Source organism: Hemitrygon akajei, chromosome 26, assembly GCF_048418815.1.
Source record: "Hemitrygon akajei chromosome 26, sHemAka1.3, whole genome shotgun sequence".
NCBI classification, from domain to species: Eukaryota; Metazoa; Chordata; class Chondrichthyes; order Myliobatiformes; family Dasyatidae; genus Hemitrygon; species Hemitrygon akajei.
Window position 1 is genome coordinate 7092818 of NC_133149.1, and position 144179 is coordinate 7236996.

Genomic DNA, 144179 nt, shown 5'->3' on the forward strand with positions numbered 1-144179 from the left:
AGCAGCATTCTCAATGAGTTGAATTTATCAATAGATTGCTTTGGAAGGCCAGTAAAAAGTGTGTTGCAGTAATCTAGTCTATTTGAAATAAAGGCATGAAAAAGGTCAATAATATCATGAAACATAGAAAACCTACAGCACAATACAATGCAACTTATCCAACTTGAGGCTTTCCAAAAGCTCCAGCACATCCTCTTTCTTAATATCTACATGCTCAAGCATTTCAGTCTGCTGCAAGTCTGCACCAAGATCCTTTTCCATAGTGAATACTGAAGTAAAGTATTCATTAAGTACCCCTGCTATTTGCTCCGGTTCCATCCACACTTCCCCACTGTCACACTTGATAGGTCCTATTCTTTCACATCTTATCCTCTTGCTTTTCACATACTTGTAGAATGCCTTGGGGTTTTCCTTAATCCTGCCTGCCAAAGCCTTCTCATGGCCCCTTCTGGCTCTCCTAATTTGCTTCTTAAGCTCCTTCCTATTAGCCTTATAATCTTCTAGATCCCTAACCTTACCTAAATCTCTGAACTCTTTGTAAGCTTTTCTTTTTTTCTTGAAAAGATTACAGCTTTTGTACACCACGGTTCCTGTACCCTACCATAACTTCCCTGTCTCATTGGAAAATACCTACACAGAACTCCACACAAATATCCCCTGAACATTTGCCACATTTCTTCCGTATCCTTCCCTGAGAATATCTGTTCCCAATTTAAGCTTCCAATTTCCTGCCTGATACCTCATAATTCCCCTTACTCCAATTAAACACTTTTCTAACTTGTCTGTTCCTATCTCTCTCCAATGAGATAGAATTATGATCACTATCTCCAAACTGCTCTCCCACTGTAAGATCTGACACGTGACCAGGTTTATTTCCCAAAACCAAGTACAGTCTCTCCTCTTGTAGGCTTATCTATATATTGTGTCAAGAAACCTTCCTAAACACATCTAACAAACTGCACCCCATCTAAACCCTTTGCTTTAGCAGGATGCCAATTGATATTTGGGAAATTAAAATCTCCCATCACGACAACTCTGTTATTATTACACCTTTCCAGGATCTGTTTCCCCATCTGCTGCTTGATATCCCTGTTACTATTGGGCAGCCTGTAAAAAACACCCAGGAAAGTTATTGACCCCTTCCTGTTCCTAACCTCCACCTGCGGAGACTCCATAGAAAATCCCTCCATGACTTCCATCTTTTCTGCAGCTACGACACTCTCTCTGATCAACAGTGCCATGCCCCCACCTCTTTTGCTTCCCTCCCTGAAACATCTAAAACCTGGCACTTGAAGAAACCATTCCTGTCCCTGAGCCATCCAAGTATCTGTAATGGCCACCATATTATAGCTCCAAGTACTGATCCATTCCCTAAGCTCATCCGCTTTGTTCACAACACTCCTTGCGTTAAATTAGACACATCTCTAACCGTTGGTCTGAGCGCGATCCTTCTCTGTCACCTGCCTATCCTTCCTCACACACTGTCTACAAGCTTTGTCCATTTGTGAGCCAACCTCCTCTTCCCCAGTCACTTCAGTTCAGTTCCCACCCCCCCAACAATTCTAGTTTGAAGTCTCCCCAGTAGCCTTAGCAAACATCCCTGCCAGGATATTGGTCCCCCTGGGATTCAAGTGCAACCTGTCCTTTTTGTACAGGTCACACTCGCCCCAAAAGAGGTCGCAGTGAGCCGGAAATCTGAATCCCTGCCCCCTGCTCCAATCCTTCAGCCACGCATTTATCCTCCACCTCATCCTATTCCTATTCTCACTGTCACATGGCACAGGCAGTAATCCCGAGATTACTACCTTTGAGGTCCTGCTTCTCAACTTCCTTTTTAACTCCCTTTGGTCTTTTATCAGGACCTCTTCCCTTTTCCTACCTATGTCGTTGGTACCAATATGTACCAAGACCTCTGGCTGTTCTCCCTCGCACTGCCGGATATCTTGGAAGCAATCTGAAACAACCTGGACCCTGGCACCTGTGAGGCAAACTACCATCTGAGTTTCTTTCCTGCGTTCACAGAATCATCTGACTGATCCCCAAACGAAAGAGTCCCCTATCAGTACTGCATTCCTCTTCCTTTCCCTACCCTACCCTTTTGAGTCACAGGGCTGGACTCTGTGCCAGAGGCACAGCCTCTGTTACACGGTGGGCATTGATGGGGGACCCAAATGCAAGACACAGACACTGAAGTACTAGAAACAAGGCTAGGTTCATTGAGATAGCAAGGTGAGTAAAGAAGAACTGACATTGGACATTGACACATAGTCGCTGGATGAGACTAAAATTCAGGGCCAGGGCTAGGACTAAGACTAGGAAAGTGGGACCAGGACAAGGAACTAGGAACTAGGTGCCTGGACAAGGACTCCGAGCCAGAGACTGGACAGGGACCTGGAACCTGGGTCTTGACTTGGGCTCAGACCCCGGGTCTAGGCGAGAATGAGACGTGGCTACAGGACTGACGTGGAACTCCTGCACAAGACGAGGCACATGGACAGGATGAGAATGCAAAGCTGCGACTTGGACAGGATGAGGTTCTAGGACTTGGCTTGGACAAGACAAGAGACTCCTGGACACAATGAGGAAACTCTAGCACCAGGTTGGGCGAGGTACTCCTGGGCTAGTTTTGGCTTGGCTCTTGGACTCGGCTTAGGTAGGCTCTTGGGTATGGGGCCAGGACTCATCCATGGAGCGCAGGGCTGGGATGACTGCCAAGGATACTTGTTGAGGTCAACTGCCGAGGATTCAGATGGGGACAATCCAGCACAGGACAAGGTACTACTGGACTGGGTAAGGCCCCACAACTGGATGAGGACACGAAGCTCAGACTTGGACAGGGAACACAGTACTCCAGAACAGAGCCTGGACAAGAACCTGGAACCTAGGTCTTGGTCAGAACTTGGAACCTGGGCCTTGACTCAGAATCAGAACCCAGGTCTAGGCTAGGACAAGACATGGCTACAGGTCGTGGCGTGGCTACAGGACAGGACAAGACACACGGACAGGACAACAACACAAAGCCTTGACTAGGTCTTGGAAGACAGGAAATAGAGCCTTGGCCTGGGCAGGACACAGGACTCCTGGGCAGGCAGGGCTCCCAGCATGGCTTCAGAAGGAAGAGGAAGGGAACAGTCCAGCCACCTGAAGCTTCTTCTTCCTCCTTGAGTTTTTATGGCAGTTGGCATCCACATTGTTGCATTACTGCCATCTTCAGGATTTACTGTCCCTCATCGTCCGTTCACTTGACTGCCTAAAGTCATCTTTCCAGTCCCGTCGCCCTTAAAAACACTAAACAACCATTTCCTCCCTTGATCACTCTCCCCACATTCCAATAAACCTTTAATACTGTTCTCTACCAGTCCTATTTTGTGTAATTGTTGTAGCATTTGTTGTCTTTCCGGTGCAAATTTCCTGCATGAAATAAGGATATGCTCTACTGTTTCAGTCTCCTGACATAGATCGCAAAAACCTGTCAGACGTTTATTTATGATGGCCAGAGTACCATTAAGGTTGTTGTGCCCAATTCTCAGTCTACTTTGTTACGTACCCCGTAACTGGGTCACTTACCAGCAAAGATAGAGAAGTCTGTTGAAGTCTGATGGTACTATTTTTAACAGTATTTATTGATAAAAATACACAACAATAATATCAATGCAACCATACAGATAATATAAGTCGTCAATACTAAATCTAAAAGCGCGGGTATACTAATAATCAATAAGAAATAACTCTATCGTTGTCTAGGGGATAATATATTGTCCGATGGAAATATAAAAGTCACTCAAATTCATTCAAGCTGCAGGCTGCAGCCTTTGATTGGAGTCGAGAGAGAGTTTAAAACTTGCCCATTCCTTTTATGATGTCAATCCTTCGAGAGTCGCTGGGACAGATTTCTCCTTTGTTTTAGCTAAAGCCGTTCTTCTGTGGTAAGGCCCATCAATTCCGAGGCAAATGGAAAAGGACGCACGTGGGCTTTTCCACCGGCTTTCGCTATTATGCTGTTACAGGATTTCTAGCGTTTCTTCTGGTGCGTCTGAAGGGGCTGTTCCCCAGACCCTCTTTTATCCTGACTCACAGGGTCTCAGATGTCAATCAGGTTGGAAGGATGCCACCCCTCAACCAGTCCACTTTTGGTCATTCCCTGAGGGCTTCAAATAAATAGCACAGTACTCAATACACAATTCCGTCTCCAAGAGACAATGGCCGTTTCCCGTGGCTTTGTATCGCTGAGGGGCCAGGACATTCCAAACGTCTCTCTCTCATTTCCTGGGTCTCCTGACCTGAATTAATAGCGATCTTGCAATCCTCAAAAAGGAGGGGGCTACTTTGGACCCTTCGGCCCCTCAGAGTTGGGGGCACAGGCGTAACACCCCCTTTCTTCAACGCGTTTTTACCATTGGTAAAAACGAAGTAATACAGAGTCTTACAGGATTTTAGAATCTAACACAATACAAGTTTTTTTTTCACTACAGAGTAATACAGTTATACATTCAATTCAGCATCTAAACAGTTAACGATTACATTGTCACTTCCTTTAATATCTTAACATCTTGTACCTTACTAAAGTCTTGTAGCATCAGACTCCAATTTAATAACCACCTTTTTTTTTCTTCAGCAAACAAAACTAAAGAGTTGTGATCTTAGCTTACGTGTATACTACAAAAGTTCATGCAAAATACTAATCTTTATGTTACTTTCAAACTTAACAGTCAAGCTTCCATGGGGGTTGTCTTTATTATTCACATGCTTTGTCGAAATCCCTTAAAACCGGCTTCTGCTATTTTAAAATGGTGTCCCCATTAACCCTCGCCTCTTTTCCGGTTAATTCCCACGTGGGGAGCTTGTGCACCCTGGCAAAATAGGCTTTCGTCCGCTCCTTTCATAGGAGTTATTTTATCAACAATGTGTTCCAGACTTAGACCATTTCCCGAATTTCCACCCAATTCTTTAATTTTACGCAAGTTGCTAGTTTTCTCTTCAGGACCCTTGAGGCTATTAGTTTTCAGTTTAAACTATTTGTTCAAACAGCATTTCAAATTCTGCCTTTTTACACCACACTCTGGAATAACAATAGCGTGTGGGGCCCCTTTACCTTCCAACTCAACCTGTAATTGATTCACAGGCTTTGTGGTACCGAGCCATTGTCTCTGTAGCCTGGTTGCTGCTTCTGATATCAGTCCAGCCTTTAAATTTTCTTCATTCAATTTGGGAACTACACAGTTCCCTTTTCCTTCAATAATAATATTCACCCCACCACCTTTGATCTCCTCACTAACTTTTACCACACCTTCGAGCACAAACACCTGGGAACTCTCACTTCCCACTATTACCAAGGTTAACCCTTTTTTCACTGAACCAAGTTCATCTGACCCACAAGGATTGCATTCCTTTTCAACTGAATCAAATACCTTAGACTTTTTCTGAGCTCCATTACTAGGTTCAGTACCACGTGCATCCACATCTTGGACACACTCAAACGGGACATTTGCCTCTTCCAGGCTTTCAATACCCGTACCCGGTCCAAATTCTAAATTCCCCTGATCCTCCCAGCTACTCTCTGGGCAACTCCCTTCCGGAGTAAACTCAACCCTGCGGGCTGAAACAACCTCATCTGCCAACCCAGCAGACTTCTTCAAGGTAAGGGCACCCTTTTCATCTAGGACTGCCCTCATTTCATTATCGGGAACACCTTTAGAATTTTCCACTTCTTCAAACAGTTCTGCCAAACCAGACAGATCATCCATGTCCAACCCTGGACCTTTTAACAGCTTTATCTGTTTCTCATCTTTATTTCGTGCCTCTAGAACTTTTCTGCTCGCTAAGGGTAGGTCTACCTCCTCTCCCTTACTCTCTTTCACTTTACTACTCTTAGTTTTACCACCCTCTAAACCCTCGTGGTACAGGGTCGGTAAAATCGTCTCGGCCAAATCGATACTGGCCGGATTTAAACTGCTCTCGTTCTCAGCTGCCTTTCTCGACATGCTGCGGGTGATCGCGCATGCGGGATAGATCTTGGAATCTAGGGGCGGGGCCTCCACCGGCTGTCTCGTCAGCGTCATTGCTGACCAAACCTTACCACCGGCTAAATCATTACCCAGAAGGACGTCCGCGTCAGTTCTCGGGAATTCTGATCGCACCCCCATTTCAACTGGTCCAGAGACTAGCTCACAATTCATAATGATCCTATGCAAGGGCACCGTTTCCGTCCCTTTTCCTATTCCTTTCACAGCTACCATTCCCGTCTTGCGACCAAAATCCAGTACCTTACTGCTAATCAATGACAGTTCAGCCCCCGTGTCTCTCCAGATTCGCACGGGAACTGGTGGGTCTCCCTCTCTCACAGACACGGTTCTGTTTGACTTACAAGTCTCAGACCCTTCTCGTACTCTATCTACCCGGGGATCTCTTGTCGATTTACTGATTACCACGGCACATCCAATAGGGACTGCTGCTTTCCCTTTTCCTGTCTCCTTCCTCGGAGCAAAGCACCTAGATGCAATATGTCCCCCCTTTCCACAATTAAAACAGGTCAAGCCCGGAAATCTCTGGCTGTCTTGCCTCTCCTCCCCAACCTTACCACTAGCTCCCGGCGGGACCTCTGCCTCAGCCGGCGGGCTTTCTCTATCGTTCCCATGGTCTCTCTGGGAACTTTTATTCGAGGAAATCTTTGTCTTGTGGGTTAGGGCATATTCATCTGCGAACCTAGCAAATTTGGAGATGGACTTATTCGGCTTCTCATTCAAATACATCCGGATATCCTCTGAAACACCACTTTTAAATTCCTCAATCAGAATTAACTCCCTGAGATGCCAAAAATCCTCTTCCACTATTTCTGCTGTACACCAACGATCCAAGAGCACACCCTTCTCATAGGCAAACTCGGTATATGTCTGATTCCACCCTTTCTTTAAGTTTCTGAACTTTTGTCTATACGCCTCAGGTACCAATTCGTAAGTCCGGAGAATGGCGTCCTTTACTTTGGCATAACTCTCCGCCTCTCCCTCCTCCATGGACAACGCCGCATATGCTATTTGTGCCTTCCCTTTTAACACACTTTGTAACAGCGCCACCCACTGCTCTTTGGGCCACTTCTGATTCACTGCCACCTTTTCAAAAAGCAAGAAATAACTATCAACATCCGTCTCCTCGAACGAAGGTACTAACCTCAACTCCTGACTAACATTAAACCGCTCCTCTCGGTCTGACCCTTGAACTCTTTGCTCTTGCCTTAACTTCTCCATAATCCAAGTCATGTTGCCTCTGTTTCTCTTTCTCAGCTGCTTCCAGCTGTTTTACCTGAATTTCATGCTCTCTTTGCTTCTCAGCTCTGTCCTGCTCCCTTTTCACCTCCAACTCCTTTAGCTGGAGCTCATGCTCCCGTTTCACCTCTAACTTCTTTAGCTGGAGCACATGCCCCCTTTCTTTTTCTCTCTCGGCTCTTTCCTTTTCTTTCTCAGCTGCTTCCAGCTGCTTTAACTTAATTTCATGTTCCAACCTTAATTTCTCCAACTCTAACTGAGCCGTCCCACTAGCTGGTACCTTTTCAGGGATATTTTCCAATACCTCAGCTGTAAACACATTCTTCTCAATGTAATACTGAGTTATGGCCCTTCGCACCTCCCGCTTTTTCATTGACAACCTCACCTCTGTGAGGTTTAGCCCCTTCGGCATATTTATCAAGTCCGATTTGGTGGCCGCCTCTAGCGCCCCCAGAGTCGGGTTTTCTATAAATTCACCCACGTCCATCTTTGCTGGTTTCCCGTCTGGCTACCCACGTAACCAGATCCAAGTTTGGACTTACAAGCCCGATTCACTGGCCTCCCAATTTGGTGTCAAATCCCGAGACGAGAACCCCAATTTTTACGTACCCCATAACTGGGTCACTTACCAGCAAAGATAGAGAGGTCCGTTGAAGTCTGATGGTACTATTTTTAACAGTATTTATTGATAAAAATACACAAAAATAATATCAATGCAACCATACAGATAATATACGTCGTCAATACTAAATCTAAAAACGCGGGTATACTAATAATCAATAAGAAATAACTCTATCGTTGTCTAGGGGATAATGTATTGTCCGATGGAAATATAAAAGTCACTCAAGTTCATTCAAGCTGCAGGCTGCAGCCTTTGGTTGGAGTCAAGAGAGAGAGTTTAAAACTTGCCCATTCCTTTTATGATGTCAATCCTTCGAGAGTCGTTGGGACAGATTTCTCCTTTGTTTTAGCTAAAGCCATTCTTCCGTGGTAAGGCCCACCAATTCCGAGGCAAATGGAAAAGGACGCGCGTGGGCTTTCCACCGGCTTTCGCTATTATGCTGTTACAGGATTTCTAGCGTTTCTTCTGGTGCGTCTAAAGGGGCTGTTCCCCAGACCCTCTTTTATCCTGACTCACAGGGTCTCAGATGTCAATCAGGTTGGAAGGATGCCACCCCTCAACCAGTCCACTTTTGGTCATTCCCTGAGGGCTTCAAATAAATAGCACAGTACTCAATACACAATTCCGTCTCCAAGAGACAATGGCCGTTTCCCGTGGCTTTGTATCGCTGAGGGGCCAGGACATTCCAAACGTCTCTCTCTCATTTCCTGGGTCTCCTGACCTGAATTAATAGCGATCTTGCGATCCTCAAAAAGGAGGGGGCCACTTTGGACCCTTCGACCCCTCAGAGTTGGGGGCACAGGCGTAACAACTTATAATTACTTGCTCCTTCCGCTTTACTCCCCTACTCCTTCCCATATCTACTCTGTTTGAATTGAATGTAAATGTCTTCCGTTTATTGCTCTATCCCAATGCTGCTGCCACTGTTGATTTATCCTTCTCCACACTGTTCTTCCCCTCTGATTTTGATAGTTTAATATTGACCTCTCCAGATCCTTTTTTGACTGCTGTTTTTGCCAGCTTATCTGCTGTCTCATTTCCCATAATATCCAAATGTGCTGGAACCCACATGAATGCAATATTTTTGCCTTGTCTAGCCAGTCTTGAATTTGCAAACAGGATTTCATAAAGCAGATCCTGGTGTCTTCTAGCTGTACCCACCTTAATGCTTGCAAGGGCTGATATAGAATCACTACATATCACAATATTACAATCAACCTGCTCACTCCATTCTAGTGCTAACAATATGGCAAACATTTCAACTGCATAAACACTCAAGCAATCTGGCGTTCTCTTGTTAATTTCCACTTGATAACTTGGCACAACAATTGCAGACCCTGTTGCACCCGTTTCTGGATCCTTTGATCCATCTGTAAAAATCTGTACGTCTTTATTTTTACATTCCCTGTACCTATGATATTCACTGAGTATATCAGCTGTTTTATTACTGCATTTAATCTTAAGCAATTCCAAATCTACAGAGGGATTTTCTAATACCCAGAAAGGTCTGACAGGCCACACCACACTTGGACAAAACTCTTTATCAAATACACCCATATCTTTTGCTGTTTGCTCTCCTGTCCAGCCAAAACTTTCTTTTTGTGTCCTTTCCTTCTCCCAGCATGTCTTCAACACCCTTTTTGTAGGATGGCTATCACCATGCCCCCTTAAATTAATCCAGTAATTGGCCTCCAGCTGTTTACGTCTCAGCCCCAATGGCATTTCATTTGCTTCAACTTGGAGTGCACACACTTGGGAAGTTCTAACCGCTCCCAAGCACACCCTTAGAGCCTGAGCTTGCATGATATCCAGTTCTGCTAACACAGATTTTGCTGCTGACTCGTAACCAATACTTCCATAATCTAGTCTTGATCTTATTAATGCTACATAAATATACTTCAGTGATGCAAAATCAGCACCCCATTCCAAATCAGCAAGACACCTCATGACATTTATCACATTGTTACACTTAGCAACTACATATCTAACATGTTCTCTCCACGTTAATCTCAAGTCAAAGAGCACTCCCAAAAAACAAAAACTTTCAACTCTCTCCAGGTTACTTCCATACAGAGTCAAATTAAGTCCCCTGAGCTTTTTCCTTGTAAAGAACATGGTTTCTGTCTTCTCCACTGAAAATTTAACACCCCACTTTGTCCCCCACTCTTCAACTCGATTAATTCCATCTTGCATTTTCGTAACTATATGTTCAATATTTCTCCCTCTTTTCTACAAAGCCCCATCATCTGCAAACAATGACCTCCCCACTTCCGTTGGTATATTTACAAATATATCATTTATCAAAATGGAGAATAAAGTTGAACTCAATTCACTCCCCTGAGGAGTCCCACTTTCTACAACATACTGGCTTGATAGCTCTGATCCTATCTTCACCTGAATAGTTCTCCCGTTTAAAAAGTCCTTGACCCAATTGAACATTGCCCCCCGATTCCCATTAAATGCAGCTTGATTAGGAGCCCCTCCTTCCATAACATATCATAAGCTTTCTCAACATCAAGAAAAACTGCAACCACTGTCTCTTTATTTACTTGTGCTTTTCTTATTTCGTCCTCTATACACACCACTGGATCCATAGTATTCCTTCCTTTCCTGAACCCGCTTTGATACATAGCCACTCTACTTTCCAGAAAGTACACTAACCTCTCATTTATCATACATTCCATAAGTTTACATATATGAGCCGTCAAGGCAATTGGCCTGTAATTTCCTGGCCTGCTGGCATCTTTTCCAGGTTTCCTTATTGGAATAATTATTGCCTCTTTTAAGCTCCTTGGTATTCTCCCTTCATCCCAGACTTTGTTATACAGAAGCAGTAGTTTCTCCAGACTTCCTTCACTCAGGTGTTTTATCATACTATAGTATATTTCATCTTTACCTAGTGGAGTCTTTCCTGTTCTATCTCGTGCCTTTCTTAATTCTCCCATGCTGAGAGGGACATCTTGCACACCATCAAGGTTAGTTTTCCTACATAAAGCCTCCATATTTTCAGCTTTTGTTCTCTCTCTACCTCTTCTTCCCTTCTCAGACAAATTATCAGAACTATGTACCATAACAAAAGTATTTGCCAACAACACTGCCTTTTCCTTGTTTGTTACTGCAGTCACATTTCCATCCACCAGAACTGGGTACCTCCGCTCTCTCCTGTCCCCTTCCATCCTTTTTATCATCCCCCACACCTCTCCTACTTGGGTTGTGTTTCCGATTGAATAGCAATACTTTTTCCAGTGCATCCTTTAGGCATTTCTTATTGTCCTCCTTACTACTGCCTGAGCTTGTTTGTACTGAATCATATGTTGGAAGTTATGAGTTCTTTTAACCAATTTAAAAGCCTTATTTCTATTTCTCACTGCTTCCTTACAATTATCATCCCACCATGGCATTACTCTTTTCTTTGTTCCTCATTTACTTTTAGGAATGGATTCTAATGCAGCTGATATTATAACTTGTTCTAATATGCTGTCAAGTGTTTCTATGTCCATCTCATCACTGACCTGACTTCGATATCTATCACTTTTTTCCAGAAACTTCTCCCAATTGCCTTTCTCAAGGATCCATTTCCCACCTATATTCTTTGTGACCAATGAGGCAGAAATATTTATCTTGCACCAGATTGGGTAATTATCATTCCCTACAGTTCCTTCTTGGTACACTAACCACTCACATACTGATGCAATAGAGTTTGATACTAATGTAAGATCAAGCACAGATTCTTTACCTGTATTAACATCAATTACTACTGCCATCATTTAGGCACACTAAATACTTCTCATCTAGCAATTCCTCTATTACTTGACCATTGATGTTTGTTCTGTCACTCCCCCATAATACATTATGTCCATTAAAATCACCACACCAAACAACATTACTACTATTTTGCCCTTCTATCTCCTCTAGCCTTTTGCATGGATTATAGTAATTCACAATCACCAACTCTTTCCTTTCAGCCCATACTTCTACTACCACATACTCTTGTTCACTTCCTATACCTAGTTTTCTATAAGGAATACCTTGCTTTACACAAGTTGCACATCCTCCTCCTCCCCCCTTTCTCCTGTCTCACCTTACTGCTTCATAGCCATAAAACAAAATCTAAATTAGGTTTTAACCAGGTCTCCTGGATACATCTGGCTTTTCTCTCCTACTAGCTATAAACTGCTTGAAATCTTGTCCGTTACTAATCAGGCTTCTTACATTCCATTGAAGAAGTAGCATTATTAGTAATATCAACCCACACATACTGTTTCTTGACTTGACTGTACCCTGAGTTCATCATTTACCTCTTCCTATTTTAACCCCATCATACCCAAATGGTGCTCTGCAGCTTTCACAATAATCTGAATCCTTTCAGTTTTAGATTTGATCTCACAAGTTGCATTTACCACTCCAGCTATAAAGGTCACCTATTTCTTCTTCTCTATCCATGCATTCTTCTTATCTTGCCTTTCTTTAGCTGCCACTTGGTCTTTGCTACATCCTCCCTCATTCATTTTCTTCTATCCTGCTAACTTGACTGCCTCAGCATATGAGACTTTTTCTTTCACCCTTATCTTCTGCACCTTCACCTCTTTTTTCACCACTTCACATCCCCAGTATGCTACACTATGGTTACCTCCACAATTACAGCACTTTGGTCCCACTCTCTCTCCACATTTTCCATATTCATGTTCCCCACCATACCTTGCACATCTTCTCTTTCCTTTGCACACTTTGGCCACATGCCCAAACTCCTGGCAATTGAAACACCTCATAGGTTTTAGTATATATTCTCTTACATTGTATCTCAGAAATCCAAAATATAACTCCTTCCACCGAGATGTAACACTGAGTGTCATAGGAAGTCATTCTTCCCTGTGGCCATCAAACTTTACAACTCCTCCCTCGGAGTGTCAGACACCCTGAGCCAATCGGCTGGTCCTGGACTTATTTCCACTTGGCATGATTAACTTATTATTATTTAATTATTTATGGTTTTATATTGCTATATTTCTACACTATACTTGGTTGGCACAGCTGTAACGAAACCCGATTTCCCTCAGGATCAATAAAGTATGTCTATCTGTCTTTGGAGGCACCTTATCCTCAAATTCTACCAGAACAGTTTCAGTCTCCCTTTTCTCTGCTCCCCTTGTCATTCTTTTCACACTCTTCACTGAACTATTCCTCACCCTTAAGTTCTCCACTAGCTCCTTCATATTAACACTGAGGGGAACCCCGGAGATCACCCCCTTGCAACCATTGACCCTTTGTGCTCCAACTCTTACAACACTGGACACTTTGACTTTCCCAACATTAGTCACCTTCATTGCCTTCTCCATCTGCTCTTTAGTTTTACATCCTGTCAGCAGGTTTCCATCTCCTAAAATTCTCACATGGCTCACTTCCCCTACTTGCCCTCTGATGATTTTTGTTAGATTAAGCATATTGATTTTCTTTACTCCCTCTTCCCCCTCAAATCTTACCACTCCATTTAGCCATTTTGCCCTCAGGCCCTCCTCAACTTCTCTTCCCTCATTTTCCAATCCACCTACACTAGACCCACCTCCTTTCTTTTTCTTCCAACCCATCACCTTCCTATTCTTAGTCCCTCTCCCCTCCTCTTCCCACTCAAACTCTGTGCTGCTGCTGTCACCATCAGTCTCCCTCCCTGCCATCCTATCAGAGCTTACAAGGAACCATGCACAAATATCATTCCAGACCTATACAGGCCATCAGTCAATATTCCCACAGAATGTTCCCCACAACACCCCAACAGTTCATCAGCCCCAAGTCCAAGTCCAGCTCACACCCCCACCATCACCACCCACTTCAACTCCTCAGACATTCACTACCACAGACCCAGCCTCACCACCTGAAGCTGAACCCCGAAGCTATTTATGGAGCCAGCCTAAAATGAGAATTTTAGGGAAAACAGGAAAACCCAGAATAAGGATCGATGGACCGGAGCATGAACTGGAATGCAGATTTCACGGACCGGATCATGACACCCTCAGGTAGGCTGTCCCCCCCAACAGTACTCAAACAGGAGTACTTATTGTCAAGCGATACAGCCACAGGGGTACTCTCTAGTACCTGACTCTTCCCCTTCCCTCTCCTGTCTGTCTCCTGTGGCCCCGGTGTGACCTCCTCTCTATCACCTCCTTGCTCTCCCTGACCAGACGAAGGTAATTGAGCTGCAACTCCAGTTCCCCAACATGGTCCCTTAGGAGCTGCAGCTCGACACACCGGGTGCAGATATGGCCGACGGGAGGCTGGGAGACTCCAGGACCTCCCACATCTGACACCGAGCACAGTACACTAGCCTCACACACATACTTCCTCCTTTCTGCAATTAATGAAGGATCCCACCAATTCTGCTCATGGATTGCTTGTCCCAGTCCCATCAGGGAGGTAGGTATGTAGCATCCATACCAGGACCACCAAACTTGAAAATAGTTACTTTCCCCAAGCAATAAGCCAGATCAACAGTGCCAATCACTAACCCTCCCAGCCACATTCCCACACCACCACTACTTTATCATTTCCTGTCAGATTCACCTAGCGATACTTTATAGACATAGAATCATTCAATGTATATAAGCTATCTTATGTACTTACATTTATTATGTTTATTATTATTATTATTATTATGTATTTTTGTGCTGCATCAGATCCGAAGTACCAATAATTTTGTTCTCCTTTGCACTTGTGTACTAGAAGTGACATTAAACAATCTTGAATCTTGAACTGTGTTTCTACAGAATCATTTTAGGTAGCAGCTCATCCAATGATGCTATAGTGTTTAAACAGGTGATGGAATAAATGTGTAATTCATTGGCAATTTCCTTGCTCAAGGTCAGAGCCACAGTGTTGCTCAGCAATCCTCCTGATGCCTTCAATTAGACTGCACGTATCAGAAGTGGTGGATCCTCAAAGGACCATAATCAGCTGTCTTCCACATCTGCCCTCCAAGAAGCAGAGAGCCAATGTGTGAATGGCACCTTCACTACAACATAAAACATAGAACACTACATCACAGTACAGGCCCTTCAGCCCACAGTGTTGTGCTGACCTTTTATCCTAATTGAAGATCAATCTAACTCTTCCCTCCTACATAGCCCTCCATTTTTCATTTTTCTTTCATCTATATACCCATCTATGGACTTCTCTTAGAAGTCCATAATGTATCTGTCTCTATCACCTCCCTCCCATGCACTTACCACTCTGTGTGAAAAACCTACCTCTGACAACCCCACTATACTTTCTTCAAAACACCTTAAAGTCATGCTGATTCATATTAACCACTTCTGCCCTGGGAAAAAGTCTCTGGCTATCTCTGGCTATTTGTGTCTCTTATCATCTTGTACACCTTTAACAAGTCATCTCTCATCCTCCTTCATTCCGTGGAGAAAAGCACAAGCTTGCTGCTGTGTACATACATCTACTGATGCCTCTGGACACATCTTCAGTGATGTTCCTGGAATCATCAGGTGTTTCGGGTCTTTCAACATCATACACCCTCCTCCAGGTGACCCAGCCGGAGCTGATCAGACCCCAGCTTGTGTCCAGATGGCTAGCTACTTACAACTCCATGGCTCCCCTCACTTGAGCCACAGCCATCTTGAGGCCCTCTCTGCCGCATCGGTGGTACTGCGGATGGCTCTCCTCTTCCTCTCTCCCTCGATGCCCAAATTGCTGAAGGCTCTGGCTAAGGAACCCCCTACAACCAACTTCCACTGGGAGACACCTCACTCTCCATCCAGCTTGCTGGCAGTTGCTGACGCAGTACACTTGCAAATAAGTCATTTAGTCTGTCATTCAATGACTCTAATCAGAAATCAGAGAGACTTGTAAAGCTGGTTGGAATCTTACACAAAACTGGCAAGACTTTTACAACATGGAATTAGGTGCATGTTTGGTTCTTGAACCTTGGAGGTTTGGGTTCTGCAGTTGTTGCGATGTTTTTAATCCCTTAGTGTACTGTACTTGCATCTCATTTGGATTAATAGCCTATGTATTTGAAGTTGACTGAATCCAAACAAATCCAACGAATGAGTCAAAATTCTCTTCAATGGGATCATTCTTTCCCTGCTTTCCTGTGCTTCAAAAGCCAGTCAAGAGACTAGATAAGGTTTTTGACAGCTCTCTAAGGGACACGGCATCCATTCAGGCAACCTGCACCGATGGCTGGTTGAAATCTGTGGACATGTCTAGCCTACCTAGGAAGTTCAAAGTCTGGGTGTATCAGCATGGCATTCCTCCCAGAATCCTGTGGCCCCTCCTTGTCTATGCAGTTCCAATTTCAACAGTCAAAACCTTAGAGAGGAAGGTCAGCAAGCACCTCAGGAGATGGCTGGGGCTGCCGAGGAGCCTGAGCAGCCTGTCCATCGCCCTCTATGGACACCACAACAAACTGCAACTGCCCTTCAAATCCCTGGAGGAGGAATTCAAGGTTACAAGAGCCATAGAAGTGGTACAGAACAGGGACTCAAGTGATCCGAAGGTGGCTAGAGCAGGGATCCAAGTGAGGACTGGCAGGAAGTGGAGGGCAAAGGAAACTGTTCAGGAAGCAGAGGTGAGGCTGCGTCACAGGAGGCTGGTGGGAGTGGTCACACAAGGCAGAGCTGGGCTCGGATCCTTTCCAACTCCCCAAATGGACACCATCAGAGGGAAGGAAAGGTGCCACCTAGTTCAGGAGGAGGTGAGGGCAGCAGTGGAGGAGAGGAGAACCTGCAAGGTGGTGGGAATGAAGCAACAGGGAGCTTGGACAAGATGGGAGAATGCGGTGGAGAGGAAAGTGACCTGGGTTGAGCTTTGGAAAGCCGAGCCACACCGCATCCAATTTCTCATTCAGGCAGTGTATGATGTGCTTCCAAACCCATCAAACCTGCACACATAGGGCAAAGCAGAGTCAATTGTACTCGCAATGACGCTACGGGGTACTCACCGTATTATCTGATGTTTGGACAAGAAGCGAGGTTGCCCATTGACTTGTGTTTTGGGGCTGAGGCGGGTAAATTACCCGGGAAGCCCTATCTAAAGTATGTGTCCGATATGAGGAGGGAGTTGAAAAGGGCATACAAGTTGGTTGAGGTGGCGGCTACCAAACAGAATCAGAGGAATAAGAGGAGATATGATCAGAAAGTGAAGTTTGCTCAATTATTGCTGGGCAACCGGGTCCTTTTACGGAATTTGGGACTCCCCGGTAAGCACAAGTTGGCAGATCAATGGGCGGCCACCCCCTATGTGATAGAGAGCCAAATGCCGAATCTACCAGTTTACCGGGTGAAACCTGAGGATGGGAATGGGCCTGTCAAGGTACTCCATCGGAATCACCTGTCGCCCCTGGGTCAAGCGGTGCAGGTGGATAAAGAGCCAGAGTGGGAGATTATGCCTAGTACAAGGACTCTGTGAGGGTGCGGGGCGAGGGAAGAGCCCACTGTGGAAGAGACGTTACTTAAAGTAAAACTAAAAGTCCTTACTCTGGGAAGAGATACCGATTCGAAAGATGATGATTCAGATGAGTGGCCCCTGTTTCCATTCACTAGTGCTCCAGTACCAGAAGAGGAGGCCCCTGGCCCTTCCCATACTGAGTTAGGTGAGAGGAGGGAGGGTGTTGATGGGCACACTGAGAGGCAGCTGATATTGGGGGGAGAGAGGGTGGAACCCGAACACAAGCCAGAGAGTTCTCAGGTGAAGAGGGAGCCCAGTGAGGGAGAGGGTGGGGGTCCGACAAGTAGACCTGGGGTGTCTGAGACATGGAGTTATCAGGTGAGGCGGAAGGGTCAGCAGAAGGGGTATGGAGATCTCAGAGAAGTAGGCACCCCCCCGGAGCGGTTGACATATGCAGTGCCAGGAGAACCGAGTGTGATCTCTACTGCCCTGGGCAGTTATGTCGCTGCTTTCCGCACCTGGGTTGGGTTTTGTGTTTTGCAAGAAGCATTGGGGAACTCTGGTAATGTCATGAGGGTATGACTTTTGTTGGTGAGGGGAGAATGTACTGCGTATGTTAATTAAAATGGCTTCTTTATCTGTTAAAAGTAAAACTGCTTCTTTGGTATGTTAACTGGCAAGGGAGTGTTGTCTTGCAGAGCATTCTCAAAGCTTCTCGCAGTCTGTTTAGGTTTAGAATTGCTGATATTGTATTCATTTGTTAACCAATGGGGTTGGATGTCATTTTTTCTTGTGGGTTTGGGCACTGGGATTTCGCCGTCTTTTTGGGGGAGTTGGGAAGAAGACGCCGAAGAAGGTGGATGTGTGTCGCACTGCTCGGTTGACCACTTCGGGGGGGGGGTCCCAGGTGCGATGGTTGTGGAGGTCGGAGGAGAGCGGAGAAGAGTCAAATGATTCGATGGTTGTGCTCCAACGACGTGCACTAAATTGACTGAACTCTGATAAGTTTTGGCGGCTTTTTCTTTATTTTCATTTCCTTCATATATACTGTATCGTTAGTAATCACTTAGTTCTAGTAAAATCCTTAAAGTATATTCTATAGCTGTATCTGGTGTGAGCTTGATATTGTGGGTGCGACACTGCGTTAACTTGTTTTCCACAGCATCTGTGTATACGGGAGGCGGGGTTGGAGAGTGGCTGGAATTTTCCCCCTAGACATATACCAGCCTGTCGTGTAAGCGTTACACAGGGATATGCAAGTCCTTTCTAATTGTATCTGAAGCTGCCAAAATACATTCAGAGAAAGACGACTCATTTATAGACTGTCATAATTATTCAGTTTCCTAGAGTCATCTAATTGAGCATACCACTATCCATTTAATGGAATGTTGATTAATAGAACCTAAGACATTTCAGAATCTTAAACTGAAAGGCAATGAATGTGCTTATACTTGTCTGTGTGCACCATATTTAAGGTGGTCCTTCATGATGAATAAACTCTTCTTGGGCTTCCAGCTAGGTACAGCTATCGATTTTAATCGATGTTTTGATGACAAACTCTACCATCTTTATTAGGGATAATGCCTGGGCATGTCTATTCCAGTGGTATTTATACCCCTGCTTGTCCATCCCTTCTGATTGGTTAGTCTTCATCCAAATCAGGAAATCTGCATCAAGGAGCACAGGAGGTATATCTGTTTGGGTTACCTGGAGAAATTGGCGGTAGCAGAATATTGTATTTGTAATGGCCATAGGATTGACTTCAACGACACAAAACTACTCTGCCATACCAATGGCTTTTGGGACTGCCTGGTGAAGGAAGCTATTGAAATAAAACTAGAGGAAAAGAATTTTAACAAAGACAGAGGTCTCGCTCCAAGTAAGAACTGGAATTCAATTGTAAACAAGTTGTGAAAATGGAAACCTGACTGGATAAGGACTAACCAATCAGGAAGGAGGGAGGACATGGGCATAAATACTGCTGGACTGGACAAACCTAGACATCAACCCTGATGTAGATATCAGAGCTTGCTATTGGAAGTTGATACGTGTACCCGGCTGGAAGCTCGAGAAGAGTTTATTTATCATATACGCTGGGAAAGCACAAGATCCTTTTTCATGGTACTCCATGATTTTTTTTGTTGGATTTTACAAGGCAAAACTTGAGATTCAGGTTCATAGTTGTACATGTTAACATGCATCATTTACGTTAACAACCAACACACATAAGGGCAGCCCTCAAGTGTCATCTTTCCTCTCGCCCTTCTCCCTCTTGCTCACCCACATAGATGGACAGTCCTCCAACTCCAGAGTAGGCCTCCAGCCTCCAGTCTCCAGTCTCCAGACTTTGGTCATCAAGCTTCAATTGTGAGCTTCCTTTCAATACGTTCAACATAAACTGTAAATGAGGGGCATAGTAATGGGGGGAGTTGATGAGGCTGAGGATGAATCCAATGCAGGTGGCTTGACCTAATGAACATATCCAATGTTGACCCAATTATTAAATGAATATCAAATTAGACCCAAATAAGAAGAAGCAAGCTCATCCTAATTATTTGCCACAACTTACTTCCACCAGGACATTGAACCTGAGGCTGCAAATTGCTCTTAAAAGGAAAACATTTAACTGCTATTAGTTAGTATGTCATTCACTAAATTATGAGAATGAACAAAGTTTCATAAGGGGGTATTGTTAATGACACTTTTCAGTGTCAGTCTATGCATGAAATAATGAGGGGGCAGCACATCCCATCACAAAGGTATCTCCCATTCCATGAGCTAGGATTGAGGTTTCCCAAGAACTTTTAACATGATCGTTCAGTTCCAGATTTCAACTCTGTTTTATTACAAGTATGGACAATGGAGCTGTATTTTAAGGGGGGTTGAGAACGATTCACTTAACATCAGAATTGGAATCAGGTTTGCTATCACTGTTGTAGATGATGTGAAACTTGCTGTTTTGCAGCAACATTACATAAAAAGACATAAAAATCCTATCAATTCCAAAATAAATAAATATTGCAAAAAGTGGAATGAGATTGTGTTCACGAACTATTCAAGAACTTGATGGCGGTGGGGAAGATGCTGTTTCTGAATCATTGAGTGTGGGTTTCCCCAATGGTGGTAATGAGAAAAGGGAATGTCCTGGATGCTGAGGGTCCTCAATAGCGGAAGCTACCTTTTTGAAGCAATGCCTCTTGAAGATGATGGGGAGCATTGTGCCCATAATGGAGCTGGCTAAGTCTACAACCCTCTGCAGCCCCTGATGATCCTGTGCATTGAAGTGTTGTGTTCATTTTTGGTTGCCTCATTATGGTAAGGGTGTTATAAAGCTTTAGAGAGGGTGCAGAGGAATTTTACCAGGATCTGGGGTACAAGATGATAAAAAGTATATGATAGCCAGATATTTTTCCTGGGGCGGACATGGCTAATACTAGGGGGCATCATTTTAAGGTGTTGGAAGCACAGGTGGACTATCTGAAGTAATTTTTTTACATAGAAAGTGGTGGGTGCGTAGACACCCTGCAAGGACTGGTGGTAGAAGAGGATACATTAGGGACTCTTAGGCACATAGATGATAGACAAAATGAAGGAGTATATAGGAGAGAAGGGTGAAATTGAACATAAAAGGGTAGCACAACGTTGTGGATGAATGGTCTGTACTGAGCTGTAATGTTCGGTGTTCTACGTTCTTTGTTTGATGATCCTAATGAATAGACAAGTTGATTCATGAGGTTGTATGATATAGTACCTATCTCTTGTATCCTTGTTATCGCAGGAAAAAATCTCAGGAGCAGCAGACAGAATAGATCAGGCCGACTCAGAGAGTTGTTTCAGACTAGAGGACTTTATTTCATAATTATCATGGAGAGCTCCTATACCTAAAAGCAGTGATTAGAGGCTCTGCTTATCTTGCAGACCCTTTTTATTATATAGGCACAGCGTACGTTCTGGACTTCGCTGGGCAAAGATTAGTTATCTTTAGATAATGAACATAGGGTGATAGGTTTAATTTCCTGCAGATCATAAACTGAAACATTGTGGATTATTTTCATTGCAATGACATATATGGGCCTTTATTTTTTTAAAACTTTATTTTAGAAATACTGCATGCAACAAGCCCCTCCAGCCCAACAAGCCAAACTGGCCAGCAGCCCACCTGTTTAACCCTAGCCTCATCACAAGCTGTTGGCCGGTGGTGCAGTGGCATCCATGCCAGACTTCAGGGTGCATGGTCCTGGGTTCAAATCTACTTCCATGCCTTCTATCCGTGCTGGGTTGAATGTTAAGCTAGCAAGTCAGCCTCGTAAAACAGACAAATGGTAAAGTAATGGAAAGGTTGCCACCAGATAGCCAAGCAAGGCATGGGGAGGAAAAAAATTACAGGACAATTCACAATGACCAATTAACCAAATAACCGGTACACCTTTGGAAAGCGGGAAGAAACCAGATCAGCTGGAGGAAACCCATACAATCATGGAATTCAGAATTTTTTTGTTGTTAAGTCAAGAAAAAGAAAGTAAAACTTAAAAAAAATATTTTTGGGAAGATATCTTTAAAGTAGAAGTTAGCAAACTTCTGACATGCAGGAGTAGAACAAGAACATGTTTAAGTTCTGAGGTTGTACCTTAAATAAGACCATAAAACCTTAAGACACCCTTCAACAACTGGCACACTGCTAGTGTCTTCCACAGTGAACACTGATGCAAAATAATCATTTAGTTCATCGGCCATCTCTCTGGCCACTATTATTATTTCTCCAGCCTCGTTTTCTAGTGGTTCTATATCCAATCTAATCTCTCTTTTGTTTTTTACATACTTGAAAAAGCTTTTAGACCATAAGACCATAAGACCCAGGAGCAGAATTGGACCATTTGGCCTATCATGTCTGCTCCACCATTCAATCATAGCTGATCCATCTTTTCCCTCCTCAGCCCCACTTGCCGGCCTTCTTCCTGTAACCTTTGATGCCATGTCCAATCAAGAACCTATCAAGCTCTGCCTTAAATGCACCAAATCACCTGGCCTCCGCAGCTGTCTGTGGTATTAAATTCCACAAATTCACTACCCTCTGGTTACCCTGACTACCCTGTGTAGGGTCAACCCACGGAAGGCTGCTGGATCAGACAATATTCCTGGTAGAGTGCTCAGAGGATGTGCAGACCAGCTAGCAGATGTTCTCACTGACATCTTCAACATCTCCCTGAGCAGTGCCATCTTTCCAATGTGCTTCAAGGCTGCCACCATCGTCCCCGTGCCGAAGAAGTCTTCAGTGTCCTGTCTAAATGACTACCGTCCCGTTGCACTTGCATCCATCATCATGAAGCGTTTCGAGAGGCTCGTCATGAGGCATATCAAGACCCTGCTGCCCCCCTCACTGGAACCCCTGCAGTTTGCGTACCGTCCCAACCACTCAATAGACGACACCATTGCCATCACCCTCCACCTGGCCCTAACCCACCTGGACAAAAATGACACGTACGTTTGAATGCTGTTCATAGACTTCAGTTCAGCATTCAACACAATCATTCCTCAGAAACTGATTGGAAAGCTGAGCCTACTGGGCCTGAACACCTCCCTCTGCAAATGGATCCTAGACTTACTGACTGGGAAACCTCAGTCAGTCCAGATCGGGAGCAGCATCTCCAACACCATCACACTGAGCACGGGGCCCCCCCAGGGCTGTGTGCTCAGTCCACTGCTGTTCACTCTGCTGACCCACGACTGTGCTGCAACACACAGCTCGAACCATATCATCAAGTTCGCCGATCACACGACTGTGGTGGGTCTCATCAGTAAGAACAATGAGTCAGCTTACAGAGAGGAGGTGCAGCGGCTAACAGACTGTTGCAGAGCCAACAACCTGTCTCTGAATGTGAACAAAACAAAAGCGATGGTTGCTGACTTCAGGAGGGCAACTCCCCGCTGACCATTGACTGCACCAAATTTCTTGGTGTTCACCTGGCAGAGAATCTCACTTGATCCCTCAACACCAGCTCCATAGCAAAGAAAGACCAGCAGCATCTCTACTTTCTGCGAAGGCTGAGGAAAGTCCATCTCCCACCCCCCATCCTCATCACATTCTACAGGGGTTGTATTGAGAGCATCCTGAGCAGCTGCATCACTGCCGGGTTCGGAAATTGCACCATCTCGTATCGCAAGACCCTGCAGCGGATAGTGAGGTCAGCTGAGAAGATCATTGGGGTCTCTCTTCCATTACAGACATTTACACCACATGCTGCATCCGCAAAGCAAACAGTATTATGAAGGACTCCACGCACCCCTCATACAAACTCTTCTCCCTCCTGCCATCTGGGAAAAGGCTCCGAAGCATTTGGGCTCTCACGACCAGACTATGTAACAGTTTCTTCCCCCAAGCCATCAGACTCCTCAATACCCAGAGCCTGGACTGACACCAACTTACTGCCCTCTACTGTGCCTATTGTCTTGTCTATTATTTATTGTAATGCCTGCACTGTTTTGTGCACTTTATGCAGTCTTGGGTAGGTCTGTAGTCTAGTGTAGTTTTTTTCTGTGTTGTTTTTACGTAGTTCAGTGTAGTTTTTGTACTGTTTCATGTAGCACCATGGTACTGAAAAATGTTGTCTTGTTTTTACTGTGTACTGTACCAGCAGTTATGGTCAAAATGACAATAAAATGTGACTTGACTTGATTTGACTTGACTTAAAGAAATTTCTCCACATCTCTGTTTTAAATGGACACCCCTCTATCCTGAGCCTGTGCCCTCTTGTCCTGGACTCTCCCACCATGGGAAACATGCTTTACACATCTACTCTGTCTAGGCCTTTCAACATTCAAAAGTTTTCAATGAGATCCCCCCTCATCCTTCTAAACTCTAGCGAGTACAGACCCAGAGCTATCAAATGTTCCTCGTATGATAATCCTTTCATTCCTGGAATCATCCTTGCTTGTTCATGACTCGCAAAAAGTTGGCTTGCAGATACAACAGGTTATTGAAAAGGCAAATGGAATGTTGGCCTTCATTGTTAGAGGGATTGAATTCAGGAGCAGGGAGGTCATGCTGCAACTATACAGGGTACTGGTGAGGCTGCACCTGGAGTATTTGAGGAAGGATATACTGGCTTTGGAGGCAGTGCAGAGGAGGTTCACCAGGTTGATTCCAGTGATGAAGGGGTTAACCTATGAAGAGAGATTGAGTTACTTGGGACTATACTCTCTGGAATTCAGAAGAATGAAAGGGGATCTTATAGAAACATACAAAATTTTGAAAGGGATAGATAAGATAGAAATAGGAAAGTTGTTTCCATTGGTAGGTGAGACTAGAACTAGGGGACATTGCTTCAAGATTCAGGGGAGAAAATTTAGGACAGAGATGAGGATAAACTGTTTTCCCAGAGAGTGGTGAATCTGTGGAATTCTCGGCCCAGGGAAGCAGTTGAGGCTTCTTCACGAAATATATTTAAGATATAGTTAGATAGATTTTTATATAGTAGGGGAATTGGGGATATGGGGAAAAGGCAGGTAGATGGAGCTGAGTTTACGGACAGGTCAGACATGATCTTATTGAATAGTGGGGCAGGCTCGATGGGCCGTATGGCCTACTCCTGCTCCTATTTCTTATGTTCTTATGTTCTAACCTCCTCTGAATCCTCTCCAATGCCAGCACATCTTTTCTTAAATGAGGAGCCCAAAACTGTTCACAATACTCAAGATGAAGCCTCACCAGTGCCTTCAGCATCGCATCCCTGATCTCGCACCCAAGACCTCTTGAAATAAATGCTAACATTGCATTTCCCTTCCTCACCACCGACTCTACCTACAAGCTAACCTTTAGGGTGTTCTGCACAAGGACTCCCAAATCCCTTTGCATCTCAGATCTTTAGATTTTCTCCCCGTTTCATACTGGGAAAAATGGTTTAACTACATAATGCCTCATAGGCCTGATTTTATTCTCACAAATCAATGAATCTGTTGTAAAAAAAAAAGATCACTCCCTACTTGTACATAGTTCTTTCTTTTTGCTTGTTTTTTCTTTCTACTCTTCTCTATAAGTGTATACCTCAGATAAATACTTTGTGGAGATTTGCGATATATATGATTATATGATATATATGTACAATGTCTGAAATACATATTATGGAAATGTTTGATGATGAACTTCAATAAAAAATAAATTACAAAAAATAAATAAAACTAAAATAAATCCTCAAAAAAAAAAGATTTTCTCCTCATTTAGAAAATAGTCTGCACATTTATTTCTTCCACCAAAGTGCATAACCATGTATTTTCCAACATTGTATTTCATTTGCCACTCCCTTTCCCATTCTCCTAACCTGTCTAAATCCTTCTGCAGCCTACCTGTTTCCTCAATAATACCTGCCCCTCCACCAATCTTCATATCATCTGCAAACTTGGCAACAAAGCCATCTTTTCCACCATCTAAATCATTAATATATGATATAAAAAGAAGTGATCCCAACACCAACCCCTGCGGAACACCACTAGTCACTGGCAGCCAATCAGAAGGGGATCCTTTTATTTCCACTCACTGACTCTTACAAATCAGACAATGCTCCAAACATGTTAGTAACCTTCCTTTAATACCTTGGGCTCTTAACTTGGTAAGTATGTGTGGCACCTTGTCAAAGGCTTTCTGAAAGTCCAAATATACAACATCCATTACATCCCCTTTATCCATCCTGCATATAATCTCCTCAAAGTATTTCAACAGGTTTGTTAGGCAAGATTTTCCCTTAAAGAGTCCATGCTGACTTTGTTCTATCTTGTCCTGCATCACCAAGTACTCCATAACCTCATCCTCAACAAATGACTTCAACAGCTTCCCAACCACTGAGGTCAGGATAACTGGTCTATAAGTTCCTTTCTGTTGCCTTCCTCCTTTCTTAAAGAGTGGAGTGACATTTCCAAGTTTCCAGTCCTTTGGCACCATGCCAGAGTCCAATGCCTGGTGCAATGCCTGGAACGTGCATGACCTCAAATCCTTTAGTTCCCCAGATCTGGAGTACCTAGTGCTGCTGTGTAGACCTTCCTGGCTGCCTAGGGATTTCACGGCTGTTATCACAGCTGTGTATATTCCACTGCAGGCTGTTACTGACCTGGCTCTCAAGGAACTGTATGAGACCATCAGCACTTTGGATACTGCACACCCAGAGGCTATCTTCATCATCGCTGGTGACTTTAATAGAGCATCACTGTCTAAGGTCTCTCTGAAGTTTTGCCAACACATCCAGGCAAGCACATGGGAGATAGCATACTTGACCACTGCTATTCTCCCTTCCGCAGCGCTTACAAAGTGCTCCTTCGCCCTCCATTTGGAAAATTGGATCACTCTTCCATCTCCTTGCCAAAGAACAGGCAGAAGCTGAAACAAGAGGCAGCCATAGTTAAAACCATCCACTGTTGGTCTGACCAATCAGCCTCCATGCAGCAAGACTGTTTTGATGACGTTGACTGGAAGGTCTTCCATGATGAGGATGCCCTCGAGTTCACGGAAGGGGTCACAAATTTCATCCAGAAGTGTATCGAGGATATTGTCCCCCCAGAAATCAGTCAGGGCCTATCCAAATCAGAAACCCTGGATCAACAGCAGCACTTACTATGTGACACAGATCTTATATTGCTGGTAATCAGCTAGAGCTCAAGAAATGCAGCTATGATCTGCGCAAAGTCATCAAAGCAGCGAGACAGCAATACAGGAACAAGATTCAGACACAACTCTCCACCAACATGCTTGATTTGATGTTGCCAATACGGCTATGCCTACAGTTGATGCGAATGACAGCTTGGTCATCTCTGAGGCTGAGGTACGCAGATGTTTCCAATGAGTGGACAGTCGCAAGGCTGTGGGACTGGACGGCATCCCAGGGCGAGTACTCACGATGTGTGCAGCACAACTAGCAGGTGTGCTTACAGACATTTTTTAATCTCTCCCTCTCCCAGTGTAGAGTGCCTTCCTGCTTCAAATTATCCACCATTGTCCCTGTACCAAAACAGACCAAGGTAACATGCCTGAACGATTGGAGTCCTGTCACACTCACCTCAATAATAAGCAAATGCTTTGAGAGGCTGGTCAAGGATTACATCTGCAGCTTGCTGCCACCCAAACTGGACCCCCAACAATTCACCTACGTACACAACCGATCGACAGATGACACAATAGTCACTGCTCTACACACCGTCCTTACACATCTGGAGAAGAAGGATGCTTATGTGAGAATGCTGTTCTTGGACTACAGTTCAGCATTCAACACCATAATTCCATCCAGGCTTGACAAGAAGCTCAGAAACATTGGTTTTGACCCTGCCTTGTGCATCTGGATCCTGCAGGTGGTAAGAGTGGGCTTTCTCACCTCTCCCCCTCTGACCCTCAACGCAGGTGCTCCTCAGGGCTGTGTACTGTTACGTACCCCATAACTGGGTGTCAGACCAGCAGAGAAAGAAGAATCTGTTGGAGTCTGGTGGTACCAAACTAAAGGTGTTTATTAGTAAACTACACAATACAGTATCAAAAATGCAAATATACATATAAAACAAATTAGCAGTAATAAACCTAAAATTGTAGGAATAATAATAAGTAATAATAAACAAGCTCTATCGATGTCTAGGGGTAAATGAATTGTCATAGAAGAGTATAAAGTTCAGTTCAGTTCATGCGTGCTGAGGTAGTTATGGTTGTTGTGTTGTAATCATTGGAGAGAGACAGAGCGAGAGATTAGGTAGCTGCAGCAGGCAAACCTTCTGTGGCTTTCTTAACCTGTCGTGTCATTGTGGCCATTCAGTTATGACCCCTCCGCCCTTCAGCTAGACCATTCTTCTCTGGTGGACTCATCACTCTGGCGTGAGTGGACACACACACAAGTCCCCACCGGCCCTGCCCTCACACTGTGAGCTTTATTGACTGATCTCCTGATTCAGTCTCCGAAGCCCCCGCCTTTCTGTGGGTTCCCAACACTCAGTCAGTGTCCACTGGTGTGTCTGAAGGGTGTCTCTCCAGACCTGTCTTTTATCCCTACTAACGGGGTCTCTGCTATCCATCAACTCTGAATGACTGCGTCCATCAAATCAGGCCACTCCTGCTGTCTCCTGAGGAATATTAACAAGCAAAGTAAAGTCCTTGTAGTGAAAGGTAAATAATCCAGGAAGAGTCAAAATACAATAGATCAACAGTCTCTCTCTCCCTCTTATCTGCAGCAGATGTCCTTGCCTGGGCTTCATCTCTCTGTCTCAGTAGCAGCATAGCAACTGCAATAGTTCATAGTTCTCGGGGGGGGGGGAATGGTTAACTCTGCACCCCATTTCCATCAGGTCTGTTCATCACTCATAACAGTACCAAGCCCTTACTCTCTGTATACCCAAAACTGTATCACCACCCACAGGTCCAATCTGCTAATTAAATTTGCTGATGACATTACACCGATTGGCCTAATCTCAAATAATAACAAGGTTGCCTACAGGGAAGAAGTCATCTCTCTGACACAGTGGTGTCAAGAAAACAACCTCTCCCTCAATGTTGCATAAACAAAGGAGCTGGTTGTGGGCTACAGGAGGAATGGAGACGGGCTAACCCCTATTGACATCAATGGATCTAGAGTTGAGAGGATGAACAGCTTCAAGTTCCTCAGCATAAACATCACCGAGTATATCACGTGGTCTGTACATATTGGTTGTGTGATGAAAAAGGCACAACAGCGCTTCTTTCACCTCAGATGGTTGAAGGAGTTTGGTATGGCCCCTCAAGTTCTATAGGGGCACAACTGAGAGCATCCTGACTGGCTGCATCACTGCCTGGTATGGGAACTGTACCTCCCTCAATCGCAGGATTCTGTGTGGACAGCTCAGTGCATCTGTAGTTGTGAACTTTCCACTATTCAGGATACTGTATTTACAAAGACAGTAGTGTAAAAAGGGCCTGAAGGATCAATGGGGACCCGAGTCACCCCAACCACAAACTGTTCCAGCTGCTACCATCCAGGAAATGGTACCACAGCATAAAAGCCAGGACCAACAGGCTCGGGGACAGCTTCTTCCACCTGGCCATCAGACTGATTTATTCATGCTGACATAACTGTATTTCTATGTTATATTGACTATCCTGTTGTACATACTATTTATTATAAATTACTATAATTGCACATTTAGATGGAGACGTAACGTAAAGATTTTTTACACCTCATGTATTTGAAGGATTTAAGTAATAAAATCAATTGGATTCAATTCAAATTCACAGTGAAGGCAGATAGAAAATACTCATTGGGTTCATCTGCCATCTCCTTGTCCCCCGTTATTATTTCTTTTGCCTCATTTTCTAGCGGTCCTATATTCACTCTCCTATATCCATTTTCTAGCGGTCCTATATTCTAGCGGTCTATATCTTATCTACTTGAAAAAGCTTTTTCTATCCACCTTGATATTGTTTGCTAGCTTGCTTTCATATTTCATCTTTTCCCTCTGTATGATTATTTTAGTTGCTTTCTGTAGGTCTTTAAAAGCTTTGCAGTTCTCTATCTTCCTGCTAATTTTTGCTTTGTTATATGCCCTCTGATTTGCTTTTCCATTAGCTTTGACTTCCCTTGTCAACTATGGTTGTACTTTTTTGCCATTTGAGTAATTCTTTGTTTCTGGATTAGATCTATCCTGCATCTACCTCATTTTTTCCCAGAAACTCACACCATTGCTGCTCTGCTGTCATCCCTGCCAGTAGCTCCTTCCAATTTACTTTCACTGACTCCTCTCTCAGACCACTGTAATTTCCTTTACTCCACTGAAATACTGTCACATCAGACTTTACTTTCTCCCTATCAGATTTCAAGTTGAACTCAATCATATTGCAATCACTGTCTGCTCAGGGTTCTTTTACCTTAAGCTCCCTAATCACCTCTGGTTCATTACATAACACCCAATCCAGTATAGCTGATCCCCTAGTATGCTCAGCAATAAACTTCTCTGAAAAGCCGTCTCATAGGCATTCAACAAACTCACTCTCTTGAGATCCATTCCAACTTGATTTTCCCAATCAACCTGCATATTGAAATCTCCCGTGACAATCATAACACTGCCCTTTTGACATGCCTTTTCTATTTCCTTTTGTAATCTGTGGTTCACATCCTGGCTATTGTTGGGAGGCCTTTATATAACTGCCAACAGAGTTCTTTTACCCTTGCAGTTTCTTAATTCAACCCACACGGATTCAACACCTGCCAATCCAATGTCACATCTTTCTACTGATTTAATGCCATTCTTTACTAGCAGAGCCACCCCACCCCCTCTGCCTACTTTCTCATCCCTCTGATACAACGTGTAACCTTGGACATTCAGCTCCTGACTACAACCATCTTTCAGCCAAGATTCAGAGATGGCCACAACATCATACCAGATAATCTGTAAAAGTACAACAAGATCATCCACCTTATTTCTTATACGCTGTGCATTGAGGTATAACACTTTGAGTACTGTATTTGCTACCCTTTTTGACTCTACATCCGGAATGCACTGATACTCACCCAGCTGAATGCAATTTTGTTCTAACATCTGCCTGCCCTTTCTGACAGTCTGAATGTATCATGCTATCATTGCTTTTTCCCCACCTGTCCTATTTTGAGTCCCTTCACTCCGGTTCCCATCCTCCTGCCATATTAGTTTAGACTCTACCCAACAGTGCCTGTGAGAACATTGGTCCCCCTATGGGTTCAGGTGCAACCTGTCACTTTTGTACAGGTCATACCTCCCCCAGAAGAGATCCCAATGATCAAAGAACCTGAAGCCCGCCTCCTGCACCAGCTTCTCAATCACACAGTTATCTGCCAAATCACCCTGTTTCTCCCCTCACTGGCGCGTGACACAGACAGCAATCCAGAAATTACTACCCGGGAGGTCCTGCTTCTCAGCTTTCTACCTAGCTCTCTAAATTCTCTCTCTTTTCTTTTGCTTCCGAAGTCATTTATTTCCTCAATATACAACAGAGGGTGCTGTGACTGCATTCAGTTGCTGCATTAGTTCACATTTTAATAACATTGAACAGCCAATTTTTTAGACATGTTGCATCCTCAGAAATGTTTTATGGTTATCATAAGTAGATTGAAATTGAATACAAATATAATTTCAGACTACTTGTATCATGTAGGAATTTGGAGAAACAAAAAATTAACTTTTATTGAATATAATGCCTTTAATTGCATAATGATACTGACACTTTGCAATAGTTCAACTAAGCTAAAAAGGTTGTGATGATAATTTTCATTTGTACTCAGTCTCTGAGGCTTCTCACTTAAGTGTCCAACAATAATCAGCCAATATTGATGGATTCCAGTTGCTCTGATACTACTTCTCAATGTCCTGGTGAAACCTTTTACCATGCTTCTCATTGACAGCGTAAAGTTTTACAGGGAAGTCTAAATGGGAATGCAGAAAATGAATCATTAGTGACATGGTGCACTTCATGGTTTTGTATTCTTGAAACATAGAAACATAGAAAACAGGTGCAGGAGTAGGCCACTCGGCCCTTCGAGCCTGCACCACCATTCAGTATGATCATGGCTGATCATCCAACTCAGATGCCTGTACCTGCTTTCTCTCCATACCCCCGATCCCTTTAGCCACAAGGGCCATATCTAACTTCCTCTTAAATATAGCCAATGAACCGGCCTCAACTGTTTCCTGTGGCAGAGAATTCCACAGATTCACCACTATCTGTGTGAAGAAGCTTTTCCTCATCTCGGTCCTAAAAGGCTTCCCCTTTATCCTTAAACTATGACCCCTCATTCTGGACTTCCCCAACATCGGAAACAATCTTCCTGCATCTGGCCTGTCCAATCCCTTTAGAATTTTATACGTTTCAATAAGATCCCCCCTCAATCTTCTAAATTCCAGTGAGTATTAGCCTAGTCGATCCAGTCTTTCTTCATATGAAAGTTCTGCCATCCCAGGAATCAATCTGGTGAACCTTCTCTGTACTCCCTCTATGGCAAGAATGTCTTTCCTCAGATTAGGGGACCAAAACTGCACACAATATTCTAGGTGCGGTCTCACCAAGGCCTTATACAACTGCAGTAGAACCTCCCTGCTCCTGTACTCAAATCCTTTTGCTGTGAATCCAACATACCATTTGCCTTTTACACCGCCTGCTGTACCTGCATGCCCACCTTCAATGACTGGTGTACAATGACACCCAGATCTCTTTGCATCTTCCCTTTTCCTAATTGGCCACCACTCAGATAATAATCTGTTTTCCTGTTATTGCCACCAAAATGGATAACCTCACATTTATCCACATTAAATTGCATCTGCCATGAATTTGCCCACTCACCTAACCTATCCAAGTCACCCTGCATCCTCTTAGCATCCTTCTCACAGCTAACACCGCCGCCCAGCTTCGTGTCATCCGCAAACTTGGAGATGCTGCATTTAATTCCCTCGTCCAAATCATTAATATATATTGTAAACAACTGGGGTCCCAGCACTGAGCCTTGTGGTACCCCACTAGTCACTGCCTGCCATTCTGAAAAGGTCCCATTTACTCCCACTCTTTGCTTCCTGTCTGCCAGCCAATTCTCTATCCACATCAATACCATACCCCCAATACCGTGTGCTTTAAGTTTGCATACTAATCTCCTGTGTGGGACCTTGTCAAAAGCCTTTTGAAAATCTAAATATACCACATCCACTGGCTCTCCCCTATCCACTCTACTAGTTACATCTTCAAAAAATTCTATAAGATTCGTCAGACATGATTTTTCTTTCACAAATCCATGCTGACTTTGTCCGATGATTTCACCTCTTTCCAAATGTGCTGTTATCACATCTTTGATAACCGACTCTAGCATTTTCCCCACCACCAATGTCAGACTAACCGGTCTATAATTCCCCAGTTTCTCTCTCCCTCCTTTTTTAAAAAGAGGGGTTACATTAGCCACCCTCCAATCCTCAGGAACTAATCCAGAATCTAAGGAGTTTTGAAAAATTATCACTAATGCATCCACTATTTCTTGGGCTACTTCCTTAAGCACTCTGGGATGCAGACCATCTGGCCCTGGGGATTTATCTGCCTTTAATCCCTTCAATTTACCTAACACCACTTCCCTACTAACATGTATTTCCCTCAGTTCCTCCATCTCACTAGACCCTCGGTCCCTTACTATTTCCGGAAGATTATTTATGTCCTCCTTAGTGAAGACAGAACCAAAGTAGTTATTCAATTGGTCTGCCATGTCTTTGTTCCCTATGATCAATTCACCTGTTTCTGACTGTAAAGGACCTACATTTGTCTTGACCAATCTTTTTCTTTTCACGTATCTATAAAAGCTTTTGCAGTCAGTTTTTATGTTCCCTGCCAGCTTTCTCTCATAATCTTTTTTCCCTTTCCTAATTAAGCCCTTTTTCCTCCTCTGCTGGTCTCTGAATTTCTCCCAGTCCTCAGGTGTGCCGCTTTTTTTTGCTAATTTATATGTTTCTTCTTTGGACTTGATACTATCCCTAATTTCCCTTGTCAGCCACGGGTGCACTACCTTCCCTGGTTTATTCTTTTGCCAGACTGGGATGAACAATTGTTGTAGTTCATCCATGCAATCTTTAAATGCTTGCTATTGCATATCCACCGTCAACCCTTTAAGTATCATTTGCCAGTCTATCTTAGCTAATTCACGTCTCATACCTTCAAAGTTACCCTTCTTTAAGTTCAGAACCTTTGTTTCTGAATTAACTATGTCACTCTCCATCTTCATGAAGAATTCCACCATATTATGGTCACTCTTACCCAAGGGGCCTCACATGACAAGATTGCTAACTAACCCTTCCTCATTGCTCAATACCCAATCTAGAATGGCCTGCTCTCTAGTTGGTTCCTCGACATGTTGGTTCAGAAAACCATCCCGCATACATTCCAAGAAATCCTCTTCCTCAGCACCCTTACCAATTTGGTTCACCCAATCTATATGTAGATTGAAGTCACCCATTATAACTACTGTTCCTTTATTGCACGCATTTCTAATTTCCTGTTTAATGCCATCCCCAACCTCACTACTACTGTTAGGTGGCCTGTACACAACTCCCACCAGCGTTTTCTGCCCCTTAGTGTTATGCAGCTCTACCCATATCGATTCCACATCCTCCAGGCTAATGTCCTTCCTTTCTATTGCATTAATCTCCTCTCTAACCAGCAATGCTACCCCACCTCCTTTTCTTTCCTGTCTATCTTTCCTGAATATTGAATATCCCTGGATGTTGAGCTCCCATCCTTGGTCACCCTGGAGCCATGTCTCTGTGATCCCAACTGTATCATATTCATTAATAACTATCTGCACATTCAATTCATCCACCTTGTTATGAATGCTCCTTGCATTGACACACAAAGCCTTCAGGCTTGTTTTTACAACACTCTTAGCCCTGATACAATTATGTTGATAAATGGCTCTTTTTGCTTTTTGCCCTGGATTTGCCTGCCTGCCACTTTTACTTTTCACCTTACTACTTTTTGCTTCTACCCTCATTTTACACCCCTCTGTCTCTCTGCACTTGTTCCCATCCCCCTGCCACATTAGTTTAAAGGCTCCTGAACAGCAGTAGCAAACGCTCTCCCTAGGACATTGATTCCAGTCCAGCCCAGGTGCAGACCGTCCTGTTTATACTGGTCCCACCTCCCCCAGAACTGGTTCCAATGCCCCAGAAATTTGAATCCCTCCCAACATGAAGCATGTTGTCAACCAGCTGCATGTAGTTTGATGCTCTGTAGTTGCCAAGACATTTTTTAACAACATCCTTGAATGTCTTCCATATGATTTTCTCCAGTCCCACTAGAAGTCCTTCGAATTGCCTGTTATTGATTACCTGTTTGATTTGTGGACCAACAAAAATGCTTTCCTTAATCTTGGCATCAGTTCTTCTGGGAAACATCTGTCTCAAATATCGAAATCCACAGAAATTTTTGGCATGGTGACATCTCGAAGTCTTGAACTCAAGCCTCCTCTTTGACAAACCCAAGTGTCTGACCAGGTCACTTAACTCAGGATGAGTTATCAGATGAGGCTCGCTCAACATAAAGGGTTCAAAATCTCTATCAGTATCTGTTGTTTTCCATTCCTGGCTCGTGCATCATGACATCTTCATCGGCCTCCTCTAGACTCCGTGTCTCTGGTGGGTTTGGTAGTGGAAGTATATCATCAGGCCTCATGGCTGAAGGGAGATTGGGGTATTCAATAGATCCTTGTTTTCGGTAGAGTAACCAGACTCACTGGTCAGAAAGAAGTAGTATTCTGTCACATGATCCTTCTGCTCTCGTCAGATCATTGGGGCAGTGAACAGAATTGGCTTCCAATTACCTCTGAGCCAGCTCCAAGATTGACAGTGCATAGTGTGCAACAAATGTGAGAAGTCTAGGCTTTGACTTGGTCATTAATTTTGCACAAAGTAGAGCTCATAAGCTTTCTTAATAAGAGAAGTCATGGTCCATCTTTGAGAACTAAGTGTATACTCGCTACAAATATATGCAGAAAGTGTTGCGGCTGTTGCAACATTGGTGAGACATTTTGCTGTCACAAATACTCCTGAAAATGCAATTACTTTATCATAATGAGTACACACAATATGATAAGCATGTAGAGCATGCATGTCAATGTGATCACAAACCAATATACATGTAAACGTAATGCATAGAACGGTGAGTGTCTGATGCTTTTATAGCCTTTCTAAAACCTGTCCTGCCATGCTACATCCATCCTGCTTAAGCCTGCCCAGGAATGCCTTGCATCCACCCTGCCTAAGCCTGTTCAGGAGTGCCTAGACAAGACAGAAAACCTTTCAGCTTACATTGTGGGGAACATTTTAATTGACTTGAATGATGAATTGAGATTGCAAACATCAGTGATATTTTTTAAAAAAGGTGCATGTTAGGGAAACTTCTCAGTGATTTTCATGATCAGCAGCCCAAAATCCATAAGATACACCCAGATCAAAATCTTAGTTGTCCAATGTAATCTGCTTGGTTTAGTCAACATTAGGATGAGTAAGTTTGCTTATAATTTTAGTGGGAACAATTAAAAGAAACCCTGCAGCTTTGTCTTCGTGCTTTCAGTGGGTTCTATTTGCAAGATTAGTTGTTCTATTTACTTTGACAGGGCAAATATTTTTATTTAGAGATACAGTACGGTATAGGCCCTTCCGGCCCTATGAGCCGCTCTGCCAGCAAACTCAATTTAACCGTAGCCTAATCACAGGACAACTTACAATGACTAATTAACCTAAGTACACCTTTGGACTGTGGGAGGAAACCTGAGCAGCCAGAGGAAACCCACGCATTGCATGAAGAGAACGTACAAATTCTTTACAGAGGATGCCGGGGTAGAACTTTAACTCCCATGCCAGGAGCTGGAATAGCTTTGCAATATCCGTGGTTTCATAATTAGTAAACCATCTGAGAAAGGGGACTTCTCAACTCAAAGACAGCTACCATCAATGGTGGCCTTGAACCATAAGATGGACTTGACTGCACAGTGACTGGCACCTTATGTTAATGTGCAGTGCACTTTCTCTGTTCTGCATTTTGATTCTGTTATTGTTCTGATTCACATCATTTACTTATTATATGTACATTGAAGCATACAATGAAATATGTCGCTTGTGTTGACAACCAAAAAAACCAAAGGATGTGCTGAGGGCAGCCTGTAAGTCACACACACACACACACACACACACACACACACACACACACACACACACACACACACACACACACACACACACACACACACACACACACACACACACACACACACACACACATCCCTCTAACCTCAGGCCTCCAGAGGTGGACATTTGGGTTAAGCTTGATGACGAAGCTGTAAACTTGATATGACATTATTCCATTCAATCAGATCATGGCTGATCAAATTATACACCACCACTCAGTAACCCACCCCTCCACACCCCCAACCACCACTACTTTATCGTTTCCTGTCTGTCACCTTATGTACAGACGCTCTTGTGCCTGGTATCACTTTATGCACATCTATATATATAAGCTATCTTACATATTTATGTTTATTATTATTATTTTCCTTATCTCATTGTGTAATTTTGTGCTGCATTGGGTCCAGAGTAACAATTATTTTGTTCTCCTTTACACTTCTTGAAAGAATCTTGAATCTATAACTTCAGCTTCCAACTCCTATCTACCTGCACTGATCTTTCATCTTCCAGTTTAAAAAGAGTCCACCTACCTCTGCCTTAAAAATATCCAAGGCTCTGCTTCCACTGTCCTTTGGGGAAAAGAGTTCCAAAATCAAATGAGAGAAGAAATTTCTGCAGCATTGTGTGTGCATTACAACAACAATACTAGCACTGTCAAGTTGAAGTTTCAAACAATCTGCTGGAGGAATTTGGAGTGTCAAGCAGCCTCCAAGTGGTAAAAGGTGTTGCCATTGTTTCAGGTTGAAACACAGCCCCAGAACAATTACTTTCCTTCAGCAGAACATAGAGCAGGAACAGGAGCAGGCCTTTCAGCCCACAAACTAATTAAGATAGTAATTAATTTTGGGTGGCACTGTAGTGCAGTGGTTAGCATAATGCTGTAAAAGCACCAGCTGTAAGATGGGGCTTCGATTCCTGCCACAGTCTGTGAGGAGTTTGTACATTTTCACCATGGCCGTGTTGGTTTCTTCCGGGTGTTCCAGTTACCTCCCACATTCCAAAGTTGCATGGTTAGGGTCAATGAGTTATCGGTATGCTATGTTTGCAACATTTACAGGCTGCCAAGCACAATCATCACTGATCTGCATTTCACTGTACACTCAGTGGCCACTCATTAGGAACACCTGTACACCCGTTTACTAATGCAATATCTGATCAGCCAATCACGTGACAGCAACTCAATATATAAAAGCATGCAGATATGGTCAAGATGTTCAGTTGTTGTTCAGTCCAAACATCAGAATGGGGTAGAAATGTGATCTAAGTGACTTTGACTGTAGAATGATTGTTGGTGTATCTCAGAAACGGGTTGTCATGCAAAACAGTCTCTAGAGTTTACAGAGAATGGTGTGATAAACAAAAACATCCAGTGAGTGGCAGTTCTGTGGTGGAAAGGCATTGTTAATGAAAGAGGTCACTGGGAAATGGCCAGAATGGTTTAAGATGACTGGAAGCAACAGTAATTCAAATAACCACACATTACTACAGCTGTATGCAGAAGAGCATCTCTAAATGCACAACATGTCAAACCCTGAAGTGGATGGGCTACAGCAGCAGAAGACCACGGGCATACACTCTGTGGCAACTTTATTAGAAAGTAACCAAGTGCATGTTTCAATGTACAAACAATGTGACAAACAAAGTAAGTTTTTAATCTTTAATCATTAATTAGCTAGTCTAGCTAATCTAACCCCTTCTACCCACACAATGTCCATGCCCCTCCATTCTCTGCACAGTGATGTGTCTACTTATGAGCCCCTGAAACGCTTCTGTCATACTTGTCACCACCACTGTCCCTGGCAGCACCTTCCAGGCATCCACCACTCCCTGCTAAGTTGCCCTGCTGAGCTCCTCTAGCATCTTGTTGCTCCAAATTCCAGCACCTGCAGTCTGTTGTGTCTCCTCAGGCTTCACTGAGGAACTGACAGTGATGAGGATGTGGCAGGAAAATAATGTCTGTGGTGTAAGAGTGTGGTGAACTACATATACCTGTCTGGACACGCCCCCCCCCCCCCCCCCCCCCCCCCGCTGACTGCTCCTGTGGCTCCTCCCACAGACCCCGGTATAAAAGCGATTGGGGACACCGCCCCGGCCTCAGTCTCCAGGATGTAGTATGGTGGTCAATTGCTGCTTGTTGCTTGTTCTTTCTTCCAGTCAATAAAAGCCTATATCTCGTCTCATGTCTCAGAGAGTTATTGATGGTGCATCAAAGAGCAGCCATGGTCTTGTCACCGACAGGATTTCTTGAAGGCAAAATGATCTGTGCCTTTGAACTTCTAAAATTGTGCTCCTTCAAAGAGCTGATCTTTTAAAGGTGAATAACCTCCCATTTCATACCACATTAACCAAGCTGTACTTTTGAATCCTAAAGCCAAAAGTGTCAACGAGTTAAATGCAGTGTCAAATTGAATTATTGATATAATTGCGTGATATTATTAAGCCATTGTTTCATGATCATACTGGAGAATTTTTTTTCAAGTTTGAATTAATAGCCATTAATTTTACTGCTTGGTAATTTTATATTATTGTTATTCTACTGGGAAATGCAAATTAAAACTTTCAAACATGAAATCCTTTTAAAATAATTAAAACTGCAAGGATTTATCTGATCAAAGATTAGCAAATTTCTCTGTCAGCAACTATAGTGATGGCTTGCCCGATCTTATACACATTATCACCTACTGTTTGGTGGTGTATTAACTGAGAGACACTTAAAACCCTTCTGCACCAATGCATTACTACATGAGATAAAGATTATATTGGGATTCGCATTGGCTTGTTGTACTGGGTTCAAGTGTGCTAAGGCAGACCAGGAGAAAATAATGGATAAATGACACCCACCATCCAGGCCATGTCCTCCTCTTGTTGCTGCCATCAAGGTCAGGAACAGTTATTACCCTTCGACCATCAGGCTCCTGAACCGGCATGGACATCTTCACTTAGCTCAACTCTGAATGGATTCCACAGCCAATGGACTCACTTTCAACTCATGTTCTCAGTATTTATTTACTTATGCACATACAGTATAATCTTTCCACACCCTGTGTACAATCCACAACACATGCACAATTTGTACACAGTCTGTGTATAATTTATCCACAGCTAATGTACATTCCGCAGTTCATATACAATCTACACGTGGCCACTATGTAATGTTGGCACAGCTCGAGGAGGGATAGTACATGGGCATTATTAAGACTATAATGTTACACACTGTATGATGGTATTTCTGAAGTTGTTTGAGTGTGGTTTCTGAGCTAGGGAACTGGGAGGGGAATCAAGACAATAACTATTGAGCCATAGACTCATAGTCTATTGAGTCATAGTCACTCAACACCTGCATTATTTAGACTAAGATTTTCTAAATGGGGAGCAAATTCAGAAACTGGAGGTGCAAAGACCATAAAACCACAAGACAGGAACAGAGATATTGAGTCTGCTCTGCCATTTAATATTCTACTCAATCCCATTCTCCTGCCTTTACCACCAACTCAACCTGCAAAATAACCTCTACTGACGAGGGCTGTGCTCTCTGGTCTTGGACTCTTCCAAGTCTCCATGTCTTTCAATAAAAAACTGTTATGAAAATCATATATAGGCCTCCAAATAATAGCCAAGATGTGGGGTTGAGATTGCAAAGGGAGCTGCAAAGCATATGTCCGAGTAGTAAGGGTGATGTTAGAAAAGTAATGGGAGACTTCAACATGCAAGGAGATTGGGAAAATCAGGTTGGCTTCGGATCGCAAGAGAGAGAATTTGTTGAATGCCTATGAGATGGCTTTTTAGAGCAGCCTGTGCTTGAGCCTACTCAGGAAAAGGCTATTTTAGATTGGGTGCTGTGTAATAACCCAGATCTTATTAGGGAGCTTAACATAGGAGACAGTGATCATAATATGATTGAATTCATACTGCAATGTGAGAGGAAGAAGCACAAGTCATATGTATCTGTATTGCAATGGAACAAAGGGAATTACAGAGGCATGAGAGAGGAGCTTGCCCTGGTGGATTGGTGGGGGATACTGGTGGGGATGATGGCAGAGTAGAGATGGCAGAAGTTTCTGGGAATAGTTCACAAGGCACTGGATAGACATGTCCCAGAGAGGAAGAAATTCTCAAGTGGCAGGGCTAGGCAACCATGGCTGACAAAGGAAGTTAAGGACAGCATAACAGCCAAGGAAAGGGCATATCATGTTGCAAAAGTGAGTGGGAAGTTAGATGATTGAGAAGCTTTTAAATTCCAACAAAAGGCAACTAATTAAGCTATAAGAACGGAAAAGATGAAATATGAAGGCAAACTAGCCAATAATATAAAACAGAATGCGAAAAAAAATATTTCAGTTATATAAAGAGTAAAAGGGAGGTAAGAGTTGATTTTGGACCACTGGAAAATTATGCTGGTGATGTTGTAATGGGTGACAAAGAAATGGCAGATGAACTTAATGAGTACTTTGCATCAATCTTCACTGCTGAAGACACCAGCAGTGTGCCAGAGGTCAGTGAATGTCAGGGAGCAGGAGTGAGTGTCATTGTTATTACAAAGGAAAAAGTGCCAGGCAAACAGAAAGGTCACCTGGACCAGATGGACTACATCCCAGAGTCCTGAGAGAGGTTGCTGAAGAGATAATGGATCTTTCAAGAAATACTTGGTTATGGCATGATCCTGGAGGACTGGAAGATTGCAAATGTCATTCCACACTTTAAGAAGGAAGGGAGGCAAAAAAAATAATTATAGGCCAGTTAGCCTAACCTCAGTGGTTGGGGAAGTGTTGGAGTCTATTATTTTAATTTCACTTTCCATTCCCATTCCGATATGTCCATCCATGGCCTCCTCCACTGTCATGATGAGGCCTCACTTAGAATGGAGGAACAACACCTTATGTTCCATTTGCGTAGCCTCCAATCTGATAGCACGAACATCGATTTCTCATTCTGGTAATGCCTCCCACCCCACCTCCTTCATAATTTCCCATCCCCTTATCCCTCTCCCACTTCGTCTCTTTGTCCCTTTGGTGCTGAAACATTGACTGTTTACTCTTTTCCATAGATGCTGCCTGGCCTGCTCTGAGTTCCTCCAGCATTTTGTGTGTGTTTCCCTAAAGGTTAGCTTGCAGGTTGAATCAGTGGTGAGGAAGGCGAGTGCAATGGTAGCTTTCATTTCAAGAGGTCTAAAACATAAAAGCAAGGATGTAATGCTGAGGCTTTATAAGACACTGGTCAGACCACATTTAGAGTATTGTCAGCAGTTATAGAGTGATAGCAAACTACAGCACAGAAATAGGCCCTTCATCCCATCTAATCTGTGACAAACCATTTAAACTGCCTACTCCATTCGACCTTTACTGTAGCCCTCCATACCCCTCCCATCCATGTACCTATCCAAACTTCACTTAAACATCGAAAATGCGTTTGCATGCACCACTTGTGCTGGCAGCTCATTCCACACTCTCATGACCGTCTGAGTTAAGAAGTTTCTCCTCATGTTTCCCTTAAATATTTTACTTTTGACCCCTAACTTATGACATCTGGTTATAGTCCCTAGACTGGAGGGCCTGAGTTGTAGGGAGGTGTTGGATGTTTATTCCTTGGGGAGTAAGAGAATGAGGGGTGACCTCACGGAAGTTCATAACTTCATGAGCGAGTATGAATAAGGTGGATAGTCAAAGTTTTCCCCAGGTTTGGAGAGTCCATTACTAGAGCACAAAATACAAGGTAAGAAGGAAGAGATTTATAAAGCAAACCTGAGAGGAACCTTCTCTACAACAAGTGTAATAAGTACCTGGAATGAGCTGCAATAGGAAGTATTGGGGGAGGGAGTACATTTACAATATTTAAGAGGCATTTGGGTAGGTACATGGAGGGGAGGGGCTTGGAAGGTTCTGAGCCAGATTTAGATAGCTGAGACTCACAAGAAGTAAAAATATCTTCTGGTTCCATCTGAGGTTCAAGTGCAAATATTGTGGAAGCCAAGATCGGAAAGAAATCTGTATTTCCACTGAATATGGAAAGTTTCAGTGGAAGAAAAGTCAGTGGCTGACAGAACGTTGCAAAGTGAATATTCAAAGGCTTAGTTGGTACAAACAAACTCACAAGTAAAGTACATCAATCTTTGAAAGAAGAAAATTCCTGGTCAGATTTCTGCTTTTATTCCGACTTTCAATATGAGACTTACCACTCAACCAGGATATCTATTAGTTGTAAAAAGAGTGAGAAGAAACAACGTATGGTAGAAAAATTGACTGATGTTTTACAGTTCCAAATTGAAATTATTAAACTGTTGCTATCTAGAATTGATATTGTAGCAAGTGTAGTTGCAATCCACTGGGGATTTAATTCTATTTATAAAATAAAAAGTGATACATGAAATGAAAAGGCGTTTAAATCAGAGAGTAGATTTACTGGAGAAATTGTAAAATCGGTACTGTTAAGTGTTATAGGGGAAAGAATAGTGAGGGTTAATAACGAATAAATAGCAACATGGATTGTGCTAATGTGGTAACAGGGAACTGTAGAGAAAAGTAGAGACATGGAATGTAATAGCACTGGCTCTTGAATTTCAGGAACTTTACTAGTAATGCTATAAAGTGTTGTAACAGAAAACTGGATTTACTGACAAGCAGCACACACAAGATGCTGGTGGAACACAGCAGGCTAGGCAACATCTATAGGGAGAAGCACTGTCGATGTTTCGGGCCAAAACGTCAACAGTGCTTCTCCCTATAGATGTTGCCTGGCCTGCTGCATTCCACCAGCATTTTGTGTGTGTTGCTTGAATTTCCAGCATCTGCAGATTTCCTCGTGTTTACTGGATTTACTGTTAGGCCTGTGGATAATCACCTTATTCTATAATTAGGACCTAGTCAATTTATTATGTCTCTCTGTAGCCATCATTCTGTTATCAAAGTGTAGTTTTACTGGTAATCTCAAAAACCGAGAATGTAAAAGCAATCAGGGTGGTACAGTAGCATAGCGATTAGTACAATGCTTTACAGTACCAGTGACCTGGGTTCAATTCCTACCGCTGCCTGTAAGGAATTTGTACATTCTCCCTCTGACCGCTTAGATTTCCTCTGAGTGTTTCGATTTCCTCCCACAGTCCATAGATGTTCCGGTTGGAAGGCTAATTGGTCATTGTAAATTGCCCCGTAATTAGGCTAACATTAAAACAGGGCGGTATGGCTCAAAGGGCTGACTCCATGCTGTATGTCAGTAAATAATAAATAAAAAGCTGTACATATTTCAACGTTCATGCATATTAAATGTACAATGACATTTGATGTTTTAATGTACATATGACAAATAAAGCTAATGTTTAATTTTTAATTTTCAGAAGTGGTACAAAGTGGAACATTTTGAGTCTTACTGCTTTTGGAATTCATTCAAAACGTCATATAGATAATAGAATGTACGTTATTAGTTTGGCGGCATTAGGAAGCCGTGGCCTTGTGCTCCTGAGCCGGCACTGTGGTTCATCATTGCAGTAGTGGGTTTCATCCATCGGGGCCATATAACACCAGTCAACTGTCAGGATGATAAACAGCTCACTAAACATTGCCTGAGCGAGTCTGGGGTTGCAGTGCATTGTGACCATACTCCTCTGAGTGAAAACACAAAGAACAATAAAAATGGAACTTTCTACAGGGGCACAATTGAGAGCATCCTGACTGGCTGCATCACTGCCTGGTATGGGAACTGTAATTCCTTCAATCACAGGACTCTGCAGAGAGTGGTGCGGACAGCACAGCGTATCTGTAGTTGTGAACTTCCCACTATTCAGGACATTTACAAAGACAGGTGTGCAAAAAGGACCTGAAGGATCATTGGAGACCCAAGTCACCCCAACTACAATCTATTCCAGCTGCTACCATCTGGGAAACGGTACCACTGCATAAAATCCAGGACCAACAGGCTCTGGGACAGCTTCTTCCATCAGGCCATCAGACTAATGAACTCATGCTGATATGAGTGTACTCTATATTACATTGACTGTTTTATTTAATATAAATTATTATTTTATTATGATTGCACATTGCACATTTAGATGGAGACGTAATGTAAAGATTTTTACTCCTCCTTAATGTGAAGGATGTAAGAAATAAAGTCAATTCAATTCAATTACTGCATTACATTCACAACATTTGACTCAGTAAACCCAAGCCAGTGTTTCTGTCCAAAAAAATCCAGCCCTATTTATTTTTCCCCTTCTCTCAGTTACCCCTAATATATTACCCCTAATATGGGATTTGCACATTCTTATGGCCATGGGGTTGAATAGATTTCTCATGACTTTCTAGCTGGGTTTCACTGGTGTCTGCCTTTATGTTGGTGGTCTCTTCTGATACAAACTTTTATTTCATTTTAGAATTTAATCCGTGATTTGTTCCCTGTAGCGATAGTGATAGGAAAGTTCCAAAGACATGATGCTGTTGGACAGAGATGTGAATATGTCATTGAATATGATTTAGTTAGTTTCAGATTTGAATTCCTGGCTTGTTGCCTGTGGCAGTGATGAGGCTCCTTAGACCTGAGGCTGTTAGAGATGTGAATGTGCAAGGAATAGAGAGATATGGATCATGTCAAGTCGTCAAGTCAAGTCACTTTTATTGTCATTTCGACCATAACTGCTGGTACAGTGCATAGTAAAAATGAGACAACGTTTTTCAGGACCATGGTGTTACATGACACAGTACAAAAACTAGACTGAACTACGTAATAAAAAAAACACAGAGAAAGCTACACTAGACTACAGACCTACACAGGACTAGATAAAGAGCACAAAAACAGTGCAGGCATTACAATAAATAATAAACAGGACAATAGGGCAAGGTGTCAGTCCAGGCTCTGGGTATTGAGGAGTCTGATAGCTTGGGGGAAGAAACTGTTACATAGTCTGGCCGTGAGAGCCCGAATGCTTCGAAGCCTTTTCCCAGACGGCAGGAGGGAGAAGAGTTTGTATTTGGGGTGTATGGGGTCCTTTATAATGCTGTTTCCTTTGTGGATGCAGCGTGTAGTGTAAACGTCCGTGATGGTGGGAAGGGAGACCCCGATGATCTTCTCAGCTGACCTCACTATCCGCTGCAGGGCCTTGCGATCCGAGATGGTGCAATTTCTGAACCAGGCAGTGATGCAGCTGCTCAGGATGCTCTCAATACAACCCCTGTAGAATGCGATGAGGATGGGGGGGTGGGAGATGGACTTTCCGCAGAGGCAGAAGTGTGTGGAATGCGCTGCCAGGAGGTGGTGGTAGAGGTAGATACATTTAAGAGACTCTGAGATTGGCACATGTGAAACCCCTTTTTTACCAGGCATCTCTAGAGATGCGGCTCGTGAGCCCCTTATGAACAGCCACTGGCCTCAGCGGTGAGAAAATCACCTTTCTCAAACTCCGTACATTTAGGGTCGATATGACTTGGGTCCCACCGGGAAGTTGGGATGTTTCAACCGCCTGTACCCCAATCCGAGTGAATACTGTGTAAATACTGCTTTATGTAATTAGCAGTCAGCAAGAAATAACAGACTGTACACTGTATATAATTATAAAGAAAGTTTATTTATGAATTTGAGCTTTATTGAACAGTTAGTAGGAAAAAGAAAAGAAAAAAAATTAAAAGGGCCCCTGAGTTAACCCAGTCCAAATGGGCACATAAGTTGGAGCTCATCTTGAAGTTGTCTTTAACTCACACACTGGAACCTCGTTCTGCGTAAAAGCACACATCACCTTCTGAATGTTGCTCAAAATCCACCTCGAACAAACAGGCTCCCCCATGAGAGTATTGGTCCTTCCTCCTTGAAGCTATTCATCTGCACAAAGCACCTTGTGCAACGAGGACAGCATTCTCAGCCTTTTTCCCTCATGTCTTTTCCCAGCTCTGTCAAAAACGACCTTGACCCACACCAGTGTCCATCACAAAAACCTTTCCGCCCAGCACTCTCTGGAACCTTTTCCCCATTCCACCATCCTGATTGGCTGATACCACATTCCTAAGTTGAACAGTGCAGTCCCTTATCTTCAGCTAAAAGCAGAACAGAATGTTCTTACAGAACTGCTAAAATGAAATACTTACAGCAAAGCAGTAAAAATATTAACCAGGGTTGAAAGAAAAATGGAGGGTTATGAGCTGTGTAGGAGGGAGGAGTTAGGTAGATCATGTGCTGAAAGGTTGCACTGTTCTATGTTCTATGTTCTAGACCATATATTGTTTAATTTGACATTTGGTATATCAAAAACATTGTGTTACCTTGGGAATCCTCATGCAGGATTCTCTAAAGGTTAACTTGCAGGTTGAGGTGGTGTTAAGGCAGGCAAATCCAATGTTAGCATTCATTTTGAGAGGACTAGGTAATGTTATTTATTTATTTATTTGGAATTTACAGCATGGAATAGGTCCTCCCAGTCCTAGCAGTGGCACATCTACTTAACACTAGCCTAAACATAGAATACATAGGAAATAACAAGTAGGATAGACAAAGGGGAATTGGTGAGTGTTGTGTACTTGGATTTCAGTAGACAACAAAGATTTTGCTTCCTGAATACTTTTAGGTGTATCTTACGGATTTTTGGCTGCTGATCATGAAAATCACCATGAACTCTCCCTATCATGCACCTTTTATTTGAAATTGCCTATATTTGTTATTTCAGTTCATAATGCAAGTCAATTAAAATGTTGCCCACTATATAAGCTGAAAAGTTTCTATCTTGTCCCAATGTGCCTGGGCATGCTTAGGCAGGGTGGATCCTGCATGGCAGGACACGTTTTAGAAAGATTATAAAAGCATTACACACATACAGTTCTATGCATTGCGTTTACATGTATGTCAGTTTGCAATCATGTTGTTGCGCATAGCATATTGTGTGCACATATTATGATAAAGTAATTGCATTTTCAGGAGTATTTGTGATAGCAAAATGTCTCACCAATGTTGCAACAGCCGCGGCACTTTCTGTTATATTTGTGGTGAGTATACACTTAGTTCTCAAAGACTGAGCATGACTCAGACATACTCAGAAGTCCCAATGATCTGACGAGAGCAGAAGGATCATGTGACAGAATACCACTTCTTTCTGACCAGTGAGTCTGGTTACTCTACCGAAAACAAGGAATCTATTGAATACCCCAATCTCCCTTCAGCCATGAGGCCTGATGATATACTTTCACTACCAAAGCCACCAGAAACATGGAGTTGAGAGGAGGCCAGTGAAGTTGCCATGATGCACGAGACAGGAATGGAAAACAACAGATACTGATACAGGTTTTGAACCCTTTATGTCGAGTGAGCCTCATCTGATACCTCACCCTGAGTTAAATGATATGGTGAGAGACTTGGGGTGGTCAAAGACAAAAGGAAAATTATTGGGTTCAAGATGCAAGGATGGAATCTGCTGACACCATGCTAAAATTTACTTTATTATGTTATTTTACGTGGTAACATTGAGGACAATTCATATTTATAAAGTATAGATAATCCTGTCTTCGAAACTACAGCATCTGGTCAAACTACTGCGTCAGTAGCGTCTGGTATTCACAGCTTTTAGGAAATGCATTGTTATGAACTCAATCCACAGTACTTTGTCAAACGGAAGAACGGTGGCCGAAGCCATTTGCTAAGTGTGAATGACCTAAACCCAAAAACTCACTCTAACAGTCCCTCCTCTTGTCCCTCCTGGACAAAAATAAATTTGTATTACGAAAGGCCAACCTAGGAGGAACGACTCAAATAGGGCAGCAAAAAAACGCCTTGTCTCGAAACCATCTGTGGTCCTGGTCCACTTGGGGGCAAACCCTGGCCTTTCCAGCAGCACCCTCACCATAACTTGGTCGCCGGAGTGTGTAAGGACTATCTCCTTTCTCTTGATCACATGATTGTGGTCATGCTTTGCCTTCCCTGATGCATCGCCCCATGATATAATTTCAATAGTGTCTGCCTAATAAATGGTGGGGCCACCACGACTCCTTCCTCCCTATGTGTCTAGCACCCATCTGGTCCCTCCTTTGCCCCTTTTCTCCTCCATTTTTCCTTCTCTTCTGCTGCCACCTTTTCAGATAATTTTACTGAACTGGCTTCTCTCGTTCCTTCCTGCACACTTGCAATTTCCATTGCCTTTTGTTCCTCTGCTGCTTTCTTCACAGCAACATCTGCCCACTCATTTCCTTTCTGTTTCATGCTCTCACCTTTCTGGTGTCTTTGTTCCTTCGCTATACCCTGAACAGCGGTCAGTGCATCAGTTTTTATAGGGTCCTGCTTAGGGGGTTTATACAGACCCTCCTCTATTTTAACTGGGTTTATCTTTACTTGACCACAATCTTGCTTGTGTGCAGCCCACACTGCTGGGAACTGCTGACAAAATCCTGGCTCCAGTCTCTGGTGATCGGGGCAGCTGTGACTATGCTAGCCAGGTTGTGTATTCTGTTGGTTGTATGCGTTCGCTGCCCCTGACTCGTCCATATTATTTCTCCCTTTCCTGAATCTATAACAGCTCCTGCTTCCCTTAGGATGTCTATTCCAAGGATAGTGCCCTCAATATTTGGACATACCCAAAAATACACTGGAAGCTGCACTCCCCCGATTTCTAGTATTTACGACTCGCTTCTTTCTGCTTTTACTGTTTTTCCAACTACGCTCGTAATTTAAATAGCCTATCCGCTTGTTGACAAGGGTAGGTCAGTTATTGATACCGATGCCCTATGTCCACTAACATATTGCATTGCCAGCCCCCTAACAATGTCGTTGTGTACATCCACGGGTCATCAGTACTGGCAGTGGAGCTCGCCACCACATCCTTTTCTGACCTAGGAACCGTCTTTACTAGTTCTATGATCTGATCGACAGTCAGACTGGTCACCAATGGGGTGGGAGATTGTGTGTCTGCTGTGACCTTTGCCTGGGTTTTCCCCCTCCCTTTTGGACACTGTCTCCAGCCATGGCCCGATAGGCCACAGCTGTAGTATATCAACTCCTTCACTGTCTTATACCTGGTCCGGCAGTCCTTTGCCAGATGCGCTGGTTGTCGGCACCTGAAACAAACCCTCTGTGTCTTCGTAACAGCTGCAACTCCTATACCCACATTACGATTTCTCTTGCCTTTCCTTTGGTCTACCTCACTGGCCCACAAAACTATCGCAGAGTAGGCTAACCCTACTGTAATGCCTAAATCTAAAACTTCCTGGTGGGCTGAGCTCAGGCCTTCCTTCATCATTTTCAGGAAGTCTGGTTTGTCTCTCCCTGGATTATCCAACCCGGATTACTCCTCACATGTTCAATTACATTCTGCATAATCCATGGCTGTCTCATTAGCTTTTTGAATCACTGCCACTATCGTTCCCCAGCTACTCTCACCTCCCCCCAGTCGCTGCCTCACTTCCCCTTTAAAAGAGCAATATCTTTCTTCATTACTGGCACTCCCAATAGTTGCCCATGTACCATCCCGCACCTCTGGGCCATACTGTCCCGCATATTCCTTGGGCACTTCGCTTTCACCCACACATGTATATCTTTAGGGTGCATCTGGTGAATTTCAACCATTTCCTCAAGCTTACACCAGAATTCTGAATTCCCACAGGTGACTTTAAGTGAGGGTAAATCAGACAAAATGCTCTGTTTCTCCCCGGGGGTGAAGGACTAATGAATGGTCGTAATCAAGGTCAAGGGCTGGCTCGGATCATCAGGGTTCTCAACCTGGCTTTGCCTGACCTCAATAGGTGCCATTCTGGTAGATATATCTGGGTAAAACCTCTCCCTGCGATATCTCCACACTACGCAAAATATAAAAGGTGGGTACCAGTTAAACAGTACATAGTTAAAACCTCTGAGTATGTATTCCACAATCTGCCACTTTTGAGTATCTGGACTCATGGTGCCTGCTGTATTCCTTTGCATCACACTTGCAAACGCATACACTAAAGTGCAGCTCCCTGAATGAGTATACACACCCCTGCTCTGGCGTCTCGAACCATCAATAACCACCTTTTGTAACTGGTGACTCCGTCTCACCAAGTTAACATGCAAAGTTTTCTCACCTACATAAACACACATGCACGCGCACACACTACTTTTATCTTTTCAAATCTTTTTATCCAAAATTAACAAGAGTATATCGAAGTAGGTAACACTTACAATGCCCCAAGGGAAAAAAATCATTGTTTTAAAGATTGAAAAATTTGGTGACAAAAAAAAGGGAAAAAACCCAACTAAAGCAAAGTGAGAAAAAAAAACATAAGGTGTTCAACCCCGGAGCCATGTGTCATTCAAAAAGCTTCTAAAGATAAACATCAAACCGCCAGCAAGAAAAAAAAGTACCAAAATTTACAATTAGATTGTGGAGGAAATCTATCAATTAACTCAAATGATAGTAACGAACAAATGAACCCCACCTTTTCTCAAAATCAAACACAGGTTCAAAGGTTCAACTTCTAATTTTCTCCAAATTAAGACATAGCATCACTTGAGAGAACCATTGTGACAGAGTGGGAGCTGACGAATCCTTCCACTTCAACAGAATGGCGGTCCTGGCTATCAATGTAACAAACACAATAACATGTTGGTCAGACAAAGAAATACCACGGATATTTTGAGGAATTATTCCAAAAAGCACAGTTAATTTGTCAGGTTGTAAATTTATTTTAAGTGCTTTAGAAATTGTAGAAAAAACTAACTTCCAGAACTGTTCCAGTATAGAACAAGACCAAACCATGTGTTCCAGTGTAGCTGTCTCAGTTTTACATCTATCACAATAACTATCAACATTAGGAAACATTTTAGACAATATCTCCTTCATCAAATAGTAACGATGTATAATTTTAAATTGAATCAGTGAATGACTAGCCCAAATCGAAGAAGAATTAACCAACTTCAAAATCTGTGTCCAGTCCTCCGTCATAAAAGTCAAATTAAGTCCCCTTTCCCAATCATGTTTAATCTTAAATAAAGGACGCTTATCCCATTGTAATAGTAAATTATAAATTCTTCCAATGGAACCCTTCATCGTAATAGTATCTAACAGGTTGGCATCCAATATGTAAGGAAATTTACTTAAATATTTTTGTAAGAAATGTCTAACTTGAAGGTATTGTAAAAAGTGTGAGTATAAAAGAGAATATTTATCAACTAATTGTTGAAAAGACATCAGTCTATTTTAGAACATAGAACATAGAACAAAGAATAGTACAGCAAATTACAGGCCCTTCAGCCCACAATGTTGTGCTGACCCTTAAACCCTGCCTCCCATATAACCCCCCACCTTAAATTCCTCCATATACCTGTCTAGTAGTCTCTTAAACTTCACTATTATATCTGCCTCCACCACTGACACAGGCAGTGCATTCCAAGCACCAACCACTCTCTGAGTGAAAAACCTTCCTCTAATATCCCCCTTGAACTTCCCTCCCCTTACCTTAAAGCCATGTCCTCTTGTACTGAGCAGTGGTGCCCTGGGGAAGAGGCGCTGGCTGTCCACTCTGTCCATTCCTCTTAATATCTTGTACACCTCTATCATGTCTCCTCTCATCCTCCTTCTCTCCAAAGAGTAAAGCCCTAGCTCCCTTAATCTCTGATCATAATCCATACTCTCTAAACCAGGCAGAATCCTGGTAAATCTCCTCTGTACCCTTTCCAATGCTTCCACATCCAATTTAAATAGATCCAAAAAAGAACTAATACCTTTATTTTTCCAAAGTAAAAAAAGGCTTAAAAAATAATTTGATTCTCCACTAGGTGCTCATGGAGTGAGGTTAGATTCGGCTTCTCTCCATTACCGTTATTTTTTTTTTAACCCATGATCCCCCTTATTTCATCTATTTTTATCTACACTAGAAGATTTTTACTTCTGAAGTTTTTCGAGCTTTGATTGTGAATTTTTGCTGAAACGAGCACAGAAATGAGTACAATGAGTATAAGATCTAAAGGGCTAGATCCAAAAAACAGGAAAGATGCCGACAGTAACGGTAAGAAGAAAAGAGGTGAACCTAAGCAGACTGAATTAATATGATACAATGTTGGATCTTTTAAATGCACAATCTATTGAACTACGCCAAAATATTAAAGAAGACTTTAAGGCACTCCAGGATTCTTTGGATGCGCTTGGTCACGAAGTTAAACAACAACAATCCAAAATCACAGAACTACAAGACGAAGCCCAGAAGAGAGATCAGAAAATTGATTACTTGGAACAAACTCTGTCTTCGACAGTTAAACAGTTGAAGAGTTTTAAATCCAAGATTATTGATCTTGAAAATCGATCCAGAAGACAGAATCTATGTATAATCGGTCTCCCCGAAGATTTTGAGAAAGGGGACCCTTTAAGATTCTTTTCTCAACTTTTAAAGGATGCGTTTACCTCTGAATTTCCAAATGACACCCCCCCATTAATCGACCGTGCCCACCGCTCCTTTCCCCGAAATCCGGTCCCTGGGTCTAAACCCCGAGCAGTGGTTGTCCGGTTTCATTGTGTGCATATTAAAGAACATCTTATCCACATTGATCATCAGCAAGGTATGATTAAATTTCAAAATGATCAATTCTGTCTCGTGGAGGATTATAGTCCAGAAGTGATGAAGGCACAGTTGGCTTTTAAATCTCTGATGTCAGAATGCTATGAAAAGGGTCTCAAACCAGCGTTATTGTACCCTGCACGCCTCAGAATTTCCCCTTCGGAAGGACAATGCAGTATCTTCCTTTCTACAAGTGCAGCTCGAAGTTTCTTGGATGAACACTATCCATCTGCTTCGGATACTCAGCTTTAATTAATCTATGGTTTTTGTAGTCCTAGCTCTGTACTTATGCGTCTTTGTTTTTAAAGCCTACAATTTTCCCATGAAGTTTGATCTTTATAAGTTTAAGATTTTCGGTTTTGGTTACTAGTGTAGTTATACTTTACATTTTAACTATAGTTTTTTTTGGTTGATGTACTCATCTTTTTTTCCTTTTAATTTTGCTAATTTTTTTTCTTAATTATTTGAATGTTGGCATTTTTATTAATGATTTGATGGTGGATTTTTATTATTTTGGAGGAATATCTTGTTTCTCTTTTTATTTCGTATAATCAAGATGGCGGTTTGTTTTTCTTATATTTCCTTTTGTTCTTTTACTTCGCCATTTCTTTTTCTTTTCACGTTCTTCTTCCCATAATGCCTTTTTGTTTTTTAAGTGTTATTTTTAATTGCTTATGTTTTTTTCCTGATTAATAATATGCTGATGTTTACTCTTTTTTCCTTTTTTAGAAACCACTTTACGAAGATTGTTATAGTACAATCTTTAACTTTTTTTGGATTTTGGGTGGTCTTTTTTTAACATATATTTTTGGAGTTGCCTTCTGGAGAAATGGGGGTAGATTTAGTATTATTTCTCTTTCTGGCCTCCTTTAGGCTTAGTCTTGGGTCTTTGTGGGTGGAGGGTGGGAGATTTTTCCATTTTTTTTTAGTTTTCTCATTTGGGCTGACTTAGAACTACAAAGATGTCTGCAGTGTCATCACCTCCGGTTCCTTCCTGAGCTTTTGTTCCTCTTCCAGGTTCATGAGTTCACATTATGGTTAACTCTTTACATACCAAAGGGTTGATTCTATGAAATTATGGCTCAGATTATTAATATTGTCTCTTGGAATACAAATGGTTTAAACCATCCGATTAAACGGAAGAAGACTTTGAAAGTATTCCAAAGACTGAATGCTCATATTATTTTTGTACAAGAAACTCATCTGAGGAAAGAGGATAATCAGCATTTTTTCAGGGGTTTTTTGTAATTCAAATTTTTATTATTATTTATTCTTATTTTACAAAGCAGTGCAGCATATCACAGAGCAGATACAGTACAGCATATTTACACAACCATCCCATGACAGGAAAACATATAAAACTAAGAAACAGAAAAAACTTCTAATTTAAGTTTAAATTAACATACAACTGAAATTGATCCCACACATCTTGCACTTTTCCATCACTGTTAATTCTTCCCAACATGTGTTCATATGATGAAATCTTAACCATTTCCTCAGTCCATTCCCTTATAGTGGGACATCTGGGTTTTTTCCAGTTTTGCAATATAATTCTTGCAGCTGTGATGAGACCCACCTTTAAAATAGTAAATTTGTCATTGTTTACATTAGGTATCATTGTCCTATCACCCAGGAGACAAAGCCATGGGTGACCAATCCCCAACAAATCAAGAACTTTACACCAAAATGGACGAACCATGGAACACTCCCAAATCATGTGAAAATATGTGCCCACCTCATTTTTATATTTCCAGCATAAATGATTATCAACAATCCCCATTTTGTGGAGTCTAGTTGGTGTCCAATAATATCTGTACTATCTTATACTGAATAAATTTCCCTCTCGCTTCCCTAATATGTCTACCCACATTTGATAAAATATTTGACCACTCATTATCTTCAATATCACTTCCAAGATCCTTCTGCCGTACTGCTTTGAGATTGTTACACGGTTCACCCACAGAGTGCTTGAACATTTTATAAAACACTGATGCTTTATGAACTTCCTGTGATAGTGTAAAGTATTCAGTTAAAGGGTTACTTTGTGGGCCACCATTCTTGAGTATGTTATTAATGCAATGTCTTATTTGTAAATACTTCCAGAAATTACCTTTATCTACAAAGTTATATTTCCTCTGCAAATCCACATACGACATAAAAATCCCATTCTCATAGAGATCACCTATTGTATTTACACCTTTAATCTTCCATTCTTTCCAGTATACCATTCTTTTCCTAATTTGCATCGCAGGGTTATAACTGAGGAGTATAACTGATTTAAATGTGACATTTTACAAGCTTTATGAATTGTACTCCACACACTCCTTGAGTGAAATAGTATAGGATTTAGATTAGTCTTGTTTTCCACATGTTGTGAGAGAATGTTAAGGGGAGAACGTGGTGCAGCTCCGTTCTATAACTACCCAATCTAAATCAACATCAGCCTTGTCCCAATGTTTAGCTAACTTGGTCATTTCAAAGGATAATTTATGTGCCCTGACGTCCGGTGGACTGAGCCCACCCATGTCCCTGGACATACACATCTTACTCATTTTAATTCTGGGCTTCTTCTTATCCCATAGAAAGTCACTAATAATTTTGTTGTATTGTTTGTAGATCAAATCTGAAATATTTAAAGGAAGTATCATAGAAAGATAGTTAAACTGAGGTGCTACGACTATTTTAACTACATTGACTTTACCCCAGAGTGACAGTCGCAGTGCCCTCCACTTATCCAGATTATTTCTTATCCTACTCAATAATGGATCATAATTTAAAGTAATTATTTCATCCAAATTCTGACTGAGTTTGACCCCTAGATACATAATTCCAACTGGCACCCATCTGAAATTAAACTGAGATACTGAATTTGAATAACACAATTTTGACATTGGCATAGCCTCAGATTTACTGCAATTGATTTTATAACCAGACACTTCAGAATATAATTGAATTGTTTTCATTAGTGGGGGTAAGGAATTAGGAGGGTCACTAATCAGTATAATTTTATGGAAGAAATCTCCAACGGGACACTTTGGGACACTTTTAAGGCATATATCCATGGTCAGATTATTTCTTATTCTGTTGGCATGAGGAAACGCATTAAGAATGAAAAATTAATATTGGTTAATAAGATCAAAGAAATTGATAAGAAATATTCCATCACTCCTAGTAAGGAGCTTTATAAACAAAGAGTCAAGCTTCAAATGGAACATAATTTATTATTTACATCCTCGATTGAAAATCAATTAATGAAAACCAGAAGTGATTTTTATATGCATAGTGATAAATCGGGTAAATTATTAGCTAATCAATTGAAAACTGCTTCAGTTAAATGCCAAATTATTAAGATTCATAAACAAGATGATAATTTGACAGTTAATCATGATGGAATAAACAAATCTTTTCAAGAGTTTTATACCTCTTTATATAATTCTGAATTTCCCAATGATCCTAATTTCATGTATGACTTTTTAAGGAAATTGAATTTTCCAAAACTATCACCTGAAGAATGTTTAATTTTAGAAACTCTCATTGCAGATGAAGAAATAAACGGTGTTATTTTTTCAATGAATTCTGGTAAAGTACCAGGTTCAGATGCTATACAGTAGAATTCTTTAAATGTTTTTCTTTTATCCTCTCTCCTTGGTTAGGTAGAGTTTTTAAAGAAGTAATTAGATTAGGTAAATTTCCACAATCATTTTATAGGGCTTCTATTTCTTTAATTTTAAAAAAGAATAGAGATCCTACTGATTGTGCATCATATAGACCAATATCTTTGTTGAATGTAGATTCTAAGATTTTTTCCAAGATATTGGCGACTAGGTTGGAGAGGGTGTTACCTCAAATTATATCTGTGGACCAAACTGGATTTATTAAAAACCGTTACTCTTCTTTTAATATTAGGAGATTAATGAATATTGTTTACACTCCTTCATGTAGTACTCCAGAATGTGTTATTTCATTAGACATTGAGAAAGCATTTGATAGAGTTGAATGGCCATATTTATTTACTGTGCTTGAGAAAATTAATTTTAGTTTGACATTTATATCTTGGATTAAATTGATATATCATACCCCAGTAGCTTTGGTTAACACTAATAATCAAAGATCTCCCTTTTTTCGCTTATTTTGGGGCACCAGGCAAGGCTGCCCTCTTAGTCCATTACTTTTTGATATTGCTCTGGAAACTTTAGCAATTGCTATTTGGGAATCATCTAATATTTTTGGTATTACCTACAGGAATGAGATACATAAACTATCATTATATGCAAATAATTATGTATTTCTAATCCTGAGGAATCCATTCCCGCAGTTTTATCTTTGTTGGCTCAGCTTAGTAATTTTTTGGGTTACAAACTGAACCTTAATATGAGCAAACTGTTTCCTCTCAATATGCAGGTTCCAATTTATGGACATTTACCTTTTAGATTAGTTACCAACTATTTTATATATTTAAGGGTTAAAATTACAAAAAAAAGGATTTATTTAAGGCTAATTTTTTACCTTTAATTGATCAGATTAAACATTAAAAAGTCTTTGTCATTGATAGGTTGGATCAATGCTATCAAGATGATTATATTACCTAAATTTTTATATTTATTTCAAGCAGTACCAATTTTTATTCCAAGATCTTTTTTGATAGTGTTGATTCTAAAATTTCTTCATATATATGGCAGAATAAAAATCCGAAGCTAGGCAAAAGATATTTACAGAAGTCTAAAAAGGAGGGTGATCTGGCGCTGCTGAATTTTAGATTTTATTATTGGGCAATTAATATCTGCTATTTAAAATTTTGGCTATGGGGCTTGGATATAACTTCAAACCCTCATTGGGTAAATCTCGAATGTAAATCGGTACAAGGGTTTTCACTGGGTTCTATTTTAGGGACTTCGCTTCCTTTTGCTCTTTCTAAATTGTATAAACAATTGGATAATCCAATAGTTAAATACACCTTACTAATATGGTTTCAATTTCAGAATTTTTTGGGTTGAATCAATTTATTTTAGCAAGTCCTATTATATCTAACTTTTTTTTCTATCTCTCTATTATGGACCAAGCCTATTTGACTTGGAAAACTAAAGGTATATTACGATTTTGTGATTTATTTTTGTATAATTGTTTCATGTCCTTTGAACAATTATCGAACAAATGTAATTTACCTAGATCCCATTTCTTTAGATATTTACAGGTTAGAAACTTTTTAAATGTCTTACTTCCCCGAATATATATTGTATGGATAGTTTGGAAAAATTTTTAGATTTAAATCCTTTTCAGAAAGGTGCAATAGCAACTATCTACAATATAATTATGAAAATTCGTTCAGATGCATCTAATAAAATTAAAAATGATTGGGAAAAGGAACTTAAGCTTACTTTACCTATCAAAAAATGGGAAAAAATCTTCAATCAGTTAACTTATCCTCTATATGTGCTAAACATTCATTGATACAGTTTAAGGTAGTGCACAGGGCCTGTATGTCTAAGGATAAATTAGCTCGTTATTATTTTCATATAAGTCCAGTGTGTGATAGATGTCATTCTGAGACAGCCTCTTTAACCCATATGTTTTGGTCATGTTCCTCTTTGAAAAAATATTGGGAAGATATCTTTGATATTATTTCAACTGTATTGAATACTGATTTACAACCTCATCCTATTACTGTAATCTTTGGTTTACCAATAATAGAACCACACCACTTAACTTCTTCAGCGCATCGGATGATTGCATTTCTTACATTAATGGCTGAACTGGAAGGAAATTAATCCTCCCACCACATTTCACTGGTTCTCTCAAACTATGTTATGTTTAAACTTAGAAATGATGTGATTTGACCTTTTTCCAAACCTATTCTCTTGTGTTAATATATGCAGAGGGTCAGAGTTGATGACACTAATGGTTCTTTCTTTTTTGATGTTACAAACAGCCCATGTTCTTTTCTTTTTCTTAGTTTTTGGTTAGTATTGTTTAGATTGGTGTTTTTGGGGGGGTATATATATATTTTTATTTTTGGATATGTTAATCCTTTCTTCTATGTATACTATATTTGTACTTGAACAATTTTGGGAGGTTTATTACCTTTCTATTAACTGAATATATATTTATAAATGTTAACTATTAATACTGTAATCCCAATAATTGTGTAGCAATATTATGTTATATCCATTGTTTTGATATTCATAAAAAGATTGAAAAAGAAAGAAAAGAAAGAAAAAATAATTTCGATAAATTAAACTACAAAGTTTAAATTTTTTAAGATAAAAAAAATTACAGAACTGGAGCCAAATTTGTAAAGAATACTTAATCACAGGGTATAAATTTAAATGAGCAACTTTAGCTAATTGTATAGGTAAAGCAGCTCTTTTATATCTACCAGTTCAGCTCTCCACATTCGTGATATCTCGTGTTCCCGTGTACCAGCGACCCAAACAGATCCAAGTGTGAATGCTATTTAGAAAAATACTCATCCATTTAGACTGCTAGGATCGCTGGTCACACGATGGGTCACGAAGGTATCCCACTCCTGACACCAAATGTTGTAGCACGGATGAAATCACCGGAGAGTGAGTTCCTGGTAGGTATAAAGCAGCTTCTTTATTCGACACAACAAGGTACAGCAAGCATTATATGGAGACCCTTTGGTGGAAAAGGTCTTCTGGCCCAGTGTGGGGCTTGATATTTATTTGCTAAATACAAAGGGCAATCCCTATTTACAAAGTATAGACAATGCATAGGCAATGCTTTCTTTTGAAGCTACATACAAAACATCATACCTTCTGACTTCATCTTTTCCCCATATGTCTGGTTGGTATTCACAGCCTTTAGGAATGCAAATTCAATACATTTATTTGGTATTTTACGTGGTAACATAGAGGACAATTCATTTTTATAAAGTAAAGATAATCCTGTCTTCGAAACTACAGCATCTGGTCAAACTACTGTGTCAGCAGTGTCTGGTATTTACAGTTTTTAGGAAATGCTTTGTTATGAACTCAATCCACAGTACTTAGTCAAATGGAAGACTGGTGGCCAAGCCATTTGCTAAGCGACCTAAACCCAAAAACCCCAAAATTCACTCTAACATTTCAAGTATACAAAACCATGAAGTGCAACATGTCACTAAAGATTAATTTTCTGCATTTCCATTTAGACTTCTTCCTTGCAAACCTTGTCGCTGTCAGTGAGGAGCATGGTGAAATGTTTCACCAGGACATTGCGGTCATGGAGAAACGGTATCAGTACAACTGCAATCTATCAATGCTGGCTGATTATTGTTGGACATTTAAACAAGAAGCCTCAGAGACTCAGTACAAATGAAAATCATCAACACAACATTTTCAGCTTAGTTGAACTATTGTAAAGTGTCAGCACCATTATGCAATTAAATGCTAAAAGTTCAATAAAAGTTAATTTTTGTTTCTCTAAGTTCTTAGTCTGAAATTATATTTGTGCTCAGCTTCATGCAGACTATCATAACCACAAAGAATTTGTGAGGAAGCAATACTTTGAAAAAATTTGCTATCCAGTGTTTTCGGAAGCCCTTTGAAAGGGCTCAAAAAGGCAGCTTAGCAAGATAATAATATTTCACGAAAGATAATAGCATGGGTAGAGCATTGGCAGATTGGCATATGGCAAAGAGCAGGAAGCACGGGAGCCTTTTCTGATTGACTGCCAGTGACAAATGATATTCCACAGGGATCAGTGGAGGGACCGATTCTTATTTTTACGTTGTATGTCACTGTTGATGATGGAATTGATGGCTTGCGGCCAAGTTTGCAGATGATATGAAAATTAGTGGAGGCGGGTAGAGGTAAGGAAACAGGAAAGCTGCAAAAGGATTTCGACAGATTGGAGGATGGGAGAAATTCAGAGAAAATGGCAGATGGAATAGTGTCAGGAAGTGTATGGTCATGCACTTTGGTAGAAGGAATAAAAACATAAACTATTTTTGAAATGTGGAGAAAATTCAAAAATCTGAGGTGCAAAGGGACCTGGGAGTCCTTGTGCAGGATTCCCTGAAGGTTATCTTGCAGGTTGAGTTGGTGGTGAGGAAGGCAAATACAATGATAGCATTTATTTCAGGATGTGAAAACAAGGGTCTGAAGCTGTCTAAAGCACTGGTAAGGCCCCACTTGGAGTATTGTGAGCAGTTTTAGGTTTCTTATGTAAGAAAGAAATGCTGACATTGGAGAGGGTTCACAGGAGGTTCACAAGAATGATTCCAGGAATGACAAACTTATCATATGAGGAGTGTTTGATGGGTCTGGGTCTGCACTTGCTGGAATTTAGAAGAATGAAGGGGGATCTCATTGAACCCTGTCAAATGTTGAAAGGCCCAGATATGGAAGGGATGTTTCTAATAGTGGAGGAGTCCAGGTCCAGAGGGCACAACCTCAAAATAACGGGATGTCCATTTTGAATGGAAATTAGGAAGAATTTAGTCAGATCGTGATAAATCTGTGGAATTTGTTGCCACAGGCTGCTATGGAGGTCAGGTCTTTGGGTGTATTTAAGGCAGAAGCTAATAGCTTCTGGATACGTCAGGGTGTGAAAGGTTACGGAAAAAAAGCAGGAGAATGGGGTTGAGAAGAAAATGGATCAAAAGCAGACTTTGGACTGAATGGTCTAATTCTGCTTCATTGTTTTATGGTCTTGTGGTCTTATAATTAACCTACTAACCAGTATGTCTTTGGACTGTGGGATGAAACTGGAGAACCAGAGGAAAGACATATGTTTCACAGGGAGAAGTACAATCTTTGTGCAGGTGATGCTAGAATTGAACTCTGAACTCCAGAATGCCTAAGCTGCAAAAATGTTGTGCTGTGCTACCGTGGTGCAAGCATGTAATGCTGAGGCATTATCAGGCATTTGTCAGACTGCACCTTGAGTATTGTGAGCAGTTTTGGGCACCTTATTAAGGAAAGGATGTACTGGCATTGGACAGGGTCCCGAGTGCTTTCACAAGAATGATCCCAGAAATTAAAGCATTAATATATGAAGAAATCAGACATGATGGAATGGCAGAGCAGACTCAATGGGCCAAATGGCCTAATCCTTTCCTATATCTTATGGTCTTTTGCTCTTATCCTGTCACAATGGTGATTTTCATTTGGGTTGGTTTTGCTCACCTTCTGCAAACCAACATTCTAGGTGGAGAATGTGACCTTTTGTATCATTTTGGGAATATTCCAACTGCAGAAAATTATGAAGCCAGGGCTGACTGAGACAACTTGCCTTTAGAACATTTTTTCTAGCCCTTAGGGGAGCAAAATGATAACCCATGGAATACTCAGTCAAATTACAATTCTGCTTCAAATCTCCGGACCACAGAGAGCATCAGATGCACCAGATATGGCAAGTGTTCTATCCAAAATCACAAGAAATTGTGGAGAGTTGAAAGCAGAGCCCAGTCCATCAGGGAAACCAGCCTTCCCACCATTGTCTAAACTCTGTCTAAACTTCTAACTGCTTTGAGAGTGCAGCTGGCATAACCCAAGACTCCCCCCCACTCTGGTTATTCTCACTTCTCCCCATTTCCACGCAGCAGAAAATACAAATGCTCAGACTGCTTCTATGGGGAATGGAAAAAGAGAGTAAGACAGAGGGGGAGAAATTACCAGAAGTTGGAGAAATCGATGTTCATGTCATCAGGTTTGAGGCTACCCAGATGGAATATGAGGTATTGCACTTCCAAATTGTGTTTGGCCTCATCATGGCAGCAGAGAAGGTGATGGACAGACATGTCAGAATGGGAATATGAAGCTGAAATTGAAATGGCTCCTCTTCTCCTTCCCTTTCTTCTATGGTGCACTTTTCTCTCTCATTCCTCCTTCTTCAGCACTTTACCTTTACCATCTATCTCCTTCCAGCTTCTTATTTCATCCCCTACCTCCCCCAACCCACTTACCCATCTTCCCCCTCACCTGGTCTCATCTACCATCTGTCAGTTTGTATCCCTCCTCCTCCCCCCATCTTCTCATTCTGGCTTCTGCCCCCTTCCTTTCCAGCCCTGATGAAGAGACTTGATGTGAAAAAATTGACTGTTTATTTCCATTCATTGATGCTGCCTGACCTGCTGAGTTCTTCCAGCACTTTGGGTTTAGGACTTTAGCAGGAAAGAATATAGTGAAGTGGAAGAATCTTGTGCTTGACGTCTTTTAGGATAGGCCAGTCCTTCCACAGTGACAACTATATGATCCTTGGAAAGACGAATGTGAATCTGTTGGCAAACATAAACAAAGACAATCAGAAGTTTGTCTTTGGTTACAACCTTTGAGGAGTGAGTCTGCATCTGCTAGCTTTGTCATTGAGGTGCTGGGGATATTGACTTATAGATGTAATAGGTGTGTGCAAATTTAATCTGTTGTAGCTAATTATTCAGTAACGAAGTGCAGAGTTTAATGTGAAAGTAATCATCTAAAATAAATCAGAGTTTGCTGATTGTTGAACTAGATTCTGTGCTTGGAACAGATGCCTGTCAATTGTTATAAAATATTATTCAGTACTTATTCAGTAAACCTTTCATTTTACAGTTTTGAGGAAATTTGACAAATTGTAATTGTATTATTCATGCCATTTTTCAGAATGAGGCTCAATGTTCTAGCAGAGTACAACTTCAAAAACTGAATGAGAATGACAGCAACAAAGTGAACGTCACGGAAATACTCTTCTATGGGAGTCAGTCTCAAATTATCTATGGGTCTTTTCACAAATTCTATTGAATTTCTTTATTTTCATGTAAATAACTGCAAGAAAATGAATCCCAGTATATGGTGACATACTTTGTGATAATAAATTTGCCTTGGCTGAAATCATGGGTGTTCGTGTACAGTTGAGTGACAATTAAACTTGAATTTGGACTAAAAAGCGGGGTCAGATTTGCTCCTGTTAATCCACAGAAACTATTCCAGAATCTGTGGAACCCAGGGTGATGAATACAGAGCACCCACTATCTGTAAAGCCACCTCTTCCAAATCTCTGGGATGCAGACTGTTAAATTATTGGGATTTACCAAACTCACCACCCTCTCCATTCATATTTTGTGACTAATCATGAAGCTCTTCAGTTCCTCAAGGCTCCTCAATCTCTTTTAAATTGACTCCTCACCTTTTTATCTCCAGTAATGCTGAGGGGTCTCGGTCTGAAATGTCAGCTGTACTCTTTTCCATCAATGCTGCCTGGCTTACTGAGTTCCTGCAGTTTTTTTTGTGTGTGCTGCTCAGATTTCCAGCTACTGCAGATTTTTTCATTAATGCTTTGAACTCTTTGTCAACAATGCTCTAGGTAACTGGGGGAGGGGTGAGGGAGAGCCCCGGTGATCCTTTCGGAGGTTTGTCTTTGACACGTATATAACTTTGTCTGAGTCATTTAAGATAAAGCACAGGAGGTTGTAATGAGGCACAGGTGACAGGGCGAGTCAGAGTTGGATCCTGTCCTGGAGTTTTTATTCAGATATAAAACCTGGTGTGTATGGTGCAACTTGTTCAGCCAACAACTGTGAGTTCTGAGAATCAATATCCATTTGATCTTTCTGTGCAAACCACCAATAAAATCCTGAAACTGCAGAGCAGCATAATATACAGCTTGAATATTCACATTTTTAATTATTGTGGAAAAAATTCATGTTTATGCTGAGGTGTTCCCAAGTTCAATGTATTTTTCTTTGATGTTCTAACACAATCTTATGGTTCCCTTTTCTCTGATTAATTTCTGTCTTAAAACTACTCAACTTGTGGTAACTCTAGCTCAGTTTAATGAAACTGCTTTAGAACTTTAGAACTTATTGTTAACCCCCTCACCACAGGAAATAGGAACCAAATCTCCTAGGCTGTGCAGACTAACACCTACAATGGTGAGCAAAGCACTTTGAATAGGGAGGAATAACTGTTCACTGAAGCCTTCAGCACGTTTTTTTTCACCTTGCAGCATGTATACACTGAAGAAAACATGGTTAACCTGGAGGTTGTGTACTTAAATATATGAATTGCAATGCAAAAGGCAACAGAGGCACGAGAGCACAAAACTATTACACCAACAACAACAGTAGCATAACACGATTACACCAGCAGCAACACTAGTGTAACATTATTACACCAGCAGCAACATTAGTGTATCACTATTACGCCAGCAGCAACACTAGCATAACACTATTACACCAGCAGCAAAGTAGCATAACATAATTACACCAGCTGCAACATCAACACAACACTATTACACCAGCAGCAACCTGCATAACATGATTACACCAGCTGCAACATGAGAGACAGAAAGAGTTTGCTCCAGATGATTTTCAAGGGGTTTGAAAATGTGGCGGGTGTTTTCATGTAGACCGTGGGTTCAGCGCGTGAGTAAGGGATACACCCCCGAATACTCCAGTCTGAGTTCTAACGATTATGTGCACATTGGAGTGGTGTAACTGTAATGGGCCCTTTTCTTTTTCCTATTAACTGATAAAGCTGAAATTGGTAAATGTATTTTTATATAATTTTATGTGGTGTACAATTTGTTATTTCTTGCCAAATGATAATTGTGTGTGGGCAGTATTTACACAGCATTCACTCAAATCGATGTTTCTTTAATCAGAACATTGCAACATTCTTGTTTGGTTGAACCCCAAATCATACTGAACCTTCTCACGGCTGAGTCACGTGACTGTTAGCCAAGTTAGCTACCGAGCCAAGTTTGCATACGCTTGGTGAGAGGATTACACTTGCTTTCATTATGGAGGCCCTTCATCTCTGTTTCTCTTTCCTTAGTTACTGTTGAGTGCTTCCAGCATTTTTTGACTCTGTTTCTTGGCTTTTAACATTTCACTGTCATTCATTCTTTGGGGCACTCCTCTGTTTTCGTGGATGTTTGTGAAAAGAAAGCATTTCAGGATGTATATTGTGTACATTTCTCTGACATTGAATGTACCTTTGAAACCTTTGAACTTTTTGAGTTTAGGTTCTTTCTCTTGCTGTCTTATCACATCTTCCTTTCCTATTTTATCAATGTCTTCTGAATGTTAAGTATTCTGAAATTTTCACTTCCCAGACTCAGTCATTTTGTAGTCTCATCTATATTATAATAGTAGCAGCCGTATGATCACTCGAGTCGAGTATGATGTTTTCCCAAGGGGATACTCCGTTAACAGGGAATGCATGTGCATGACTTTGTTTAACATGAGGAGGCTGATACACGAGCAGCCACCACATGGTCCTTAATGGATCAGGGTCAGGGTCCAGTGGCACTGAGTGCAAGATGACTGGGGATCCTTCGCTTCTGCAGCCTTCCTCCACTTTCACTGCCATTGTGATGTGTCATCATCTTCTGCCAGCTCCACTGTTGAGAACTTGGTTGGATCACTCTTTCTCTGGAACGTCCCCCTTAACCATACCACCATGGGCGACCCTACCAGGAGTTAATGCCCAGATTGCATCGCTCCTGGGATCTTAGGAACTTGCAAGCCTCTCCACCACGACAAGGATATGATCCTTGGAGAAGTCTACATTGTAATTATTGGAATACAGCCATTGTTTCTGTTTGGCTCATCAATTTGTCTGTTTTAACATGAATGCTGTGTGCATTCAGTGAAAAGCTTTCAATGTTGTCTTTTTGACATTTTGCATTTCTCTGATTCTAGTTGAATATCTACTCTTGTATTTGAATGTTCTGTCTCTTCTTGTCTGACTCTGGTTACTGTTACCCTCTTAGCCATGTACAGTGCTACAATGCCCCATCTCTGGAATCCTCAGCTCCATTGTTTAGTTTAAATCTTATCCATCGTTTTTGATTCAGAAGGATATTGATCCCAAACTAAATTAGTCCCACTGGAACTGATCCCTCTTTCCAGTGCTTCAGTTAATGCCCATGAATAGAACTCACTTTCCCCCCACACACATATTCAATTCTGTGAAGATGTGAATATTCTTATCCTGTGTCAATTTGCACAGGGGTCATATAATAATTCAAAGATTGCTGTCTTTATAATTTTGCTTATCAAACTCCAGAAGTTGAGCTCCCTGTTTTGGTAGGTCTGGAAGTCAGAGACTGCAAGTCCAGGCCATGGTTTGGTGGTTGGAGGTCCAGAGGCAGCCAGTCGTGAGGTTGGAGACCTGTTTGTGTCTGTGAATGGATGGGTGGGAGGGAGAATAGGGGCTTGTTTGGGGTTGTTTTGCTGTTGCTGTTGTTTTTGTTGCTTGTGTTGTTCTGATGATCATTGTGATCATACTATAATGTGTGGCAACACTATAAGACCATAAGACATAAGAGCAGAATTAGGGCATTCAACCCATTAAGTCTGCTCCACTATTCCATCATGGCTGATCCTGGATCCCATTCAACCCCTTAGCCTTCTCAACATATCCTTTGATGCCCTGACTGATCAGGAAACGATCAACTTCCGCCTTAAAGATACTCACAGACTTGACCTCCACCGCAGTCTGTGGCAGAGCATTATGCAGATTCACTACTCTCTGGCTAAAAGAATTCCTCCTTACCTCTGTTCTAAAAGTTTGCCCCTCAATTTTGAGGCTGTGCCCTCTCGTTCTAGATACCTCCACCAGAGGAAACATCCTCTCCACACCCACCCTATCTGGTCCTTTCTATAATCAGTAGGTTTCTATGAGAACCCCTGCATTCTTCTAAATTCCAGTGAGTACAGGCCCAAAGCTGCCAAACACTCTTCATATGTTAACCCTTTCATTCCTGGAATCATCCTCATGAACTTCCTCTGGACTCTCTCCAATGACAACACATCCTTTTAGCAATATGGGCCCAAAACTGTTGACAATATTCCAAGTGTCTTATAAAGTCTCTGAATTATCTCCTTGCTTTTATATTCTATTCTTCTTGAAATAAATGCCAACATTGCATTTGTCTTCTTTACCACAGGCTCAACCTGTAAATTAACCTTCTGGGAGTCTTGCACAAGGACTCCTAAGTCTCTCTGTACCTCTGATGTTTGAACCTTCACCCCATTTAGATACATTGCCCAACACTGTATTCCATCTGCCACTTGTTTGCCTATTCTTCCAATTTATCTAAGTCCTGCAATCGTATTGCTTCCTCAGCACCTCCTACATCTACCCCTATCTTTGTATCATCACTAAACTTTGCCAGAAAGTCATCAATTCCATTGTCTAAGTCACTGACAAACAATGTGAAAAGTAGCGGTCCCAATACTGACCCCTGAGGAACACCACTAGTCACTGGCAGCCAACCAGAAAAAGCCCCTTTTATTCCCATTCACTGCCTCGTCTGTCAGCCATTCCGCTATCCATGCCAGTATCTTTCCTGTAATGCCATGACATTTTTAATCTTGTTAAGCAGCCTTATATGTGGCACCTTGTCAGCTGCCTTCTGTAAATGACATCCACTGCCTCTCCTTTGTCCACCCTGCTTCCATGAAGAATTCTAACAGATATATCAGGCAAGATTCCCCTTTACAGAAACCATGCTGGCTTTGACTTATTTTATCATTACTCTCCAAGAACCCAGAAAACTCATCCTTAATAATAGACTCCACTTTCCCAACCATTGTGGTTAGGCTAACTGGCCTATAATTTCCTTTCTTTTGCCTTCCTCCCTTCTTAAAGAGTGAGGTGACAATTGTAATCTTCCAGTCCTCTGGGACCATGCCAGAATCAAGTGATTCTTGAAAGATCATGACCAATACATCCATTGTCTCTTCAGAAACCTCTCTCAGGACTCTGGGATGTCATCCATCTGGTCCAGGTGACTTACCCACCTTCAGACCTTTCAGCTTGCCTCTCAATTTTTCCTTTGTAACTCGTGGGCTGCCCAAGGTTGTGCTGGTTGGTAACAATGATAACACATTTCACCGTATGTGATAAATAAATGAATCTAATCTGAAAACAACTAGATCCATCCTCTCCCACTCATTTTTTTTTTAGTCCAAGGAAAATTCCTTAATCTTGTTTCCAGGCAGGCAACTTGAGATTTACTCGAGGCTGCATGGAACCATATCCAAAAGCCCAGATGATGCTGGCCCACCATCACTGCCACAGTTTAGAGTAGAGAAGGTGGAATTGTTCTTGAAGCAAATGAGATTAAGATGAGACTGGTATGCAAGATTATAAGCAGTTCAATTGAAGTAAATGCAGGGAGAAATAATTCACATTTGTGGATGATTTGCAAGGAGTCAGCATGGGAGGAGGGATATGGATAGATTTAAAATCTTGGTCAAAGCTCTTCAGGTGAATAAAAAATTGTGCAAAGTACAACTGGAATCTGGAATTCAATGTTTGTTTGGGCATGGCAATGGAGCGAATATGGCAAGCAAACGAGAATTGGATAAGCATTCAGATTTGTTTATTTATCACAGTGTCATAAGTCGGGTGTTGAATCAGGACCCAACTGCAGGACACAGACACTGGAGTCCCAGAAACAGGACGAGATGGAACCCAAGGACGGGATGGGATGCAGTCTAGGCAGGGGACGCAGGACCAGGACAAGGGACTGGAAACAAGGAGCCTGGGGTGGACTCCCAGCCCGAGACTGGACAAGAACCCAGAACCTGGGTCTTCCCTCGGGCTCGGACCCCCAAACCCAGGTGAGGATGTGATGAGGCTTGGCTAGGGACTTGGGGTCTTGAGGCTTGGGTCGAGGCTTGGGGCCGGAGGCTGCAGGCTTGGGTCGGGGCTTGGGGCCGGAGCTAGGGGCAGACTAGGAACTGTACATCAACATGGAGCCGGGACTTATCCTCCGACAAGACGGGACTCATCTATAACTTCACACCAAGGTGGGGCAGGACCACCCGTCAGTTAACGGCATAACAGCCAGACCTACCAGACGGAGGCAAAGACAAGACAAGACAGATTTCCCCCTGCAGGGCAACAGCAGAACAGCCAGACTTACCCCACGGGGGAGAGGACAGGAATAGACAAACACCAAGGAACGACAGACAGTTTCACCTCTGTATCGGGGTAGCTCCGAGTAGCCATTATGACCGGCAACCTTGGCCGGCTACAGAAGCAACCAGATCCCTACCTGGCTCGGAGTGGCTGACAGCTACCCAGCTGGCCCAGGAAACAGCTGAATCCATACTGCAATGACCGCTCCGACTACTGACAGCAAGGCTCCCAGAAGCCATGGTTCTCCAACACAGCCCCAAAGATGGCAAGAGTCCATTCTAGCCATCTGTGCCATGAGTATCTTGACAAGACAACCCCCCAACTAGACGCTCTCTCTCTCTCCATCTTGTTTTACAGCAGTTGGCACCCAGCTTAGTGGTGCATTACTGCCACCTTCTGCTCCGGAGTGTGCGATAGGCTCTCATTCTAAATCCCTTCACCCAGTCTCACACACACATACCCTAACCTACACTTTATCCTCCCATCTTTGGCCATCCTAGTACCCTATTCCTGTTTTTCCATCATATCCTATGTTACGAAAGTGCCACAACTCTGAGGGGCCGAAGGGTACAAAGTAGCCCTCTCCTTTTTGAGAATCGCAAGATCGCTATTAATTCAGGTCTGGGGACCCAGGAAATGAGAAAGAATCCTCACAGGTTTGGAATGTAGTCCTGCCCTCAGCGAGACAAAGCCACGGATAATGGCCATTGTCTCTTGGAGTTGGAATTGTGTATTCATTGAAGCCCTCAGGGAATGACCAGAGTGGGCTGGTTGAGGGATTGCATCATCCCAACCTGATTGACATCTGAGACCCCGTGAGTAAGGATAAAAGAGGGTCTGGGGAACAACCCCTTTAGATGCACCAGGAGAAACGCTAGAAATCCCGTGACGGCGTTTAATAGCGACAGCCGGTGGGGGGCCCGTGTGCGTCTTTTTCCATTTGCCTCGGAATTGATGGTCCTTACCACGGAAGAACGGCTTTAGCTAAAAGGAGAAACCAACACCAACGGAACTCTGGAAGGGTCGACATAATAAAAAGGAAAAGCTGGCAAGTTCTAAAAATCTGTCTTTTGACTCCAACCAAAGGCTGCAGCCTGAATGAACTAAAGTGACTTTTATATTTCCATCGGACAATACATTATCCCCTAGACAACGATAGAGCTTATTTCTTATTGATTATTATCATACCCGCACTTTTAGATCTAGTATTGATGACGTATAGGATCTGTATGTTTGCATTGATATTACTTTTGTGTATTTTTACCAATAAATACTGTTAAAATAGTACCATCAGACTTCAATGGACCTCTCTATCTTTGCTGGTAAGTGACCCAGTTACGGGGTACGTAACACCTATTAAAAAAAACCCTGTACCCCTTAAGAAAGCTAAAAATACCCTAACCTGTGCTCTCTCACCCATGCCCAGCAACCCTTTTACTGTGAATTACTGCACCCCCAATTCCCTTGGATTAATTCTCATCATCTCTCTCTGTACCCCATACTTCCCTGCAACTCAGAACTACATGTTCTACTGACTCCTCTTCCTGACATTCCTTACTCAATCCTGTCTGGTGTTTCCCTATCAATTTCAATGTTTGGTTTAATGCACAGTGCCCCAGCCTTAACCTAGTCCACACAATTTCCTCTCTTCTGTATCTACTACCTACCCTAGTACCTGCAACCCTTTTTTGTATTTGATATAAATGCTTCCCTTTCCCCTCTCTGTCCCATCTTTCTTGCCAAAATTTGATGATTTTTTCTGATTACACACTTAGCCTCTGCTTTACTAATACTAATGTGCATTTCTATATTTTCTTTCTTTAACACCCTCTTTGCCAGCTCATCCACCCTCTCATTCCCCTTCACCCCTACATGAGCTGGAACCCATTGAAATTTAACCTGACCTCCCTGATCTGCAACTCTTGTGACTGACTGAAGGACTTCATGAAGTACATCTTGCCGGCTGTTTGAGTGAGAAGACCTTAAACTTGCTAGAACTGAGGATGAATCTGAGCATATCAACACTTTGACTAGTCTTGCTTTCTCCACCCAACGCAACGCAACCAACGCTGCCAGCATCTCCACTGTATACACTGCTAACTTACCAGATGTTCCTTCTGCTGATTCCAATCACTTTTGCTGGTATAGCCACTCCAAACCCTGTCACTCCTGTTTCAGGTTCCTTAGCACTGTTATGACCCCAGCCCCCTCCTTTGTGAGAATCGCAAGAGCCCTAGTCAAGGGGGGGTCAAATGACCCAAGAGGGAGAGAGACGTGCTGAAGACCACGTTCCCCCGGGAAGCAGAATAAAGCGACTCTGACTATTGTCTCATGAAGACCACGTGTAAAGCCCTCGGGCAAAGTGGGCTGGTTGAGAGAGAGATTGACACCGGCGATCTCGTGAGGAAGTATAAAGGAGGGTCTGGGGGGGGGGGGGGGACGACCCCTTCAGACGCACCAGAAGACACGCTAGAAATCCTGCGACAGCGTTTTGATAGTGACAGCCGGTGGTGGGGTTCGTGTGCGTCTTTTCCTTGCCTGGGATTGGCGACCTCACCACGGAAGAACGGCTTAGCTACAGGGGAGGCCACAGATGAGAGTCCATTCCCCAACGAGACTTCAATGAACCGAACTCCTACAGGTTGGAAAACCTGTCGGGTAACTGTTTCATTCAATCTCTCTCTCTCTCTCTTTCTAACAAAAGTGCACCAACGCGACACCACAACAGATGGCAGCTGGTGGAACTGCAGTGGCCGCAAGAGACTTTCAGATATACAGCGAACAATATATACATTACCCCTAGACAACGATAGAGCTTATTTCTGATTGATTATTACTATACCTGTGCTTTAGATTGAGTTGTGATGACGTATATGATCTGAATGTTTTGTATTAGCCATACGTTTGTGCCCCTTTATAAATAAAAAAACGTTTGAAAATAGTACCATCAGACTTCAGCGGACCTCTCTATCTTTGCTGGTAAGCCACCCCGTTACGGGGAACATAACAAGTGGGGTACTCGTCCCGGATTTGAAACCAAAGGGGAGGGTCAGTGAATCGGGCTGTAAGTCCAAACTTAAATCTGGTTACGCAGGTAGCCAGACAGGAAACCAGCAAAGATGGATGTGGATGAATTTATGAGAAACCCAACTGTAGAGGCGCTAGGGGCGGCTACCAAATTAGACTTGGTAAATCTGGCAAAGGAGTTAGACCTCGCAGAAGTGAGGTCATCAATGAAAAAGCAGGAAGTGCGAAGGGTCATAAATCAGTGTTACATTGGGAAGAAGGTGTTTGCAGCTGAGGATTTGGAAAATATCCCCGAAAAGAGATTAGCGAGTGGGACAGATCAGTTAGAGTTGGAGAAAGCAAGGTTGGAACATGAACTTAAAGTAAAGCAGCTAGAAGCAGCTGAGAAGGAAAAGAAACGGGGTCATGAGCTTCAGCTAAAGCAGCTGGAAGCAGAAGAGAAAGAGAAACAAAGGAGCCATGAATTGGAGCTGGACAGGTGAAGGCAAGAGCGAAGAACTCAAGGGGTAGAGAGAGAGGAGGGGTTTGATGTTAGTCGGGCGTTGAGGTTGGTCCCCCCGTTCGAGGAGACGGATGTTGATAGTTATTTCTTGCTTTTTGAAAAGGTGGCAGTGAATCAGAAGTGGCCCAGAGAGCAGTGGGTGGCGTTGTTACAAAGTGTGTTACGAGGGAAAGCACAGCGGGCATATGCAGCGTTGCCCCCGGAAGGGGAAGGGAATTATGACCAAGTAAAGGAGGCCATTCTCTGGGGTTACGAGTTAGTACCTGAAGCGTATAGACAAAGGTTCAGAAATTTAAGGAAAGGGTGGAATCAAACGTATACCGAGCTAGCCCATGAGAAGGGTGTGCTCTTGGACCGTTGGTGCACCGCGGAAAAGGTGGCCGAGAATTATGGGTGTCTCAGGGAGTTAATTTTGATTGAGGAATTTAAAGGTTGTGTTCCGGAAGAGATCCGGATGTATTTGAATGAGAGGACGAATCAGTCCATCTCAGAAATTGCTAGGTTCGCAGATGAATATGCCCTAACCCACAAGACAAAGTTTTCCTCGCCAAAAAGTTACCAGAGAGACCGTGGGAACGGTAAAGAAAGCCCGCCGGCTGAGGCAGAGATCCCGCTGGGAGCTAGTGGTAAAATTGAGGAGGAGAGGCAAGACGGCAGGAGAGGTCCTGGCTTGACCTGTTTTAATTGTGGAAAGGTGGGTCATATTGCATCTATGTGCTTTGCTCCGAGGAAGGAGCCAGAGAGAAGGCAGGCAGCGGTCCCTATCGGGTGTGCCGTGGTAATCAGAAAATCGGCAAGAGGGTCCCAGGTAAGCAGAGAGCGCGAGGGGTCGGAGATTTATCTGTCACACGGAACCGTGTCTGTGAGGAAGGGGGACCCACCAATTCCCGTACGAATTTGGAGAGACACGGGGGCGGAGCTATCCTTGATTAGCCGTAATGTGTTAAAATTTGGACCTCGGACGGGAGAGGTAGCCCTGAGAGGCATAGGAAACTGGACCGAGGTAGTGCCTTTGCATAGGGTCCTTCTAGATTGTGAGTTGGTGTCGGGACCTGTGGAACTGGGGGTCCTGCCGGAGTTGCCGGGGGAAGGCGTGGACGTCCTTCTGGGTAACGACCTAGCGGGTGGGAAGATGGGTGCAGCCGTGAAGCTGACAACCCAGCCCGTGAGTGTTGAGGCCCCTCCCTCAGATCCAAAAATCTATCCCGCATGCGCGGTCACTCGCAGCCTGTCGAGAGCGGCAGCTGAGAACGAGAGCAGTTTAAAATTGGCCAGTTTTGATGTGGCCCAGACGTCTTTACCGACCCTGTGCCACGAGGGTTTCGAGGGTGGTAAAACGAGGAATAGTAACGTAAAAGGGGGTAAGGGAAAGAAGGTAGATCTTCCCTTAGCAAAGGAAAAGGTCCTAGAGGTAGGAAATAAAGAGGAGAAACAGATAAAGCTGTTAAAAGGTCCAGGGTTGGACATGGATGATCTGTCTGGTTTGGCAGAACTGTTTGAAGAAGTTGAAAATTCTAAAGGTGTTCCCAATAATGCAATGAGGGCAGTCCTAGATGAAAAGGATGCCATTACCTTGAAGAAGTCTGCTGGGTTGGCAGATGAGGTTGTTTCAGCCCGCGGGGTTGAGTTTACTCCGGAAGTGAGTTGCCCAGAAAGTAACTGGGAGGATCAGGGGAATTTAGAATTTGAAAAGGGTACGGGTGTTGAAAGCCTGGAAGAGGCCAATGCCCCATTTGAGTGTGTCCAAGATGGGGATGCACGTGGTCCTGAACCTAGTCACGGAGCTCAGAAAAAGTCTGAGGTATTTGACTCAGCTGGATGAGACGGCCGTCCTTTTGGATCAGATAGACTTGGTTCGGGGAAGAAAGGGTTAACCTTGGGAAGTGTGAGTTCCCAGATGGTTGTGCTGAAGGGGGTGTTCAGAGTTAATGTGGAGTTTACGAATGGGGAGATAACTGTTGTTGTGGAGGAGAACGGTAAATCTGTAGTTCCCAAATCGAATGAAAAAAAATTAAGGCCTAGATTGATGCCTGCGCATCGATTACAGGTTGATTTGGAATGTAAGGGTGCCCCACACGTTATTGTTATTCAAGAAAGCGCTGTGAGGAAGCCGAAATTTAAATGCGGCCGGAGAAAAAGGTTCGAACTGAAACACATCAGCCTGCATGGTCTTGACAAAAGGGTTAACTACCTATGTAGCATTAAAGAATTGGGTGGAAAATCCCATGATGGACTAGGTTGGGGACACGGAGTTAAGAGAATAACCCTTGTGGAAAGGAAAGGCGGGAGAGTACCTCGCCAAATTACTCAAGTTCCCCACGGGGGAACTCACCGGAAAAAAGGCAATGGTTAATAGAAATGCCATTTTTAAACAGCAACTCCGGTTGTACGGGTTTGCGCCAAAGCCTGTGAAATATAAAGACAACCCCTTTGGAGACCTGCCAGTGAAATAACACGACTGAAATGATTAGTATTTGTATAAACTTTTGTAGATGCACCTAAGCTAAGATCACACCTCCTTAGTTTTGTTGCTGAAGAAAATAAATAAATAGGTGGTTATTGAGCTGAAGTTTGATGCTACAAGACTTTAGTACGGTACGCGATGTTAAGATATTAAAGAAAGGGACACTGTAATTGTTACCTGTTTAGCTACTGACTTGAATGTATAACAGTAGTACTCTGTGAAAAGAGGAGCTTGTGTATTGTGGTAGATTTAAAAAAATCCTATGAGACTCTGTACCAACTTGTTTTTAACCGCTGGTAAAAAACTTTTAAGAGGGGAGGTGTTATGACCCCAGCCCCCTCCTTTGTGAGAATCGCAAGAGCCCTAGTCAAGGGGGGGTCAAATGACCCAAGAGGGAGAGAGACGTGCTGAAGACCACATTCCCCCGGGAAGCAGAATAAAGCGACTCTGACTATTGTCTCATGAAGACCATGTGTAAAGCCCTCGGGCAAAGTGGGCTGGTTGAGAGAGAGATTGACACCGGCGATCCCGTGAAGAAGTATAAAGGAGGGTCTGGGGGGGACGACCCCTTCAGACACACCAGAAGACATGCTAGAAATCCTGCGACAGCATTTTGATAGCGACAGCCGGTGGTGGGGTTTGTGTGCGTCTTTTCCTTGCCTGGGATTGGCGACCTCACCACGGAAGAACGGCTTAGCTACAGGGGAGGCCACAGATGAGAGTCCATTCCCCAACGAGACTTCGACGAACCGAACTCCTACAGGTTGGAAAACCTTTCGGGTAACTGTTTCATTCAATCTCTCTCTCTCTCTCTCTTTCTAACAAAAGTGCACCAACGCGACACCACAACAGACGGCAGCTGGTAGAACTGCAGTGGCCGCAAGAGACTTTCAGATATACAGCGAACAATATATACATTACCCCTAGACAACGATAGAGCTTATTTCTGATTGATTATTACTATACCTGTGCTTTAGATTGAGTTGTGATGACGTATATGATCTGAATGTTTTGTATTAGCCATACGTTTGTGCCCCTTTATAAATAAAAAACGTTTGAAAATAGTACCATCAGACTTCAGCGGACCTCTCTATCTTTGCTGGTAAGCCACCCCGTTACGGGGAACATAACAGCACCATCTGTATAGACCCCGAGTATAATCACTATACTTTTCCATCACATGACAGTTAAATGCACTTACCAAATCAGTTTTATATTTTCCTTTCCTTTTTACCTCTAACAAATGCCAGTCTACGTCAAGCAGTCCAAACTCCTCAGTTACTAATGCCAGCCAAGATATTAGACACAAACGTAATATCTAATACCGACTCATTTCCTGCTGTTATGTTTATCCTTGTTCCTCTACCATCATTCATACACACCAAATCCCTTTCTTCCATCAAATCTTCAATTACCTTTCCATATGAATCTGTAATCGGATCCCTCCCCCCATATTGTGCTGTGAGCATTGAAATCTACACACCACACTACTTTATGTCTGTTTTGTCCTTGTATCCTTAATAGGCTGTCCAAATCCAACCTTTTACATGGATTGTAGTAGTTAATTATAACCACTCCCTCCCTTCTCTCCCACATTTCCACCACTATGTATTCCTGATCATCTCCTTTTCCAGTACCCTATATGGTATACCTTGCTTGATTAACATAGCACAACCCCCTCCTCCCCCTAGATTTCTATCTTTCCTTATCATTGTACACCCATATACCACTAAGTCTAAAACTGGTTTCAACCAAGTTTCTTGAATACACATTACATCCGGTTTTACAACCATTTCCTTAATAAAGTGCTTGAATTCCTGGCCATTGGCCAGTAAACCCCTTGCATTCCATTGCAAAGAATCACCAAAATGAGTATTAACCAACCTATGACACTTCCTGGCTTGACTGATTAGTGAGGTTCTCCCTCACTTCTTCCCATGTCAGTCCTACTAACCCGAAATGGTTTACTGCTGCTTTGACCACCAGCTGAATTTTGTCACTTTTTGACTTTACCTCTGCCGTACTATTAATCACTCCTGCAATGAATGTTACTAGAGCTTTTTTTTCTACATAAATCCTGTCATTTGTTCTTTGCTGCATCTCTCGTATCCCTCTTGCTCCCTGTTCATCAGGAGCATTATTCTGTTCTCTTGACATTCTTACAGCTTCTGCATAAGTGATCTTTCTTTTCACTCTTATTTCTTGAATTTTATTCTCCCGTCTCATAACCTCACACCCACTATACGCCACATTATGAGCTCCTCCACCATTACAGCATTTTGGTTGCACTCCTGTTCCGCACTTTCCATATTCATCTAGCACATTCCTATCTCTTTAAGCTTGAGTGCTTTCTCAAGTTGTTCCTCATTTGCACATCTTACCAATAGATTGCCATCATTAAGGACTTTTGCAAATACTATTTCCCCTATCTTATTTGCCAGAGTTGTTGTTAGCACAAACGGGTTAATTTTCTTCATGTGTCCTTGCACCTTCTCATTAAACCTAATTATGACATCTTCTCTCTGAAGATGTTCATCTTCCTCACTTTCAGAACTCTCTCCACTGTCATTTCTTATTCTTTTTCCCTTTGTCTCAGTTTTCATTCATCCATCCCCTCACTATCTCCTCATTCCCTTTATTTCTCCCTTCACAATAATCCATTTCTCCCCAGCTGCCTACCTCTAATCCCAAATCCCAATCTCACTCCTTCTCCACTCTCTTTCCCTCAACCCCTCCTCTCACCTTGTCCACCATTACCAGACCCAGGCAACCCCCTCCCAGCAATTCCCACTCTCTTTCCCTCAACAAGTTCCAAACCACATTCACCTCACCCAGCCCAGCCACATATAATACCAGGGCCACTTATATTCCCAGTTCCAATATGAACCTCAGGTGTTTCTAGTTCAGTCCAACCACAGCAAGGGACTGCTGGAAAACCCGGAGTCCGGAGTCTGCGGACTGGACCACGGACTTCGGTCTGAACCACCACACACAGTGAAATGCATTGTTTATATTAACAACCAACATGTGCTGTTGGTTGTCAACATAAACAAAGGTAAAGTATGTTTATCATTGTTTGGGATGTGTTGGGGTGACCTGCAGGTGTCACCATGCATTCTGGCATCAACAGAGCAAACCCGCCATGCTTGGCAGAACAACACAGAACACAACAAGTAACAAACAACAGCAGCAAAAACAACCCTGTTTCCTACCTCCCACCCACACACAGGGACAGTCATCTAACCCCAGAACAGCCCTGAGTCTTCAGTCTCCAGACTTTGATCTTTGGTATCAAGCCACGGACTAGCTGATGATATGGTAGGACAATTAGAGTTCTCTGGAGATTATAGACCATAAGACCATAAGACAAAGGAGCAGAAGTCGGCTATTCGGCCCATCGAGTCTGCTTCGCCATTTCATCATGAGCTGATCCAATCTCCCCTTTAGTCCCATTCCCCCGCCTTCTCACCATAACCTTTGATGCCCTGACTACTCAGATACCTATCAATCTCTGCCTTAAATACACCCAATGACCTGGCCTCCACTGCTGCCTGCGGCAACAAATTCTATAGATTCACCACCCTCTGGCTAAACATTTTTTTTCGCATCTCTGTTCTGAATGGGTGCCCTGCAATCCTCAAGTCATGTCCTTTCGTACTAGACTCCCCCACCATGGGAAACAACTTTGCCACATCCACTCTGTCCATGCCTTTCAACATTCGAAATGTTTCTATGAGGTCCCCCCTCATTCTTCTAAACTCCAAGGATTACAGTCCAAGAGCGGTCAAACGTTCCTCATATGTTAACCCTCTCATTCCCGGAATCATTCTAGTGAATCTTCTCTGAACCCTCTTCAATGTCAGCACATCCTTTCTTAAATAAGGAGCACAAAACTGCACACAGTACTCCAAGTGAGGTCTTACCAGTGCCTTATAGAGCCTCAACATCACATCCCTGCTCTTGTACTCTATTCCTCTAGAAATGAATGCCAACATTGCATTCGCCTTCTTCACCACTGACTCAACCTGGAGGTTAACCTTAAGGGTGTCCTGCACGAGGACTTCCAAGTCCCGTTGCATCTCAGAACTTTGAATTCTTTCCCCATTTAAATAATAGTCTGCCCAAATTCTTCTACCAAAGTGCATGACCGTACACTTTCCGACATTGTAATTCATTTGCCACTTCTTTGCCCATTCCCCCAATCTATCCAAGTCTCTCTGCAGACTCTCTGTTTCCTCAGCACTACCAGCCTCTCCACCTATCTTTGTGGATAGCTATCTTTATAGACACCTATAATAGGATAAGTTGTTTTACTGAGAGCTGGCATGGTTCTTGTAAGTTGCATGGCTTCCTTCAGTACCATAGTGCTATGAACCCTTCGGATCAATGAGGGGTGCTGGGTAGCGGCAGTTCTCAACGGTCCGAAACATCTTTAAGTGATCAGATTTTGATTTTGACCCGCACAGATTATTCTGGACCAGCGCTCATCACTGAGTCCTGGATTCAAGTTCTGAGTGAACTATCATTCTGCATATTCAAGTCCCAAGTAAGTGAGCTCTTAACTTAATTATTCCTTGCATTATTCTCCAAAAAAATTTTCATTGTTAATTTCTACTATTGAGTGCTGAGTTTACTCCGTGCCTCAGTCTGCTCGTCTGAAGACGTTACAGCAGGGCCCTTTCATGAGTATCGGCTTTATGGGAGAAGGGCGTTTGATGTGTTCTGATATAAATTTATTCCTAAGAATGACGAGGAGGGTATTCTTTCATCTTGCTGGGGGCTCTTTCCCTGACCATGATTGCTTCTGGCATATTTTTTTTCTACAGAAGTGTTTTGCCATTGCCTTCTTCTGGGCAGTGTCTTTACAAGACGGGTGACCCCAGCCATCATCAATACCCTTCAGAGATTTTCTGCCTGATGTCAGTGGTCAGATAACCAGGACTTGTGATATGTACCAGCTACTCATATGACCATCCACCACCTGCTTCCATGGCTTCACGTGACCCTGGTTTTTTTGGGGGTGGGGGTGGGGGTGTAAGCTGGTGCTACAAGTTGCCCAAGGGTGACCTACAGGCTAGTGGAAGGAAGGAGTGCCTTACACCTTCTTTGGTAGAGATGTATCTCCACCCCACCAACCATATCTCTCCCAGTTGTTTCTTGAAAAGCTTCCTGTCCTCCATGGTTTAATCAAGGGGCACAACAGGACTCTGGTCAGACCTCACTTGGAGTACTGTGCTCAGTTCTGGTCACCTCACTACAGGAAGGATGTGGAAGCCATAGAAAGAGTGCAGAGGAGATTTACAAGGATGTTGCCTGGATTGGGGAGCATGCCTTATGAGAATAGGTTGAGTGAACTCGCTTTTTCTCTTTGGAGTGGCGGAGGATGAGAGGTGACGTGATAGAGGTGTACAAGATAATGAGAGGCTTTGATCATGTGGATAGAAGCTTTTTCCCAGGACTGAAATGGCTAGCAGAAGAGGGCACAGTTTTAAGGTGCTGGGGAGTAGGTACAGAGGAGATGTCAGGTTAAGTTTTTTACACAGAGAGTGGTGAGTGCGTGGAATGGGCTGCCGGTGATGGTGGTGGAGGCAGATACGATAGCGTCATTTAAGAGATTCCTGGATATGTACATGGAGTTTAGAAAAATAGAGGGCTATGGGTAACCCTAGGTAATTTCTAAAGTAAGTACATGTTCAGCACAGCATTGTGGGCCAAAGGGCCTGTGTTGTGCTATAGGTTTTCTATGTTTCTATGTTCAGAGCATTTATTGGACAGGCTACTAGAGAAGACTAGAAAAGGAATTTCTCATGGACAAAGCCTTGTATGAGGTGTGATTGATAAGTTTGTGGCCTAAAGTAGAAGGAGATAAGTTATACAGCTCTTGTTACATGCACGTGCAGTTCAAATCTTTGAGTGAAAATACAGAAAATGTGAAGTTAATAACATCTCCTTCTACCTTAGGCCACAAACTTATCAATCACCCTTGCTGTGGACCACTTCTGGAGGTCCAAGACGCCGACTTCTACAAAGAAGTGATTTGTACGATCACTGGACTAAGTGTGTAAATGTAGGAAAAATAAATGTGCTAAGTTTTCTTAAATTGACTCCTTCTACCTTAGGCCACAAACTTATCAATGACCCCTCATATAGAAGGCGGAGATCCAGAGAAAGCATTAATAGAAAGAATGTTTGATGGGAGATTGGTGACAGGATCCTTTGTCATTGTTGTTGTTGTAATGTTTCCTATTGAGAGGACGGTTTTACAGGTTTAACCCTAGCATTTCCAATGCCTGATAAGGTTCTACAAATATATGATAATTTAAATGACCCTCATATTTCAATGAAGATTACTAGTGCAGACAATTTGGCATCACAAGCAGAGCAACAACACTTGACTGTCAATTTTCCACATAAGCAACCACAAACAAAATTTCAGCATCATTCAGTGCGAGTGGTAACAATTGAAATAATCAGTTCCCACGGAAAAGCGAAAGAGGAGACTGCAGCATCTAGAATTTGTTCCTTGGCACAGAATGATTTTGCTGTGGTCTCCGGGGGAATAATGTGTGACTCAGCAAATTGCAGGTCAGTGTCTGACCTCATTAACCAGAAATGCTGTTGGGTGATAACAGATATTACTGCAATATAAGTACCTCATTACAGGAAGGAGAAAAAAGTGGTAGGATTAACTGGAAATCCACATTATCTCATCTTGACTTTATTATGATTCTCCTTATATCTTGCAAATATAAAGTGCAGAAAGATTCTGGGTAATGGATCTGTTCCCTTAGACCTTAACCTACCTGTCAAAGAATTTACTTTGATTTATGTATTTTACTGTAAAAAAAATCATCGTTAATTTACAATGAGAGACTTTTCTCCGTTAGCAAACAGAAATAAAGACACAGACCTTGGTATATGATTAACCCTTTAATACGTAACTATGAGGAGCCGTTGTCTTTCGACTCCGCCAGTGTCAGGTTACATTTTAAATTTATATGGTAAATTTTGGGTGTTAGCCACCAACTAAACATTTCAAGAAATACTTGTTAGATATCAGCCAGTCTACAAATGCTTCTGCGTGGTGCACAACATTAGAACTGCACATAAACATTCAGTTCCTGTTAGCCAGACAGGCAAGCTGTAGGTCATTTTGTTTCTCGGACAAAGGTCAGCATACCTCGTTATTGGCAGAACCTATTGTTAGCTCACACAAGCAAGACAGAGTCTGCCTCTTATCCTCTCACCCTCATGACCCAAATCTTGGGCAATATTTAGCTAGTCAAGCTTGACAAGAAAATTTTATTCAAAGTTTAATTTTCTTCCACAATCCCTTCCCTTCTGATTATTTGATCAACCTTATCCCTTGTCTACCTCTTCAGGACACTTTGGTATTTTCTCAGGATAGGGAATGTCATACCCAGGGGGTAAAAGCCTTGTGTCTAAACAGGCCTTTTCTGGATCGAAATATTCCAGTTTAACTTGTGGGGATAATTTTACAGGAGTCAGAGGCGGAACTATCCAGGAACAGGCACAGCATCCAACGATGACCACTAGTATGATCATTACCAAAAATGGCCCATAATAGATGAGGGTTCCTCACCATAAATCGGTCTTTTTTCTGCACCTACTCCTTCCCATTCACTGCCCTGTCCTGCTTTTCTGGCACCAGCAATTTTCAGCTGTTTGAGTAGCTACATGCAATCTAGACACAATATGATTTGTTAAATTATAGTTAGGCATAGACCATCCCTCAAAGCAATTTCCCTTAGAGAACACGGATTCAATTGACATTCATGTAGCATGCTCTTCTGTTGATTATCTATTCCGTCCTGTATCCATTCCTTGATTTCGTCTGGACAATAATAGATTTTATGGTTAAAAATGGTTATGGATAAAATAATGGTTATTTTATTGAAGCATTTTGTCCCTTCTCACTGAAGGGAATTGGCTTTATGCACAATAATCCCCATATACACCCAGCAATTAACTACATTAGTCTGTGTGGCATATTCGTAAGCTTAGCCCAAGTATAACAAACCCTAACAGTCCACACAACAAAAGTTATTTCTTCATAAGTCAGTTTTCTGCCTTCCCTTCTTTAGAAGATACCTTGCACTTGGTTCCATGTATCTAATCAGACTTTCCTTGGATTTTCATGCAGTCCTTGTCATCAGGATCACCCGATAGGGCCCTTTCCACCTCAGAGAAAGAGAGTCTTGAGAGTCTTTACATAGACATAGTCTCCGGGTTTAAAGAGATGACTGTATTCTTCCCCCAGTTGAGCTAAGGCAGCAACTACCCATCCTTAGTTTGTTCTTAAACACAAAGTACACTGCAGATGCTGTGGTCAAATCAAGATGTACAAACAAGCTGGATGAACTCAGCAGACCTGACCTGCTGAGTTCATCCAGCTTTTTTGTACGTCTTAGCTTGTTCTTATTGCTTCGCCTAGGGTTTTCTCATCAGTCCAGACTAAGGATGTCTGTGCATTAGTCAAAGAGGGCCAAGACCCCGCCAGCATTGGCCTTCCCATTAATACCTCGAAGGGAGTCAGTTTTCCTGTCTGGCTCAAGTGATTTCTTAAAGTGTATAATGCCACAGGAAGAGCCTCTGGCTGTTTCAATCCAGTTTCCTGACATACCTTGGCCAATGCTCCAGTCATTCTTTCTACTAGTCCTGAGGACTGGGGCTGATACAGAAGTTAATATTCCCAGGTAAATCTTAACGCCTGACCCAATTTCTTAATTAATTTTACTGTAAAGTATCACCCTCTATCACTATCAAGTTTGTATGGAACCCCAAATCTGGGAATAATTTACTTCATGATGTCTTAACCAAAGATCAGATAGAACATCATCTTTTCTAGTTGGAAATGCCATTTGGAGAACATATCTACTATCACTAATAAATATGTATAACCCCACTGGCAAGCATGTGCACAAGGTCTACCTGTAAATTTGGCAAATGCTGCCTTCGCATTAGGGTGGCAAATGATCAAATTTAGCATGTGATTTACGTTTATTGTTTCTCAGGCAAATTTCACAGCTTTACATAACCTGTCTCGCAATTACTGTTAGTCCGGGTGCAAACAATTTCTGATGTATAATACCCCCAATTCCTGGGACATTATACGTATGTCTCCACACCACCTCAGAGTCTCTAAAACTCTGCTTTTCCTTGCATGCTTCTTTCTCCTTTTCTGGGGTCTCATCTTGGGTGGAAATTAAATCTTGCAGGTTTGGGGTCAGGGTTACAGGAGTACATTGTACCTTCATGTGTACCAGCATAGCTTTTCCTGCATTAGCAGCTTCTTTAGCAGCTGCGTCTGCAGCTGCATTTCCCTTAGTTATTGGATCTGACGCATTAGTGTGAGATTTGCACTTAATGACAGTAATTTGTTTGGGCAACTGCACTGCTTCTGGTAATTTTTTAAATGTTGAATGGGTCTATCCGCAGATGTAATGAGCCCAAAGTGATCCAAAATCGTGTACCACCCCAAAGGCATACATAGAGTCTGTATAGATGCTTACGGTGTATCCGTTGTGTTAGAGCAAGAAATACCGCTGCCTGTGCAGGTCCCTTGGGGAAGGTTTTGTACCTCTAAAAGCTTAGAAAAATAGAGGGCTATGCGGTACGGAAATGCTAAGCAGGTTCTAGAGTAGGTTATATGGTCAGCACAACATTGTGGGCCAAAAGGCCTGTGATGTGCTGTAGTTTTCTATATTCTATGTTGTTAAACGTTTCAAAGGCAGTCACTATCACACAGACTGCCAGTAGGGTGTTGATTTGTTTGTTTTCTATAATCGTCATTGGGCTCTGGATCTCTGAGAGCATCTTTTGCTCCATTCAGCCAATCAATCATTCTGTCACAATTCCCCTCATTCCCGGATGGAGGGGAGGGGCAATCCCCTTGGGATGCATTGGGAAAACCTGTCCAAACTCCTGGTCAGGAAGTTCCATAGGCTACCTTGAGCAAAACCTGAATATCTCCAGGTAATGAATTAAAAATTTGGCAAGTCTGGACTAATCAATTATGGAAGGCCACTAGTTTGCTTCGCTAATCATGTTGTGTGCCTCATCTGGGCTCCAGAGCTTAAGATTCAGATATTCTCTACCACTATGCAAGGAGCCTGGAATAGAGCGCCTGAGGTATCCGTTGGCCCCTCCGCAGCTGTTGGTGTTGTTGCCGCTGCTGTTGGCGGTCACAATGCTGGGACACCCCTACAAAGGATATGGCGAGAAGGCAGGTGTAAGGGGTCGAGTGGGATCCGGGATCAGCCATGATGGAATGGTGGAGCAGACTCATTGGGCTGAATAGCCTAATTCTGCTCCTATGACTTAGACCATAAGATAGTGGAGCAGAGTTAGGCCATTCAGCCCAATGGGTCTGCTCTGCCATTCCATCATGGCTGATCCTGTATCTTATGGTCTTAAGAGCTCACTTACTTGGGACACCAGCACTCAAAATGGCAGTATAGGTTTTCGCAAATAAAACTGTATGAGGCTTTTTATGTGAACTCCAAACCCTGAACACAAAGCACGCTAAAAATCCTTACATTACGTCAGACCAGCCTCTTAAAGTGAACCCCAACTCAATGTTGATGGTAGTGAATTATATATATTTCCACCAATTACATTACCCTACACAGGCTCCCCCCCCCCCCCCACCCCAGAATTCACTAAAACGGGCACTGTGAGCCTGTTTGGAGCTCAGACAAGCCTCAGGTCCTGTGTTCCACGGGTGGAGGAACAGTAGGTGCCTCTGGCTCTTCCAGAGGTGTGTTGACAGGCTCGTGGTCATGTCGAGACCGCAGCGGCATGGTAGCAGAATACTCCAAATCTTGGTGGGCCAGTTCTAAGCGATCTACCAAAATACAATCAGGTTTACCCCCCTTATGGTAAAAGTCTTTTCTGTCCTGGAATCAGCAGAAGGAACATCTGGTAAGTTAGCGGTGTATACAGTGGAGATGCTGGCAGTGTTGGTTGTGTTGCGTTGGGTGGAGAAAGCTAGACTAGTCAAAGTGTTGATATGCTCAGATTCATCCTCAGTTCTAGCAAGTTTAAGGTCTTCTCACTCAAACAGCCGGCAAGATGTACTTCATGAAGTCCTTCAGTCAGTCACAAATATTGCAAATCAGGGAGGTCAGGTTAAATCTCTTTGGGTTCCAGCTCATGTAGGGGTGAAGGGGGTGGATGAGTTGGCAAAGAAAGAAAATATAAAAATGCACATTAGTATCAATAAAACAGAGGTTAAGTGTGTAATCTAGGAAAAAATCATCCAAATGTGGCAAGAAAGATGGGACAGAGAGGGGAAAGGGAGGCATTTATATCAAATACAAAAGAGTGTTACAGGGACTAGGGTAGGCAGTGGATACAGAACAGGAAACTGTGTGGACTAGGTTAAGGCTGGGGCACTGTGCACTAAACCAAACACTGAAATTGATAGGGAAACACCAGTCAGGTTTGTGTGAGGAATGTCAGGAAGAGGAGTCAGTAGAACATATAGTTCTGAGTTGCAGGGAAGTATGGGGTACAGAGAGAGATGATGAGAATTAACTAAGGGAATTGGGGGTGCAGTAATTCATATTAAAAGGGTTACTGGGAATGGGTGAGAGCACAGGTCAGAGTGCTTTTAGCTTTCTTAAGTGATACAGGGTTTTTTTTTTTATAGGATATGATGGATAAGCAGGAATAAGTTACTAGGATGGCCAAAGAAGGAAGGATAAAGTGTAGATTAGGATATGTGTGTGTGTGTGTGTGGGTGAAGGGATTTAGAATGTAAGTCTATCATCTGATCCACACTCCGGAGAAGAAAGTGGCGATAATGCACCATTAAGCTGAGTGCCAACCACCATAAAACAAGAAGAACTGAACTCCAATACCTGAACACAAAGCACGCTAAACTCCTTTACACAATTACATCATCACGTCAGAGCAGTGTGGTGAACTACGTATACCTGTCTGGACATGCCCCCTGCTGACTGCTCCTGCGGCTCCTCCCACAGACCCCGGTATAAAGGCGATTGAGGCCTGAGCCCGGCCCTCAGTCTCCAGGATGTAGTATGGTAGTCAACTTCTGCTTGTTCTTTCTTCCATTCAATAAAAGCCGATATCTCACCTTCACGTCTCAGAGAGAGTTATTGATGGTGCATCAATTTTATTGACTGGAAGTTTTAAAACATGGAAAGCATTTTACGTCCGGAAAAATTGGATTTGGACCCCCAAGCCCCTGGAGCAGCTCTTGCCTTTGAACTCTGGCTTGCATGCTTCCAATCATACTTGGAGGAGGTTAGTGCAACTGAACCCGCTGTTATGCACAGAATTCTCCTCTCGCGGGTCACCCCGAAAGTTTACTCACTTATCAGGGACCTGTCGACCTACCAAGGGGCACTGGACGCCCTCAAAAGACAGTACCTGCGGCCGGTGAACATCGTCTACACAAGACATCACTTAGCTACGCGACGACAGCGGCCTGCAGAGTCGAGCGCCAAGTTTCTCCGAGCCCTACAGACACTCGTGCGGACTTGCGACTGCAACTCTCACAGCTGAACAGCATGCGGAGCTGCTAGTACGAGACGCCTTTGTTACAGGAATCAGGTCAGTGTACATGCGCCAGCGGCTGCTGGAAAATGCCGATCTTACCTTACACTCGGCGATCGAGACGGCCGACACGCTGGAGGCTGCTCTGCACAATGCTGATGCTGTCCAGCCACGTGATCCCCCGCCAGTTCCGTGGACACCTCAAACTCCGCCGCCGCCGGTTCCTGCGAGCGAATTCGCCAATTCCACGAACTCCCCGAACCCGACCACAGCTGCTGCCAGTCGCAAGCCTGCGCAGTGTTACTTCTGTGGACTCGAAAAGCACCCCCGAAAACGCTGCCCGGCACGAGAAGCGACCTGCTCCAGCTGCGGGAAGAAGGGCCATTTCGCCAAGGTCTGTAAGTCTAAACCACGAGCGGGGTCGGGCAGCGCTGCGTGTGATGCATGCCCGGATGGGGGCGGCCATCTTTGTCGGTGCCAACATGCCCCGCCCCCTACCCACCGGTGCTTACCGGGCACCAAGATGGCAGTTCAACTCTGGCCACCGTAACCCTTGACCAAAGCGCCCCACACCAGCTTGCAAGGTCAATGATGGACATCCTGGTGGAGGGGCACAGGACTAGCTGCCTGTTTGACACGGGCAGCACTGAGAGATTTATTCACCCAGACACAGTGCAATGCTGTGGACGCGTGACACGGCCGGTTAGCCAGAGGGTCACCTTGGCTTCTGGGTCGTATTCCACAGACATCCGGGGGGGGTTGTGTAGCGACATTGGTGGTGCAGGGCACAGAATATCGGAACTTTGCGCTACTGGTCATGCCTCGACTGTGCGCGCCTGTGCTATTGGGGCTGGACTTCCAGAGCCACCTCGAAAGTGTGACTATGGCATATGACATGCCCCTCCCACCACTCACTGTCAGGAATCCTCAGTTTTGTGGGACTTTGTCATATACCCCACTACTGACCACACACACACACCGAACCACACATCCCACCCAGCACCATGCCGACAGCTGCGCTACTGACACCACTTGCAGCCTCTTCACCCTCAAGATTCCTCCCCCACCGCTGTTCGCCAACCTGACCCCTGACTGTAAACCTTTGGTAACTAAAAGCAGGAGGTACAGCGTGGGGGACAGGGCCTTCATTCAGTCCGAGGTACAGCGGCTGCTCAGGGAGGGGATCATTGAGCCAAGCACAAGCCCTTGGAGGGCCCAGGTGGTTGTTGTTCGGACCAGGCAGAAAAATAGGATGGTCGTGGACTATAGTCAAACCATCAATAGATTCACGCAGCTTGACGCGTACCCTCTACCCCGCATCGCGGATATGGTCAATCAGATAGCTCAGTACAAGGTGTACTCGACCATAGATCTAAAATCCGCTTATCACCAGCTCCCCATCCACCCAGAGGACCGCCCCTACACCGTCTTCGAGGCAGGAGGCAGGCTCTATCACTTCCTGCGCATCCCATTCGGTGTCACAAATAGTGTCTCGGTCTTCCAGAGGGAAATGGACCAGATGGTGGACCAGTGCCAACTGAAGGCCACATTTCCCTATCTGGATAACATCACCATCTGTGGTCACGACTGGCCGGATCACAACGCCAACCTCCAACAATTTTTCCAAGTGGCCAAAGCCCTGAACCTTACTTATAACAGGGACAAGTGTGTGTTCAGAACCACCCAACTTGCTATCCTTGGGTATGTCGTGGAAAACGGGGTCATTGGCCCTGATCCCCACCGTATGTGCCCCCTGTTAGAGCTCCCTCTTCCCACCACTCTCAAAGCCCTCAGACAGTGCCTGGGCTTCTTTTCCTATTACGCCCAATGGGTCCCTCATTACGCAGACAAGGCCCGCCCCCGGTCAAGTCTATCACTTTTCCCCTCTCAGCCGAGGCCTGCGCGGCCTTCAGCCACATTAAAGAGGACATTGCCAAAGCAACGATGCATGCGGTGGACGAGACCATTCCCTTCCAAGTAGAGAGTGACGCCTCTGATTTCGCGCTTGCTGCTAACCTCAATCAGGCAGGCAGGCCAGTAGCATTCTTTTCTCGTACCCTTCAAGGCTCTGAAATTCGGCACTCCGCGGTGGAGAAAGAAGCCCAGGCCATATTGGAAGCTATTAGGCACTGGAGGCACTATCTCACCGGCAAAAGGTTCACCTTGCTAACTAACCAGCGCTCAGTTGCGTTCATGTTCAGCAACCAACAGCGGGGCAAAATCAAAAATGATAAAATTTTGCGGTGGAGAATAGAACTCTCCACCTACAACTATGATATCCTGTACCGGCCTGGCAGACTCAATGAGCCCCCTGATGCCCTATCCCAGGGAGCATGTGCCAGCGCACAGCTCGACCAGCTATATGCCCTCCATGCACATCTCTGCCACCCGGGGGTCACCCGATTTTACCATTTTGTGAAAGCCCGGAACCTGTCTTACTCCCTTGAGGACATCAGGACGATGACCAGGGACTGCCAAGTCTGCGCTGAGTGCAAACCGCACTTCTACCGTCCTGAAAAGGCACAACTTATCAAGGCCACCCGCCCCTTTGAGCGACTGAGTGTTGACTTTAAGGGACCCTTCCCTCCACCGACCGCAATGTCTACTTTCTCAACATTATCGACGAGTACTTGCGGTTCCCCTTTGCCATCCCCTGCCCTGACACCACTACCACATCCGTTATAAAAGCCCTGCGCCAGCTCTTCACTCTGTTCGGATATCCCTGCTATATCCACAGTGATAGAGGGTCCTCCTTTATGAGTGACGAGCTGCGCCAGTACCTGCTGGCTAGGGGCATTGCTACTAGTCGGACCACGAGTTATAATCCCCGGGGAAATGGACAGGTGGAGAGGGAGAATGCCACAGTGTGGAAGGCCACACTTTTAGCCCTTAAGTCAAAAGGGTTGCCGGTCTCTCGATGGCAGGAGGTCCTCCCTGAGGCACTCCACTCTATCCACTCCCTGTTATGTACATCCACCAATGCCACCCCTCACGAGCGCCTATTCTCTTTTCCCAGGAAGTCTGTCACTGGGATCACCCTACCAGCTTGGCTGACGTCCTCAGGGCCAGTGCTGCTCCGGAAACATGTGAGGAGCAATAAATACTCCCCGCTGGTCGAGAGGGTTCACCTTCTACATGCGAACCCCCAGTATGCTTACGTGGTCTTACCTGACGGACGGGAGGACACGTCCGCGACCTGGCGCCCGCAGGAGCAGTAGACCACTACCCCGAACACTCCATGGTAACTATGAACCCTGTACCCGAGGTGACACCGCGCACACCGAGCCCTACACAGACTCCTCACGACACTCATATACCAGGTGTCTCGCACACGCATGAGGGATTACTGACGCCTAGTGGGCTGACACCTCCAGTTAGGCCAGAACCAGCACAACCTCCGTCTCCGGTGCAATCACCACCGGCACCTGTGCAATCACAGCTGGTGCTACGTAGATCGCAGCGACAGATTCGACCACCTGATAGACTTAACCTGTAAATATACTTGTAAGAAACTTCGCCCCATGGGGACTCTCTTTTAAAACAAAGGGGGGGTGAATGTGGTGAACTACATATACCTGTCTGGACACTCCCCCTGCTGACTGCTCCTGTGGCTCCTCCCACAGACCCCAAGTATAAAGGCGATTGAGGCCTGAGCCCGGCCCTCAGTCTCCAGGATGTAGTATGGTGGTCAACTACTGCTTGTTCTTTCTTCCAGTCAATAAAAGTCGATATCTTGCCTTCACGTCTCAGAGAGAGTTATTGATGGTGCATCAAGCAGCCTCTGAAATTGAAACCCCACCTCAATGTTAGTGGTTGTGAATTACGTACATTTCCATGACCCACACATGAGTTTCCATGAGTTCACACAGAACTCGAATCCAAGACTCAGCAATGAGTACTGGTCTAGAATAACCTTGGAGGGGGTTGTCTGTCAAGTCTGACGATAACCAGAGACCTGTGGGAGAGTTATTAAAATGGAAAAGCCGTTGCACTGGGCAGTTCCATTCCATTAACCTTAGAAGATCAGGTCGAGTGGTATGAACAAGTGTCACAAACTGGGGTCTTCCTTGTTTGCAGTGGATGACCATGACGTCTTCTGTGCCTTGTCATGCCCTTCGCTCTCCACGAAATGTTGCAGTACCGACTTCCTGGCCATTGTATCTCAGTGTAAATCTCATCTGCCCATTCTACTGGAACAGGGAGGGTTCTACAGCAGGCAGGTCCCTATCTCACTAGGGTATGAGGCTGCCGGCTACTGTCACCTGGTTTATCCTGATGCACCGGGGTGTGGCTGCTTCCGCATGTAAACAGCTACTGGGAGCCACAGGTGAGAGCTAAGTGTCCAGTGAGGACCAGAGGTGAGCGAACTGCTCCAGAATGGATATGAAAAACCCTTTCACCAAATACACTACCACTCCCTGGACACCCTAAACACCACCCAGAATAACGTAAAATAGAAAATAAAACATATGAAACCCATGCGAGTAGAAATCAAAAACTCATCACTGAAGAGCAAGAAGAATAAGGAATCTATTCACAGAACGAACGTCACAAGAAACAGAGACAGTTTAATGATAAAAGTAGTCATTAAACAACTTGAATAACTCAAACTAAAGAGTTCCGGTACTGGTCCAAAGGGTTTATGAGAGGATCCCTCCTCCCATGACTGGCACCTACAGCCCTGGGCGATCAGGATACCTGTTATGAAATTCCATGATTAATTGAGGGCCCAGAATTAACTGAGAGGGAGCCTGGCATCTTTCCTCTGCAAAAAGTTTCTGGCTTTCTAGTTCTGTGTTCATCCTTTGAATTAATGTGGAAGAAAATCAAATTTTGAATAAAATTTTTTTGTCAAGCTTGACTTCCTAAATATTGCCTAAGATTTGGGTCATGAGGGTGAGAGGATAAGAGGCAGACTCTGTCTTGCTTGTGTGAGCTAACAATAGGTTCTGTCGATAGTGAAGTATGCTGACCTTTGCCCAAGAAACAAAATGACCTACAGCTTGTCTGTCTGGCTAACAGGAACTGAATGTTTATGTGCAGTTCTAATGTTGTGCACCACGCAGAAGCATTTGTAGACTGGCTGATATCTAACAAGTGTTTCTTGAAATGTTTAGTTGGTGGCTAACACCCAGAATTTACCAAATAAATTTAAAATGTAACCTGACACTGACGGAGTCGTGATCTCTATGGGTGGAGTTGTGATGATTGGTCATATGGTGGGTCTTTCAGGCAGTCCATCTTAAGACCTTTGAGTTTGCCTTGCACTTTTTCCCTTTGTACTAGCAATGGCACTCACTCCTGCTCCCTGATGCTCACAGACCTCTGGCACACTGCTGGTGTCTTCCACCGTGAAGACTGATGCAAAGTACTCATTAAGTTCATCTGCCATTTCTTTGTCACCCATTATTATCTCAGCAGCATCATTTTCCAGTGGTCTAATATCAACTCTCACCTCTCTTTTATTCTCTAATTTTTTTTATTAGTTTTTAATGTGTTTCTACAAAACAGCTACAAAAAAACCCCATGAACAAAATGAACAAAATTGCAAAACAAATGTATCTAATATATAATTCATAACAATAAGGAAAAATAAAATCATATAAAGTTAGTATCCTCCCTGCCCTCCCACTACAAAAGTCCAAGCCAACCAATACAATATGTAAAAGAAAAATTAATCGTAGTGTTTGACCCTACAGAGCTGTAAATATATATTAAAAAGTATAATGCCTACTACCAAAACTATAATGTATTCTCTTTTATTCTCTATATAACTGAAAAAAACCCTGTTATTATCATGCTTATATTCTTGGCTTGTCTGCCCTCATATTTCATCTTTACCCTTCTTATAGATTTTTTAGTTGCCTTTTGTTGGATTTTAAAAGCTTCTCAATCATCCAACTTCCCACTCACTTTTGCTACCTTTCCTTGGCCTTTATGCAGTCCTTAACTTCCGTTGTCAGCCACAGTTGCTTACCCCTGCCATCTTAGAACAACTTCTGTGGGACATATCTATCCTGTACTTTGTGAACTATTCCCAGAAACTTCAGCCAGCTCTTCTCTGCTGTCATCCCCCAGCAAACCACCTGGGCAAGTTCCTCTCTCATGCCTCTGTAATTTTCTTTATTCCATTACATTACTGATACATCTGACTTTTGTTTTTCTCTCTCAAATTGCATCATGAATTCAGTCATATGATCACTGTCTTCTAAGAGTTCCTTTACGTTAAGCTCCCTAATAAGATCTGGCACACACGAGGAAGTCTGCAGATGCTGGAAATTCTAAAAAACACGCACAAAATGCTGGTGGAACACAGCAGGCCAGGCAGCATCTATAGGGAGAAGCATTGTCGATGTTTCGGGCCGAGACCCTTCGTCAGGACTAACTGAAAGGAAAGATAGTAAGAGATTTGAAAGCAGTGGGGGGTGGGGGAAATGCGAAATGATAGGAGAAGGTGGGATGAAGCAAAGAGCTGGAAAGGTGATTGGCGAAAGTGATACAGAGCTAGAGAAGGGAAAGAATCATGGGACGGCAGGCCTCGGGAGAAAGAAGGGGGGGGGGGGGAAGCACCAGAGGGAGATGGAGAACAGGCAAACATGTCAGGGTTGGGGTAAGAAGGGGAGGAGGGGCATTAACAGAAGTTAGAGAAGTCAATGTTCATGCCATCAGGTTGGAGGCTACCCATCCAGTATATAAGGTGTTGTTCCTCCAACCTGAGCTTGGATTCACTTTGACAGTAGAGGAGGCCATGGATAGACATGTCGGAATGGGAATGGGACGTGGAATTAAAATGTGTGGCCACTGGGAGATCCTGCTTTCTCTGGCGGACCGAGCGTAGGTGTTCAGTGAAACGGTCTCCCAGTCTGCGTTGGGTCTCACCAATATATAAAAGGCCACACCGGGAGCACCGGACACAGTATACCACACCAGCCGACTCACAGGTGAAGTGAGGACAAGAGGAACCCTATCCTGAGTTGGGTGGCGGGCGGATGGGGTGAGGGCAGATGTGTGGGAAATGGGAGAGATGCATTTGAGAGCAGAGTAGATGGTGGAAGAAGGGAAGCCCCTTTGTTTAAAAAAGGAAGACATCTCCTTCGTCCTGGAATGAAAAGCCTCATCCTGAGAGCAGATGTGGCCGAGACTGTGGAATTGCGAGAAGGGGATGGCATTTTTGCAAGCGACAGGGTGGGAAGAGGAATAGTCCAGGTAGCTGTGAGAGTCTGTAAGCTTATAGTAGATATCAGTAGATAAGCCTTCTCCAGAGATGGAGACAGAAAGATCAAGAAAGGGGAGGGAGGTGTCGGAAATGGACCAGGTAAATTTGAGGGCAGGTGAAAGTTGGAGGCAAAGTTAATGAAGTCAACGAGCTCAGCATGCGTGCAGGAGGCAGCGCCAATGCAGTCGTCGATGTAGCGAAGGAAAAGAGTGGGACGGATACCTGTATAGACTTGGAACATGGACTGTTCCACAAAGCCAACAAAAAGGCAGGCATAACTGGGACTCATGTGGGTGCCCATGGTTACACCCTTGGTTTGGAGGAAGTGGGAGGAGCCAAAGGAGAAATTATTGAGAGTAAGAACTAATTCTGCTAGATGGAGGAGAGTGGTGGTAGAGGGGAATTGGTTAGGTCTGGAATCAAAAAAGAAGTGAAGAGCTTCGAGACCATCTGGGTGGGGGATGGAGGTATATAGTGAAAATAAGGCGGTGGGGGTCAGGGAACTTAAAATCATTGAAAAAATTCAAAGCATGAGAAGTGTCACGAACATAGGTGGGAAGAGATTGAACAAGGGGGGATAAGACAGTGTCAAGGTATGCAGAAATGAGTTCAGTGGGGCAGGAGCAAGTTGAGACAATAGGTTTACCTGGACAGGCAGGTTTGTGGATCTTGGGTAGGAGGTAGAAGCGGGAAGTGTGGGGTGTGGGAACTATGAGTTTGGTGGCAGTGGATGGGAGATCCCCAGAGCTGATAAGGTTGGTGATGGTATAGGAGACAGTGGCCTGGTGCTCCTTAGTGGGGTCATGATCAAGGGGTAAATAAGAGGAGGTATCAGAGAGTTGTCGTTGTGCCTCGGCCAGGTTGAGGTCAGTACGCCAGACCGCAACAGCTCCCCTCTTATCAGCAGGTTTTATAGTGAGGTTGGGATTGGTGCGGAGGGAGCGGAGAGCAGAGTGTTCGGAAGGAGTGAGGTTGGAATTGGAACAGGGTGTGGTGAAATCAAGACGGTTGATGTCCCGTCGGCAATTAGCAATAAAGAGATCCAGAGCAGGCAGAAGACCAGAGCGGGGTGTCCATGAAGAGGAGGAGGGTTGAAGACGGGAGAAGGGGTCATCGGTGGGGGTAGGAGAGTCCTTGTCAAAGAAGTAAGCTCGGAGACGGAGGCGACGGAAGAAGAGTTCAGCGTCATGGCGTATGTGGAACTCGCTGAGGTGTGGGCGAAGGGGGACAAAGGTGAGGCCCTTACTGAGAACAGAGCGCTCTGCCTCAGAGAGTTGAAGGTCGGAGGGAATGGTAAAGACCCGGCACGGATGAGAGATGGGATCAGAGGGGGGGAGGGAGGCTGGTGGTGTCGGTGGAGAGGGAAGGGTTGGGGTGAGAGGAAGATGGAGCCTCTGAGGGCCCAGGAGCTGACGATGGGATCTGAGGGAGAGGGGATTGCAGAGTGGTGGTGGGGGAAGGGGAGACGGGAGACACAATCGCAGCATGTGAAGACCCAGCCTGGAGTTCAAGTCTGGAGTCGCAGTCAGTGGTTGCGCAATCGCTTTGAAGCTGTCCATGGTCGTTGGAACTCGTGTTGATGGTGCTGGAGTCCGGAGTCTCAAAATCCCCTGGGTCGCTGGGGCAGCCGAGATCGACGGCCGAGGTGTATCCATGGTCATTGGAACACGTTGACGGTGCTGGAGTCCGGGTTTTGAACATTCCCTGGGTTGCTGGGGCAGCCGAGATCGACGGCCGAGGTGTATCCATGGTTGTTGGAACCCACGTTGATGGTGCTGGAGTCCGGGTTTTGAACATTCCCTGGGTTGCTGGGGCAGCCGAGATCGACGGCCGAGGTGTATCCATGGTCATTGGAACACGTTGATGGTGCTGGAGTCCGGGTTTTGAATATGCCCAGGGTTGCTGGGGCAGCCGAGATCGACGGCCGGGCCCGGGGACACGATACGAAAACCATGCTCTGGGGTCTGCAGATGGAAGATCTTGCGATCCTTGCAGGACGTGATAAAGTGAAAGAAATGGCGATGGCATGCATGGATCCGACAGAGGATGAAATAACGGACAGGTCCATTGCAAACGGAGAAAAAGGTGTCCCGGAGGTGTGGAAGGGATTGTGATAGGGACGCCAGGTACCTTCTCATGGTGGAGAGTGTCGCCCTCAGAGCTCGACGGGAGAAACAACGGGAGGCAGAGTCAATTAAATGTGAGTACCTGGGATCCTCAGAAGGTCCAAATTGAGAAGCTCGAAAACGGATCCTAAAGCCAACTGGAGTCAGTTGGCGGTGGAGACACGTTCCAAGGAAGGATATGTGGCTGTAATAGTGGGTTTGGGTCATAATATGATCGAAAAGTTGAAGGGCCGAAGGAATTATAGATGGGGAGCAGCGAGAGAGGGTTTCACTGAACTCCCGTCGAAGAAGATTTAAACTTCTTCAGTGTAGGCATCACTGGCAGAGGCTTCGCAGTAGTGAATTTAAAGAGCAAACAGGAGGAAATCTGCAGATGCTGGAAATTCAAACAACTCACACAAAATGCTGGTGGGACACAGCAGGCCAGGCAGCATCTATAGGGAGAAGCACTGTCGACATTTCGGGCCGAGACCCTTCGTCAGGACTAACTGAAAGGAAAGACAGTAAGAGATTTGAAAGTAGTGGGGGGAGGGGGAAATGTGAAATGATAGGAGAAGACCGGAGGGGGTGGGATGAAGCTAAGAGCTGGAAAGGTGATTGGCGAAAGTGATACCGAGCTGGAGAAGGGAAAGGATCATGGGACGGCAGGCCTCAGGAGAAAGAAAGGGGGGGGGAACACCAGAGGGAGACGGAGAACAGGCAAACAACTAAATATGTCAGGGATGGGGTAAGAAGGGGAGGAGGGACATTAACGGAAGTTAGAGAAGTCAATGTTCATGCCATCAAGTTGGAGGCTACCCAGCTGGTATATAAGGTGTTGTTCCTCCAACCTGAGTTTGGATTCATTTTGACAGTAGAGGAGGCCAAGGATAGACATGTCAGAATGGGAATGGGACGTGGAATTAAAATGTGTGGCCACTGGGAGATCCTGCTTTCTCTGGCAGACCGAGTGTAGGTGTTCAGCGAAACGGTCTCCCAGTCTGCGTCGGGTCTCACCAATATATAAAAGGCCACACAGGGAGCACCACACCAGCCGACTCTTCGCTTCTTTTTGGATTCCAGACCTAACTAATTCCCCTCTCCCACCACTCTCCTCCAACTAGCGGAATTAGTTCTTACTCTGAATAATTTCTCCTTTGGCTCCTCCCACTTCCTCCAAACCAAGGGTGTAGCCATGGGCACCCGTGTGGGTCCCAGTTATGCCTGCCTTTTTTGTTGGCTTTGTGGAACAGTCCATGTTCCAAGTCTATACAGGTATCCGTCCCACTCTTTTCATTCGCTACATCGACGACTGCATTGGCGCTGCCTCCTGCACGCATGCTGAGCTCGTCAACTTCATTAACTTTGCCTCCAACTTTCACCCTGCCCTCAAATTTACCTAGTTCATTTCCGACACCTCCCTCCCCTTTCTTGATCTTTCTGTCTCCATCTCTGGAGACGGCTTATCTACTGATATCTACTATAAGCCTACAGACTCTCACAGCTACCTGGACTATTCCTCTTCCCACCCTGTCTCTTGCAAAAATGCTATCCCCTTCTCACAATTCCTCCATCTCTGCCGCATCTGCTCTCAGGATGAGGCTTTTCATTCCAGGACGAAGGAGATGTCTTCCTTTTTTAAACTAAGGGGCTTCCCTTCTTCCATCATCAACTCTGCTCTCAAACGCATCTCTCCCATTTCCCGCACATCTGCCCTCACCCCATCCGCCCGCCACCCCACTCAGGATAGGGTTCCCCTTGTCCTCACCTACCACCCCACCAGCCTCCAGGTCCAACGTATAATTCTCCGTAACTTCCGCCACCTCCAACGGGATCCCACTACCAAGCACATCTTTCCCTCCCCCCCCTTTCTGCTTTCCACAGGGATCACTCCCTATGCGACTCCCTTGTCCACTCGTCCCCCCCATCCCTTCCCACCGATCTCCCTCCTGGCACTTATTCTTGTAAGCGGAACAAGTGCTACACCTGCCCTTACACTTCCTCCCTCACCACCATTCAGGGCCCCAGACAGTCCTTCCAGGTGAGGCGACACTTCACCTGTGAGTTGGCTGGTATACTGCTGGTATACTGCGTCCGGTGCTCCCGGTGTGGTCATTTATATATTGGTGAGACCCAACGCAGACTGGGAGACCGTTTCGCTGAACACCTACGCTCGGACCGCCAGAGAAAGCAGGATCTCCCAGTGGCCACACATTTTAATTCCACGTCCCATTCCCATTCTGATATGTCTATCCATGGCCTCCTCTACTGTCAAAATGAATCCAAACTCAGGTTGGAGGAACAACACCTTATATACCGGCTGGGTAGCCTCCAACCTGATGGCATGAACATTGACTTCTCTAACTTCCGTTAATGCCCCTCCTCCCCTTCTTACCCCATCCCTGACATATTTAGTTGTTTGCCTGTTCTCCATCTCCCTCTGGTGCTTCCACCCCCCCCCTTCTTTCTCCCGAGGCCTGCCGTCCCATGATCCTTTCCCTTCTCCAGCTCTGTATCACTTTCGCCAATCACTTTTCCAGCTCTTAGCTTCATCCCACCCCTTCCGGTCTTCTTCTATCATTTCGCATTTCCCCCTCCCCCCACTACTTTCAAATCTCTTACTGTCTTTCCTTTCAGTTAGTCCTGACGAAGGGTCTCGGCCCGAAACGTCAACAGTGCTTCTCCTTATAGATGCTGCCGGGCCTGCTGTGTTCCACCAGCATCTTGTGTGTGTAATAAGATCTGGGTTTTTACACAACACCCAATCTAAGTCAGCCTTTCCCTGAGTAGGCTTACGCACAAGCTCCTCTAAAATACCATCTCGTAGGCATTCAAGAAATTTTCTTCTCTTCTGATCCAACACCAACCTGTTTTTCCCAATTCCATTACATATTGAAGTCCCCCATTACAATTGTGACATTACCCTTATTACATGCCCTTTCCTTCTCCCTTTGCAATCTCAACCCCCCCATCTTGGCTACTATTTGGAGGCCTATATATGATTTATTCCCTGAGTTTACTCTACACCTGGGACTGCTCATCTGAAGATCTTTACACATCGTGTTTTTATGACTCTAAGAATGATTGCCTGAAAATTCAGAATCTTATTGCAGAGCTGCATTTGAGCTGTAGAGTAGCATTGGAAAATTGGATAAAGCTTTGCTTATTTTTCATTCCAGTTATTTCTTCCCAAAGCCTTGGGCATGAGTAGACTTCTCCTGTGAAGACCAGAGTTAAACAGACAACTTGTTATTTGTTAGTTTGGTTCACATTCATGCCTGTGCTGGATGTCAGGCTGGTTAGCTTCCTTGGACCTAAATGCTTGGACTTTCTGAAGAGTGAGAAGGCCTTTCAGCAACTTTCAAAACTAGGTCTGCACTCACTGGAAACTGACAGTAAACATTACACAGGTTACAGTGTTCAGGACAGAGGAAGGGAGAGCAGTGTAGAGAGGACAGAATAGACACAATGACAAATACACTAACTCTCTGAATGCAGGGTGTGTTTTCTCATGTTGTGTTGTTTGTAATTTGATGTTCAAAATGCTTAGAACACAGAAATGCAGGAATCAAAATCACCAAGTGGACTTTGGTTTCAAGTGAGGAGCAAAAGATTTATAGGAGATTTGAGGAAGATTTTTTTCACCCAGAAATGGTTGCAGTCTGGAACACTCTGCCTGAGCAGGTGGTGAAGTTGAATACCTGAGGATACTTAAAGAAGTATCTGGTCAAACACTGTGTGGGAGCAGCACAGTAACATAATGGTTAGCCTATTGCTAAACAGTACCACTGATCACTGACATGAGTTCAAATCCCACTGCTGCCTGTAAGGAGTTTGTGCTGTTATTCCTTTTCATGCCTTGTGGTGGCATTTTTGCCGTTTCCATAGTATTTTACTTTTTTAAAAGGCTGAGTTGCTAGCTCGATGCTCAACCCAGCGCAGATGGAAAGTGTGCAAGGAGTTGGCTGGATTGGAACTCGGGACCATTTGCCTCAAAGCCAAGTGCTGATATCAGTACACCTCTGTCATTGTCCCCTTCAGTCCATGGGTTTCCTCCCACATTCCAAGATATACGGCTTAGGAATAATGAATTGTGGGCATGCTATGTTGATGCTAGAAATGTGGCGATATTTGTAGGCTGCCCTTAGCACAATCCTCACTGATTTGATTTGATGCAAATGATGCATTTTACTGTATGTTTTGATGTTTTGATGTACACATGACAAATCCGGGAATTTTTATTTTTAGTCTATCATTAAATGTTTGTAAATAGTGTTAGTATTGTTCATTTGCTTTTTGTCGTATTGTATGGCATGGGCAGTCATGGAATTTCCAGGGCATATTCGAAACCTGGACTCCAGCACCATCAACGTGTTCCAACGACCATGGATACACCTCGGCCATCGATCTCGGCTGCCCCAGCGACCAAGGGGATTTTGAGACTCCGGACTCCAGCACCATCAACGTGTTCCAACGACCATGGATACACCTCGGCCATCGATCTCGGCTGCCCCAGCAACCCAGGGAATGTTCAAAACCCGGACTCCAGCACCATCAACGCGGGTTCCAACGATCATGGATACACCTCGGCCATCGATCTCGGCTGCCCCAGCAACCCAGGGAATGTTCAAAACCCGGACTCCAGCACCATCAACGTGGGTTCCAACAACCATGGATACACCTCGGCCGTCGATCTCGGCTGCCCCAGCGACCAAGGGGATTTTGAGACTCCGGACTCCAGCACCATCAACGTGTTCCAACGACCATGGATACACCTCGGCCATCGATCTCGGCTGCCCCAGCGACCAAGGGGATTTTGAGACTCCGGACTCCAGCACCATCAACGCGGGTTCCAACGACCATGGACAGCTTCAAAGCGATTGCGCAACCACCGACTGCGACTCCAGCCTTGAACTCCAGGCCGGGTCTTCACATGCTGCGATTGTGACTCCCGTCTCCCCTTCCCCCACCACCACACTGCAATCCCCCCTCCCTCAGATCCCATCGTCAGCTCCTGGGCCCTCAGAGGCTCCATCTTCCTCTCACCCCAACCCTTCCCTCTCCACTGACACTACCAGCCTCCCTCCCCCCTCTGATCCTGTCTCTCATCCGTGCCGGGTCTTTACCATTCCCTCCGACCTTCAACTCTCTGAGGCAGAGCGCTCTGTTCTCAGTAAGGGCCTCACCTTTGTCCCCCTTCGCCCACACCTCAGCGAGTTCCACATACGCCATGACGCTGAACTCTTCTTCCGTCGCCTCCGTCTCCGAGCTTACTTCTTTGACAAGGACTCTCCGACCCCCACCGATGACCCCTTCTCCCGTCTTCAACCCTCCTCCTCTTCATGGACACCCTGCTCTGGTCTTCTGCCTGCTCTGGATCTCTTTATTGCTAATTGCCGACAGGACATCAACCGTCTTGACTTCATCACACTGTGTTTCAATTCCAACCTCACTCCTTCTGAACGCACTGCTCTCTGCTCCCTCTGCGCCAATCCCAACCTCACTATAAAACCCGCTGTAAAGTGGGGAGCTGTTGTAGTCTGGTGTACTGACCTCTACCTGACTGAGGCACAGCAACAATTCTCTGATACTTCCTCTTATTTACCCCTTGATCATGACCCCACTAAGGAGCACCAGGCCATTGTCTCCTATACCATCACCAACCTTATCAGCTCTGGGGATCTCCCATCCACTGCCACCAAACTCATAGTTCCCACACCCCGCACTTCCTGTTTCTACCTCCTACCCACGATCCACAAACCTGACTGTCCAGGTAGACCCATTGTCTCAGCTTGCTCCTGCCCCACTGAACTCATTTCTGCATACCTTGACACTGTTTTATCTCCCCTTGTTCAATCCTTCCCCACCTATGTTCGTGACACTTCTCAAACTTTGAATTTTTTCCAATGATTTTAAGTTCCCTGGCCCCCACCGCCTTGTTTTCACCATGGACGTCCAGTCCCTATATACCTCCATCCCCCACCCAGACGGTCTCAAAGCTCTCTGCTTCCTTTTGGATTCCAGACCTAACCAATTCCCTCTACCACCACTCTCCTCTGTCTAGTGGAATTAGTTCTTACTCTCAATAATTTCTTCTTTGGCTCCTCCCACTTCCTCCAAACCAAAGGTGTAGCCATGGGCACCCACATGAGTCCCAGTTATGCCTGCCTTTTTGTTGGCTTTGTGGAACAGTCCATGTTCCAAGACTATACAGGTATCCGTCCCCATCTTTTCCTTTGCTACATTGACGCTGCCTCCTGCACACATGCTGAGCTCGTTGATTTCATTAACTTTGCCTCCAACTTTCACCCTGCCCTCAACTTTACCTGGTCCATTTCCGACACCTCCCTCCCCTTTCTTGATCTTTCTGTCTCCATCTCTGGAGACAGCTTATCTACTGATATCTATAATAAGCCTACAGACTCTCACAGCTACCTGGACTATTCCTCTTCCCACCCTGTCTCTTGCAAAAATGCTATCCCCTTCTCACAATTCCTCCGTCTCCACTGCATCTGCTCTCAGGATGAGGCTTTTCATTCCAGGATGAAGGAGATGTCATCCTTTTTTAAACAAAGGGGCTTCCCTTCTTCCATCAACTCTGCTCTCAAGCGCATCTCTTCCATTTCCCGCATATCTGCCCTCACCCCATCTGCCTGCCACCCCACTCGGGATAGGGTCCCCCTTGTCCTCACCTACCACCCCACCCGCCTCTGGGTCCAACGTATAATTCTATGTAACTTCCGCCACCTCCAACGGGATCCCACTACCAAGCACACCTTTCCCTTCCCCCCCTTTCTGCTTTCCGCAGGGATCGCTCCCTACGCGACTCCCTTGTCCACTCGTCCCCCCCATCCCTTCCCACCGATCTCCCTCCTGGCACTTATCCTTGTAAGTGGAACAAGTGCTACACCTGCCCTTACACTTCCTCCCTCACCACCATTCAGGGCCCCAGACAGTCCTTCCAGGTGAGGCGACACTTAACCTGTGAGTCTGCTGGTGTGGTATATTGCGTCCGGTGCTCTCGGTGTGGCCTTTTATATATTTGTGAGACCCAACGCAGACTGGGAGACCGTTTCGCTGAACACCTACGCTCTGTCCACCAGAGAAAGCAGGATCTTCCAGTGGCCACACATTTTAATTCCACGTCCCATTCCCATTCTGATATGTCTATCCATGGCCTCCTCTACTGTATACTCTACTAAAGTGTATGGGACATTGGAAAAAAAAGTTGAATTTCCCCATGGGGATGAATAAAGTATCTATCTATCTATCTATCTATCTATCTATCTATCTATCTAAGATGAATCCAAACTCAGGTTGGAGGAACAACACCTTATATACCGGCTGGGTAGCCTCCAACCTGATGGCATGAACATTGACTTCTCTATCTTCCGTTAATGCCCCTCCTCCCCTTCTTACCCCATCCCTGATATATTTAGTGTTTCCCCCCCTCCTTTTTATTAATTTTTTTCTTTTCTCTCTCTTTCTGCCCATCACTCTGCCAGTTCTCCATCTCCCTCTGGTGCTCCCCTCCCCCTTTCTTTCTCCCTAGGCCTCCCGTCCCATGATCCTTTCCCTTCTCCAGCTTTGTATCCCTTTTGCCAATCACCTTTCCGGCTCTCAGCTTCACCCCACCCCCTCTGGTCTTCTCCTATCATTTCACATTTTTCTCTCCCCCTCCTACTTTCAAATCTCTTACTGTCGTTCCTTTCAGTTGGTCCTGACAAAGGGTCTCGGCCCGAAATGTCGACAGTGCTTCTCCCTATTGATGCTGCCTGGCCTGCTGCATTCCACCAGCATTTTGTGTGTGTTGCTTGAATTTCCAGCATCTGCAGATTTCCTCGTGTTTGCTTATGGTATTTCTATGACCATGATTGTACTTGGCAAGATTTTCTATAGAAGTGGTTAGCTATTGTTGCCTTCTGGGCAGTCTCTTTACAAGATGCATAACCCCAGCCATTATCAGTGATTGTCTGCCTGGCATCAGTGGTCACACTAGCTGCTCCCATAGCAAACACACTATCTCTCTGAACACAGGGTGTGTTCTCTCATGTCTTCATGTTTCCACTTTGCTGTTCACAATGCTCAAAACACAGAAATGCAGAAATCAAAATAACTAGGAGAACATTGGTTTCAAGAGAGGAGTAAGGGGGGCTAAGCACCTTGCCCAAGGGTGAACTGCACACCAGCACAGGGAAGGAGTGCCTTACAACTCATTTGGTAGAGATGTCATTTTCTGCATGGAGGTTGGTGACCAGTGGGGTGCCTCAGGGATCTGTCCTGGGACTCGTACTCTTCATGATTTTTATAAATGACCTGGATGAGGAAGTGGAGGGATGGGTTAGTAAGTTTGCTGATGACACAAAGGTTGGAGGTGTTGTGGATTGTGCGGAGGGCTGTCAGAGGTTACAGCAGGACATTGATAGGATGCAAAACTGGGTTGAGAAGTGGCAGATGGAGTTCAACCCAGGTAAGTGTGAAGTGGTTCATTTTGGTAGGTCAAATACGATGGCAGAATATAGCATTAATTGTAAGACTCTTGGCAGTGTGGAGGATCAGAAGGATCTTGGGGTCCATAGGATGCTCAAAGCAGCTGCGCAGGTTGACTCTGTGGTTAAGAAGCCGTACGGTGTATTGGCCTTCATCAATCATGGAATTGAATTTAGGAGCTGAGAGGTAATGTTGCAGCTATATAGGACCCTGGTCAGACCCCACTTGGAGTACTGTGCTCAGTTCTGGTCACCTCACTACAGGAAGGATGTGGAAGCCATAGAAAGGGTGCAGAGGAGATTTACAAAGATGTTGCCTGGATTGGGGAGCATGCCTTATGAGAATAGGTTTAGGCAACTCAGGCTTTTCTCCTTGGAGCAATGGAAGATGAGAGGTGACCTGATGAAGGTGTATAAGATGATGAGAGGCATTGATCATATGGATAGTCAGAGGCTTTTTCTCAGGGCTGAAATGGCTAACACAAGAGGACACAGGTTTAAGGTGCTGTGGAGTAGGTACAGAGGAGATGTCAGGGGTAAGTTTTTTTACTCAGAGAGTGGTGACTGCGTGGAATGGGCTGCCGGTGATGGTGGTGGAGGCGGATATGATAGGGTCTTTTAAGAGATTCCCGGATATGTACATGGAGCTTAGAAAAATAGAGGGCTATGATTAACCCTAAGTAATTTCTAAAGTGAGTACATGTTCAGCACAGCATTATGGGCCAAAGAGCCTGTAGGGTTTCTATGTTTCTATAAGTCTGCTTCACCATTTCATCATGGCTGATTTATAATCCTTCTCAACCCCATTCTCCAGCCTTCTCCCGGTACCTTTTGATGCCCTGACTAATGACGGACCTATCTGTCATGGTCCCGACAGTTAATTCCCCATTTTCTCCTAATTCCCTTTGATGGCGACACACCTGTTTCTCATCAAGACCTGTAGCATAAAACCTGGCTTTGCAGCCACTCGTTGCTAGATCGTTGTTTAGCCAGTGTGGTAATTAATGTTCCTGGCTGCTTAGGATTGTATATTCTAAATTTTACTTCAGTACCGAGGTTTACCTGTGTAACTCTGTCTCTCCATGTCAAGAAAAGTATTGTCTACCACTTGCCTTTCTACACTCTGTGTCAAGCTAAGTTTTGCCTGCCTCCTGCATTCCTGTTCACCCTCCTGTTTGCCATTCAGCTCCAGCCATTCTCCAGCCTTGTCTGCATCCTAACTCAATTTCCATGCCAGTGTCCTGCGTTTGGGTTCCTTGCATCACTATCTACGTCTGTTTTAAGTATACCCAATGACTTGGCCTCCACAGCCATCTGTGGTAGTGAATTCCACAGATTCCTCTGGCTAAAGGAATTCCTCTGTATCTCTGTTCTGAAGGCTATGCTCTGTGGTCCCAGACGCTCCCACTGGTTATCACTGCTGGTTATCAAGAACATCAAGTACAACATCTGCAATTTGAGAAGGATAAGGGCAGATCGGAGGTGTCAGTGTTGCAGTTGAACAAAGGAGACTATGGAGCCATGAGGGAGGAGCTGGCCAAAGTTAAATGAACGGATATCCTAGCAGAAAAGACAGTGGAACAGCAATGGCAGGTATTCTTGGGAATAATGCACAAGGTGCAAAATCAGTTCATCCCCCAGAGAAGGAAGGATTCAAAGGGGGGAAAGGGGCCACAGTGGTTGACAAAGGAAGTCAGAGATTGCATAGCATTAAAAAAAAGGAAGTATGACAGAGCTAAGGTGAGTGGGAGGACAGATGATTGGGAAATTTTTAAGGAACAACAGAAGTTAACTAAAAAGGCAATATAGGGAGAAAAAATGAGGTACGAACGCAAGCTAGCCAGGAATATAAAGGAAGATAGCAGAAGTTTTTTTAGGTATGTGAAGAGAAAGAAGATAGTTAAGAACAATGTCAGGCCCTTGAAGAATGAATTGGGTGAAATTGTTATGGGAAACAGAGAAATGGCAGAAGAATTTAATAAGTACTTTCGATCTGTCTTCACTAGGGAAGACACAAGCAATCTCCCAGATGTATGGATGGGCCAAGGACATAGGGTAACAGAGGAAATGAAACAGATTGACATTAGGAAGGAAACGGTGATGAGTGGACTGAAGGCTGACAAATCTCCAGGTCCAGATGGTCTGCATCCTAGGCTACTAAAGGAGGTGGCCCTGGAAATTGCGGATGCATTGGTAATCATTTTCCAATGTTCCTTAGATTCAGGATCAGTTCCTGAGGATTGGAGAATGGCTAATGTTATCCCACTTTTTAAGAAAGGAAGGAGGGAGAAAACAGAGAACTATCGTCCTGTCAGTCTAACATCAGTAGTGGGGAAGATGCTAGAGTCCATTATTAAAGATGAAATAGTGGCATATCTAGATAGCAGTGACAGGATAGGCCAAGCCAGCATGGATTTACCAAGGGCAAATCTTGCTTGACTAATCTATTGGAGTTTTTCGAGGATGTAACCAAGAAGTTAGACAAGGGAGATCCAGTGGATGTAGTGTACCTTGATTTTCAGAAGGCATTTGATAAGGTCCCACATAGGAGATTTGTGGGTAAAATCAGAGCTCATGGCATTGGGGGGAAGATATTGACATGGATAGAAAACTGGTTGGCAGATAGAAAGCAAAGGTTAACAGTGAATGGGTGTTTCTCGGAATGGTAGGTGGTGACTAGTGGGGTGCCACAGGGCTCGGTATTGGGAACACAGCTGTTTACGATTTACATCAACGATTTAGATGAAGGCATTGAGAATAACATCAGCAAGTTTGCTGATGATACTAAGCTGGGTGGCAGTGTGACATGTGATGATGATGTTAGGAGAATTCAGGGAGACTTGGATAGGCTGAGTGAGTGGGCAGATACTTGGCAGATGATGTTTAATGTGAGTAAGTGTGAGGTTATCCACTTTGGGAGTAAGAACAGGAAGGCAGATTATTATCTGAATGGTGTAGAGTTAGGTAAGGGAGAAATACAAAGAGATCTAGGAGTCCTTGTTCATCAGTCACTGAAGGTGAATGAGCAAGTGCAGCAGGCAATGAAGAAGGCTAATGGAATGTTGGCCTTTATTACAAAGGGAATTGAGTACAAGAGTAAGGAAATCCTTTTGCATTTGTACAGGGCCCTGGTGAGACCACACCTGGAGTATTGTGTACAGTTTTGGTCTCCAGGGTTAAGGAAGGACATCCTGGCTGTAGAGGAAGTGCAGCGTAGATTCACAAGGTTAATTCCTGGGATGTCCGGACTGTCTTACGCAGAGAGGTTAGGGAGACTGGGCTTGTACATGCTGGAATTAAAGAGATTGAGAGGGGATCTGATTGCAACATATAAGATTATTAAGGGATTGGACAAGATAGAGGCAGGAAATATGTTCCAGATGCTGGGAGAGTCCAGTACCAGAGGGCATGGTTTGAGAATAAGGGGTAGGTCATTTAGGACAGAATTAAGAAAAAACTTCTTCTCCCAGAGAGTTGCGGGGGTCTGGAATGCACTGCCTCGGAAGGCAGTGGAGGCCAATTCTCTGGATGCTTTCAAGAAGAAGCTAGATAGGTATCTTATGGATAGGGGAATCAAGGGATATGGGGACAAGGCAGGAACCGGGTATTGATAGTAGATGATCAGCCATGATCGCAGAATGGCGGTGCAGGCTCGAAGGGCCGAATGGTTTACTTCTGCACCTATTGTCTATTGTCTATTGTCTACAGCAGGTCTACTCCACTAGTGAGTTTCTTGATAGCAGAGAAACTGGACTTAGTGAGGACTGCAACAGGAAGGCATTGGAGGTAGTGTGCAGTCTAACAAATGGAGCGAGTAATTGTCTTGGATGTTTTTGCTGAGACTGACAATGGGGAGACCCATCATCGACCTTATTGACTCTGGGGATCTCCCAGCCACCGCCACCAATCTCATAGTTCCCACTCCCTGCATCTCCTGTTTTTACCTCCTACCAAAGATCCACAAACCTGCCTGTCCAGGTAGACCCATTGTTTCAGCTTGTTCCTGCCCCACTGAATTCATATCTGCATACCTCGACCCAGGTTATCCCTCCTGGTTCAGTCCCTTCCTACCTACATCAGTGACACTACACACACTCTAGATCTTTTCAATGATTTCAAGTTCCCTGGCCTGAGCATCTTACTTTCACCACGGATGTCCAGTCCCAAAACACCTTCATCCCCCACTAGGAAGGCCACAAAGCTCTTCATTTCTTCCTAGACACCAGACCCAACCAGTTCCCCTCCACCACCACTCTCCTCCGTCTGGTGGAACTTGTCCTCACTCTCAATTATTTCTCCTTCGGCTCCTCCCACTTCCTTCAAACAAAAGGTATAGCCGTGGGTACTCACATGGTTCCCAGCTATGCCTGCCTGTTTGTCAGCTACATGGAACAGTTCATGTTCCAAGCTGGTGACCAACTGGTGTCACTCCCCAACTTTTCCCATGTTACATTGACAAATGTACTGGTGCTGCTTCTTGCACCCATGCCGAACTTGTCGGCTTCATCCACTTTGCCTCCAACTTCCACCCTGACCTCAAATTTACCTGGTCCATTTCCCTCAGCTTCCTCCCCTGTCTCAATCTCTGTCTCTGTCTCTGGAGACAGCTTACTTAATGATGTTTATTACATGCTAATGGACTCTCACAGTTACCTGAACTATACCGCTTCCCATCCTGTTACTTGTAAAAACACCATCACCTTCTCTCAATTCCTCCATCTCCGTCACATCTGCTCTCAGGACGAGGCTTTTCATTCAGAAACTAAGAAGATGTCCTCCTTCTTCAAAGAAAGAGGCTTCCCTTCCTTCACCATCAACACTGCCCACATCTCTTCCATTTCACACATGTCTGCTCACACTCTGTCCTCTGAGCACTTTAACCATATAACCATATAACAATTACAGCCCGGAAACAGGCCATCTTGGCCCTTCTAGTCTGTGCCAAATGCTTACTCTCGCCTAGTCCCACCGACCTGCACTCAGCCCATAACCCTCCATTCCTTTCCTGTCCATATACCTATCCAATTTTTTTTTAAATGACAATATCGAACCTGCCTCTACCACTTCTACTGGAAGTTCATTCCACACAGAGCTGTTTAATTTGTCTAAATATAAATTTAATGTTGCCAAAACTATTATATTTGTACTTTACCATAAAATGTAGTTTGATATCTGACAAATAAGATTCTGATTTATTTGCTTCATTCCCAATATTTTACTTCCTGCCCATTATGGAAATGGCATTTAGGTCAGCAGGGAAGGTCCTCCAACTCTGGTGGAGTCCAGGGCTTCATTCATCATGTCAGCAGCTCAATAATTAAAGCAATTGTCTAGGCATTATGTTAATGTAGACTGGAGAATTCCATATTCTGTAACATGGAATGATGCATAAGATGCCTTCTCATCATGAGTAGGATGGCTTTTGTGAAACAATGGGCAGATACCTTCTGCTGGTGATGGATAATTCCTCATGGACATTGCAAAGCAGCTTCTTTTGAGGACCAAGAACATGTCTGTCTTGTGACTGTATAAGGATCAATCTGCATTTTCAAGCGCCCTAAGGAACCAACGGTGTGGTGAACTGATGCACTTCTTCCACATTCAGCATTTAACATTATCTAGTTCATAATTCTAATGGTTTTGAACCATAGAATATAGAACAGTACAGTCCTTTTGGCCCACAATATTGTGCTGACCCTTTAACCTAAGATCAATCTAATTCTTTCTTCCTATATCCATATGCCTAAGTGTCTGTTAAATGTCCCTAATGTATTCGCTTCTGATACCACCCCTGGCACTGCATTCCACAAGCTCTCTGTGTTTAAAAAAATCTTTGACGTCGCTCTTATACTTGTCACAAAATGCATTAAATTTATGACCGCTCGTATTAGCCAATTCTACCCTGAGAAAAGGTCTCTTGCTGTCCACTCTATGCCACTTATCATCTTGTATACCTCTCTCAAGTCACCTCTCATCCTCTTTCTCTCCAAGGAGAATAGTTTTCTTGAGATTGCTTGGCCTGTCCTCATAAGACATGGTAGCATCCAGGTAGCATCCTGGTGAATCTCGAAACCTCTCGAAACCACATTACTGAGATCCCCTTGGAGACTTGGTATAGCTTCTTTTTGTGTCAGTCTATACTTTACCATGCACTTTGTTGTTACTATAAACAGCTTCCAAGGATTTAATGTTTGAAAATCCTTGGAGTCCATCAATATAATGGTTCTCTTAATATCTTCGATTCTTTAAGCAAGTTATCCCTTAACTTTCTAAATTCAACAGAATTTAACCACTCTGCAGTCTCTCCTTTTTTCCACAATGAAGTCCAGGTATTTTTCTGATAAACGTGTGCATCTCACTCTCCAAGATCAATGTGTAGTGTCCCATGAACCGTGAATGTTTTGATTATTTTATGCACCTGTCCATGACATCTTACCATGACCATGATTTTGATTAACTCTTTCTTTAATTGAATCAAATCAAATCAGCAAGTATTGTGGGAGGCAGTGTGCAAATGTCACCATGCTTCTGGCACCAGTGTAGCATGCCCACAATTCACTAACCCTAATCCATAAGCCATAAGTCTTTTTGGAGTGTGGGAGGAAACTGGAGCACTGGAGGAAACCCACACCATTGCAAGGAGAATGCATGAGCTCTTTACAAACAGCAGAGAAAATTGGATCCTAATTGGTGCTGTAAAGTCTTGTGTTAAAGAGGGAAGGGTTAGATTGCTCTTAGAGTAGATTCATGATCATTTAGTATCATTTCCAGTACACAAGCGTAAAGGAGAACAAAATAATTGTTACTCCAGATCTGATGCAGCACCAAAGAAAACACAATAAGATAAAGAACACAATTTAAGAACAATGCAATATATTTAAATACTTGATGGCAGATGTGCTGATGAAACATTGGACAATTTTGGCTACCAGTTTAGACCCTTTCTGTCTGAAGCAGTGCAGTTTTTGTACTGTGCAGTGATACAACATGTTAAGATACTCTCTACTGCGCATCTGTAGAATGATGTGCAAAATCCACCTCTCTTCAGCCTCCTTATAAAGTAGCTTTCCTGTTTGTTCAGAATGTGTTCTGGGACGATGAGAGGTTGTGTGAGATGTGCACTCTTAGGAGTCTGAAACTGCTCCCAGTTTCCACTGTCATGCCATTGATGTAAAGAGAGGTGTCAATGCTGCAAGTTCTCCTGAAGTCCATAGCTATTTTCTTCGTCTTGTTGACATTGAAGAAGAGTTTATTTGCCTGGCACCAGGCCTCGAGCACTTCCATTTCCTCTCTGTAGGCTGTCTCATTATTGTTGGTCATCGACAAACTTGATAATGCAAGTACTTGTGCAGTTGTGTGTGAGCGGAGTGTACAGCAATGGGTTCAGCACACAACTCTGGGGGTACCCGTGTCGAGGATGATGGGGAGAGAGGAGTGGTTGTGCATTCTGAATGTCTGAGGTCTGTTCATTAGGAAGACTCAGAACAGCATAGTTCTATGTTTTACTGTGCATTTGGTCTTTTCCACCTCAGTAGAATTTATAATCACATGAAGTTGTTATGGTTAATTATAAAGATAATTGTTACTTTCTCTTTTCACAAATCTACTATTCTTGAGTTGTTTTCACATGAATCTGCTGTAATTATGCAAGTACCTCTGTTTATGTCATTGCCATCTTGTCAATCTGAAGAAAGAGCAGCCACAGTTGTTTTTGTGCATCAGTGCTTGTGTTTATTTAACCTGACTAAATAGAATTTACTGCTTTTTCTGTGAAACTGTCCTGTAACATCTTCTGCTGCCCCATAATTAACACACAAGTGATGCAGAATGCAATGATTTCAGTGTGTTGCAAATATTATAACCATATAACACTTACAGCATGGAAACAGGCCATCTCGGCCCTTCTAGTCCATGATGAACGCTTACTCTCACCTAGTCCCACCGACCTGCACTCAGCCTATAACCCTCCATTCCTTTCCTGTCCATATACCTATCCAATTTTTTTTAAAATGACAATATCGAACCTGCCTCTACCACTTCTACTGGAAGTTCATTCCACACAGCTACCACTCTCTGAGTAAAGAAGTTCCCCCTCGTATTACCCCTAAACTTTTGCCCCCCTAACTCTCAACTCATGTCCTCTTGTTTGAATCTCCCCTACTCTCAATAGACAAAGCCTATCAACGTCAACTAAATCTATCCCCCTCATAATTTTAAATACCTCTATCAAGTCCCCCCTCAACCTTCTACGCTCCAAAGAATAAAGGCCTAACTTGTTCAACCTTTCTCTGTAACTTCAGTGCTGAAACCCAGGTAACATTCTAGGAAGTCTCCTCTGTACTCTTTCTATTTTGTTGACATCTTTCCTATAATTTGGTGACCAGAACTAAACTGTACACAATACTCCAAATTTGGCCTCACCAATGTCTTGTACAATTTTAATATTGAGAGATTGATGAGAAGGAGTGAAATAATGTGGTTCAAGGCTGGACCCAACAGCCTGCCACCCTGAAGCTGAAGGAAAGTGCCTTCAGAAATGGTGCTTGCATTGGCTGTAATCTATTAAAGCCAATAGATTCTCCAGAGGTCTCATGAGATTGGCAAACTGCAAACGGCATCTCTGTTCAAGAGAGGATTGGAGTCAGAAAGCCAGAGACTAAAAGCTGCTTAGCTTATCATTTATTATTGGTAAAATGCTACAATCCATTATTAATACAAGATATTTTGTTGAGGCTGGAAATCAAGATTAACAGACACAAAATGCTGGAGGAATTCAGCAGGTCAGGTAGCATTGATGAAGAGGAATAAACAGCTTTGTGGGCCAAAGGGCCTGTATTGTGCTGTAGGTTTTCTATGTTTCTATGTTTCTAAACCATTGTCATTTCTGGTTGAGACCCTTCATGAGGTCCATTATTAAGGAGGTAGAAGATTGCGCAGAAACTCATAAGTGGCAGAGTCAACAGGGTGTTAAACAAAGAAAATGTGTTTGGGAACTGCCCTCTCCTATCACATTCCTTCTTCAACTCTTTACTACCTCACTATTCCTCTTATTGCATTATTTATTTATTTTATTTATTGTAGCTTATAGTAGTTTTTTCGTCTCTTGCACTGTTATGCAGCCACAAGACAACAAATTTCATGACTTATAAATCTGATTTGGATTCTGATTCTGGAAAATAAACCTAGTCAATCCAGATTCTCTCCTCATAACTGAAACCAAGCATCTTTCCAACCAGTATGACAGAGCTGAGGATGAGTCAGCAGGTTTACAAGTAGATGATGTAATATGTAATATGAATGTAAGGAAGGACAAGCCAATGATTGGGTACAAATGCAGACAGTGTAAAGAGTTAAATTGTACTACAGAGGCAAAATTCAAAGGGTGAAGAATGGGCAGGACTAAAGGTGCTGTGTTTAAATGCACATAGCATTTGGAATAAAGTGGGTGAACTTGTTGCACAATTACAGATTGGTTGGTATGATGATGTGGGCATCACTGAGTCATGGCTGAAAGAAGGCCAGATTTCAACATCAAAGAATATATGTTGTATCGAAAGGACAGACAGGAAGGCATAGGTGGTGGTTGGCACTGTTGGTAAGAGATGGAATTACATCTTCAGAAAGAGGTGACATAGGGTCAGAGAATGTTGAATGCTTCTGGATGGAGTTAAGAAGCTGCAAGGGTGAAAAACCATTATGGGAATCATATATAGGCTTCCACATAGTAGCCAAGATGTGGGGTTGAGATTGCAAAAGGAGCAGGAAAAGGCATGTAATAAGGATAATGACACAATTGTATTGCATGGGGATTGGAAAAATCAGGTTGGTGTCAGAATGCAAGAGAGGGGATTTGTTGAATGCCTATGAGATGGCTTTTTAGAGCAGTTTGTGTTTGAGCCTACTCAGGGAAAGGCTATCTTAGATTGGGTGTTGTATAACAACCCAAATATTATTAGGGAGCTTAAGGCAAAGAAACCCTTAGGGGAGAGTGATCATAATATGATTGAATTCATACTGCAATTTGAGAGGGAGAAGCATAACTCACATGTATCAGTAATGCAATGCAATAAAGGGAATTATGGAGACATGAAAGAGGAGCTTGCCCAGGTGGATTGGAGGAGGATACTGGCAGGGATGACGGCAGGTACTATACTGTTAGAACCCTAGAAAATTACAGGGTTACCAAGAAGGAGCTTAAGAATGAAATTAGGAGAGCTAGAAGGAGCAATGAGAAGGCCTTGGCTAGCAGAAACTCCAAGGTATTCTCCAAGTATGTGAAGAGCAAGTGGATGAGCCATGTGGATGAGATAGGACCAATCTGGTGCGATAGTGGAAATGTGTGCATGGAGTTGGAGGAGGTAGCGGAGGCACTTAATGAATAGTGGCAATTGTGGGGATGACTTGCAGCAGACTGAAATGCTTGAGCATATAGATATTAAGAAAGAGGACGTGCTGGACATTTTGAAAAGCATTAAGTGAGCTAAGTCACTAGGACTGGACGAGATCTACCTCAGGCTACTGTGGGAGATGAGGGATGAGATTGCTGGGCCACTTGCGATGATCTTTGCATCATCAATAGAGATGGGAGAAGTACTGGAGTACTGGAGGGTTGCAAACTTTGTTCCCTTGTTCAAGAAAGGAAGTAGAGATAACCCAGGAAATTATAGACCAGTGAGTCTTACTTCAGTGGTGGGAAAGTTATTGGAGAAGATCTTGAGATGCAGGATTTATGAGCATTTGGAGAGACATAATATGATTAGGGTAGTCAGCATGGCTTTATCAAGGGCAGGTCATGAACCTATGAACCTAACCTTATGAACCTAACTGAATTTTCTGAGGATGTAACAAAACACATTGATGAAGGTAGAGCAGTAGATGTAGTGTATATGTATTTCAGCAAGGCATTTGATAAGGTACCCCATGCAAGGCTTATTGATAAAGTAAAGAGGCATGGGATCCAAGGGGACATTGCTTTGTGGATCCAGAACTGGCTTGCCCACAGAAAACAAAGAGTGGTTGTAGACAGGTCATATTCTGCATGGAGGTGGGTGACCAGTGGTGTGCCTCAGGGATCTGTTCTGGGACCCTTACGTTTTGTGATTTTTATAAATGACCTGGATAAGGAAGTGGAGGGATGGGTTAGTAAGTTTGCTGATGACACAAAGGTCGGAGGTGTTGTGGATAGTGTGGAGGGCTGTCAGAGGTTACAGCAGGACATTGCTAGGACGTAAAACCGGGCTGAGAAGTGGCAGATGGAGTTCAACCCAGCTAAGTGTGAAAAGGTTAATTTCAGTAGGTCAAATTTGAAGACAATATAGTATTAATGGTAAGACTCTTAGCAGTGTGGAGGATCAGAAAGATCTTGGGGTCCGTGTTCATAGGACACTCAAAGCTGCTATGCAGTTTGACAGCATTGTTAAGAAGGCGTATGGTGTGTTGGCTTTCATCGACCATGGGTCTGAGTTCAAGAGCTGTGAGCTAATAATACAGCTGTATAAGACCTTGGTCAGACGCGACTTAGAATACTGTGCTCAGTTCTGGTCACCTCACTACAGGAAGGATGTGGGAACTATAGAAAGGGTGCAGAGGAGATTTACAAAGGTGTTGCCTGAATTGGGGAGCATGCTTTATGAGAATAGGTTGAGTGAACTTGGCCTTTTCTCCTTGAAGCGACGAAGGATGAGAGGTGACCTAATAGAGCAGTATAAGATGATGAGAGGCATTGATCGTGTGGATAGCCAGAGGCTTTTTCCCAGGGCTGAAATGGCTAACATGAGAGGACACAGTTTTAAGGTGCTAGGTACAGAGGAGATGTCAGAGGTAAGCTTTTCACACAGAGAGTGGTGGGTGCGTGGAATGGGCTGACAGCAACAACCTGGCACTCAACATCAGACGAAAGAGTTTATTGTGGACTTCAGGAAGGATAAGTCGAAGGAACACATACCAATTTTCATAGAGGGCTCAGAAGTGGATAGAATGAGCAGTTTCAAGTTCCTGAGTGTCTAACCTGGCCTGAGGATCTAACCTGGCCTGGTCCCAACATATCGATGTTGTTATAAAGAAGGCAAGGTAGTGACTATACTTCATTAGGAGTTTGAGAGATTTGGCATGTCAACAAATACACTCAAAAACCTCTATAGATGTACCGTGGAGAGCATCCTGACTGGCTGCATCTCTGTCTGGTATGGGGGGGGGGGGGGGGGAGCTCCTGCAGAGGACCAAAAGAAGCTGCAGAGGGTTGTAAATCTAGTCAGCTCCATCTTGCACACTAGCCTACAAAGTACCCAGGATATCTTTAGGGAGTGGTGTCTCAGAAAGGCAGCATCCATTATCAAGGACCTCCAGCACCCAGGGCATGCTCTTTTCTCACTGTTACCATCAGGTAGGAGGTACAGAAGCCTGAAGACACACACTCAGTGATTCAGGAACAGCTTCTTCCCCTCTGCTGTCCAATTCCTAAACGGACATTGAATCTTTGGACACTACCTCACTTTTTTTTAATATACATTATTTCTGTTTTTGCATGTTTTTAAAAATCTGTTCAATATACGTATACTGAAATTGATTTACTTGTTTATTATTATTTTTTAAATTTTCTTTTATTATATTTTTCTCTGGTGGTTTATGTATTGCATTGAACTGCTGTTGCTAAGTTGACAAATTTCACGTTACATGCCGGTGATAATAAACCTGATTCTGATTCTGAGGTGTAGTTTTATTCTCCCTTTCAAAGTGAGCATAAAAGGTGTTGAGCTCATCTGGGAGTGAAACATCAGAGCAATTTATGATGATAGGTTTTGCTTTGTAGGAAGTAATAATCTGCAAACCCTGCCTGAGCTGATGTACATCTGATTCCATGTTCAATTTCAATCAGAATAGATAACCAAAAAATTTGATTTTATGGGAATAAAATAGAAAGTTGCGGAGAGCGGAGTCAGTCAATCAAGTAAATCAACCATTCACTTTGTCTTGGAAAAGCAGCTGACATGATCTAGGCCCCACCCACTCTGTTCATTCCCTCTTCTGACTTTTGCTCTCAGGCCTGGGATGAAAAAGCCTGGGAGCACAAGCCAACAGTCTTGAAGACAGAGAATACGTACACAACGCTGGAAGAACTCAGCAGGTCAGGCAGCATCCGTGAGAAAAGAGTAGCCAATGTTTTGGGCCGAGACCCTTCATCAGGAATGGGGGGGGGGGAAGAGAGGGCCGAAGCCCAGTAATAGAGATAGGGGAGGGGGTAGGGCTAGAGGCGCCAGGTGGAGAACCAATCAGAGGAAAGATAAAGGGGGAGGGGGAGGGGATAAGCATGAAAGAACTGTAGAGATAAAGAAGCAGAAAGTTGAAAGGGGAGAGAGGCAGAGAGGGACCTGGGATAGGGGGAGGGGGAGGGAATTACCAGAAATTGGAGAATTCAATGTTCATAGCACCAGGCTGGAGGCTACCCAGACGGTAGATGAGGTGTTGCTCCTCCAACCTGAGTTTGGCCTCATCATGGCAGTAGAGGAGGCCATGTATGGACATATCTAGATGGGAATGAGAGGCAGAGTTGAAGTGGGTGGCAACCGGGAGGTCCTGTCCCAACGAAGCGGTCCCCCAATCTGCGTCGGGTCTCGCCGATGTAGAGGAGGCCGCACCGGGAGCACCAGATGCAATAGACAACTCCAGCAGACTCACAGGTGAAGTGTTGCCTCACCTGGAAGGACTGTCTGGGGCCCGGAATGGTGGTAAGGGGGGAGGTGTGGGGACAGGAGTAGCATTTGCGCTTGCAGGGATAAGTGCCAGGTGGGAGTTCTGTGGGGAGGGACGTGTGGACCAGGTAGTCGCGGAGGGAACGATCCCTGCAAAAAGCTGAGAGGGGTAGGGAGGGAAAGATGTGCTTGGTGGTGGGGTCCTGTTGAAGGTGGCGGAAGTAGCGGAGGATAATGTGTTGGATCCGGAGGCCGGTGGGGTGGTAGGTGAGGACAAGGGGAACCCTGTCCCTGTTGTGGTGACGGGAGGATGGGTTAAGGGCTGAAGTGTGGGAAGTGGAGGAGATGCAGGTGAGGGCATCTTTGATGACGCCAGAAAGGAAACCACGATCCTGAAAGAAAGAGGACATTTGAGAAGTCCTGGAACGGAAAGCCTCATCCTAGGAGCAGATGTGGCGGAGACGGAGGAACTGGGAATAGGGAATGGCATTTTTGCATTGCGCAGGGTGGGAAGAGATAGTTTTGGGAGTCAATGGGTTTGTAGAAGATGTCAGTGGATAGTCTGTTTCCAGAGATGGAGACCGAGATATCAAGAAAGGGGAGAGAAAGTCCGAGATGGACCAAGTGAATTTAAGGGCTGGGTGAAAGTTAGAGGCAAAGTTGATGAAATTGACGAGCTCAGCATGGGTGCAGGAAGCAGCACCAATGTAGTTGTCAATGTAGCAGAAGAAAAGTTGGGGAGTGGTGCCAGTATAGATTTGGAGCATAGACTGTTCCACATAACCCACAAAGATCTCTTTATCCCTGCAAGCGCAAATGCTACTCCTGTCCCCACACCTCCCCCCTTACCACCATTCCGGGTCCCAGACAGTCCTTCCAGGTGAGGCAACACTTCACCTGCGAGTCTGCTGGAGTCGTCTATTGCATCCGGTGCTCCTGGTGTGGCCTCCTCTACATCGGCGAGACCCAACGCAGATTGGGGGACCGCTTCGTCGAGCACCTCCGCCCCATCCGTCACAATAGACAGGACCTCCCGGTTGCCACCCACTTCAACTCTGCCTCTCATTCCCATCTAGATATGTCCATACATGGCCTCCTCTACTGCCATGATGAGGCCAAACTCAGGTTGGAGGAGCAACACCTCATCTACCATCTGGGTAGCCTCCAGCCTGGTGGTATGAACATTGAATTCTCCAATTTCCGGTAATTCCCTCCCCCTCCTCCTTCCCCTATCCCAGGTCCCTCTCGGCCTCTCTCCCCTTTCAACTTTCTGCTCCTTTATCTCTACAGTTCTTTCATGCTTATCCCCTCCCCCTCCCCCCTTTATCTTTCCTCTGATTGGTTTTCCACCTGGCGCCTCTAGGCCCTACCCACTCCCCTGTCTGTATTACTGAGCTTTGGCCCTCCCTCCCCCCCACTCCTGATGAAGGGTCTCAGCCCGAAACGTTGGCTACTCTTTTCTCACGGATGCTGCCTGGCCTGCTGAGTTCTTCCAGAGTTGTGTACGTATTCTTTGATCCACAGCATCTGCAGTTGTATTTTTGAGACTTGAAGACAGTTTCTGTCTCAGTTATCAGACTCCTGAAGTTAAATTTTAACTTTATCTTTTTAAGTCCTTTTTACTTTATTTGTTTACATGCACTGCACTTTCTCTTTAACTGCACCACAACATTCTGTTTCCCTTTTATTTTTATTTGTTTTGAAACACAGCACAGAACAGGCCCTTCTGGCCACTCTGCCCAGCAACCAAGATATTTACCCCAAGCTTAATCACGAGACAATTTACAATGACCAATCCACCTACTAACTGATACGTCCTTCAACTGTGGGAGGAAATCAGAGCAGCTGGAGGAAACCTACTTGCTCACAGGAAGAATGTACATACTTAAAGGCAGCAGTGGAATTGAACTCAGACTGACAGATTGTGCCATGCATCGAGGTGAAGCACCACGGTAGTGTAGCAGTTAGTCGATGCTATACTGCCTGGGGTGGAGTTTGGAGTTCAATTATGATACATCCATTCACTGCAGACTCATCAGAGAACTTCTGCAAGTGGCAAGACTCAGATTTGTACTGAAAGTCTGACGTGTACAGTGTGAACAGAAGCAGAGACAGGACAGTCCCTTGTGGCGCTCCAGTGCCACACACGACCATCTCAGACAGAGAACTATCCAGCTGTACAAACTAAGGTCTAATGATTTCTCATTAGCTAATGCCTCCAATGCAATCCAGCCACTTCTGACCGAGAAGCTGTAACGGATGGGTGTAGAGCTCATTAATTAATTAATTAATTAAGTCTTTAGTCACTAAGTCCAGATGGAGTCGCCTTCTTGGGTACAGGAACTAAGCAGGAAGTCTTTCATCGCACCAATATTTTCTCCTGACTCAGACTCATGATGTAGTCTCTCCAGCTGTCAACCTGACCTGCAGTCACAGTCATACAGAGGAGGGTGGTCATCCCCATGGAGGCAGGATACTCCAAAGTTGGGGAGTTTGAAGCATGAGCACTCATCAGTGGGGAGGGAGGGGTGGAGGGACAAGGCTTCAGGGGCAGGGAGGGTGTGTGGTTTGGGCAGTGGGGGAGTGAACAGCAGGAGGTTTCATGCCGAACCTGTTGAAAAACAAGTTCAATTCATTGGCCCTATCCAGGCAGTCCTCGATCTTCCTTTCCTAACCTTGAAGCCAGTGATCTGCTTCATGCTCGACCACACGTCCCCTATGCTATTCTTCTGGAGCTCGTACTCCAGCTTCCTCTTATAGGATTCTTTGCACTCCCTCAGCTTTACCCTCAGTTTACTCTGTACTCACCTCATTTCTTGTCTATCTCCAGACCTGAAGGCTTTCCTTTTCATATTCAAAAGTTTTTGTTCAGGTCACTGGTGATTCAGGACTTGTTGGGGAAGCAGCGTACAGCCCTGGCTGGCAAGTTGGTGTTCTCACAGAATTTGATATAGTCTGTGATACAATCAGATGTTTTGCTAATGTCCTCCCTGTGTGGCTCACATGACACATCCCAGTCTGTCCTCTCAAAGCATTCCTGCAGTGCCTCGTTAACATCCTGAGCCGACCTCCTTGCAATCCTTGTTGACACAGGTTGCCACTGGACAAGAGGCATGTACCTGGGTATTAGCAGGACTGGTTGTGATCAGATCTGCCAAGTTGGAGAAGGGCAGTGGCGTTGTCTGCATCCTTTATATTTGCATACAGAAGGTCCAGTGTTCCATTGTCCCGTGTAGGGCAGATGACATATTGATAAAAAGTTGGTGTAGTTGCCTCAAGAGAAACATGATTAAAAGCCCCAGTAACAGCCACTGGGATATAGAGTTTGTATACTAGTGTTGTGCGCTACATTCACATCAGTTGAGGGTTGAATATAAATTGGTGGCCATGATGAGATATTCGTGCCACATATTAATAAAGGTCTCATTTACACCTCAAAATAATTTAAGACTTAATTAATATTCTTCAGACTCTATCATATCACCTCTATTATTTAACTGTCATTAATTAATTGCAGTTCTGGTGTAATCAAAGCACCAACTTAAAAATTACATGGCATTTTAGAGATCATAATTCATTGCCATGGTGGTCAGAACTACAGACACGGTTCAGAATCTAATTCTGGTGCTGATTACTGAAATTGCATTTCAGCTTGCAAGCACCATCTCAACAATAACTGCCAATCCATGCTATCCATAATAAGTGCTAAACAGATTTTTCCTTTGAAGATTTCAGCTGGCCTCTTTAGACATGTTGTGATTATACAGCCTCCACATGATCATAAGACATAAAAATAGAACAGACCCACCAAGTAGAGACCCACCAGGTCTCCAGACCTGAAGGCTTTCCTCTTCATATTCAAAAGTTTTTGTTCATTCCAACATGGCTGATTTATTTTCCCCCTCAACCCCATTCGCCTGCCTTCTCCCTGTAATCTTTGATGTCCTTTCTAATTAAATCACTGTCAACCTCCGTTTTAAATATACACAATGCATTGGCCTCCACAGATCTCTGTAGCAATGAACTCCATGGATTCATCACCCTCTGGCTAAAGAAATTCCTCCTTAGCTCTGTTCTAAAAGAACATCCTTGTATTTTGAAGCTGGGCCATCACGTCCTAGACTATTGGAAATATCCTCCCACATCCAACCTATCGAGGCCTTTCAATATTCTGTAGGTTTCAAAGATATTTCCACCTCCCCCTCATTCTTCTACACTCTGGCGAGTACTGGTCCAAGGTGACAAACACTCCTCATACATTAATAATTTCATTCCTGGGACCATTCTTATAAACCACATCTGGTCCCTATCCAGTTGATGCTATTACAGCTCAGGGAGTTTGGAGTACTGTGTTAAGTTCTGGTCACCTGACTACAGGAAGGATGTGGAAGCCTTCCTGTAGAGGGTGTAGAGGAGATTTATGTAGGGAAGGGTGTAAAGGGTGTAGAGGAGATTTATGAGGATGTTGCCTGGATTGGGGAGCATGCCTTATGAGAATAGGGTGAGTGAACTCAACCTTTTCTCCTTGAAGCGATGGAGGATGAGAGGTGACCTGATAGAGGTGTATAAGATGATGAGAGGCATTGATCATGTGGAGGCTTTTTCCCAGGGCTGAAATGGCTAGCACGAGAGGACACAGTTTTAAGGTGCTTGGAAGTAGGTACAGAGGAGATAACGGGGAAGTTTTTTACGCAGAGTGGTGAGTGTGTGGAATGGGCTACTGGTGACGGTGGTGAGGTGGATACGATAGGGTCATTTGAGAGACTCCTGGACAGATACATGGAGCTTAGAAAAATAGAGGGCTATGGGTAACCCTGGGTAATTTCTAAGGCAGGGACATGTTCGGCACAGCATTGTGGACTGAAGGGCCTATATTGTGCTGTAGGTTTTCTATGTTTCAATTTCAGTGATGTCTGGAAAGAGTTTGTATGTTCTCCCTGTCATCCCATGGGTTTTGTTCAGGTACTCTGGTTTCCTCTCACAGTCCAAAGACACACAGGTTAGTAGGTTAATTGGTCATTGAAAGTTGTCCTGTGGTTAGATTAGTGTTAAATAGGTGGGCTGCTGAGTGATGGGTCTGGTTAGCGCTGTATCACTAAATAAAATAAAAAATATGGGGCCTCTCTTTACTGGCAATTGAAAAATGCCCCTGCAGTAAGACTGTAAGTTAAAGAGATTCAATACAATTTCAGTTTGCCACTGTGCTGTATCACTGAACATTATGGAGAGCAAAGGGAGGAGGGAATCTGTACACATTAACACAGGCCTCCCATGTGTTGTTTTCCACAACTTATTCTGCAACCTGCAGTGTTTGATCAATGTATTACCACAAGGGTAATGATCGAAGCAACCTGATGGAAGCTGTCATAAACACAACAAATTCTGCAACACACACAAAATGCCGGAGGAACTCGGTAGGTCAGGCAGCATCAATGAAGGGGAATAACCAGTTGATATTTCAGGCCGAGACCCTTCATTGGAACTGTAAAGGAGTGGGTGGGGGGGGGGGGGGGAAGCCAGAAACCTATCTATATGATTCAAATTCCAGCAACATTACTGAGTTGGATCAGAAAGCCCTCATTAATGACACTGCAGACCCTCATGGCTTTCACCTTGCTGTGTGGGAACACCAGGATGGTGCCATCAGCAAAAAAAAAGAACATTCAGATTGCTCCATCGATCCATGGGTGATCTGATGCAACACATGCAAGATGCTGGAGAAACTCACCAAGTCAAAAGATGTCCATCATTTTGTGTGTGCTGCTCAAGATTTCCAGCATCTGCAGAATCTCTTGAGACTGAATAATTGACCTGATGTAGCCCAGATCACTGCACCACTCTGTTCAGCAACAGCTTCTCCTCCACTGCCATCGGGTTCTTAACCAACATGAAATGTATGTACTTATACTGTCTATTTATTTAGAGATACAGTGTAGAACAAATCCTTGCAGCCCAGCAAGCTGCCCTGCCTTGCCCACCTATTTAACTCTAACCTAATCACAGGACAAATTCATCTACTAACCAGTATGTCTTTCGAATGTGGGAGGAAACCAGATCACACAGAGGAAATCATGCATTCACGGGGAGCTGCATACAAACTCCTTAAGACCATGGATAAGACCATTTGGCCCATCATGTCTGCTCTGCAATTTTATCATGGCTGATCTTGGAAATGAACTCTGAACTCTACTGTACCAAGTTGTAAGAGCATTACACAAAATGCTGTGCTACTTCGGTACCCAAATGAAGGTACAAACCTTTTTTATGGGCAGCACAGTGGTGTAGTAGTTAATGTAATGCTGTTACAATGCCTGCAACCCAGGTTCAATTCCATCGCTGTCTGTAAGGAATTTGTATGTTCTCCCCATATCCTCTTGGGTTTCCTCCCTCTGTTCTGGTTTCCATCCACATTCCAAATAATGAGTTGTGGGCATACTGGGTTGATGCCAGATGCATGGCAACACTTGTGGTCTGCCCAGCACAATCCTCGCTGATTTGATTTGACACAAACACTGTACATCAATGTTTTGATGTACATGTAACAAATAAAGCTAATCTTCATCTTTTTTCCCAGGCAGAACATCATAGGCTGAAGGGCATGTGGTGTAAGAGTTGGACAATCATCTTTCACAGTGGAAGCTTAGATGGGACCTGATAGGTTTATAAGAATATGAGAGATGTAGCTAGAGAAGACAGCTGAGATCTTTCTCTCAGTGTTAAAGTGTATAATACTTGAAGGCATGCACTTAAGATGGGAGTAAGTTGAAAGGGCCTTTACACAGAAAATGGTGGGTGCCTGGAATGCAATACAAGGGTGGTATTGGAGGCGTTCTTGAGGCTCTGAATTAGGTACATGAATGTGCAGGCAACGGACCGATATGGACATTGTGTAGCAGAAAGGATTAGTTTAGTTGGCATTTAATTACTAAGTTAATCAGTTCAGAACAATGTTGTTGACCAAAGGGTCTGTTCCTGAGCTGCACTATACTATGATTGGAAATATGGGTGGGTAGTTGGAATGTTGGTGGCTGGTTGAGGGCATTAGAATTTTAGTAAGTGGTTGAGGACATTAGCAAGTTGGTTGTGTTGTGTGATGATGTGAATACTTCCATGTCCATAGGATATTCAAAGTTGCTACACAGGTTGACAGCATTGTTAAGAAGGCATATGGTGTGTCGGCATTCATCAACCGTGGGATTGGGTTCAATAGTCGTGAGGTAATGTTACAGCTATATAAGACCTCAGTTAGAGCTCACTTTGAGTACTGTGTTCAGTTATGGTCACCTCACTACAATAAGGTCTTTTAAGAGACTCTTAGATAGGTACATGGAGCTTAGAAAAATAGAGGACTATGCGGTTGGGAAACTGTAGGCAGTTTCCAGAGTAAGTTACATGGTCAGCACAACATTGTGGGCTGAAGGGACTGTAATGTGCTGTAGATTTCTATGTTCTGTGTTCTATGTTCTCCCTGTGGACTTCCTCTGAAAGCTCCAGTTTCCTCCCACATACCAAAGACGTAGGTGTTAGGGTTAGTAAATTGTGGGTATGCTATGTTGGTGCAGGAGCATGGTGACACTTGATAATTGATTTGACACTAGCAACACGGTTCACTGTATATTTCAATGTACAGCTAAGGTGCCTCTTCTTGATCATATGGTTTGAACAACTCCAGGAACTTTTACAGAAACAGGCAGTGTTCCCCTTGCAACATCCAAACAATTCATTTGTACACCTTCCTCTCCACCCTCGGAGGTTTGGCAGTGCTTCAAAAAACAGCTTTAGCTTGTGCAAATGAGAGATTATTTCTGGTAGAAAGGATTAGAGGCTGACAGGGCTTGCTGTAGTTTTGATTGCATCTGAAGTGGTAAACAAAAACTATACATCTTTGGGAGGAAAACAGATTGTATTCCCGATGAGGAGGTCATCAGAGTTTCATCACAATCTGGAGTCCTGTGTGTTTAGATTAGATTATTAGATTAAATTAGTTTTAATTGAAAAAGGATCTGGTACCTTCCTGGCATACATGATGAATAAACTCTTCTCAGGCTTTCAGCCCACATGTGTTGTCACACTTCTGGTGCCAACATCTCTGTAGTGTTATGCTTTGCAATTTCAAAACATTAAACTAGTTCAAAGGAAGACACAGGAGTCCGAAATGTGAGTGTAAGTTTGTTCTTTACTTTTAGCGAGGCACGCGCTTGTTGAGTGGTAGCGTGATGACGTATGTACAGTAATTTGCATATTTATACATATAACCTGTAATTAATTATTAAAATGAACAAGAATGCTTAACCAACGTGTGTGTGTGTGTGTATACGAGATAACTGAAATATTTCCTAAATTCTAAATACACAACATGTAGCATGTCCACGACTCTCTAACTCTAACTGTAGGTCTGGAACATCCAGAGGAAGCCCATGGGGAAAGCATACAAACTCCTTATGGACAGAGGCAGGAATCACACCCCGATCAGTGATCGCTGTAAAGTTAACTGCTACGTTACTATGCAGCCCTTGATGGTGCAAAGCCCCTGTAAAAATTCCTTATGAATGCTACAGTTCTTTTATAGATTACAAATGCTCAACTCACATGGCTTTATACCTGTAATAAATCAAAGAAACTGAAGAGTGACGTAAGGTGATATAAACTGCAATAATTCCATGAGCAGACAATAAAAAGTACCACTGACATTTGACAAAGTAGCTAAATGCGAGCACAATACATGTTGCATGTACATCTATAACATATTGTGACAGATTTACAATTACTATTTCAATCTTTTTCACCTTTTGGACTCCAAGCCTTGCTCAGATTGAGTTTAAAGCCCAATATTTGATCATTGCTAGTAATTAGTAATATATTAATAATAGAAACAATAGTAAATCTTTGTTCATTTTGTGTGGGTGTGTTGCTGAAGATTTCCAGCATCTGCAGAAACCCTTTTGCTAGTGGATAGAAAGATGCGTTCCATCAGCTCTATCCAATTCTAAAAATACGGAAAACAGTCTATCGTTATTCATTTCATTTCTGATGTTGATATTTTGGCTTAATTTAGTTCCTTTTTTTAAAATCTCGAACTAACCAAAAGTGTTCTTCACCGTGTCTAGAAAAGGATGTGACAGAAGCAAGTATTTTCACCTGGTTTCACTATTGTTCTTTGAACATTTGATATACTGGGAGCCGCGAGAGTAATATTTAGATGGATGTCGACCCTAAGCTAGGCTGAAGTCCATGTATTCGTGGCAAATGAATCTAATCTATTTGTACCTTTGATGCATTTCAGTGAAACAGGTTGGGTGAAACAGCGAAGCACTTTCTACATTCCTTACCTTTTGCTGACACACCAAATAATTTTGTCTCTTCAGTACATTTACCAATGTTCAATATAGTTTTATATTTGTTTGACAAACCTTATTGAATTTTTTGAAGTAGTTACGAGGAATGTTGACGAGGGTAAGGCAGTGGATGTTGTCTATATGGACTTCAGCAAGGCCTTTGACAAAGTTCCACATGGAAGGTTAGTTAAGAAGGTTTAGTCGTTAGGTATTAATGCTGGAGTAATAAAATGGATTCAGCAGTGGCTAGATGGGAGATGCCAGAGAGTAGTGGTGGATAATTGTTTATCGGGATGGAGGCCGGTGACTAGCGGGGTGCCTCAGGGATCTGTTTTGGGCCCAATGTTGTTTGTAATATACATAAATGATCTGGATGATGGGGTGGTAAATTGGATTAGTAAGTATGCTGATGATACTAAGGTAGGAGGTGTTGTGGATAATGAGGTGGGTTTTCAAAGCTTGCAGGGAGATTTATGCCGGTTAGAAGAATGGGCTGAACGTTGGCAGATGGAGTTTAATGCTGAGAAGTGTGAGGTTCTACATTTTGGCAGGAATAATCCAAATAGAACATACAGGGTAAATGGTAGGGCATTGAGGAATGCAGTGGAACAGAGAGATCTAGGAATAACAGTGCATAGTTCCCTGAAGGTGGAGTCTCATGTAGATAGGGTGGTGAAGAAGGCTTTTGGAACGCTGGCCTTTATAAATCAGAGCATTGAGTACAGAAGTTGGGATGTAATGTTAAAATTGTACAAGGCATTGGTAAGGCCAAATTTGGAATATTGTGTACAGTTCTGGTCACCGAATTATAGGAAAGATATCAATAAATTAGAGAGAGTGCAGAGACGATTTACTAGGATGTTACCTGGGTTTCAGCACTTAAGTTACAGAGAAAGGTTGAACAAGTTAGGTCTCTATTCATTGGAGCGTAGAAGGTTGAGGGGGGATTTGATCGAGGTATTTAAAATGTTGAGAGGGATAGATAGAGTTGACGTGAATAGGCTGTTTCCATTGAGAGTAGGGGAGATTCAAACGAGAGGACATGATTTGAGAGTTAGGGGGCAAAAGTTTAAGGGAAACACGAGGGGGTATTTCTTTACTCAGAGAGTGATAGCTGTGTGGAATGAGCTTCCTGTAGAAGTAGTAGAGGCCAGTTCAGTTGTGTCATTTAAGGTAAAATTGGATAGGTATATGGATAGGAAAGGAGTGGAGGGTTATGGGCTGAGTGCGGGTAGGTGGGACTAGGTGAGATTAAGAGTTCGGCACGGACTAGGAGGGCCGGAATGGCCTGTTTCCATGCTGTGATTGTTATATGGTTATATGGTTATCAACAGAATTGGACAAAACTTAGTTATTCATGTTGCAGTAGCTTTGAAACTCGTGTTGCTGAAATCCAGGACAACAAACAATCTGCTGCTATAACTTGGTGAGTCAAAGAACATCACTCCAAAGAACATCATGTAAGTAATGATGCAGGGTTCTAACATGGCAGCTGTAACGTTCCTACTCTTTTTCACACTGCAGGAGCCTCAGGAATCACCCCACCAGGGTCAAGAACAGTTACTACCCCTCAGCCATCAGGCTCTTGAACCAGAGGTGATGTATGTAAATGTGGGCCTCTTGATAGATCATGGATTTGCGCCTTGGAAAGTTTCCATGGAAGACCGGCAGTTGCCCATGCTGCAAGTCTCCCCTCTCCAAGGGAAGGGCATTAGGACCCATACAGCTTGGCACAGGTGTCGTCGCAGAGCAATGTGTGGTTAAGTGCCTTGCTCAAGAACACACACGCAGCCAAGGCTCGAACTAGTGACCTTCAGATCACTAGAGGAATGCCTTAACACTTGGCCACGCGCCAACACGTGATAACTACACTCAAATTCACTTTCCCCATAACTGAACTGCTTCCACAACCTATGGACTCACTTTCAAGGACTCTTCACCTCATGTTCTCGGTATTTATTGCTGGCGCACCCACTTCCCAACACACCTATAGCCATTACAACTAATGTTTCAGACTATGCAGTGGGTACTGTGCATGAACAGTTGGTCGGAGGCATGTGGCAGCCGCTCACCTTCTTCAGCCAGCAGCTCCATCCCCCTCGAAAGGAAGTACAACACGTTTGACCACAAGCTTCTCGGTCTCTATCTGGCTGTCCCCCATTTAAATTTTTTTCTAGAGGGTTGCCATTTCAGTGTTTGTTGATCACAAACCCCTTGTGCATGGCAGCAACGTCAACTGGCCTACATATCAGAGTTCACAACTGATATACGTCATTTTGTTCATGGCTCCGTTGCTCTCACCTTCTTTTGACAAAGTGCCCATGTTCATCAATAAACAATAAACAATCAGTTCTGGGCTCAATCTGTTAAGGTTGGTATAGAATGTGTTTCCAGCATAAATTGGCAGCAGTATTAGGTCTCATCTCCAGTTACTTCTGTGAAAATACGGCATGTACTTTCTAGAAGCACTCAGGTTAAGCCATTTTCAAAAAAATTGTTACACTACATGTGGAGTGTTTCAGAAACTACATCACAACCTTTCAAAATAGTCTCAAGAATGCCAGGTACTGTGTTTGACAGCATGTTTGCAAAGTGGGTTATCTTGATCTTTTTAATGGGATTGTCAGAATTGGAAAAATCAAGTCCATGAAAGAAATGTTAACAGAAGAACTTCATACTTGTTTACAGATTGTCTTGTGACATTTTTGACTTCAGAAGGAGAGGTTTTATCACAATTTCAATTAAATATCACAGCTCCAAGCCAATTTATTTTTGATGCTTAGACTTAAGTAACTGAGAAAGAGGATTCAACTGTTTTCCCAATGTCTCGCATCCTACCACTTTCAGCCAGGTTCAGCCAGAGACACAGGTTTTGATAGATATAGCACAAGAGTATTGGTGTATATGTTCCCTTTAATTTCTAATGACCAGTGTTGGCAAAAATCCTGTGCTATTTTTGCCCAGTGGCAACAACATGTGCGCACTGAATTTTATATTCATTTTACAGCTATCAAAGCACTGTCAATAAGAACTTTGATTTCCTCTGGGTTTGATCGTTTTCACTCTCATTCATCTGCATGTATGATGCACCATCAATAACTCTTGGAGACTGGAAGTGAACGATAGGCTTTTATTAGCAGCAAAAACGAAGCATGACATCTCAGAGACTGAGGGAGGAGCAGTTCCCCAATCGCCTTTATACAGGGGTCTGTGGGAGGAGCCACAGGAGCAGTCAGCAGGGGGTCTGTGGGAGGAGCCACAGGAGCAGTCAGCAGGGGGTCTGTGGGAGGAGCCACAGGAGCAGTCAGCAGGGGTCAGTGGGAGGAGCCACAGGAGCAGTCAGCAGAGGGGCATGTCCAGACAGGTATACATAGTTTACCACATTCACCCCCCCCCCTTTGTTTAAAAAGAGAGTCCCCACAGGGCAAAGTTTCTTACAAGTATATTTACAGGTCAAGTCTATCAGGCGGTCGAGTCTGTCGCTGCGATCTACGTAGCACCGGTGGTGATTGCACCGGTGACGGTGGTTGTGCTGGCTCCGGCCTGACTTGAGGTGCCAGCCCGTTCGGCGTCAGTAATCCCTCATGCGTGTGTGTATGTGTATACTGTGTACTGTATACCGGTATGGGAGTGTCGTGAGGAGTCTGTGTAGGGCTTGGCGTGCGTGGTGTCTCGGTATATACATCGGTGGGTATGGGGTTCATGGTCACTGTGGAGCGTTTGGGGTAGGGGTCTGGTGCTCCTGCGGGCGCCAGGTCGCAGACGGAGACCGTGTCCAACCGCCCATCAGGTAAGACCACGTAGGCATACTGGGGGTTCGCATGAAGTAGGTGAACCCTCTCGACCAGCGGGGAGTATTTATTGCTCCTCGCATGTTTCCAGAGCAGCACTGGCCCTGGGGATGTCAGCCAAGCCGGTAGGGTGGTCCCAGTGGCAGACTTACTAGGAAAAGAAAAGAGTCGCTCATGAGGGGTGGCATTGGTGGACGTGCATAACAGGTAGTGGATGGAGTGGAGTGCCTCGGGGAGGACCTCCTGCCAGCGGGTGACCGGCAATCCCTTTGACCTAAGGGCTAAGTGTGTGGCCTTCCACACCGTGGCATTCTCCCTCTCCACCTGTCCATTCCCCCGGGGATTATAGCTCTTGGTCCTACTAGTAGCAATACCCCTAGCCAGCAGGTATTGGCGCAGCTCATCACTCATAAACGAGGACCCTCTATCACTGTGGATATAGCAGGGATATCCGAACAGAGTGAAGAGCTGGCGCAGGGCTTTTATGATGGACGTGGCAGTGGTATCGGGGCAGGGGATGGCAAAGGGGAACCGCGAGTACTTGTCGATTATGTTAAGAAAATACACATTGTGGTCGGTGGAGGGAAGGGGGCCCTTAAAGTCAACACTCAGTCGCTCAAAGGGGCTTGATAAGTTGTGCCTTTTCAGGACGGTAGAAGTGCGGTTTGCACTCAGCGCAGACTTGGCAGTCCCTGGTCATCGTCCTGATGTCCTCAAGGGAGTAAGGCAAGTTCCGGGCTTTCACGAAATGGTAAAATCGGGTGACCCCCGGGTGGCAAAGATCTGCATGGAGGGCGTATAGCCGGTCGAGATGCGCGCTGGCACATGCTCCCTGGGATAGGGCATCGGGGGGCTCATTGAGCCTTCCAGGCCAGTATAGGATATCATAGTTGTAGGTGGAGAGTTCTATTCTTCACCTCAAAATTTTATCATTTTTGATTTTGCCCCGCTGTTGATTGCTAAACATGAACGCAATTGAGCGCTGGTCGGTCAGCAAGGTGAACCTTTTGCCGGCGAGATAGTGCCTCCAGTGCCTAATAGCTTCCACTATGGCCTGGGCTTCTTTCTCCACCGCGGAGTGCCGAATTTCAGGGCCCTGAAGGGTACGAGAGAAGAATGCTACCGGCCTTCCTGCCTGATTGAGGGTAGCAGCCAGCGCGAAGTCGTAGGCGTCACTCTCTACTTGGAAGGGAATGGTCTCGTCCACCGCATGCATCGTTGCTTTGGCAATGTCCCCTTTAATGCAGCTGAAGGCCGCGCGGGCCTCGGCAGAGAGGGGAAATGTGGTGGACTTGACCGGGGGCGGGCCTTGTCTGTGTAGTGAGGGACCCATTGGGCGTAATAGGAAAAGAAGCCCAGGCACCGTTTGAGGGCTCTGAGGGTGGTGGGAAGAGGGGAGTTCCAACAGGGGACGCATACAGTCGGGGTCAGGGCCAATGACTCCTTTCTCCACGACATACCCAAGGATAGCAAGTCAGGTGGTTCCGAACACACACTTGTCCCTGTTATAGGTAAGGTTAAGAGCTTTGGCCACTTGGAAAACTCATTGGAAGTTGGTGTCGTGATCCTGCCAGTTGTGACCGCAGATGATGATGTTATCCAGATATAGGAACGTGGCCTTCAGTTGACACTGGTCCACCATCCGGTCCATTTCCCTCTGGAAGACAGAGACACCATTCGTGACACCGAAGGGGACGCGCAGAAAGTGATAAAGCCTGCTGCCCGCCTCGAAGGCGGTGTAGGGATGGTCCTCCAGGTGGATGGGGAGCTGATGGTAAGCGGATTTCAGATCTATGGTCGAGTACACCTTGTACTGAGCTATCTGGTTGACCATATCTGCAATGCGGGGTAGAGGGGTACGCGTCAAGCTGCGTGAATTTATTGATAGTCTGGCTATAGTCCACGACCATCCTATTTTTCTGCCTGGTCCGGACAACGACCACCTGGGCCCTCCAAGGACTTGTGCTTGGCTCAATGATCCCCTCTCTGAGTAGCCGCTGCACCTCCGACTGAATGAAGGCCCTGTCCCCCGCGCTGTACTTCCTGCTTTTAGTTGCCACAAGTTTACAGTCGGGGGTCAGGTTGGCGAACAGCGGTGGGGGAGGGATCTTCAGGGTGGAGAGGCTGCAAGTGGTGTCTGTAGCGCGGCTGTTGGCATGGTGCTGGGTGGGATGTGCGGGTCGGTGTGTGTGTGTGGACAGTAGCGGGGTATGTGATGAGGTCCCACAAAACTGAGGATTCCTGACAGTGAGTGGTGGGAGGGGCCCGTCATATGCCATAGTCACACTTTCAAGGTGGCTCTGGAAGTTGAGCCCCAGTAACACAGGGGCACACAGTTGAGGCATGACCAGTAATGTAAAGTTCCAATATTCTGTGCCCTGCACCACCAATGTCGCTACACAACCCTCCCGGATGTCTGTGGAATGCGATCCAGAAGCCATGGTGACCCTCTGGCTTACCGGCCGTGTCACGAGTCCGCAGCGTTGCACCATGTCCAGGTGAATAAAACTCTCAGTGTTGCCCGTGTCAAACAGGCAGCTAGTCCTGTGCCCCTCCACCAGGATGTCCATCATTGACCTTGCAAGCTGGTGTGGAGCGCTTTGGTCGAGGGTCACAGAGGCCAGAGTTGAATCGCTGTCTTGGTGCCCGGAAAGCACCCGTGGGTCGGGGGCAGGGCGAGGTGGCACTGACAAAGATGGCCGCCACATGCCTCGCACGCAGCGGGCAGGCAAGATGGCGGCGACCAAGATGGCGACCCCCCATGCCTTGCACGAGGCGGGCAGGCAAGAGGCGACCCCCATGCCTCGCACGCGGCGCTGCTCGACCCCGCTCGTGGTTTGGACTTACATGTCTTGGCGAAGTGGCCCTTCTTTCTGCAGCTGGAACAGGTCGCTTCTCGGGCTGGGCAGCGTTTTTGGGGGAGCTTTTCGAGTCCGCAGATGTAACACTGCGCGGACTTGCGACTGGCAGCAGCCGTGGTCGATTCGCCGGCGGGTTGCGGGGTGTGCAGCGTCCATGAGGCCGGCAGGAGATCGCGCGCCTGGACAGTGGCCTCCAGCGTGTCGGCCAGCTCGATCACCGAATGTAAGGTAAGATCGGCGTGTTCCAGCAGCTGCTGGCACATGTACACTGACCTGATCTCCGTAACAAAGGCGTCCCGTACTAGCAGCTCCTCATGCTGTTCCGCCGTCAGTTCCCTGCAGTCGCAGGCCCGCACGAGTGTCTGTAGGGCCCGGACAAACTCAGTGCTCGACTCTCCGGCCCGCTGCCGCCGATGTCTTGCGTAGACGGTGTTTACCGACTGCTGGTATTGTCTTTTGAGCGCATCCATCGCACCCTGGCAGCTCGGTTGGTCCCTGATCATGGAGTAGACCTGTGGACTGACCCTGGAGAGGTGCATCGTGGCAGGATCGGTCACATGAATCTCCTCCAGGTCCGACTCGAAGCATGCCTGACAGAGTTCGAAAGCATCACCGGCTTCCTGGGATTGAGGGTCGAGATCCAATCTGTCGGGTCGTAAAATGCTCTCCATGTTTTAAAATGCTGCTAATAAAATTGATGCACCATCAATAACTCTCGGAGACGGCAGGTGAACGATAGGCTTTTATTAGTAGCAAAAAGGGAGCACGGCATCTCGGAGACTGAGGGAGGAGCAGTTCCCCAATCGCCTTTATACAGGGGTCTGTGGGAGGAGCCACAGGAGCAGTCAGCAGAGGGGCGTGTCCAGACAGGTAGACATAGTTTACCACAATGTATCAGGTAATGAAGGATTTTGTCGCCAGTGCTTTTGCACACCGTCCACATGTAATTTGCTTGCTAAATGACACTTTAAAGAGACACCCCACTTGCAAATTCTCCAGCAACTTTTGCATGGCAACAATACACATTGTTAACTCCAGCTTCTGTATTGTAGATAAATATTTCTCGTAGCTGCACGTTCCCGACTTCATGAGCTTTCGGTGTAGCTGTTTCTACTGTTTCATTAAGCCATTCCGTTTTAAATAAACTAGCAGTTCTTTTGCGTTTTGTGCATTTTGCTTCTTTGGAATTCGACATAGTGAACCAATAATTTCTTCAATAAAAACAGTATAAGTAAGCCGTTCTAAAATCTGCAGACAAATCGTCGCAAACTCCGCATCGTCAATACCGTCTGCATCAGAAACTGGAAAAGGAAATGTGAATGTGTACGATCATGAGACATACTGAACATGCCAATGAGGTAGAGGGTGACAACATTTTGTGCATGTGCAACCTTAGAGGGAGCATTGATTTACCCAGAAACATTGCCTTGCTATTCCTAAGTCATCGTGCTGAGTGTATGCACTTTAATAATCTTTCCTAGTATGTTCTCATAATGGGTCTAAAACTGAGCTGATACATTTGGGTTGGCTTTATGGTGGCTTTCCTGTCATACATGGCGGGCTATTCCACTTCTTTAGTAATGGGGATGTGTAAATATGTATATGTTGTTTGTGTACTGGATACAGATAGATACTTCTGTTTCTTTTGTAATATGATTGTAACTACATTGTGGAGAGAATCATATTCTAACATATGTACTGTAGTCTTAAGAGACTTTGCAGGTAATTAAATTGTTAATTAAATTAATATGTTCAAGAGTAAAAAAAGGGGCTGATCACCCTCAGCAAGAAAGAGGAATGGGGGCTGCCAGGAATTCACACTGGACAAGAATAAGTATGGAACTATTAATGTAGTAATTAAAGTTTTCTGGTTGATAACTTTTTGTAAATATTGGCAGTTCTCTTTTCACTGTTCACTAATGAAACCCCTGGTTTCCTTGGCTGTGTAAGTCCAGGGAAGACAGTCTCTGGTCCCGCCAAACCCATGAGATTGAGACACTTTTTGTGTGGACGCTATGTAATTTGCAACGTTGTTACAAATCAGTGCCACGAAATAACAGACAGTATACTGCATACGATTAAAGGAATTATATTTATGAATTTTAACTGAAAGGTTAGTAAAGAATAACAAAAAGCAAAAGGCCGATTCTAATTAAACACTCAAATATGCAAAAGTTGGAGCTCATCTTGAACTTCTCTGTCACTCACGCGCCAGGCCCCCAGTCAACGTGAAAGCTCACACCACTTTCCAAACCTCACTCGCAATCCAGCTCGAACAAATGGGTCTCCCACTGGGTCATATCCTACAACCGGTTCTCCCCAGTGTCTCCCTCTTCATCTCCCGCTGAACTAAAACCCAAGACCAACCTTATTGTCCCTCACCAAGAAAACCTCCCACTAATTGGATGGCTGCATCCAGAGATACCGGCCACGTGACAGATGCACTGCCACCTGGCTGATCGGAGGACACACCACATGCCAATCAACATTTGGTCCCTCCCAACTAATCAATGCACACCTAAATTATTGGTCACCTTAATTGGATTATCTCGCCCAGCCCCATGCTTTAAAAGGTGAGTGCATTGACTTATGTTTGGGAAGGTCTATCGTTTGTCCTGGTAAGAGAGCCGCAGCTATCCAAGGTCAAGGGGGATAGCTGTTGTAGTGCTTTTCCCTTGTTCTTTGTTTGTGTAACCGTACCTTGTCCCCACACTGCTTCCTGTGTATTGTAGTTGTTTGTGTTGACCCGACTTCCCCTTGTAAATAAATTCCTTATTATTAAAACTGTGTGTGTTCAGGCCTCTACTGTTGAGACTCAAAGAACCAGTTATTTTCCATCACAACATTTGGCACTGCGAGCAGGGTCTCTTAGGTTTTGGCTGGACACAAGCACAGGGGATAATGTTCTGGAATAAGGGGAAGAAAGCCAGTGTAGGCACCCAAGATAAGATCCCTGGGTGGGCTGATGAAAGGGAGGGATTTGAGAGTCTGGCCAGCATGCTGGCAAACCACGGAAAACCAGTGGACTGGTCTGAGCAGTTAGAGCCCAGTGGAGAGAAGCTGGGCCATCATGTGGTCTCCCTCCTGAAGGAATCAGGGTTCCCCAAAGCCAAGGGGAGTCAAAGGGGTGCCTTCTGGCTGTTTGCGTCCCTGCTGAGACGCCAGGTTAGAACTACGCTGAAGGAAGCAGCACAGGCTGCCCAGGCCCGAGCCAATGACCTTGAAGTTAGGGGAACTGAACTTGCCTGTCGCCTCATAAAACTTCAGCAGGCTAGGGCAGCCCATCAGTCTGGCTGGCAGCCGGAGCCATTAAAGATTTGAGCCTTAGTCCAGTGTGGCGACAAGCTGGACGCATGGCTGGGGGATGGGGACATCTGGCTGGATAGTGACGACGAGGGGGTGCCTGAGGAGCCAAGGTCCCACAACCACCCTTCCCCCTTCTCACCTGAGCTCCAACATGCCTGACCCGTCACCACGCGATCCCAGGTTCACCGCAGGGAGGAAGGGAACGAGGGGGATGCGGCCGGACCTTCCCCTAGTCACCCCGAGACCACGGAGACCCGGGACTTCTCCCCCAAGGAGCTGACCCAGTTGGCGGATCGCTACCGCCAATGACCAGGCAAGCACCTCGCGGCCTGGCTGCTCCGGCTGTGGGACAAGGGGGGGCCCAACCTCACCGTCTCCCATCAGGAGGCAAGCGCCCTGGGAAGCCTCTCTGACCAGCAGAGCATAAACAATGCGCTGCGGGCGCCACAAGCAGAAATCCGCGACGGCACAACCCTGTGGGATCGGGTAGTGACCGCGGTACGAGCTCGCTATCCCACACTTCTGGAGTGGGATCTACACGGGCGCCCGCAATGGGGTACGGTCAGTGAGGGCACCCGGGTTATCAGGGAATGGGCACTGGTCAACGGCATCTATCAAGGTGCCTGCGACCGTAACTTCCTTGAAAACACACGAGTGACCGGTGCCCTAGCGGGATACTTGGTCACTACCGCACGCCCCGATCTGAAGACGGTAATCCTGCCCCTCATGGCACCAGCTAGCGGTAGGACCATACGGGATGCCATCACCCTCCTGGAGGGATTAGAATATATGCAGAGGGGGGCACCTACGCAGGTCCGGAAGACCGAGACAAGGGCCCTAGACACTATCCCTCTCAGATATACACGCAGGCAGCTGTACACGGACCTGCTGCGTGCAGGGGTGGATTGTAACCAGATAGATGGCATCCCCACCCCCAACCTATATGCTCTGTGGAAGGAGCATTGCAGGGGGAAGACTACTTACAAAAAGACCACCCACACCGAGCCACCCTCCGCGCCTCCCTTACCTGAAACTGTCTCGAAGGCCCTCGAAGCAGAACTCAGACAGCTCGTCAGGCAGGAAATGTCCCACCTCCACCAGCAAAGTGCCTCACCCCCGGCGTGGCAGCCCTCTTCCCCCCCCCCCATAGGATGAAGGCCAGGGCCCCCGGTGCATTTGCTCTCTCACCCTTTCCCTCCCGGGGGACTTGAGGCCACATATACCCGTCACAGTACATTGGGGAAAAGGAAACACACAGAGGTGGATGGCGCTTGTCGACACAGGCGCCCAGCACACGATTATCCCAGGCAATCCTGCCTTATGGAGGGGTATGGACATGCAGATAGAGGGATTGGGGGGCTCCCTGTTGCCAGCTAGGGAGGTCACCCTTCGCCTAGCCATAGGCAGCCATTCCCCCAGACGTGTACAAGTCCTTATTGCCTCCTCCCCGGAAAGTATCCTCGGGATCAATGTTTTAAAGGGACAATCCCGTGAAACAAACAGGGGCAAATTCACCTTTAGCATCGCGCGAGCCACTATTGCTGTTGGGGCGGCTAAGTGGGAGCCAATTGTTATTCCCCCTCCCTCCAAGATCATCTGTAACAGTCAGTACAGAGTGCCGGGGGGGGGGGGGTGCCAAGAAATCGCAGACTCCATTCAAGCCCTGTTACGGGAGGGAATTATTAGAACTGCTGCCTTTGCCTTTCAATAGCCCCATTTGGCCCATCCGTAAGAGGAACGGCTCCTGGCGGATGACCGTTGATTATAGGCAATTGAACAAGGCTGCACCCCCCCTCGCCGCCGCTGTACCTGACATTGTCACCCTTATTGAAGACATCGCAGGCCGTCCCCATAAACCCTGGTATGCTGTTGTCGATTTAGCGAATGCATTTTTCTCGATTCCCCTGCACTCAGATAGCCAAGACCAGTTTGCCTTTACTTGAGATAGCAGACAATACACATTTAATCGCCTGCCCCAAGGCTACAAGCACAGCCCCACTATCTGCCATGGCCTTGTCTCCCGCGATTTACATAACATCCAATTCCCACCGGAGATTTCAATCGCACATTATATAGACGATATCCTTCTCCAAGGTCCTTCTGAGACCATTGTGTCAAAGGCCCTTCACATGCTAATTGAATCCCTCAGGGGACGGGGCTGGGCCATTAATATGGAAAAGATACAGGGCCCCAGCCAGGGTGTCATTTTCCTCGGAGTACAATGGAACTCCGGGCACAGAAACATACCCGATGCCGCCAAAAATAAAATTTTTAATTTTGCCGTCCCCTGGAATAAAACTGACACACAGAGATTCGTGGGGCTCCTGGGCTATTGGCGGCAGCAGATACCCCACTTGACCATGCTTCTCCGGGCACTCTATAGGATCTCCAGGAAAAAATCCACATTTCTCTGGGGGCCAGCGGAACAGGCTGCCTTTGATACGGTGGAACAAGTGGTGGAACAAGCCATGCCACTTTCTTCCCGCCAGGCAGGTCTGCCTTTTGAGTTACAGGTCTCAGCGAGCGAGACGGTCGCCGAGTGGAGCCTCTGGCAGAAGACCCCAGGGCGTCGAGTCCCCCTCGGTTTCTGGACTAAGTCCCTACCTGAAGCGGCAGTGCGCTACAGCCCCTTCGAGCGCCAGCTACTAGCCTGCTACCTGGCGCTCCTCGCCACAGAACACCAAACAGGCTCCGACCCTGTCGTCCTTCGCCCCCATCTCCCCATAATGTGATGGGTCAAGTCCCCGGATTCTACCCACAAGGAGGGCCGTGCCCAGAGGTCCTCCGTTGTCAAGTGGAAGTGGTACATTGCGGATCGGGCTGAGCCCAGTCCTGAAGGGGTCAGCCGCCTCCATGAACAAGTCATGGCTTTCCCCCAGTCTCAGGATCCTGCCCCGGACATCCCCGAGGTACAACCCTCCCCAGCATGTTGGGGTCAACAATTGGGCTGAACAATTCGGGGTCACCTTTGACACCGCACTCTGACACCCTCTCGCAGGCTGCAGGGGTGGCTAAGTGTCCTTCAGCAGGCCGTCGACCAGTTAAACACACGGCCCACTAGCCAAGGGGGATCCCCACTGGCCCGCCACCTGGCACAGTCCCCATCTCGGGCAGAGTATGGATCAGACAGCCAATGAGCCTCCCCAGAAAGGGAGAAATTGTCTCGCGTGGTCCATTCCGGGCAAATCTGATTTGTCCTGTATACATACCCAGCATTTAACCAGATGGGAATGAGTTTCCTCCTACACCTACCCCCACCCCTCTACAGGACAATGGTGCGACTCCAGTCATCCCTCCTGGTCGCTGCGATGCTCAGCTCTGTGACAGCTGCCAACACCTTCCTCAGGGTCGCTTACGAGTTTGCCAGCAACACCAACAGATCGGACTGCTGGATCTGCTTGCGGGCCCCAGCACACGCTGATGATGCGCTGCCACTCACGCCGATCCCGCTGGATCACATCGAGATGAACTGTTTACACAGACTGTTTGCTCCTGCTGGTTTTGGTATATCTGTTTGGGGGGGCCCTGCGGGCAGTCCCCCACCACTCCCCCCACTACACAACATCTCTTCCCTTGACCCCCGATGGGGTGGGTGCTTCAGGAACTGGTATTTCCCTCCGTACAATCTGACCTCCACCAGAGTCCCCACCCTCAGAGTTATTCCACAGCCACTGAGTATACCTAACAAATGCCGGTGCAGACTCCGCAATGCGCACACTTCTAACCTTTCCGTCGGTCACAGCAACTGTCAGCGAAACTGGTACCCCGGGCGCCCCAGTGACCACTGCCGACGATGCCGCTAAGCTGGGAGCTCCCTGGACTCTAAAAGGGGCCCACTGGATCTGTGGCCACTGCGCCTACCCGTGGCTCCCCACGAGCTGGTACGGCTGCTGCTTTCCAGCATATGTGGTGCCCTTCATCCACCCCCTGAATGACCTTGGGGAGCATCCGGCGTACAGCGGCCACCATGACAAGAGGGCCATTACAGAGGCAGAGAGGTTCCGGATGATGGCCTTTCTGTCCCGGGAGGTGATCCAGATGACCAGTGTGCTCGAGACTCTGGCCAACGAGACGGCAGTGGCACTGCAACACACGGAGGATGCCCTCACCCGTACGGCGGCAGAACTGACCCCTGTCAGAACCGAATGGCACTGGACTACCTACTCGCTGCTGATGGTGGAATGTGTGCAGTGGTTGGTAAGGAATGCTGTACCTTTATCCCTGATGAGTCCAGCAACATCACTCACTTGGCCGCTCACATTCGGGACTCGGTGGCTAAAATTCAAAAATCAAGGGACCAGCTCCTCCAGCACAACACCTCATGGGGCAATTGGTGGCCGTTTGGGTCCCTAGAGGGGTGGTGGGCAACTGTCATTCACTGGTCCATCGCACTCATTCTTGTACTCATAGCCATTTCTATACTATGTTACGCATGCCAGCTGATTAAGAGTGTCTGCATTTACTTAGCTGCTCAAAATTGGTTATTTCTGGTATGTGATATTGTTTCACCCTCTTATGTGTGTTGGCTAGGTGGTGCGTCTTCCGAGGGGTGGAGTGTATCCAGAGA